This window comes from Geotrypetes seraphini, chromosome 6, assembly GCF_902459505.1.
Source record: "Geotrypetes seraphini chromosome 6, aGeoSer1.1, whole genome shotgun sequence".
Taxonomy (NCBI): domain Eukaryota; kingdom Metazoa; phylum Chordata; class Amphibia; order Gymnophiona; family Dermophiidae; genus Geotrypetes; species Geotrypetes seraphini.
The window spans coordinates 193,694,002-193,838,180 of NC_047089.1; the positions used below are offsets into that span (position 1 = coordinate 193,694,002).

General features: G+C 43.1%; 1 long non-coding RNA gene across 1 annotated transcript; it reads left to right on the forward strand.

Moving 5' to 3' along the window:
- Positions 1-23,025: 23,025 nt before the first annotated feature.
- LOC117362861 lies at positions 23,026-97,907 on the forward strand. The gene is made up of 3 exons (XR_004539940.1): positions 23,026-23,155; positions 56,454-56,649; positions 97,817-97,907. It is a non-coding gene; the product is annotated as an uncharacterized LOC117362861 (long non-coding RNA).
- Positions 97,908-144,179: the final 46,272 nt, after the last annotated feature.

Genomic DNA, 144,179 nt, shown 5'->3' on the forward strand with positions numbered 1-144,179 from the left:
CTTGCGCTTCTTTATCCTCTTCTCAATCAGAACGACTGGCTATGCTCCATAGATCCCAAGGAAGCCTACACACATATACCTATTCATCCGGCTTCCAGGAAATACTTCAGGTTTCAGATCAATCATTGTCATTACCAATACAAGGTACTCCTCTTCGGTCTGGCATCTTCTCCCAGAGTATTCACAAAGTACCTGATTCTAGTGACCACATCTTTCTGTTCACATGGCCTCCATTCACACGGCCTGGTTGATCATGGCTTCTTCATCTCAGGAAGTGGTCCATGCAACATCTCAGACCATTTCTTTTCTTCAACTTCTGGGATTCGAAGTCAACTTCCCCAAATCGCATCTCATTCCAACTCAGCATCTTCAGTTCATTGGGGCAATCCTGGTCACCACTCTCATCAAACAGAAAGCCTACTCACCTACCTCAAAATGCTATCCTACCAAATATGCAACCCCCAACCCACTCATGAAAAAGGCCATCAACTAGATATTGCTGCATTCATGACCCAACAACCTCAAACACCTGAAATCCACATCTCAAACGGATCCTGGATCCCCTCCTTCTGGTCAGATCATTATAAATACACCTTCAACATCAACTGGGCTCAATGCAATTACAAACACAAACCCCACAAATCCCCCATCAAAACCCGTCCAAAAATCGAACCAATCACTTTCTGGGACAAAGCAGATCCAGCAATCAAATCCATAGACCCCAAAGAATTCACACTACAATGGCAAACATTAAGCGAAACAATCCTAATTAAGCTAGCGCCAATAAAAGCAAAACACAAAATCTGCAGACAATCAGACAATTGATTCAATGCTGAACTGCTCCAACTCAAAAGGCACTGTAGTCAAATGGAAAGAAACTGGGAAAAAAAGAACCAAGAACAACTCAAAATAGCATGGAGAAGTCTAATCAAACAATACAAGACCAAACTCAAGGAAAAAAGAAAAGATTACTACTCCAAGCTGGTAGGCACGGAATCCATAGACTCAAAAAAACTTTTCAATCTAGTAAAAAACCTCACCAACACCAAACCTTACCTAGCAGCACAAGGAAAGCACCCCCCAACAGCCACTCAACTCGCAGACCACTCCAAAAACAACATTACAACAATCAGGTCTATCTTCAATAACACACACCCCCTCCTCGACGAGATAACAACAAATCCCCCAATAGGAGAAGCCATTGCTGCAGACATGACCTGGACCGAATTCCCTGCAGTAAACTGGACAGACATGAATCGACTCTACAAAAAATAGTCATGCATCATGCAACCTGAACTACTGTCCCGCGTATCTAATAACTAACGCCACCCCCAAATTCAGGGCCAGCATCATGCAATGGATCCAAATTATACTCACTGAAGGTCAATTCCCGCAGCATCTAGGAGAAATCAAATCACTCCAATTGTGAAGGACCACAAAGGCCTTATAGATAACCCCGCTAACTATAGACCCATCGCCTCAATACCAATATATGTCAAACTTATAGAAGGACTAGTTGCACAATTCCTCACAAATTACCTGGAAGACCACAATCTTATCCACCCCTCTCAATCGGGATTCAGTTCCAACCACAGCACGGAGACTTTACTAATAACCCTATTAGACACAGCCCGACAGCACCTCAGCAAAGGCAGAAGGATGCTGATAATTCAATTCGATCTATCTGCAGCATTCGATCTGGTTGACCACACCATCCTACTACAGACACTAGAAGCCATAGGGATTTCAGACAGGGTATACAATTGGTTCCAAGGATTCCTTAAATCCAGATCTTATAGAGTAAAGTCAAACAATCTTAAATCAGAACCATGGTCCAACCCCTGTGGAGTTCCTCAAGGATCACCACTCTCACCTACTCTCTTCAACCTCTTCTTATCCTCCCTTGGGTCTACCCTAGACAATCTGAATGTAACTTCATTTAGCTACGCTGACTACATCATCATACTCTTACACTTCTACAGAAAAAATTGGAAAAAACCCTTCAAGCAGTGGAAAATGGATGGCAGATCACAAATTGAAGCTGAACACTGACAAAACAAAATTTCTACTGCTAGAAAAGGATAAGAACCCCTCCATCACAGAACTAGAAATACATTTTATTTTATTTTATTTCTTGTATACCGCTATACCGTGAGGTTCAAAGCGGTTTACAGTAAAGATGCATTAAAGATACAAATAAAATAAAAATAAGTAAGATAGGTACTTGGAAGTTCTCTAACTGTCCCAAAGGCTCACAATCTAGCTAAAGTACCTGAGAAAAACAATTATTAAAATGGTAAAGAAAGAAAAAAATAGAGACAAGGTATTAACATCCCACCAAGTATTCAGTGAATAAATTAAATTAGGATTACAATACATAGGAAATTATTTCTGGTTACATTACATAGAAGTATATCTGGTTACCTTACATTACATAAAAATTACATTACATAGGAAGTTACATTACATAGGAAATTACAATACATAGGAAATTATTTCTGGTTACGTTACATAGAGAATTATCTAGTTTTCTAACGATGTTTGGTAGATGGATTTCATAGGAGATGTTAGGAGTCAGGTTGATTGTTTGGGTTACTGGTTACTATTTGGGACGATGAGACGAAAGTACCAGGGAGTGGACTATATTTGGGAAGAATATAGAGGGGCTATGAGGAAGGGGAGTTTAAGTAGATTGAATATATTTTTTGAAAAGGAGAGTTTTGATTTCTTTACGGAATGCTTTGATATCAAATGTTGTGGTTAACAATTTGGAGATGTATGGCTCAAGTTTTGCTGCTTGCGTTGCTAGCAGGCTATCATATAGGTTTTTGCGCTGAGTGCCTTTGAGTGATGGATAGGAGAATGGGGTCTGTGATCTCCTTGTTCTGGTTGGAAGGATATGAATTAAGCGATTGTTTAGATAGGCTGGAGCCATACCGTAGATTACTTTGAAGAGTACACAGTATAGTTTGAATTGAATTCTAGCTTGAATCGGTAACCAATGTGAGTCTAGGTATGCATTGGCGATGTGATCAAATTTACAGAGAGAATAGATTAGTCTGGGAGCTGTGTTCTGAACGGTCTGTAGTTGTTTGATCATGTTAGTGGGGCATGGTAGATAGAGGATATTACAGTAGTCTACTAGACCTAGTACAACGAATTGAACTATAATCCTATATTGTTCTTTGTCAAAGAATTTTCTGATTTTTCTTAGATTGTGCATTGTGAAGAATGCTTTTTGGGTAATTTTGTTAATTTGAATCTGCATAGTGCAGCATCTGTCTATCCACACTCCCAGAATTTTGAGTGAAATCTGTATAGGGTATTTAGTTGCTTTGATTTCCAAGTCTTTTATGGATGGATTTTTGTCCGATTCTAGCATTAGAAATTTGGTTTTGTCCGCGTTTAGCTTCAATTTGTGGGTGCTCATCCATTTTTCTACTTCCTCTAATATTATTTCCAGGTGCCCTAGTGAGGTGAGGTCTTGGGTATCGTAGTGGAAGAGAATGGTTATGTCGTCAGCATAGCTGAAAGATGTTACATTTAGATTGTCTAAGGTGGTACCGAGGGATGATATGAAGAGATTAAATAGAATGGGTGATAGTGGAGACCCCTGAGGCACTCCGCACGGGTTTAAACACTTCCAAATACCCTATACAATCTACGTTAAAACTCCTAGGAGTAACAATAGACAGATGCTGCACAATGCAGGCCCAAATCAACAAGACCACCCAGAAAGCATTTCTAACCATGTTCAATATTAAGAAAAAATCAGAAAATTCTTCGACAAAGAGCAATGTAGGCTAGTAGTCCAATCCATAGTACTAGGTCTATTGGACTACTGCAACATACTCTATCTGCCTTGCCCTGCAACAATGATAAAACAACTACAGACAATCCAAAACTCTGCACTCAGATTAATCTATTCGCTAAGAAAATTTGACCACGTCACCACGGCCTACCTAGACTCATACTGGTTACCAATACAAGCACGAATTCAATTCAAATTATACTGTCTATTATTCAAAGCAATAAATGGCACAGCCCCTAATTACCTAAACAATCACCTGTACCAAAACCTCACCACTAGGCAAAGAAGAACTAAGACCCCTTTTACCTACCCCCCACTCAAAGGCACTTAGCACAAGAAGATGTTTGACAGTCTGCTGGCGACGCATGCAGCGAAACTGGACCACACCATCTCCAACCTGCTGATAACAACAAACGACTACAAATATTTTCGCAAAGAAATCAAAACCCACCTATTCAAAAAATTTATACAGACGGCTTAACCCTAACCTGGACCCCCCTCAGCGCAACTCCCCCTTCCTCCCCCCTTCACCAGTTCCCTTCTCTTCAAAGCCTCAAGCATGTCAACTGCTTCCCTAACTGTATATATACTGGATCTGCACTATTTCCTATTTGTACAGCATCTTTTTTTTTTTTTTTTGTATATAATATTTCTTTATTGGGCAAAGACAACAAAACACATTACAACGCAAAACAAATACACATTTGCAATACCAAAATAAGGACACATCTGGAAAACCCACAAATGCAGGTGAGCATAAGTCCACAAATGCCCAATACAGTGTTTTACAATAACCATCAACAACCCCCCATCAAGGACCCCAAACAGCCCATCCCCCCCAACCCCCTCCCCTCCCCAACCCAAACCCACATGGTGGACAAGCAATCTAAAGGAGAAAGAAGAAAAAGACAAAGAAAAGAAGAAAGATAAAGAAGAAAAGATACCGTGGTAAAATTCAGATCATACAGTGCGCCAGGGGAAGCAGCATACGATCCCCCATATACAGCACCATTATTCTTGTAACTTCACTTGGAAATGTCCAGAATTCTCTACTGTAATTATCCTGGAAATGTCCAGCTGTCTCTTTTGTAATCCGCCCAGAACTGCAAGGTTGAGGCGGAATAGAAATCAGTAATGTAATGTAATGTAATGTAAAGCATTCCTCTCACCGGATCGTCTTCAGACTCTCATCCGTCTCTGTCAGCATGAGCTTCCACTTCAAACCATCTCTGCCAGACACATGATGGTTCTTCTAGGCCACATGACTTCCATTGTTCATGTCACACCATTGGCAAGACCGGGGAAGCACTGGACGTGGTGTATTTGGACTTCAGTAAAGCATTTGATAGCGTCCCACACCGAAGGTTATTGAACAAGCTGAAATCAATGGGCTTGGGAGACACTCTAACTAAATGGGTTGGGGACTGGCTGAGCGGTAGAGTACAGAGGGTGGTGGTGAACGGTACCCCATCAGAAGCGTCGGACGTGCTCAGTGGAGTACCGCCGGGCTCAGTCTTGGGCCCGATTTTATTCAACTTATTCATAAGAGATATGACGCAAGGGCTTAGGGGAAAGGTATCACTGTTCGCCGATGACGCCAAAATTTGCAACATTGTAGGCAACAGCTTATTACCTGACAATATGACACAGGACTTACTGCTGCTGGAAAGATGGTCAACGACTTGGCAGTTGGGCTTCAATGCTAAAAAATGCAAGGTAATGCACCTGGGTAAGAGAAACCCGCGCAGAACTTATGCACTAAATGGAGAGACCTTGGTTAGGACCAAGGAAGAACGTGATCTAGGAGTGATTATTAGTGATGACATGAAGGCTGCCAATCAAGTGGAGAAGGCTTCCTCCAGGGCAAGACAAATGATGGGTTGTATCCGCAGAGGTTTTGTCAGCAGGAGACCTGAAGTCATTATGCCATTGTACAGATCCATGGTGAGGCCTCACTTGGAGTACTGTGTTCAATTCTGGAGACCACACTACCGTAAAGACATGCTGAGGATCGAGTCGGTTCAGCGAATGGCCACCAGGATGGTCTCGGGGCTAAAGGATCTAACGTATGAAGAAAGACTAAAGAAGTTGCGACTGTACTCACTTGAGGAACGAAGAGAAAGGGGAGACATGATTGAAACGTTTAAGTACATCACGGGTCGCATTGAGTCGGAAGATGATATCTTCTGTCTTATGGGTCCCTCGACCACCAGAGGGCATCCGCTGATCAGAGGAGGGAAGTTTCAAGGAGACTCCAGAAAGTACTTCTTCACCGAAAGAGTGGTGGATCAGTGGAACAAACTCCCACTGCAGGTTGTTGAAGCCAGCAGCGTGAAGGATTTTAAGAGTAAATCGGATGCTCATGTGGGATCTTTAAGGGAGTAAATTCGGGAGCGAATACTTTGGAATGGGCAGACTTGGTGGGCTATAGCCCTTTTCTGCCACTATGTTTCTATGTTTCTATGACTCCATCTGTGTACTCCTCAGACTTTGTTTAAGGAATGGGAAAGGTCAAAATGGATGAAAACTGGAATAAGCACAAACAACATCAACGCAGGTGCCATAAGGCGGTAAAAGGGGCCAAAAGAGACTACAAGGAAAAAATAGCCAAGGAGGCAAAAAACTTCAAGCCATTCTTTTGATATATTAAGGGGAAACGACCTACGAAGGAAGCGGTGGGACCGCTAGATGACCAAGGAATAAAGGGAACGCTAAAGGAAGACAAAGTAATCACTGACCAACTGAACACATTTTTTGCATCTGTATTTACCGAAGAAGATATACACAGCATACCGGAACCCATCAGGCTATATGCTGGAAGCGAAAAAGGGAAACTGACAGGGTTAACAGTCAGTCTAGAAGAGGTATGCAGGCAGATAGATAGGCTTAAGAGCGATAAATCCCCGGGACCAGATGGTATCCATCCACGGGTCATCAAGGAACTGAAAGGGACTATAGCTGAACTGCTTCAACTAATAGCCAATCTGTAGATCAAATCGAGAAAGATTCCAGAGGACTGGAAGGTGGCAAATGTTACGCCGATCTTCAAAAAAGGTTTGAGGGAAGACCCGGGAAACTACTGACCGGTGAGTCTGACATTGGTACCCGGAAAAATGGTAGAGGTGCTGATAAAGGACTGAATCATTGATAACCTTGACAGACACGGTCTGATGAGGGCCAGCCAGCACAGTTTCAGCAAAGGCAGATCTTGTTTGACAAACTTCCTGCACTTCGAGGGAGTAAACAAGCAGATAGACAAGGGCGACCCAGTCGACATTGTATATCTGGATTTCCAGAAGGCGTTTGACAAGGTTCCGCATGAACGACTACTTCGGAAAATTGCAAGTTATGGAATTGAGGATAAAAACTGGCTGGAGCATAGGAAACAGAGAGTGGTGATAAATGGACATTATTCAGACTGAAAGAGCATCACCAGTGGGGTGACGCAGGGCTCGGTGCATGGACCTGTGCTCTTCAACATCTTTATAAATGATCTGGACATAGGTATGACGAGCAAGGTGATTAAATTTGTGGACGATACGAAGTTATTTAGAGTAGTGAAGATGCAGGGGGATTGTGAAGATTTGCAACGTGACGTAATCAGGTTCGAGGAATGGGCATCAACATGGCAGATGAGGCTCAACGTGGATAAGTGTAAAGTGATGCATGTCGGTAACAAAAATCTCATGCACGAATACAGGATGTCCGGGGCAGTACTTGGAGAGACCTCCCAGGATAGAGACTTGGGAGTTCTGATCGATAAGTCGATGATGCCGTCCACGCAATCTGCAGTGGCAATGAAAAGGGCGAACAGAATGCTAGGAATGATAAAGAAGGGGATCACAAACAGATCGGAGAAGGTTATCATGCCGCTGTACCGCGCCATAGTGTGTCCTCACCTGGAGTACTTCGTCCAGCACTGGTCACCGTACATGAAGAAGGACACGGTACTACTCGAAAGGGTCCAAAGAAGAGCAACTAAGATGGTTAAGGGGCTGGAGGAGCTGCCGTACAGCGAAAGATTAGAGAAACTGGACCTCTTCTCCCTCGAGCAGAGGAGATTGAGAGGGGACATGATCAAATCATTCGAGGTACTGAAGGGTATAGACTTAGTAGATAAGGACAGGTTGTTCACCCTCTCCAAGGTGGGGAGAACGAGGGGGCACTTTTAAAATTGAAAGAGGATAGATTCCATATGAATGTAATAAAGTTCTTCACCCAGAGTGGTGGAAAACTGGAACACTGTTCCGGAGTCTGTCATAGGGGAAAACACCCTCCAGGGATTCAAGACAAAGTTAGACAAGTTTCTGCTGAACCGGAACGTACAAAGGTAGGGCTAGTCTCAGTTAGGGCACTGGTCTTTGACCCGAGGGCCGCTGCATGAGCGGACTGCTGGGCACAATGGACCACTGGTCTGACCCAGCAGCGGCAATTCTTATATTCTTATGACTCTGGCTTCTCAGTGGTCTCAGGCGACGGATCGTCTTTCACAGCACATATCTGTGACATTGTCTCTTCTGCAGTCGATTCAGTGGTGGTTGACCTCCAATCTTTCAAGAGATCTTCTTTTTAACTTGCCTGCTCATCACAAAATCATCACGACAGATGCGTCTCCATATGTATGGGGAGCACATATAGTCAATCTGCAGACTCAGGGTCTTTGGACTGCCAGGGAATGAAAATTTCACATCAATTTCCTGGAACTCAGAGCGATGTTTTATGTCCTCAAGGCGTTTCAACATCTTATCTGTCCTCAAGTCCTCCTCCTTTACACGGACAATCAAGTTGCAATGTACTACATCAACAAGCAAGGCGGCAAGCAAGGTGTCAGTAGGCCCAAACAATTTGGACTTGGGCGACAGCTCGCAATATGTTCTTCAAGGCTGTCTACATTCAAGGAGAGAAGAATTCAATAGCAGACAACCTCAGCAGAATCCTTCAACCTCACGAATGGAGTCTCGACTCTATAATTCTCCAGTCCATATTTGCTCAATGGGTCACTCCACAGGTGGACTAATTTGCAGCCCCTCACAATCACCAGTTGCCCCAGTTTTGCTCCAGCCTTTACTCTCCTCTCCGTCTGGCAGCAGATGCTTTTCTTCTGGTTTGGACAGGTCGGTTTCTATATGCCTTCCCTCCACTTCCTCTCATGTTGAGAACTCTGTTGATGCTCAAGAGAGAAGCAGCCAACATGATTCTCATTGCTCCACTGTGGCCCAGACAACATTGGTTTTCCCTTCTATTTCAACTCAGTTCCAGGGAAACCATACTTCTGCCAATATTTCCTACTCTGCTTACTCAGAATCAGGAATCGCTTCTACATCCCAACCTGCAGTCTCTACATCTGACAGCTTGGTTTCTCTTGGGCTGAGTTCCTCTCAATTTATCCTCTCTCAGCCTGTCCATCAAAGTATTGATGCCTCCAGAAAACCAGCCACACAGCAATGTTACCAAAAAAAGTGGACTCGGTTTTCTTCCTGGTGTCTTCTTCATCATCATGATCCAAGTTCCTAGGCTGTGGAATTGGTGTTGGATTATCTCCTTTTTCTGTCTGACTCTGGACTTTAATCTACATCCATTACAGTCCATCTCAGTGCTATTACTGCTTATCATGAACCAGTGCAAGGAAAACCTCTTATTGCTCATCCTTTGGTATCCAGATTCATGAAGGGGCTTTTCAGTGTGAAATCACCTCTCAAGTCTCCGCCTGTCATCTGGGACCTTAATGTGGTTCTTTCCAGTTTGATGAAGCCACCGTTTGAATCAATGGCTACAGCTCATCTCAAGTTTCTTACCTGGAAATTGGTCTTCCTTATTGCTCTCACCTGTCAGGAGGGTCAGTGAGTTACAAGCACTAGTAGCAGATCCATCTTTCACAGTTTTCCATCATGCACACACATCCAAAATTTCTTCCAAAAGTTGTCTTTGACTTTCATCTCAATCAGTCGATTGTCTTACCAGTTTTTTCCCTAAGCCTCATTCTCATCCTGGAGAAGCAGCCTTGCATACTTTGGACTGTAAACAAGCTTTGGCTTACTATCTTGATCGCACTAAGCCTCGCAGAACTTCTCCCCAACTCAACTCATTTGATCCAAACAAGTTGGGGCATCCTGTTTCCAAGAGAACGATGTCTAACTGGCTTGCCGCCTGCATCTCGTTCTGCTATGCTCAGACTGGACAGGCACTAGAGAGCTGTGTCATAGCCCATAAAGTTAGAGCTATGGCAGCTTCTGTGGTTTTCCTCAGATCTACTCCTATTGAGGAAATCTGTAACTCTGCCACCTGGTCCTCAGTTCATCCCTTCACTACTCACTACTGTCTGGAGTCTTTCTCCAGGTGGGATGGGCACATCGGCCAATCTGTATTACAACATTTATTTTCCTAATGGCCAACCTTCCCACCATCCCATTCTGTTAGCTTGGAGGTCACCCATCAGTGAGAATATGCTGCCTGCTTGTCCTGGGATAAAGCACAGTAACTTACTGTAACAGGTGTTACCCAAGGACAGCAGGCAGATATTCTTACAACCCATCTTCCTCCCCAAGTTGGCTTCTTAGCTGGCTTATCTTAACTGAGGGACCGCGCGCTGAGCATGGGGAATTAAACGCCAGCGCACTCATTAAGCTGCAGTTGCCAATTAAGCTACTAGTTTTTACTCAAGGTGTGCAAAAATAACAAAAACATGGATATGACGCATAATGCAAGGTTTATCAAAAATAATTATTTATTTATTGCTTTTATTTTTCCATCATGGAACTCAAAAGACTAGTTGCTTTAGCGGGAGGTCGTTATAGTTGCCAAAATGCTGGCCTTCTGATAACGAACTCAACCCGATACTTCAAAGTTCCCCATTATATACCTTTAGTCCAGTGTGACATCATTGGCCGCCAGCCAATCAAACTAACAAAAAAAAAAATAAAAAGTTTCAAAAATCATATTTGTTTGTTTACATTCATTTCTGAATATGCATTAACATTTTATAACATATCCAATATTCTTTTTGTCCTTTTCAAAAAGGTATATTAAGAGAACCTGCATTTGTTAAAAAAGTGCTGAGAAATTCTCAGCTTTCCCTGTCAGTACAATAAAGGAGAAAAAAGGGCTGTTTCTCCCCTTCTCTCTGAGCTGACAACTTCAAATTTCACTGTCATACAGATTCAGAAGCCTTCCTATGCTGGAGACTGCTGCAGTGTCTGACTCTAATTATTTCCAGATGTTGCTTTAGGATTTTTCCTTAGTGTTTCTTATATAAAACATTTCACTTTAAGTACAAATTCTTTCACATATCCATTCATACTTGGGGCCCCTTCATTCAGCTATTCATACCATGTATTTCATTCATATTTAATGCATGTTATATCTCAGGTTGGGATACGTAATCTAATATGCTCTTCCTAACCAGCCTAAGGCACATCTGGTATCAATTAGAACCACGAGGCTAGAAGCAGGAAAAACCTGAACAAAGACTAGGGATATAGGCTGAACACAAAATGGAGTTCACTGCCTCAAGATGGAGTTCATGTATATTCTGATTTCCTTTATGATCTAGCTTAATAGCAAAGTACATAAAAATAATATTATTATGCTTTTCCTTAATATTAATCTGTAGTGTGTTTTTCTGGCCTTGGCTACATCCATATTCAGATTTTTATTCACCAACTTTTCGTACGCTTCTATTGGGCTTGGCCTTAACTAACACATATGCTTGTATCTGACTAGAGTTACCCAGAATCATACGAAAAGCAGCGCTTTTATAGAAAAACTCCACAAAATACTGCACTATCATGTCCTGATGTCCATTCCATTACCGTCCCATAGACATCACCCCCTACTGACCACGAGCCACTACTGCTCAATCCACTCTTAAATAACATGTAAGTTTATGCATGTGATATTCACACCTGGGCCGCTCATGGTTTTATCTTTGGCTCTCAGGGGGGTTTCTTTGGGTACTGCCCTTATGGATCAGTGTGTGTCTGTGCAAGTATATTCTTTTAATGCCAATTAAACAGGAAGGACTGCACAAAAGTCAGAAAAATATACTACCTAGGTCTACAAAGGCAGGTGCCTTGAAGATCTTACCCAAAGCATACTTGAATTCTCTAGTGAGAATACAAGCAAATCCCATCCACTATCCTAGATAAAACCCATTCAAGTAATTTATGTAAGTTGCTGGCTAAGCTACACCATACAAGAAACTTACCATTCCAGTGGCAGGCATATAGGTAGTGTCTGTTCTAGTCCAAGTGCAATAGCCCTAGAGCAGAGCAGAGACTAAACTTGCGTCTGTTCTTTTATTCATAGAGGTATCAATGAAACTCCAGTACTTTTGAGGTATAAAGGTCAGAAAATGTAAACAAAGTATAACTAAGAGAAAAATAGAACCTTAGATATATATTAAATATATCTAAATACCTAGATTTCCCTAAAATAAGAGAACTTTAGTGTTACCTAACTTAGAATTGGTCCCTATGCTCAGACGTGTTATGCATAGTAACCTAGAATTAAATCAACAAGGTGTAAAATAATGCAGAGTGCTAAGAAAACCCAAATATATGCTTAATATGTAAATTTAACCCATGTGCAGATAATGCACTCAGTGAATGCACACTAGATATAATTTTTCTTTTTCTGTGTGTGGTGCAAAAACACATTTCTCTAATTTAAATTATATCATTAAAATGACTAATAATATCAGCAGTTAAATCCAATTAAACGACATTGTTGCAATGTGTGACAGCTTAGAATCTGCCACTGTACATGGAATAAGGGAATATGAAATAAAATTTAAAATACAGGATAACCAAAATATTTTCTGAGAACAATGCATGAGGACAATGATAAAGAAAATCAATTGCTAACACAATGTCATAATAAGCCTATTGAATTATGCATAAGCATAATTAAAGTTCAGAAGCCTAATTCAAATGAAATGATTTAAAATAAAGTGGTTTAAGATAAAGTCTGTTTTTTCTAAATTTTGAGTCCAAAATGTCTTTGCAAATATGTTAGCAACTTGTAAGGTCAGAGTCTCTAAATTAATTTTAGTGAAACTGAAATAATGGCTTTAAAAGTTCGTGCTGCAGCATTTTCGGAGAAAATTCAAGCTGATCTGCTCTGCAACTATGGAACCTCTTTCTTTCTTTCTTTCCTTTGTCCAAGGGAGTAAAAAGCACGCCGAAGAATGTACTGCTACTGTTGAAAAATAAGCACATATAATTAGTAGGAGACAAAGAAAAACTGAAATTCCCGTCGAAAACTCAGCTTTGGAATTTTCTGTGTTCTTCACAGCTTTAGTAGTGAATGTGGTACTGCTCCTTTCCCTCAGAGTGCGGTCGATGTGGGCACTGCAAGGAAAGCACACACTCATTAAGAAGAGAGAACAAAGAAAACGTGGAGCCTCCCCTCTACAAACAGGACTAATCAATATTCTGTCAAGACTTGTATTAGCTGAAAAATAAAGCAAAGATTCAATAAACTTTTTACAGGGTCCTGTGATGCTAAATATGGCCACAGGAAATTTAAAAAATGCAGAACCATTATCTACAGGGCAAAATTAGACTTTCTTCTAGTACCAGAGAATTATTCTCAATCCATATTCTTTATCAGGTTCCTATCCCAAAGAGCTTACTGGTAAAAATTAAGCAAAAACTCAGCTCCGAATTCACCCACTTACATAAAAGTTTATTATAATTGTTCATTACCTTTATCAATGTTATCAAGCCCGTTGTTTATCATATATTTCAATTTTCAGAAAAATATAGGTAATTAACCTCTATCTTTGTTAGTCTTTTATTTTAAACTTCCCGGTTTAATTTTAAAGTACATTTAAAATGTGATCAATTCCTAAGCATATATTCAGACAATTCACAATTCTAAAAATACTTTATAAACCATGCAGGGGATACAAATTCATAATTTGAAACACTGGGATAACAAATACAAAAGGCAGGGAATTTTTTGTCCTCCTTGACTTACAAAAACAAGCTTTCTTTTAAGCATGGTAGCTGTTGTTAGAATAAATCTTTTTCTGTGCACAAAAGTATTCTTTCACTGTTAAATACATTCCATAACACTTTCCTTAACATATTTCACAAAACTTTCTCTCACATTCCAATGTATTCTATTTCCTACTTTGAAACCAGCCAGAAACACATACTGTTCTGCACAATTAACAGTGCAGTGTTAAACCATCTAACTATTCAAACTTTTTTCTTTCATTCACTTAATAAAAAAATCCACCTCATTAAAAATCACATTCCTCATTCTCTCTCATCTGTCTATAAACACTGTCTCAATTCTTTCTAAGCCTATGTTTGCTGTCCCCTCTTAAAACTTTTAAAAATAAAGGAACAAGAGAAATATATTCTCTAAAGTCTACACCCAATGCTAATCAAATGTATATCATGGCTCCAATTTCTCTCTATACTTTTCCTATAACGCTAGCAATTCATAATATTCTTTTTTTTTCTAGGATGCATCCATAGTCAAATGGCTCGTATACTAAACTAGAAATTCACAACAAAACCTTTTCATATGCAAACAGACTTGCTCCGAGACTTCTCAAAAACAGAAAAGAATCCTTTGCTTTAACACAGCATGCATTCCTCTGTCTATCCTACATACTGCCAGGAAAGTTTAATCAGAGAGGCTACATTGTATGCTAAGCCCCTCTGGGTCCTTATATTCTCACATTCTTAATTTAATTGCAAGCTATTACATTTTAAAATTCCTCAACCAGCTAATATTTAAACATATTTTTAAGAAATACCTGCTGAAAAATATCCAGTCTCATGACAAAAAAACTCCATGCTGCTGAAATCCCCCCTCCCCTCTTCCCTCCCCCTCTTCCTCGTAGAGAACAAAGCAGAGCCTTCAAAAAAGCCCACCTTCCAGCTCACGTGACAGGCACTGTGGAAGGCATTGAGGGAGACAGAGGAGGGGGTGAAATTCCTCACTTAAAGGCACGCCCGCCCTTTCAGACAAAGAAGAGCTGAAACGAGGGAAACATAGTTCCAAAGAAGTTCAGAGTAGTACGGGCAGTTTTCTTTTTCACAGAGAAGAGGAAAATCTTGATTTTGCTTTTCCAAGAGAGGAAATTAGAGCTAGTTCAGCAGAAAATAAACTCGGCTCAACTCAGCAGAGAAGAGAAAAAATACTACAACTACATTATTTTCTTTCTCCAGACTCCGTCATGCAGCTCAGCAGAGAAAAAACAAATTTAAAAGATGGCATTACTGCAGGGTTTTTTTTTCTTTCTCATTTTCACAGAGGAAGAGCAATTTGGAAAACAGCTTAAGAAGCCACAAGCCACGTTTGCCTCTCCTCTGGGTTTCTTCCTTTTTTTCTTTCTTTTCTGATTTTTTACATTAACATACAGATTTTACAGATTAACCTCAACACCCCTCTACTCACATATTTATACATTAATTACATATTTACAGCTTATTACATGCTACTTATAGTTTTTATTTTGTTACCTTTTTACTCCATTTTCCGCCATTTTTTTCCTTTGTTTTCTCCCCCGCTCATATCTTAAATATGCATATTAATTGTGGATACAATCCACTTCTCCATGGGCTTTGCCAGTCTGTTATTCTGTTAACAGACCCACATTTTGTTCCACCCCCAAGGAAAACCTTGGCTGGCAAAGTTTCTGTGAAAACACCAAGAGCGTAAAGTGCGCATAGTCCCATCTGGGGTGCCAATTGAGCATGGGGAATTGGATGCCAGCGCACTCATTAAGCTGCAGTTCCCAATTAAGCTGCTAGCTTACACTAAAGGTGTGCAAAACTAACAAAAACATGGAAATGACGCATAACACAAGGTTTACCAAAAATAATTAATTTATTGCTTTTATTTTTCCATCATGGAACTCAAAAGAATAGTTGCGTTAGTGAGAGGTCGTTATAGTTGCCAAAATGCTGGCCTTCTGATAACGAATTCAACCTGATACTTCAAAGCTTCCCATTATATACCTTTAGTCCAGTGTGACATCATTGGCCGCCAGCCAATCAAACTAACAGAGGCGGTCTTTAAATTTAGACAAAGAAAATTCCTTTGCATGTTTAAAAGTTTCAAAAATCATATTTGTTTGTTTACATTCATTTCTGAATATACATTAACATTTTATAACATATCCAATATTTTTTTTGTTCTTTTCAAAAAGGTATATTAAGAGAACCTGCATTTGTTAAAAAAGTGCTGAGAAATTCTCAGCTCTCCCTGTCAGTACAATAAAGGAGAAGGAGGGGCTGTTTCCCCCCTTCTCACTGAGCTGACAGCTTCAAATTTCACTGTCATACAGATTCAGAAGCCTTCCTATGCTGGAGACTGCTGCAGTGTCTGACTCTAATTATTTCCAGATGTTGCTTTAGGATTTTTCCTTAGTGTTCCTTATATAAAACATTTCACTTTAAGTACAAATTCTTTCACATATCCATTCATACTTGGGGCCCCATCATTCATCTATTCATACCATGTATTTCATTCATATTTAGAAACATAGAAACATAGAAATAGATGACAGATAAGGGCCACGGCCCATCTAGTCTGCCACCCCAATGACCCTCCCCTACCTTTCTCTGTGAATAGATCCCACGTGTCTATCCCATTTGGCCTTAAAATCAGGCACGCTGCTGGCCTCAATAACCTGAAGTGGGAGACTATTCCAGCGATCAACCACCCTTTCAGTGAAAAAGAATTTCCTGGTGTCTCCGTACAGTTTCCCTCCCCTGATTTTCCACGGATGCCCCCTTGTTGCCGTGGGACCCTTGAAAAAGAAGATATCTTCTTCCACCTTGATGCGGCCCGTGAGATACTTGAATGTCTCGATCATGTCACCCCTCTCTCTGCGTTCCTCGAGTGAGTACAGCTTCAACTTATCCAGCCGTTCCTCATACGGGAGATCCTTGAGTCCCGAGACCATCCGGGTGGCCATTCTCTGGACCAACTCCAGTCTCAGCACATCCTTACGGTAATGCGGCCTCCAGAATTGCACACAGTATTCCAGATGGGGCCTCACCATGGATCTATACAATGGCATAATGACTTCAGGCTTACGGCTGACGAAACTCCTGCATATGCAACCTATGATTTGCCTTGCCTTGGATGAAGCTTGCTCCACTTGATTGGCAGTCTTCATGTTCTCACTGACGATCACCCCTAAGTCTCGTTCTGCTTCAGTTCTTGTTAGGATCTCGCCATTAAGGGTGTAAGTCTTGCATGGATTTTGGCTGCCCAGGTGCATGACTTTGCATTTTTTGGCATTGAAGCTGAGTTGCCAGGACCTAGACCAGTGCTCCAGTAGGAGTAGGTCGTGCATCATGTTGTCGGACATTGAATTTATGTCTGTTGTGCTTTTGCCCACTACATTGCTTAGTTTGGCATCATCGGCGAATAATGTTATTTTACTTCGCAGCCCTTCTGCCAAGTCTCTTATAAAGATGTTGAATAGGATTGGGCCCAGGACCCAGCCCTGTGGCACTCCACTGATTACCTCCGTCATTTCGGAGGGGGTGCCGTTCACCACTACCCTCTGAAGCCTACCTCCAAGCCAGTTCCCAACCCATTTCGTCAATGTATCACCCAATCCTATAGAACTCATCTTGCTCAGCAACCTGTGGTGTGGTACGCTATCGAATGCTTTACTGAAGTCCAGGTATATGATGTCCAGGGACTCCCCAACATCCAGCTTCCTCATCACCCAGTCAAAGAAGCTGATCAGGTTGGATTGGCAGGATCTCCCCTTAGTAAATCCATGTTGACGGGGATCCCGTAGATTCTCCTCATTCAGGATCGTATCCAACTGGCGTTTGATTAGAGTTTCCATTAGTTTGCACACTATTGATGTGAGACTCACCGGTCTGTAGTTTGCTGTCTCCATCTTGAAGCCTTTCTTGTGGAGTGGAATGACGTTAGCCGTCTTCCAGTCCAATGGGACGTTATCCGTACTAAGGGAGAGATTGAAGAGCGCGGATAGCGGTTCTGCCAAGACATCACACAACTCCCTGAGCACCCTGGGGTATAGTTTGGCAGGCCCAATTGCCTTGTTAACCTTAAGCTTTGACAGCTCGCAGTAGACACCGCTGGGTGTAAACTCGAAATTACTAAACGGGTCATCTGCGTCAACCCTTGTCTGTAGCTGAGGGCCGAGTCCTGGCGCCTCGCGGGTGAAGACTGAGCAGAAGTATTCATTTAACAGTTGGGCTTTTTCCGAGTCCGCTTCTATATAGTCTCCGTCTGGTTTCCTAAGACGTACTATCCCGCCTGAGTTCTTATTTCTGTCACTGATATACCTGAAGAAGGATTTATCTCCTTTCTGGATGTTCTTCGCTAGAGACTCTTCCATGTGGAATTTGGCCTCCCTAACTGCTGTTTTGACGCCTTTTGACTTGGCCAGATAGACTTCCCTAGAGTCCTGTTTCCCTGATTGTTTGTAAGAGATGAATGCTTTTTTCTTCTCCTTGATGAGGTCCGAAATCTCCGCAGAGAACCACTGTGGCTTATTGTTCCTTCGCCGTTTACTTACTGATTTAACATAGCGGTTTGTTGCTTCTTGTATGGTGGCTTTCAAAGTCGACCACATTTCTTCCACTTTATCGGTTTCTGCTTGGCTTTGTAGCGCCTGGTGAACGAAGTCTCCCGTTTCTTTGAAGTTTGTGTCCTTGAATTTGAGGACCTTGGTCAGTGTGGTAGATTTAATGAAACCTTTCCTGAGATTGAACCATACCATGTTGTGGTCACTGGAGGCCAATGTGTCACCCACCGAGACCTCTGTGACACTTTCTCCATTGGTAAGTATCAGGTCCAGTATTGCCTGATCCCTTGTTGGTTCCAACACCAGTTGCCTGAGTCTTGCTCCCTTCATAGAGTTTAATAGCCTCCTGCTGCTGCCAGAAGCAGACGAAAGCGTGTCCCAATCCACATCAGGCATGTTGAAGTCACCTAACAATACTGTGTCCCCACGCAAGGTGATATTCTCTATATCTCCGATTAATTCCATATCTAGATCATCCTGTTGTCTTGGGGGTCTGTATATTACGCCAAGATACAGTCATTTGTCCTTCCCTCTGGCCAAATTTACCCAAAGGGATTCCCCGGTGTAGTGGACATCTGTGATTCTGGTGACCTTAATGTCATCTTTAGTATATAATGCTACACCTCCTCCCATTTTGCCCTCCCTGTCCCGGCGAAGCAAGTTGTAACCCGGTATGACCATGTCCCACCCGTGGGAATCCGTGAGCCAGGTCTCAGATATCGCCACCACATCCAGGTCGGCATTCCTCATTTCTGTTTCTAATTCCAGGATCTTGTTTCCCAGACTGTGGGCGTTTACATACATAGCCCTCCATGTTGTATGTTTGTTATGTCTCAGTGGGGATGTTCCCGCTTGAGCTACTTGGACACCTTTAGCATTATTTGCATGTTTTGTACTTTCCCTAGACCCAGAGTTACAATGTGCACCTATCCCGGACTCCCCAGACCCAGAACTACAGTGTGTTCCTATCCCAGACTCAGAAATGTGTATACACTGTGGGGGTATTCCCGCTTGGGCTTCTTGAACTTGAATTTGCAATGTGTGTTCTCTCGCTGGACCCAGAATTACAATGTGTACTCCCTCTAGACCCAGAATTACAATGTGTACTCCCCTTAGACCCAGAATTACAATGTGTACTCCCCTTAGACCCAGAATTACAATGTGACCCAGAATTACAATGTGAGCCAACCCCAGACTCGAAAGTGTGTATACTCTCTCCTGACCCAGATCGGTGTTTACTTACCTTAGTCTCATGTTATATCTCAGGTTGGGATACGTAATCTAATATGCTCTTCCTAACCAGCCTAAGGCACATCTGGTATAAATTAGAACCACGAGACTAGAAGCAGGAAAAACCTGAACAAAGACTAGGGATATAGGCTGAACACAAAATGGAGTTCACGCCTCAAGATGGAGTTCATGTATATTCTGATTTTCTTTATGATCTAGCTTAATAGCAAAGTACATAAAAATAATATTATTATGCTTTTCCTTAATATTAATCTGTAGTGTGTTTTTCTGGCCTTGGCTACATCCATATTCAGATTTTTATTCACCAACTTTTCGTACGCTTCTATTGGGCTTGGCCTTAACTAACACATATGCTTGTATCTGACTAGAGTTACCCAGAATCATACGAAAAGCAGGCGCTTTTGTAGAAAAACTCCACAAAATACAGCACTATCATGTCCTGATGTCCATTCCATAACCGTCCCATAAACATCACCCCCTACTGGCCACAAGCCACTACTGCTCAGCACCTACATCGGACGGGGGGGCACTCGTGCATGCGCGGTGCGGGCTAGCCAGAACTTTCTAAGTTCTTAGAGTGCAATTCATTCTAAAATGTCCATACCGGGGCTCCGTCGGTGCCGTCGCCCATCAGTGAGAATATCTGCCTGCTATTCCTGGATAACATTTGTTATAGTAAGTAACTGTGCTTTACGTGCTTGATTGTTATTGGACATACACAATTGTCATAATAGTCATCTTTTTTATCAGTTCATTGATTGGATAATATTTATGCTTTTCTGAGTCATATTGTGCGTGATATCCTGCTTCTATTTATTTCCCGACATATGACATTTTAATATCAAGAATAATAAATTTTCTGAGCAAGGACCACCCATCCATTCCGGACTTATCTGCACAGTAGTCAATTTTATATTCTTGGGTTAGATATATGGTAATTCTCTTCTGTTCTAATGCTTGTAATTTTCCATTCTTACAAATAAACTGTTTTATGATGCTTCAGCAGATGTTATGCTAGTTTCTGTTTGAAAGGATAAGTTTCGCTTGACTTGCTTATTTCAGCAGAAACAGAGATTGTGTGTGAGAACTGACAGTTTAGGGTGTTTTCAGGCCTGTAAAATGTATTGTCATATTTCTATTACTCTGTGGATTTCAGGGAGCTCTGTCTTCACCTCCAGTTTCATGGAGGTCTTATTTCTTCACTTATACGCACCTGTACAGGCCTTTCTCCCCTTTCTTCCTCATTCCCCTCTTTGAAGCCTGCTAAGGCTTCAACATTCTAAGGTTGAGATGTAGTTGAAAGTCATGATGGTCACAGAGTACAGGCTTAGGGCCTAAGTACCCGATAATTGAGCTTAATAAAATATTAAAAGGACAAGTGTTTAACCCAACCCAAACTAAAGGGACAATTGCTTCAATATGACTCAGTAATCATAAAAAAATCAAACAAGTACTGCAATAAAGTAATCCCACAAAATCAAAAATCATATGCTATAGGTGGAACATGTATTTGATTAAACATTCGAAGATACCTCTCTTTTATGGCTTCATCCTGTCATGAGTATACTATATCTAAAGAGATAAATTAACAAAAGTCTTTACTTCAAGTTAGATTATTCCCATGCCTTTCCAAAATAGCTGAGATCAGTGCAGACTCGGTTGGGTCCAAATGTTATCAGGTTATGCTCACAGGCCAAGATGGAAGTCCAGGTAAACAATCAAATCTTCTTGTGCTATCATGTTCTGTATTGCACTTCTTAAGTCAGCAACCTTCACCCCCTGGATCAGAAGAGGTGATTGGGTTAAAGTCATGAGGCTGTATTACAGCTGCGGTATCATCATTACTTCTTCACTGCACTTCATTTCAGCCTAGTAGCAAGAAAGGGAATGGAAAGAATCTAATTGAAATAGAAAATAATTAGGGTGCAATTACGGGAGTCAAAACAAGATGAAAATGCTTAAAAGTCACAATCAGGCAAAGCACATGAATCTTACAATAGGCCTGTTGTTAGAAATAATTGCAAAAAGAAGCTGAAGATGTTCAAGGTCATAAAGGTCATCCTGTCATTAGTAGCAACAGTCAATAAGTCTTTACTGGTAAGTCTTTAGGGTTCCTAGGCACATATCAGGTTATTTCTCAGGTAGCAGGGTCCTTCTAATGGGGGGGGGGCTCATCCATCATCTGAATCTCACACGAATGGAAATCTTCAGCAATGATATTTCAAATAGGATCTTTAGTAACTAGCATCACTCCATAGTTGTGCAAATAAGTCAATAATAGCAGAATTGCAACATCGAAAATTCTAAGTATAACGCCAAGAACCTTACATGCAAAAGGATGTAAATGCAGATTTTCATGTAGCAAACAGCATCATCTCATATGGCAAATGTCTTTAAGAAGTGATCCACAATTAATAAGGAAGAAATATCTGTACTATATATCATTTAGTTTGTTTCCAGCAATACCTGAGTAACATTACTAACAGAATAGATGCATTATTAAAAAGGTGAATGCAAAAGAAAACACTAGTTAAAACGTTTCTGCTTCAATTCAAATAAGTTATGTTCCAATATATTAGCTGAATTATATCTGACAACCTAAAGAAATTGTGACTATAGTGGCATATGATGCAAAAAGAACAGAAGTAATGAAAACATAAATATGAATAGCATAGAATCAGACCCAAGTAAAAGAATGGCAATGCTATAGATTTAAACATATTAACATATAGATTATATTGAGACATATTAAAGTGGAGATAATATAAACTAAAAATTTAAATAAAGTGTACAGAAAAGTCTGAATTTATGGGAGTTCTAGCTAAATCATGGGTATAATTTTGCTTAGCTCATAATATACTTTACTGGTGCTTTAAGCTAGACAAACAATTTTTTTTCCACAAGAAGCAACACCATATAATGGGTTAACAGTATATCTCTCTATTGAAACATTCAAAAACTTAACTAGGGAGGGGTTTTTTTTTCCCTTTTTTTCATCTGCGACATAGGAAATGGAAAGCAAAATTTACTTTCACTTCGATATGCAGCACATTGAAATAACTTTCACAGTTAGTTAATATTACTATTTGGGAAAGGAGTGGATCATGAGAATCCCTTGGAATGTATTCTAGTTATTATAGAGCCATGAATAATGAAAAAACAAGAAGAATATAACTGCAGACAATTTCAGGGTAAAGAAATATAATGCTACAACTTCTAGCATCCCTAAACACTGACACCTAATACTAGTTTCACTTTAGCAGATTCAACGTGAAAACACATTGTTTTATACCAAAGGAAATCTAATACATGGTTATACCTAAATACAATATTCTGAATTTTAACCTGTAGGATTAGACATTCTCTTCAGCAGCTTATTAGAAAAGATTTTAAATAAAAGCTAAACGCAGATTGCATTGTGTTACAAAAACACATCAACCAGGAAGTAGCCTTGTGTGTGTGCATTTCAGAAAAAGAGGTAATAACTCATTTCTTTCTATAAACTCCGATCAAAGACAGAGAAAAAAGGACTTCTAAAGTATGAAACCGTTGTGGTGAGTAGGGGAAAACAATCTTTCTTTATATTGGTAATTATATTGAGCACTCATAAATGGAAATCTACTCATATTTCTAAAAACATTGAATTTGACATATGGCATAATAAAAAAAGATAATGACTCACTGTAACATGAAGGACCATAGCTCTGAAAAATGGACAGACATTGATTGCTAGCAAGTATTAGGGGGCACCCCTCTTGTATCTTTTTTTTATATATATATATACAGTACTCATAACTAAAAATCAATTTTCTTAAATAGTCATTAGTAAAGGGTGGGGGACGTCCTTATTAAAATCCCCAACCTATAAAGACAAAGGTTTATTTACACTGTTAGTTATCATACTTAATGCAATCATAGCAGGAATCATACTACTCGTATACATTCATTCATCATTCATTTTGTTTTGGTTTTTGTTGCAAATAGACATACTTGTATATCCCATATGCATATATTTTTATTTTACAATCCGTGTACAAACACTTAACTCAAATTCTTCTTATCTACACATGCTACCCCTCTTAACATCTTCCCTACATTGTCATTCCTTCCTATGTGTCCATTTCATTTTATCTTTGTGAATACGTGACACTTTCTATTGGGTTTTGGGTTTTTTTTATTCCTTCTCACCTACTTTCTCTGCATACCTTTATATACAAAAAACAAAATTTGTATGTAATTCTTTTTCTCTCTCACAAAAATCAACCACATAGCATGTCAAACTTGTATGAACTAAATTATTTTTATGAAAGCTTATGATAACATTAAAACTTGCAGTTAAAATATAGTTCCTCATCCAACCCCCCTGTTTTTGTTGTGTTTTGTTTTGTTTTTAGAACAGGAAACAAGAGCTACAATAAAGTAATTTCGCTTTCCCATAGTGTTTAAAAGAAAACCTGTGCTTTCACAGCCCCGTTCACAAGTCTTATCAGCAAAAAGTTCAGTATGTAAATCAAACGGCATCAACAGCAGAACCACAGAAGCCAATAGTCAGCATGACAAACTGAAAACATAAAAAGGTTGCTAGACTGTCCTTATTTAAGGAGGAAAACTGAAAAGTTCCCTCAGCTTTATTCACCCACCAAATGCAATCATTCAAGTCTCCATTGTGCAGGAGGGCGAGAAGGAACTGATATAGGTGGATATTTGGTCTTTTTTTGTTAGTAAGGACCAAATTTCTAGACCCGGATGTGAACATATTGTATCAACAGGGACCTCAATGGGTGAGTCTCGGGCGGGCAATACCGGTGGCTTAAATGCAGGAGTATAAGAAGGAGGAAAAGGGGGTGGGAAACGGATAGAATCAGGTAGAGGACAGGCAAGACAAAGAGAGGCTATCAAGTAGTGTAGAAAAAGACTTGGTACGATAGGTGAGACAGCGACCGTGGCCCGGAGGACAAGTATCATCTATAATTAATCCCCAATAATCTTTGAAACATGAAATAAGAGTTTATGTCAATGCCATTACTGTCCTGGGGTTGTGTCATGTTAGGGTCCCATGGTATATATTGATCGAGCATGGGGGTACATCTAAGATTGTTGCTGTCCTGCATTTCTAACAGTTGTGCAGATTTAGCAAAGCATGCAGTAAATAATACAGTAGATTGTGAAAGAGTGTCTTGTGTTGGAGTAGGTAATGAGGTGGACAGTTCAGAATCAGCTAAGGACAGGTCAAGGTTAAGGTCACAGAAATAATAGTCAGACAGGTCAAAGGTTCTAAGAGAAGTATAAGAGTCAGGGCTGGTACGACCAGAAAAACCGGGCAGGGGATTCACAATGCCATCAAGGGCAGTGGAAGGATGAGCATACTGCAGAGAAACATGAGAATAAGGGGGTGGGCTCAGATTGTCCAGAGCAGGACATGGAGGGTTTAGATCAGGGGTGTCAAAGTCCTTCCTCGAGGGCTGCAATCCAGTCGGGTTTTCATGATTTCCCCAATGAATATGCATGAGATCTATTAACATAGAATGAAAGCAGTGCATGCAAATAAATCTCATGCATATTTATTGGGGAAATCCTGAAAACCCGACTGGATTGCGGCCCTTGAGGAGGGACTTTGACACCCCTGGTTTAGATCAATAAGAGGATTAAAGCAAACAATATCTAGAGGTATCATGATCAAAAGCAATCAATATGCAGCTAAATAAAATCCTGAAAACAGAAAAGGCCTTTACTAACTTATAAAGAAGAAGAAGGAATACTTACAAAATGGTACAATGTAATCACAGAAAAGCAGGTACCTTTGTAGCGTTGAATCATGCATGGCACTGGACCACCAAGATGACTATCCACCAGGCAACGCTGGCTCTACGTCAAGAAAATGATTAATAATTGTTAAAACTGGAGCCTACTCGCTAGTCACATCTAACACTGACTCCCAAACCAGTTTTACTAGTCACTGCTAGCTCTTGGTTCCCGAAACACCACTCACTAGTCACAGCTAGCTCTAGTTCTGGCCAAGTTTTATAAACTCTGTAATGAAGAAAATAATTTTTAGTGGAAGTAAAAATATGTTTGCAGCAAAATATACCTATAAGAAGAAAAACCAGAACAAAGGCAGTTAGCAAACGCAAGCGCAAGTTATTAACCTTAGTTAAGTAAAGCCCTAAACAATTAAGCCTAAATAATCTTAAATAAGTGGGGAGGCTGTCTGAAAAGCAGATGTAGGCCTTCAACCCTCTGGCCGTAAGGCCTAAGGCCTGCGGTCCCCTGTTTCATGGTCGGGTCACCACTGAAGACCACCCATTATTATGGCCTTCACCAAATGACCTCAGGATAACTCAATATGCTGGTATAAGTAATATATAGTTAATTAATAATCAGTAACAAGAACAAGAACAAGTCTTTCAGCATATAGAGCCAACAGATCAATATACGTCAAGCCGGCTTGAGTATACCTAGGTATCTGTTTTCATTGAGTCATCAAAAGACTGTCCTTTTATACATTTTTGACAGCCTGAGACCACATTAGTACATATTATATGCTTGATTATTATTGGACATACACAATTGTCATAATGGTCATCTTTCTTATCAGTTTCAAGTTTAATAAATTCTTTGATTTGATCGCAAAATCATATTTTGATGCGATTGGACAATATTTATGCTTTTCTGAGTCATATTGTGTGTAATGTCCTGCTTCTATCTATTTCCCGACATATGCCATTTTAATATCAAGAATCATCAATTTTCCGAGCAAGGACCACCCACCTATTCCGGACTTATCTGCACAGTAGTCAATTTTATATTCTTGGGTTAGATATGTGGTAATTCTCTTCTGTTCTAATGCTGGTAATTTTCCATTCTTACAAATAAACTTCTCTGTTTTATGATGCTTCAGCAGATGTGCTAGTTTCTGTGTGAAAGGATAAGTTTCACTTGACTTGCTTATTTCAGCAGAAACAGAGATTGTGTGTGAGAGCTGACAGTTTAGGGTGTTTTCAAGCCTGTTAAATGTATTGTCATATTTCTATTACTCTGGATTTCAGGGGGCTCTCTCTTCACCTCCAGTTTCATGGAGGTCTTATTTCTTTACTTATACGCACCTGTACAGGCCTTTCTCCCCTTCCTTCCTCAAGGGGCAGCTTGAGGATATTGCTATTGGCTGCAATGCTTGGAGATTTTGAGTTGCCAGACTGGAGGAAGATGTCTTCAGTTGGCAGAGCTTGGGAATCGAGCTTGGGAATCCCCACTAGTTCAAGTATTTATAAATTGCATTCAGGCGGGGAGAAACTTTGGTGCCCATCCACTACTTTTGGGCTCCAGTCCCTCCTCCCAAATCAGCTGTATATGACTACACCACTAAATACAAAAATAATCGTGATGCACATATCCCAAAGCTGAATGAAAACCTAGGCACTTGCTTCACTTGTATTTTGAATGAATAGTACTATCATAGATCGATCCGTTCATGCAAGACGTTACCTCGCAAGTCTGCCCCACTTCATTCTACGAGCATTAGTAATGTAAGTTTTTATGGGTCCTCAGAGGGCCACCACGCACTCAAATATATCTCATAGTGCGGGGCTTTATGCACCCTTTCGTCACTGGACCTATATTTATATATAATTGCTATTAGCTTAACTTAAATATAAATATGCTAAAAGTACTTAGCTTAATGACGCTAGTCGGGAGGGTAGAAAACATCAGTTATTCAACATGTTTCGCCCAAATGGCAGGGCTTTATCAAGGCTCCCTCTCCCTAGAAAAATAAAAGAAATATGTATTTTTCCTATATGCCTAGCCTTTTACCATATTACTTATATTAAGTGTACCATATTCATTATAGACTTTCAACCTCTTACCGTTTGAAACCATATTCTCCCACCAATGCGTCAGAGGCAAAATGGCGGTCACGCTTTTAGTCAGCTGTTTTATACGTATACACGACAACCACGTCCCATACTATTGGGGACGTCATTGTGTGACGTAGAGATTGTTAAACTTTACTCCTCCCCTTTAATATTGTTTACCAGGTTAATTATACCAGACTAAATTCACAAACGTCCCCAGGAACTTAAATCATATTAATGAAGCCCATTCTAATTCATTATTTAATCCCTTGGGAACCACCGTATTCAGGCGGTAGATCCAACGCTGTTCAGAAAAGTTTAACCTCCCCTCCCAATCACCCTCCAGCTCTTTATCACTCATACACTCTATCACTCTCCATCTCAAATGTTGAATATCATGGCCTTTCTCAAGCCAGTGCTGAACTATAGGGGCCTGTAACGTCCTGGTGTTAATACGGGATTTATGTTCATTCAACCGTATGTTAATCGCCCGTTTAGTGCGCCACACGTACACCAAGTCACAGGGGCAAACAATAATGTATACCACCCTGATAGATTTACATGTCGTTTTTGACCTGGATTTTACTAAATACCCTGATTGGGGGTCAGTCCACTGAGCCCCCTCCAGCGTAAAGATCCAACTTCTCTCCCTTTCTCTTCCCAACTGCCCCATCCCATCTCTCCCTCTGCCTCCCTTCCCTAGGTTCACCATTTCTTCCTTTCTCTTCCCAATGGTTTTCCCTTTAAGTATCTTTTTCCCTCTTCCTCCACTCCACCCCAGGTCCAACTTCTCTCCCTTCAGACCATTGCCCACCATCTCTTTTTCTGTCTTCTGTTTCTGGCCCCATTAAGCTCTCCCTCCAAGCCCAATATGGCACTTCTGTTAATAACCTCCCACCCCCAAAAAAAAGTCCAGGAGGCTTCGGCCCATCATGCTCTCCCCCTTCTCTCTATGCCCATGCATCTCTACCTCACTCCTCTCCCACCACCATGTCCAATAATTCTCTCTCTGTCTCCATTCCTCTTCTCTCTGCCCAACAGTTCTCCTCTTTCTTTATCTCCCCAATTGCACCATCTCTTTCCCTCTCTCAACCACCCAATTCTCCCTTTCTATTATCTCCCTCACCTCAGCATCTCTTGCCCTCACTCCCTCCATTCTTCCATCTTATGACTAATTCTCCCCTCCCTCTTTCCCTTCATTCTGAGTCCTAAGTTCATGCCCCTCCATCCTTACTTCCATCATTTTTCCTAAGTTTGTGTTCCCTCCCTCTCAAATCCCAACATGCCCTTCTCCCTCCCTCCCTTCTATGCGCCGGGTGTTTACCTTCAGGCCGGGTGTTTACCTCCTCGCCGCTAGTCATTTTTTTGCTGAAAGCCGTGGGTAGCACCTCCCTCTCAAGTCCCAATACACCCTCCTCCCTCCCTTCTGTGCCCCGGGTGTTTACCTTCAAGCCGGCTCCCTTCTCACTGCTACAGTCATATTGGCAGTATCTTTAGAGCAGGTGAGCCAGTCGTCTACTGAAGACATTCTTCCCTCTTCTGGTTAGGTGGAGCCCATCCGATCCCTGTAGTTCCTGGACCACAGAGAGGCACTACAGGGACCACAGGGATCGGATGGGCTCCACCTAACCAGAAGAGGGAAGAATGTCTTCGGTAGACGACTGGCTCACCTGCTCCAAAGGGCTTTAAACTAGGTGAGTTGGGGGAGGGAACCATTTCTCATCCTGGTAAGGTAAGTAACCATCCTAGTAAGGTAAGTAACCATCTTGGTATGGTGAGTAAATATTCCAGTACTGAGTCTGAGGTAAGTACTTACGCCACAGTCAGTACTGCAGGGGACAGACCAACTCGAAAGGGACGAACTAACTCAAACAGGGAAATAAAGAGCATACTAAATAAAGCAGGAAAATCTCCACGCAGACTGGGCATACACGAAGTATGGAAGGCTATGTACATCAACGCCCACAGTTTAGGCAATAAAATATTGGAATTAGAGACGGAAATGAGGAGTGCTGACCTAGATGTGGTGGCAATATCTGAAACTTGGTTCACGGATTCCCATGGATGGGATATGGCTATACCAGGTTATAACTTACTCCGCCGAGACAGAGAAGGCAAAAATAGAGGAGGGGTAGCACTATATATCAAGGAAGAAATCAAAGTTACCAGAATCATAGGTGTCAGGTATACAGGGGAGTCCCTCTGGGTGAACCTTGCCAGGGGAAGTGGCAAATGCCTGTATCTGGGCATTGTATACAGGCCTCCTAAACAGGATGACAAAGACAAAGAATTAATTGAAGACATTGAGACCTTCACTCTGCGTGGAGACACTGTACTGTTATGAGATTTCAACATGCAAGATATAAACTGGAACAAAGTCTCAGCCACGACCGGCAGCAGCAGAAGACTACTAACATCTATTCAGAGGGTATGACTCAAACAGATGGTTCTGGAGCCCACCAGGGATTAGGCAATTCTCGACCTGATACTCACCAATGGAGAAAGCGTCACAGAGGTTTCGGTAGGTGAGGCGTTGGCCTCCAGCGACCACAAAATGGTGTGGTTTCACCTAAGGAAGGGATCCACGAGGTCGAACACGTCAATGAAGGTCCTTAACTTGAAGGGCACTGACTTCGAGAGCATGGGAAATTTTGTCTATAAGGCGCTGCAAACCCAAGACACAACAGATGATGTGGAGGTCATGTGGTCAGCTCTGAAATCTACCCTACAGGAAGCAACCAACCTCTTTATAAGGACCGTGAGTAAATGGCGGAGAAATAAAAAACCCCAATGGTTCTCTGCGGAGATCTCAGAACTCATAAAACAGGAGAAAAGAGCATTTTTATCCTACAAACGATCACAACGACCAGAAGACAAAGAAGCTTATCTAGAAAAATCTAGAACTGTTAAAACAGCAGTCAGATACGCCAAACTCAGGATGGAAGAAGATTTAGCTAGCAATATTAAAAAAAGGGGATAAATCCTTCTTCAGGTATGTTAGTGATAGAAAGAGGAATACAGAAAGGATAGTGCGCCTAAGGAAACCCGACGGCATTTTGCAGAATTGGACTCTGATAAAGCCGAACTACTGAATGAAGACTTCTGCTCAGTATTTACCTGTGAGGTACCAGGATCCGGCCCACAGCTGCAAACAAAAGAGAGCTCAGAAGACCCATTCAGGAATTTTGAATTTTCCACCAGCAGCATCTACCAAGAATTGTCAAGGCTCAAAGTGTATAAAGATATGGGACCAGATAATTTGCATCCCAGAATGCTTAGGGAATTGAGAGATGTCCTGGCAGAGCCATTAGCCGCGCTCTTTAATCTTTCTCTGAGCATGGGAAAAGTTCCATTAGACTGGAAAACAGCTAATGTCATCCCGCTCCATAAAAAGGGATGCAGGTTAGAGACTGCAAATTACAGACGGGTAAGTCTTACGTCAATAGTGTACAAGCTTATGGAAACATTGATTAAACACAAATTAGACATGGTTCTGGACGACGAGAGACTGAGGAATCCACACCAGCATGGATTTACAAAGGGGAGATTCTGCCAATCCAACCTGATCAGCTTCTTTGACTGGGTAACAAAAGAACTAGATAAAGGAGAGTCCCTAGACGTGTTGTATCTGGACTTCAGCAAGGCCTTTGATAGTGTCCCACACCGCAGACTTTTGAACAAGATGAGTTCGTTGGGGCTAGGAGAAATACTAACTACATGGGTTAGGGACTGGCTCAGTGGCAGACATCAGAGGGTGGTGGTAAACGGTACTCCCTCTGAAAAGTTGGAAGTGCACCGTGGAGTACCGCAGGGCTTGGTCCTGTTCCAATCCTATTTAATATCTTCATACAAGATCTGCCTTAGGAACTTCGGGATAAAATTGCATTATTTGCCGATGATGCTAAACTATGCAACATAGTGGGCGGTGATACCATGCCCAACTCTATGACACAGGACATACTTTTTCTGGAGCACTGGTCTACTATTTGGCAGCTGAATTTTAATGCCAAGAAGTGTAAGGTTATACACCTTGGTAGCAGAAACCCATGCATAACCTACACTCTAAATGGTGAGACCTTAACCAGAACTGTGGCAGAACGGGACCTGGGAGTAATCATTAGTGAAGATATGAAGGCAGCCAATCAAGTGGAGAAAGCCTCATCCAAGGCTAGACAAATGCTGGGTTGCATTTGGAGAAGCTTTGTCAGCCGAAAGCCCGAGGTGGTAATGCCGCTGTACAGGTCCATGCTAGACCACATCTGGAATACTGTGTACAATTTTGGAGGCCACAGTATCGGAAGGATGTGCTAAGAATGGAATTGATTCAGCGATTGGCCACCAAGATGGTCTCAGGGCTCAAGGATGTCCCTTATGAAGAACGACTAGGTAAGTTGCACCTTTACTCTCTCGAGGAACGCAGAGAGAGGGGTGACATGATAGAGACGTTCAAATACGTTACTGGCTGTATTGAGGTGGAAGAAGACTTCTTCCTTACAGGCCCTATGGTTACAAGAGGGCATCCGCTAAAAATCAGGGGCGGGAAATTCCATAGTGACACTAGGAAGTACTTCTTCACCGAAAGGGTGGTTGACCGTTGGAATGATCTTCCACTTCAGGTTATTGAGGCCAATAACGTGACTGACTTTAAGAACAAATGGGATCAACACGTGGGTTCACTTCAAAGAAGAACTTAGGGGGGGGGGTTATTTGAGTGGGCAGACTTGTTGGGCCGAGGGCGCTTTTCTGCCGTCATATTCTATGTTTTTATGTTTCCTCTCAAGTCCAAACACACACTTCTCCTTCCCTCCCTTCTGTGCCCCGGGTGTTTACCTTCAGGCCGGCTCCCTCCTCACTGCTACAGTCATATGGGCAGCACCTCCCTCTCAAGTCCCAACATGCCCTTCTTCCTCCCTTCTGTGCCGTGGGTGTTTACCTTCTTGCCTGCTCCCTCCTCCGTCTTGCTGTAGTATTCTTTCAAAGCCAGTCAGTGGCTGCCACGCACCTCCCACGGCTGATCTGGAAGCATTCCCTCTGATGTCATGATGTCAGAGGAAACGCTTCTGGGTCAGCTACAGGAGGCACCACTGCCTGTGGCTTTGCGTGAACACTGCAGCAAGATTGAGGAGGGAGCCAGCAAGACGGTAAACACCTGGGGGTGGCAGAGGAAAACAACTCATCGCCCACGAGCAGGTCACACGAAATACCTCATGGGGTCGCATGCAGGCCGTGGGTTGGACACCTCTGGCCTAAGGGATCTGGCAAATCAGAATCATAGGCCACTCCCTGTGCATCCCAGAATGCACTGCAAGAGGGGCCTAAGATTCCAGTTGGTCAGTTCCCTTAGGCCACCCCCCCCCACAAGGGGTATTAAATGCCTGCCCTTCCCGGTGCATCCCACGATGCACCGGGAAGGTCAGGCCTGCCATTCGTGTGTAGGTGGGCCAATCGGCTGGAGGCAGAAGGATGCCTCCGGCCAGCCAACATTATAAGGTGGGTTGGAGGTTCCAGGGGGGCTGATATGGGTTTGGGGGATGGAAGAGGGGAGTTGGTAACCTTATTGGGTAGGGTTCCGGCAGGAAGGATTGAGCATCCCTCCTGCCGGGGATATCCAGGGAGGGCTGTCGGCAGGAGGGATTGGGCATCCCTTCTGCTGGGGATGTTAGCAGTGGTTGGGGAAGCCAGCAGGAGGGAGTGGGCATCTCTCCTGCCAGCTGATTTGAGGTCAGGTACGGGGGTTCCCTGCTGTGACTGCTCTCAGCCGATTGCAGCAGGGGACTTTCCCCCTCCAAAATCAGCTGAGCAACAGGGATTCTAAAGCGGTGATTCTGTTACTGGCGCCCAAGAATCACGGCTTTGTGGATCCTTGCTGTTCTGCTGATGGGGGAGGAGGGAATTCTTCTGCTGCGATTGGCTGCTGTGGTCTAGGGAAATACAGGTAGCTAAAATATAGGCCAAGATTACCCGGGCCTACATTTCAGCTGCCTATCTTGGTGTGATTCATGGCTAGGTTGGCAAATGCCACTTTGGGCATTGGCCACGCCTACTTAGGCATTGGGCGATCTATAGCGCCAAGCTAGCCCCAATTCCAGCGACCATTTTAGCCACCTTTAATTTAGGCATTGGTAGTCACTTCAAACCTGCCATTTCTGACCACTGGCAGGGCGTCTACCGACTCCTAAATTTAGCCACTGGTTATAGAATGTTGTATATCAGAATATATGCATGTTCCATCTTACACTCATCTACTGTGTTTCCCCCAAAATAAGACAGTATCTTATTAATTTTGGGTCCAAAAACGCATTAGGGATTTTTTCGGGGGATGTCTTACTTTTTTTCATGTACAACAATCATCTCTCCCTTCCTCTCCTCCATCCCAATTCTTTCTCTTTTCTTTTTCTCCCCCTCCCATGTGCAGCATCTTTCCTCCCCTCTCACCCATCCCCTTGTGCAGCATCTTTCTATCCCTCCCTCCCTTCACCCTGTGCAGCAGAACCCCACAGACCCTCCCACCAATGCCTCCAAAAACAGCAGTAGTGGCAGCCCTCTGAACAGGGCTGTTTTGTGGCCTTCCCCGCCAGGCCTTCAGCAGAGGGAAGGCCCCAGCAGGGAAGGCCGTAAAGCAGCCCGTTCAGAGTGCTGCCCCCGCTGCTGTTTTTGGAGGCCTCTGAGGTACTGTATGTCAGTCCTTACAGTGGGAGGGTCAGTGGGGTGCTGCTGCACAGGGAGATGGGAGGAAGGGATAGAAAGATGCTGCACAAGGGGATGGGTGAGAGGGTAGGAAAGATGCTGCATATGCGGGAGCAAGAAAGCACTGCTACTGCCGCTGCTTTAGGAGGCTTTGGAGCGGAGGTATGTCAGGTCTCACCAGATTGGGGGACACTGAATCAATGAGTCCAATTTGGGGGATGAATCAGGCAGCACTAATGTCAGGGATGGAGTCGGAGAGGGTTGGGAACATTTGGCGGGACTTTGGGGAATCGATCTTAACTAGGGCTTATTTTTAGGGTTGGAGCTTATATTAGGAGCGTCTTTAAAAATCATGCTAGGGCTTATTTTCGGGATAGGTCTTATTTTCGGGAAAAAATGGTATTCCAAACGGCTATGGTATTCAAAAATACAGGTGGTGTTACATTTTAACCTTGTATGTTGCAGTGTGAGACCAGAGTTCAGAGAATTGCTAATGATGTAATGGGTGGATAAGTTACACTTTTAGAGTTCAAAATATTTATGTGGCCCTTGGAAAATTAAAATATCCCTGCTCTCTTTGCAGTGATTTCATGGGAACAAATTAACAGAACTAGCCCTCACATCAGTGGCGTACCAAGGAGGGGGTGGTTCTCCCCGGGTGCAGCCTTAGGGGGGGAAGCACAGCCGGCCAGGTCCGGAAAATGGTCAATCGCCAAGGCAAAGTGAGTCGATCGCGGAGCCCATCCCATCCCATGTGTATTAGTATATCAACAGAATAGATATGTTTTTTTACGAGTCGCAGCAATTATCTAAGTTTATTGTTACTAAAGGTCAGGTAACATCATCACCGTGAGGATTGAATCCAATAATTCTGCTCATGTGTTTTTGACCCTTTACGATGAAATTGTTTCAGTTCATTGTATTTTTTCTTTTTGACCGATATTGTTGTCAAATGTTTGAAAATTATAAATAAAGGTTAAAAAAAAAAAAAGAAAGAAAGAAAAATGATAATTAACATTTTCTCAGCGTACAGTGTGCTTTGTGGTTTTTTAAAAAATTTAGATCATTTTGACTTGGTCATTTTAAAAGTAGCTCGCAAGCCCAGAAAGTGTGGGCACCCCTGAGCTAGAGCGTTGAAGCTGCGTGTGGCTGCCATAAAGGTCATTTCTGACACAACCAGAAGTTGCATCAGAGATGACCTTTACGGCAGCCATATGCAACTACAAGAAGAAGGCTGTAAGAAGGCAGTTTAGACATCGCCGGCCACGGGGCAGGGAGGTTTGTCGGACCGGGCCTGTTGTCCGGGGGGGGGGGGGGTTGCAGATCTTGTTGGCAAAATCGGGAAGGTGAGGAAGGGAGAAAGACGGACCTGTGGTTGATGGAGAGATTGAGAGAAGGGGGCAGATGATGGAAGTAGGTAGAAAGGGGAGAGAGAAGAGGTCAGATGATGTAAGTGGGGAGAAGGGAGAACAAATGCTGAATGAAAGTGGAGAAAGAGAACACATACTGGATGGAAGGAGGGATAAAGAAAAAGGACATATGCTGGATGGGGGAAGAAGATAGAGTTAGTGAGATAGTGGAGGGGTGAAGGAAAGGGGTGGCATGCTGTGGGTAGACATAGTGAAAAGGGAAACTGAGGACTGCATAGTAAGAAAGAATTTAATTTAAATGGAGGCAGAAAATAAAGAAGGAAGACCAGAGAAGGAAAGGGAAGAGAGAGAGGAGAGAGAGATATCAGAGAACGGGGAAGGAGACAGAGATATCAGATCTGAGCGGAGGAAATGAGAAGAGAGAGATGCTAAAAACCACAGAGGGGAGGGAAAGAGAGATGAAAGGAGAAAGATGCCAGACCATGAGGGAACAGAGGGAAGATGATGGATGCCAGACCAAAGGCCCCCCCTAGAGGAGAGATGGAATGGGGAGGCATACAGTTTCTGGAAGGGGCATAGAAGGAGAGAAGATGCCATATAGGGAGGGGCAGAGAAATGGCAGACAGTGGATAGAAGGAAGACAGTAACAAGAAGATGAGGAAAGCAGAAACCAGAGAAGACAAAGGTAGAACAAAAATTTTCTATTTATTTATTGCTTTAGGAGACATATGTCACTGTTTCTGTGGTGTTGCATTTTATGCAGAGTCCAGCTTCTTGCTGGTTCAATTTAACCTTTGTCTATGTATTTCTATTTTATCCCCCCTTTTACAAAACTCTGGAGTGTTTATTAGCGCCAACCGTGGTGGTAGCAGCTCTGATGCTCAGAATTCTATGAGCATCAGAGCTGTTATCACCGTGGCTAAAATCCACACTACAGTTTTGTAAAAGGGGGAGGGGTTAGTTTGTGATGACATATTCTATATTAGGCGAAGGTGTTTTTTGTGTTCTGTGTGTTCGAAAGACATGGTTTTCTGTTAGGATTGACAGTGTAGGATTGATCTGTACTGGTCTGGCTTGTTTAGTTTTACAATGGGTGTATTGATGTACTGCTCACTGCAATATGCAAGATGCTGCCTTTTCCTAGGTACTCATGTGTGACGTGTGGCTTGTTACTAAAAAGCATGTTTTTCGTACAGATGGGGGGTGCCAAAAAATGATGGGCCCCAGGTGTCACATATGCTAGGTATGCCACTGCCTCACAGTCTTCATTTTCTGGTAGTTCATTGCTTAGGAAGAAAAAGGGAAACTCAAATCGTGATTTTATTATGGCTCAGATGCAGGGTAATATATATTTACTGATAAAATATTTTCTTCTGCTTATCTCAGCGTAATAAAATCATAAAAGATCATAGGGGTAGTTGCAAAAATGTTATACACTTCATTAAATGAACAAATATCCTTATGACGAGCCCATTAAAAAACTCTGAGGTATTTAAAAAGAAACCCCCACAGCATATAGAAAAACTCTGTTCTTAATCAAATCTGCTAAAAACTTTGTAAACCACTTGAGAGTTACTCCTTCTATTACAACATTCAGGAAAGCATAAGCACTGGATACAAAAATCAGAATATATTAGATAACACAGGAGTTAAACACTGAAAAAGGTAACTTTTTTCCAAAAGACTTGGGGCTAGACTCATTAAAGGAAATCATAGGGAAACAAGATTTTATGTATGTGACTTGGAAACCACATAGTTGTATGCAGTATATACATTTTTAAATAAATAGAGACTCAGTTGCTATTGGGTGATTCTCTGGCCGATTTTCCAACTGCAATTGATTCACTATCAAGTTTGCATGTAAATGATTTGCACGAAAACCCACTGACTCAATCGCTCAGTGAGTGATTGACACAATGCCGAGCCCTAACAATAGTGACAGGGGAAGCAGCCTCCTGTCACTGCTGTCAGGGCTTCTGTTTTTTTTTAATGGAACAGATGTTCTGCACACCATCTGTCCCATTAAAAAAGCCCCACCCCCACGCTAGCACTTCCGAGCCACCGTCCCCCCCTCCCCCAAGAATCCCAAAAAGATGGCAGGAGGAATGCCTACTCCTTCCTGCCTGGAAAAACCTCCCCCCTCCCCTCTCCCTGAAGAAAAAGGCAGGAGGGATGCCCACTCCCTTCTGCCCCGAAGGCGCCCACTTCCCTCCCCCCTGAAAAAAACCAACAGGAGGGATGCCCATTCCCTCCTGCCCGAAAAGACCCTCCCCCAAAGAAAACAGCAGGAGGGATGCCCACTTCATCCTGCCCCGAAAGACCCCCCCCTCGAAGAAAAAGGCAGGAGGGATACCCACTCCCCTGTTTCCCCGTACCTTGAAGTTGGCAGCAAGAGGTACTGAAAACACCTCCTGCTCCTTCGCCCTGATGATAACACTGTGCCTTAGGCCCCTCACTGAAGCATCATGTGATGCACGAGGATGGGCCTAAGGCCTTGATTGGCTCAGATGCCTCAGGCTCCTCCCCATTTGAATATTCTTCCTTAGTGAATCCCTCGGACCTGCCCGAATCGGAAACGGAGTGGTCCGATTCGGGCAGGTTAGTGAATCTAGCCCATTGTCTTATCTACCCTGGGCAGCTTGTCCCCTAGAGCTGACCACAAAACCCTATAAGCTTGATCTTCACCCTTCTCAGTGGCCCCCACCCTCTTTGTCTTCCTCTTTTCTCCTTTTGTTTTGGTGTTGCAGTCAGTGGATTTGGTCTGCTCCTTTGAATTTTATACTCTGTTATTTTTATTTATCCCCTCCTGATGTTTAATCCCTTATTTGTTTCTTTTCTATTAATTACTGTATTTCTTACCCTTTTTTTCCCTTTTTGTAATGTATGTCATGTTCATTGAGTATTGTTTGTGTGTTTGTTCCCCCTGAAAGTTGTAAAGTTTTTAATAATGTACATCGCTTTGAAGTATGATTAAGCGATTAATCAAATTCTAAATAAAACTTGGAAACTTGGATACATGCAAGGCACCCTGTGCACAGGCCAGTTCAGTTAATATTCAAAGGCATTGTCCTGCAACTGTCTCTTCTATAGAACTATAAAGCAATATCTCTTAGTGTGCAGTTTCGAGGTCTTATCTTAATGGCCAGTGCAGCAGTTTCTTCTGTGGCAATGTCCTTTAGTTAATGCTGAAAAGTCCTCAGCCCTTGCAAACAACAGACAGGCTGAAGTTTCACAGAATCCATTTTGTTCTCACAGAATTCATATTGTTTTATGCCTATCTTTTTCCTTGTGGGCAGCTCTTCGGCCCTGCACCTCAGGGCTGTTGCTGAGGGGTCTTCTTGGGTGTCTCTCTCAAAAACAATATGTACTCTGTGTGTTATTCATATTATGCTGTGTCACAAGTATTTGAAGCATGTCTATTATTCAGCTACATCTAATATAATAAAGAGCTAGCCGCGCATGCGCACTCCTATTTGCATGTTCCATGCGTGTAGGTCTGTGGCCGAAGGAGGCGCATGCGCGTTACTATGTCACCAGCCTATCGCCACCACAAGCCGGACCGCAGCCAGACGACGATCTCCGTTCCTCCTGCCGCCGCCGATCTCCATTCCTCCTTTGCCGCCCACCCCCTTCTCTTCCCGCGGGCCCGAATGGCGATTCCAGCAACGTGTGCATCAGTCTTCACACGCTGCTTCGGGCCCTTCTACTGCCCTGATTTGCTCTGCCACGTCTCTGATGATGTCATCAGAGACGTGCCAGAGTAAATCAGGGCAGTAGAAGGGCCCGAAGCAGCATGTGGAGACTGATGCAAGCGCTGCTGGAATCACCACCTTTGTAGTCCGGACCGCGGGAAGGGAAAGGGGGGGGGTAGAGGACAGACAGACAGAGAGAGGAAGGGAAACACAAAGAAAATAAGAAAGGCACAGGGGCAGGTGCACAGGGAACTGGTGTGGGGGAGGGAAATGGATGGGGGATGGAATGCTGCTTTGGACAGACAGACAGAGGGAGGAAGGGAGACAGAAAGAAAAAAAGAAAGACACAGGGCAGGGAGATACACAGAAAGACAGACAGGCAAAGGGGGCCAGGGACAGAGACAGACAGAAAGGACAGCGGGAGCCGCGCCAGGAGGGGTGCGGGATGCGGCAGTGGGAACTTTTCCAATGGGTGCAACTGGACGGCTGTCCGGAACCTCTGATCAGGGGCAGAGCAAGGTAAGAGTATCATAGGGATAAGAAGGAGGAGGGGGGATAAAAAAGGAAGGGATGCCTACTGCTGGACAGGGGAAGAAGGAAAGAGATGCTGATGGACAGGGGAGGTGAAGAAAAAGGAACGGAGGACTAATGTTGGACAGGGGGAGAAGGAAAGAGGTGCTACTGGACAGGAGGGAGGTAAAACAAAGGGAGAAGGTTCTGCTGCATAAGGAGAGCAGTGAAGGGGTAGTGGTGGACACAGTGGAGGTAAAAGGAAGGGAAAATGGACAGGGGGAGCAGGCAAGGGGTGGTGATGGACAGCCAAGGAAAAAGAAAGGCAGAAAGAAAGAAAGCGGCTAAGGAGAGAGAGAGAGAAAGAAAGACAGATACACACACATATGTTCTAGCACCCATTAATGTAACGGGCTTAAAGACTAGTCTTTTTATATAATACTAGCGTTTAAGCCCATTACATTAACGGGTGCTAGAATATATGCCTGTCTGTCTTTCTTTCTTTATGTCTCTCTCTCTGCTCCTGTCTCTTTCTTCCTTTCTTTCTGTCTCTCTCCCTCCTGCTATTTTTCTCTCTCTCTCCCTGGCACCCTTTGTCTGTCTGTCTGTCTCTCTGGTCCCCTGTCTGTCTTTATTTCTGTATGTCTCTCTCCCTGGCCTCCTTTGTCTGTCTGTATTTCTTTTTTCTCTCCTCCCCCCCCCCCCCACTTTCCTTTACAGAAACAGCAGCGGTATTTTCCTTCCCCTCCAGGTCCCTGTGAAGTAGTAGCAGCATTCCCCCCACCCCCCCTCCCTCCTCCCACCCCCACTTTCCTTTGCAGAAGCAGCAGCAGTATTTCCCTTCCCCTCCAGGTCCCTGTGAAGCAATTCCCTTCTCTTACCGTGAGCTGTCCTGCTCCATTCGGCCCCTCCCTTCTCTTAATGCGATCTGGCCTGCTCCGTTCGGCCCCTCCCCCTTCCCTTCCCGCGGGGCTGGCCTGCTGAGGCCAAAGGTTTTTGTTTCAAGTTTTAAAAGTGCCGGCGGTGGCTCCTCTCACGCTGCTGATCCTCCTGTAAAGAGCAGCCTGCGATGGTGGCCGGCTTTAGCGAACCTCGCAGGCCACTCTCCAGCCTCGGTAGCACATTCCCTCTGACACACGGGATCGCGTCAGAGGGAACGTGCTACCGAGTTGGAGAGCGGCCTGCGAGGTTTGCTAAAGCCGGCCACCATCGCAGGCTGCTCTTTACAGGAGGATCAGCAGCAGCTGGTGGCGGCAGCAGCAGCGAGTGAGGGCCGAGGTGTGGTTCCCTGCTGAGGACGCGGGCAGGGAAAGAGCTTGCCTGGCTTCCAGGGTGAGTGAGGGCGGGAGGAGGGGAGTGGCCAGAATGTTTCCTGCCGCTGGGTTGGCTGCCACGGATCACACACACAGCGGCAGGCAACATGAAATCCTAAGTGCGCATGTGCACTTAGGGTTTTATTATATAGGATTAGTGTCTTTTAAGGTCTTAACTAAAATTGTATCTAATACATATTGGTTATGGGGCCCACCTTATATTCTGCTTAATACAATTAGCACAATCAGAACCATAATGCAAAATCCAAACAAGGCTGTCTCGAATGTCATCTATTAAAGCCTGAAGAATAGAAAGCTTGTCGTCAATGACCGCAGATAAATTTTTTGGTTAGTTCCCAAAACACTTGTCTTGTAATGTGAACATAGGTGGTACTGATGACTCCATAGTCGCAATTTTGGAGGGGAGCTCTCTTCTGTGCAGGCTATGGAGTTTTTATTGGCATAACTCCCTGCACCAAAATGGAAAACAATGATAACACTACAGGAGTTCAAAGCTCTCAGATATCTAAGCGATATTCATGTCTTTCGGCTCTTGTTCAAAGCAGTATATTGTGGGGAATTTTGAAGATATTATGCTGTTTGGGTCAGAGCTGAGGTAAAGAGCCACTGCTCAGCCCACTGGACCCCGCCTAATTTTTAAAATGGAAAAAATTTGAGTATTTCCTCCATATTAGACTACATTGATTTCTAGCTCATAAAGTATTTTATTGAAAGCAGCATGTCTAGTCTATCAGACCTTTTTTTGGATCAACTTCTGAAATATTACTCTCTTCATTTACAAAATCAGCTGCTACTCTATTCTTTAAGTTGCAATAGTGTTTGTTATTTACAGGTTTTTAATATGATATTTATGATTTCTGTGGTCCCTTTTTGGAATTAATCACCATCTATTTTTTAGGTTAGAATCCAACCATTTTTCTTTCTAAAAAGACTGAAAACTTGATTATTGATATTTTATACCTTGTTTTGTGTAAATTGCATTGAGCCTATACTATAATTGATATACGAGGGTGAATCAGAAGTAAAGGCAATTGATAAATTACGCGATAACTGGAACAGATGTACTTGTATATTGCCTGTTGGATAGTTCATCCACACACAGTGCATAACTGGTTGGCGGATAGGAAACAGAGGTGGGGTAAATGGACAATATTCGGATTGGAAAAGCCATCACAAGTGGAGTGCCGCAAGGTCAGTGCTTGGACCTGTGCTCTTCAACATATTTATAAATGACCTGGAAATTGGTACAATGAGGTGATTAAATTTGCAGAGCGATACAAAGTTATTTCAGAGTAGTGAGGACACAGAAGGATTGCAAAGATCTGCAATGTGACACAAACACGGCTCGAGAAATGGGCCCTCGACATGACAAATGAGGTTTAACATGGATAAGTATAAGGTGATGCATGTCGGCAACAAAAATCTTATACACGAATACAGGATGTCCAGTGCAATACTTGGAGAGACCACCCAGGAAAGAGACTTGGAGGTATTGGTCAACAAGTCAATGAAGCCATCTGCGCAATGCACTGGCGGCGGCGAAAAGGGTGAACAGAATGCTAGGAATGATTAAGAAGGGGATCGTGAACAGATCAGAGAAGGTTATCATGCTGCTGTACCAGGCATGATACGCCCCCACCTGGAATACTGAGTCCAAACACTGGTCGCCATACAATGAGAAGGACCGGTACTACTCGAAAGGGTCCAAAGAAGAGCCACTAAATGTTTAAGGGGCTGGAAGAGTTGCTGTACAGTGAGAGATTGGAGAAACTGGGCCTCTTTTTCCTTGAAAAGAGGAGACAGAGGGGACATGATCGAAACAATTAAGATAATGAAGGGAATAGACTTAGTAGATAGACAGGTTGTTCACTCTCTCCAAGGTAGAGAGAACAAGAGGGCACTCTCTAAAGTTAAAAGGGGATAGATTCCGTACAAATGTAAGGAAGTTCTTCTTCACCCAGAGAGTGGTAGAAAACTGGAACACTCTTCCGGAGGCCTGTATAGGGGAAAGCACCCTCCAGGGATGTTAGACATGTTCCTGCTGAACCAGAATGTACGCATGTAAGGCTAGACTCAGGGCACTGGTCTTTGACCTAAGGGTCGCCGCATGAGCGGACTGCTGGGCATGATGGACCACTGGTCTGACCCAGCAGCGGCAATTCTTATGTTCTTATGTCTATATGGTAAATGGAGAGATTATGCCCAGTATTTCCTCTGCATTTACTGCACAGGGCAGACACAACGTGGCACCATGTCAGATGTAGGATCAGATAGCATGTGAGCACCCGTGCAATCAGACACAACATGTAGCATGATGCAGGCCCAGAACAGTAATAAATAAGTAGTAGTACTAGCTGTACTGACATAACGACTGCCCCCACAACACATCCCCCCGATCCAATCCTCTCCCTCAATGTTGGATTGCCCCTCCTCTCTAGCCACATCCACCTGACGACAAACCCAGCATCTCTGCCACAGTGTTATCCCCCCAGCACACTGACTCCATGCCTGACCATAATCACATTCTCCTCAGAGTTCTACCTTCCCCTGGAACCTACTTGAGGCTAGTGTTGTAGTCCTGGGCTTCAGTGGTCACTTTTTCAGTGGCAGTGTTGGTTATTGCCACTAGGTGTCATTCTTTCAAGAATGCTGTTAGACAGCACCATGTTGGATAAGGGCACAAATCTGATCATTGCCACACTAGAAATTAGGACCCCCCCCCATGTAGTTCTAAGGGAGGGGGAGTGAGGGGAGAGTAGGTTTCTGAAAATAGCATGGTTTCTGTTTGGAGGCAGAATCAGTGTATTGAAGGAGGTGACACTTTGCTCAGGGTGCTATTTTACTGTTAAGGAGGGTAGCATGTGATCAGGGAAGTGATTGGACATCAGGGGAGAGGGGATTGGACATCTGAAAGGTGGAATCCAGTTGGGAGGACTGGAATATGTTCAGGCATGGGATTTCCCGGAATGGTACTTGTGTTTTCAAACATGCTACCGGACTGTCGGTTGCACAGGTTTCTAAGAAAAAGGACAATTTAAACTAAATGAATTTATGGAGCTTGTATGGTTGGGCAGACTAGATGGACCACTTGGGTCTTTATCTGCTGTCATTTACTATGTTACTATGTAGTTGGTACTATATTGTATGCATCCACACTGTTAGCAGTTGTGACAGTTTTTGCATAATACAGACCACTTACTAGCTATCATCAACAGCCAGGTCTCTGCTTCTCCCAAGTCATGCCTCCTCTCTGCCCATACCCATGTTGAGCAGCTGTTGTGAATTTTTACCGCATGAGCTGCTTTAACATATGGTAAATATTTGTGTAGGTCTGCGTTAATGTCTTTTGTTTGGTAAAACTCATGATAGCTGATTAACACCATTTAGTAAAAGACCCTCCTTAGAGTTACAAAATTTGTGTTTGTCTGTTTTTACCCATTTTTCTTCTGTACTGCTGGGTGTAAATTTAAGATCACTTCTCATCTGTTTCTAGTCAGAAAATAGAAGAGGTGGTGGAGACAGAGACTGTGTGAATTCAAAAGGGCCTGGGATAGGCAGGTGGGATCTCTTGGAGAGAGAAAGAAATAATGGTTACTGTGGATGGGCAGACTAGATGGGCCATTTGGCTTTTCAAGTTTATTAAAATTTGATGAAACACTAATTCATAATTTCTAAGCATTTACTAATATAAAATATAAAAAGGGGAGGACATTTTAATACTTATTATTGACTAGGACATATGAACATACTTGAAACAAGAGGAAAGTAGGAAAAATACAAATTAAAGAAAAGGAAACAAAACAAATAAGGGAAAAATCAGAAGGATGATGAGGAAAGCCTTGAAGAGAGATAATGTAAAAAGGATCAATTTAGTTATCAGCTAGGACAGACCCTGAGGTCATTTAGCATTCAAATGCGTCTTTAAAAGGAAGCATTTAAGGTTTCCCTTAAATTTATCTAAATTTTGTTCAGCCCTAATGTATGGAGGTAAAGAGTTCTAGATAGAAGGGGCTCTGAAGTAGCCCTGCAAGTAAGAATAATTTTTAAAGATGGTATGTGAGCGACCACAAATACAGTGCCAGAGATCCAAGATGGCTGCTACTGTTATCTGACTGCTGTGAGGATGCCGTCGATAGTCAATTTACCTTAAGATTTGTCTGCCAAAATGCCGAAAAGAAGGGGCAGAAGTGTCGGTGGAGCCTCCCGACGTTCGGTAGCCCCCATTGCCTACGGTCAACAACATTTTTCGGCGACTTCTGAGCAAGCAGGAAATGTCGGGGAATCGCCCTGTGAGTGTCCCAGCAGAGAATAGTGCTGCGGGGTCTCCTCAAGGGCTTGACATCACGCTGAGCCCCGACGTAAGGACGCCTCCGCTTCAGCCACAAGCGCTGGGAGCCAGCTCACCGTGAGGAGAGAGCACACCCGAAGAGGAAGTGTTCTCCCCCCGAGAGGCCAGTTTGTTGGAGGGCTTGCTACAGGGAACAACCCAGAGTGATTCTCTCCTCTGGAAGGAACCAGCGACTGGGACAACGTTGGCTGAAGAAACTCAGGACCCCAGAGAGGTAAAGCACTCGAATGAACAATATTTAAAGACACAAGTTACCTTTATTCCTCCTGATAAGCCCTCTGAGTCACTTTAGATTCTCTATGGGATTTAGTATCTAAATTATGTGAATTCCCTTAATCCGCAAATAAAACATTTGGATCAAGAGATAAAAAACCAGAAAGGAGAAATCAATTTATTAAAGCAAGATATTGGTATTGTTGAAGTCGAAATACAAGAAGAAAACAAGGAACTTAAAACAATTAAAGTAATCAAGATCTACTTGTTAAAGATATTTAATTATGAAAACAAAATTGGAAGATCTTGAAAAATAAGACTCGGGCTAATAATTTGCGTTTAATTAAACTTTCCAAAAATTTCATCAATTTCTCCACGAGAAATGATAAAGCGCTATTTCCTGGAGATATTAACAATACCTGAGGATTCTTTACCACCTCTTACAAGAGTATATTATTTGCCTACAAAATAAACCGGGATCCTCAAAAGAAAGATAGATGAAGGAACATCGCAGGAAGCACCCTTGACGTTTCCAACTTTATTGGAACAATCAGATAGAGAATTGGCTATCCCAGCCACTCTCTTACTGACTGTAGCTTTGGCTCCAGATAAGGACTGGATACTTTAAACTTTTCTTTAAAAAATAGGTCTAAGGACTTCCTGGGTCTCCATATTCAAATATTTCCTGATGTCTCTAGGGAGGACTCAGAAGAGAAGAAGGGAATTCCTAATGCTGAAGCCAGGTGTGACCCAGATTGGAGCTTTTTTCTTTCTTAGATATCCATTGAATGTGTCATCAGATATCGTTCTTTTAAATATATTTTTGTAGAACCAGCTCATTTGATTGCTTTTCTTTCTCTGAAACGTCTTGAGTGTGGAATACCAACTGTACCTAAGTGATAATTAGCTCTGCATCAGCACAGATTCAGTAATTTTCTTGTAAAATTATTCTTCAATTTAATTACTCTTTTCGTTAACCTTGGATCAAAATTGAGGACTAGTGTGTGATTAAGATAAGAAATGTTTTCTTTTTTCTTTATACTTTGATCCATTATTAGGATTGGAAGTTAACCTAAATGTTATATTGTCTGATTATACTTTCTGTACAAGTTATGCTTGATAATAATGTAAAAAATCTTATAAATTAAAAAAAAAAAAAAGATGGTATGTGAAGAAGGTGTTGAGATGCTTATCTTAAGATTCTTGAAGGATTATGAGGGATGAGGAGTTTATGAATGAAGGCAGGTTCGTTGGTGTTTTGGATTTTGAAGGAAAGCAAAGCAATTTTATGTTATTCAATGTGGAATGGGTAACCAATACGCCTTCTTTAACAGTGGGGTTAACATGATCAAATTTCTTCTTATTCATAATAATTTTTACAGCAGTATTTTGTATTAATTGTAGACATTGACTGTCTTTTTGACAGATTCCTCTTTGTTCAATGAATTACAGTAATTCAAGTTGCTTATAATAAGAGAATGAATTAGGATGTTAAGGGACTGAGGATCAAGAATGTTAGCTAGTGATGTGATCATTTTGAGCTTGAAAAAACAGTTCTTAACTACTGCACTAATCTGAAGATGGTAGGACTGTCTATTATTACGCTAAGGATTTTAATTGAACTAACGGAGTTAATCGATGAGCCGTTACTGGTAATAGGAGAAATAAGGTGAATATTTTCTTTCCATGGAAAGAGAAAGCAATTGGTTTTGGAAATGCTAAAAGATAGCATATTTTCACAGAGCCATTGGCTGATCTTGTCTAATTTTTGAGTTAACGAGATTAATGTCATTGAGACTGGATGCGTCAATGGGATGGATATCTGAATATCATACGCATAAGCAAAAGCGGTAAGACCGATAGACTGGCAAAGTGTCAATAAAGGGCCAGGTAGACATTAAAGAGTAGAGGGGATAGTATAGATCCTTGTGGAATGCCAAAGTTATTTTGAAAAACTATGGATGTTGAGCTATTGAAGGAGACCACGGAAGTGCGATTTGAAAAATAGGAAGAGAACCAGTCAAAGATTTGCTCAGAGATTCCAACTGCGGCAAATCTTTGAAGTAATAGTCAGTGGTCTATGGTGTCAAAGGCGGTTGAAAGATCTAATGGAACAAGAATAACTGATTTGTGCTGAATCAGGAAGTATTGTACATGTTTCTATGTTTCTGAATTATAATTCCATTATAAAAAAAAGAAAAAAGAAAGTTATGTCAGAAATGAGCCTGGTGGCATGTAAATGCATTTTGTAATACTGGACATCCATACTGTGTCTACCCTATTGGCATTGGCACAATTTATTGCATCAAATTGGCCATTTGATGATTCCAGCATCCAATAGCTTTCAAAAATGCTTTCTAAGATCTTCTCTGTCTCCTGGTGCCAGCTGTCTCAATCTCTCCCTAGAAGGGCGTGGTTCATGCAGAGGTATGGGATGTTTCACTTCTTTGGGCCAAACCTACATCCCACTCATGAGTTGAGAATACATTGCTTCTGATTAAAAGCTGCATTATTAATCTACCCTTCCAATAAGGAGGAAAGAGGTGAGTCCCCAAAATTGAACAAGGATGGAATCAGTTTTTGATGTTGATGCCTTTTGCTGAGAACAGCCTGCAAAAATAGAATTACACTCTATACACATGGGCTATTTGTGATCCTTTTTTTGTAAAGTGATCTCTTTCTTGGATTAATTTCGTACCCACACCTGCACTTCATTTGTTTTCAGATCAGAGATGGGTAATATGCCTCGTTGTACTAATAATCCACCAGGTAGAGTGGAGCATCTATCATCAATAGTTGCTTCTTCATCTTTGGAGTGAGCTCTACATGGCCAGTAACTGAGGTTACTGTTCCAGGAAGCAACTTTAATGTCTTGGGGAAAGCACATGGCCCAAATCATCTTCATGGATCTGAGTGGTGCTGCCCTGCTTTAACATAAGCCTCTTGGAATAGTAGATTGGATAGTTAACACATTGATATAGGACCCACCATCTCTTGGCCCTTTTGTGCCAATCTTCCGAAACAGTCTAGCATTACTACCAACGATGATTGGAAGTGCTGTCCCTTCCTCAAGCTTCAGTACACACTATTGCCTTTGCTGAAGCCGTGCTTGCTGGTCCTCATCAGATTGTGTCCGTCTAGGTGATCAATGATGCGATCCTTTATTAGCGCCTCTACCATCTTTCCAGGTACCAAGGTTAGACTCTGTACCAAGGTCTGTAGTTTCCTGAATCTCCCCTCGAACCTTTTTCGAAGATCGGTGTAATATTCGCCACTTTCCAGTCTTCCGGAATACTTCCTGATTTGATCAACAGACTGGCTATTAGTTGGATCAGTTCTACTATAACCCTTTTCAGTTACTTGATTACCCTTGGATGGATGCCTTCCAGTCCCAGGAATTTTATCATTTTTAAGTCTATCAACCTGCCTGCATATCCTCTTCTAGACTGACCGTCAACCCTGTCAGTTTCCCATCTGCATTTCTTGCGTATAGCCTGTCGGCTTCTGGTATATTGTATATATCCTCTTCGGTAAATACAGATGCAAAAAATGTGTTCAGTTTGTCGCGATGGCTTTGTCCCTCCTTTAATACTTCTTTTATTCTATAATCATCCAATGGCCCCACCCCTTCCTTGCAGGTCATTTTCCCTTAATATATCAAAAGAATGGTATAGATAGGGAAAAATGCTTGAGTACTGAATATAAACCACGTGGGCTATAAGTGGTATATAATTAAATACATAAACAAATGTTTTTATACCTCCTCTTCTTATTGAATTCAGGCCTCAAGATAAATTCAGTGCATATTTACTTATTCACTATCTCTGCCTATCATATTCCACTGGTTGGAAAACCGGTCTCTCGACAACCCCTAGTGGCAAGCTTCCTCAGGGGTCTCACTAATCTCCAACCCCCACTTTGTGAACCGCCTCCACCATGAATCAACTCATGAACTAATCCTTCTGAGATTACTAGGCAATGCCTCTCTTACATTCCTTCATGAATAGCAGTTTTTTCTCTGTCATTATGTCGGCACACACCGAGTCAGTGGATTCCAATCACTAGTGTCTCACTATCCTTTTACTCAGTTCTTTCCTGATTTGTGTCCCAACTGCGCACACAACTGAAATTCCTAACAAAATGTTTTCAGATTTTCCACTTCAATCAGAATATAATTCTGCCATCCTTCTTCCCTATTCCGCTTTTCTCACTAGCAGAACATCATTTTCATACTTTAGACTGCAGAAGAGCCACTACTGTTGTTACCTCCGAGAAACTGCAGCCATCCTACTAAACAGCTTTTTATCATTACCGCTGTCAGTTTAATATTTAATCTGAAGTGATTTGATCATGTCATGGTTTATTATCAGAAGTTACATTGGTTGCAAATCGAAGCAAGGATATTATTCAAATTTGGGTATATTTGTTTCAAGATACTACATGGTTTAATACCCACCTGTACTGTATACTTGATCATTTTAATTTTGTAAACAGAAGACACTTCGCCAAGAATTTAGATTCTTTGCATTCCCATCAGTAAAGAGTTTCCTTTAAAAGAGATTTTTTAAGAAAACAATAGCTTATCAGATTGCCTTTTGGGATAAGAGTTTTAGTAAATTGATCTCCAGTAGGAGAGTCTACTTGAGAGAGGTGCTGCAGAGAGGGGCTGTTTCTTACTTGCTGGGAGTTCAGTGCTCTGTATAACAACATCGAGGAAGCGATTTTGGGCTGTTTCCCTGCGGCACCGCGGAGACAGATGCCCTACGCTATCGGGGCCTTTCACCTGCGAGTGAAAAGTGAGCTGCACTGCCTAACAGCGAGAGATTACTTAAGAGAGGGGTTGCAGAGAGGAACTGTTTCTTACCTGCTGGGAGTTCAATGCTCTGTATAACAACATCAGAGGAGGTGATTTCGGTTGCCGTTTCCCTGCGGGCAACCCACGGAGACAGAATCCCATAATGTCATCGGCCTTTCACCTGCGGGTTGAAAAGTGAGCCGCCACTGTGGCATGCGGCCAGAGGGGTGTGCTCTGAGGGGCACGCTAGGGCTTCTAAGGAGCCCCATTTGGAGACAAGGAGACTGAGAAATACTGGAGTCTTTAAAGTAAAGATAAGTGTAAAGTTATTATGTGTTTTTGTTTTTTCCAATGGGGAAAGAAAAGTGAGGACTAAAGGTTCGACACCTATTTTTACCTGGCCCCATGGATAGACACCTTGTATCAACTAGTATGACTGTTCAAAATGTGAACACTGACTCTTTGTCAGGGGCATCGTTCATCCCTTTAGAGCGTACTCCACCTCCTCCTCCAATATGTCTCGAGGTAGTGACCCAATGACTGGGTCTACTTTCTCTTCTAACAGGTTCACCTGTACAGTTTAGCATCCTCCCTATTGACCTTTGAGGAGATGCCTAAGGCCCTATCCTTTCAGGATGAGGCTTCACTAGTACAGGAGACCCAGGAAGAGCCTTAGGATGTTCCTTAAAAGATTTGTGGATGATTAATAGTAGAGTGGAGGGGCTACTGAAGTCAGTGGTAAAACAAATACTAAATTTTCAGAAGTAGTGCATAAAATTAGAAAATGTGGATGATAATTTGAAAGCTTTGGAGAAATGTATTGTAATAATTGAATCCCAAATTACAACTCTGCTAGCATTTTCTTCCTCATCTGTTAAGGATTCACATCTTATTCATACTCGATTTGAACTCATGGAAAACATATTGAGGGCCAAGAATCTGCGACTACTCAATTTTCCCCAAACTCACTTGTTAACATTAGATATTTTGTTACGTAAATATTTTAGAGAAGTTTTGAAACTGACGGACGCAGAAACTTTGCCCATAACAAATTCTTACTATACTAGAGTTTAAGCCCGGTTAGATTTAACGGGTGCTAGATGTCTCCTGCCTTTTGAACCTGGCAGGGGCAGAGGCAGAGCCGGGGGCGGAGGGAGTGACGGGGGGAGAGCAATTTCAAAGCTTTCAGCAGCGGCGGCTCCTTGACCAAATCCGCCGCTTACAACGTCCCCACACTTATGGTCTGGCTGGCTCTCCCACCAAAGCCCTTCACAGCGGCAGCCCCTCCCGCATCCTTCCCCGTGTCCCAAGCCTCTCCAAAGGCCGGCTCCCACGAAAAATGGTACCCTCTGTCCAAAGCCGCGGCGGAAGCCTCCCATCAAGACACCATTTCAAATCTGACATATTGTAATCACAAAACAGAAAATAAATTATTTTTCTTTACCTTTTGTTGTCTGGTCATTATTCATATCATGTAGGGGTCCCAGGCTATGGTTGGCTTTTGATAACTCGCTTGCCAGGGCCCTTCTTTCTTCTTCCCTCCCTCCATCCCTGCAGCTGAAGACAGGCAACCTCCCCCCAGTGGTCTGAGACAGGAGGGAGCAGTTAGGAGAGGTCTGAGGGCAAAGAGGGGCTCAACAGCACACAACCACCTTTCCTTCCCTCCCTCCATCAGGTGCTTCCAGTGGTCTGAGACAGGAGGGAGCAGTTAGGAGAGGGTCCTAAGGCTAAAGAGGGGCTCAACAGCGCCCAACCACCTTTCCTTCCCTCCCTCCATCAGGTGCAGTGAATCCACCAATGTTAAAAGGAGCCGCGTCGAAATCGGAGGCCTGCCACTGCGGTAGCACATTCCCCTCTGCCTTGGTCCCGCCACTTCTCTGACATATGGGACCGCGGCAGAGGGAATGTGTTTACGGGTGGCGGCAGGGCTTCAATTTCAAAGCAACTCCTTTTAACATAGGCGGAGGTGAAACTGTACCTGATGGAGGAAGGGAATGGAATGGTGGGCCAAATTTGGCAACGGCAGGAAATTGTTTTGCGGGCCAAGCACCGTGAAACTTTGTTTCTTTAGGCAGCCCCGGTTGTTTACTTGGATTCAATGTGAGCCGGGTGAGGAAGGCAGCCGCAGCCTCGCGGCTAGGTAGGGGGACAACAATGGCGCTTATGCTCAAGCCCCCGCCGCAGCTCCTCCTCTCGATCCTGGTGCGGTTCGAGAGGGGAGTCGTGGCGGCGGCTTGAACATAAGCGCGATTGTTGTCCCCCTACCTAGCTGCAAGGCTGCGGCGGGGTTTCCATGGCAACCCGATCGCGGGATCTCAGTGTAGGGCCGGGTCTGGCGGCGCCCTGTAGTGCGGAAGCGGGAGGCGGGACCTCAGCACAGCGCCGCCGGCCCCCAGGAGCTCGAGGCCGGCGGCGGACATGCCTGGTGTGGCATGGTGCAGGAGGAACAGTGATCGGTGGAGAGCAGGTGATGACAGTGATAGGTGGCGCGAGGTGGAGAGTAGGTGATGACGTAAAACGTGCGCATGCGCATTTGTGTTTTCGCGACGGATCAGGGAACACGTTTTTTTTAGTGCGCATGCGTGGGCCTAGCATTTTATTTATATTAGATTCCACAGAAGAAAAAGATTTCTGCTGATCTGGGAACAGATCAATTAGAACTAATAGAGTTTGATCTGATGGGTTTCCTGGAAGATTCACAAGATACAGTGCATACAAGATCAACCCTTTTGGTGACATGTGCTAAGGAAATCGATAAATCTTTAATAACGAAAGCTTATTTTCAAAACAAACATGAAAATTATGTGGAGATAGAGTATTAATTTTTCCAGATGTTGCCAGGGCAACTCAGTTGAAAAGGAAGGCTTTTTTTTGGATCTGAATCCTTAGAGGGGCATAATCAAAAGAAATGTCTAAGTTCCCCTTTTGGCCTAAGGTCTTAAACGTTGAAAGCAGAAGCAGGGAAAATGTCCATTATCAAAAAAACAACCAAAAGGAGGTTTTTTAAATAATGGCCTGCCTCTATGTTCAGCTGTTTAAACGACCAGACCACCACTACGTATAAACTTACACCATATAATCAACCTAAAAAAAGCCTAAGTCCCAAACGCCCAAAACAAGGGCTTTTAGGCGAAGGAGGAGCCGGTCCTTCGCCTAAAAGCTGGATTCTGTAACCGGTGTCTGTCAAAAACAACACCGGTTACAGAATTATCCCCCCCCTACAATGATCCAGGCAAGAGGGAGCCTAAGCCCTCTTGCTCCGGCGGCACCCCAAACCCCCAACAGCATCGGGGCAAGAGGGAGCCCAAGCCCTCTTGCCCCGCCAACTCCCTGACAGCATCGGGGCAAGGGGGAGCCCAGCCTCCCCCCCCCCCCGCCGAGTCCGATGGGGCCCTCCTGGCCCGGCCCTAACCCCCACCCCCCCACCCCCACTCACTAAAATACAGGCAGGAGGGATCCCAGGTCCACAACTTGCGATTCCAAGATTTCACATAAGCGAGCAAAAAGAAAATATAAATCTATATAGCAAGATAGACTACAGATAAAGCTGAGGTAGGAGTGCCTTATAAAAACTAAAAACCGGGAGAAGAGACAAGATGGTGTATGGAGCAGGACACTGAGAGGAGCACTCCCATCTCAAAAGTGCTTTTTTCCCTTTAAACTTTTGGGAATAATTTGCTTCTATGCCTAGGAGAAGGGGGAAACAGAGGGGTGTCCCTCCACCTACCTCAGGATCCTCGACACTTTTACAGTCCAGCCTTCCACTTCGGGCGCTTCTGCTGCTGTGAGTAGGGAAGCTCACAGCTTGGATGGCGAGTTGTCGCTCTCGCTGAGCCCGCGAGGACCGCATACCCCTCCTAAGCCCCCTCCTAAGCCCGGAGAAACGTCGGCAGAGCAGAGCATGCAGAAGGGCTCCCCCAGTGTATGGAGAGAGGCACGTTCTCTAGCCGCGATAGACCCGTTAGCAATTACAACCATGCTGCTGGAAATGCAGCGTTCAGGGAGTGTGGAGCCTTTGGCAGCTAGTGGTGGTGAGGTTGTAGGAGGTTGGGGTAGAAGCCACCGAAAATCTGGCTATAATCTCCCCCCTCAAGCCGTTGGTGAGACCACAGGCAGTAACACTGGATTCTATTTGGACTGCGATTGAGAACCTACACTCGGTATGCACCAACTTTGTTTCTATTACTTTGAATTCTACCTCTAGGATAAGTTCCTTAGAGATCTCTATTGAACAACATCAAGTAGATTAAAAAAATTTAGAGAAAGTAACAACTGAGACCAAGCATTTGCTTACTAAACAAATGACAGATAAAATGATGATCTTAAGGAAGATTGAAAACTTAGAAAACCAATTAAAAAATCTGAATTTGAGGATTCTTAATTTTCTGGTTGCTAAGTTTATGCCGCCTCAAGAACTGTTTAAGAATTATGTTGACTGCTTTAAATATTCCAGAAGCAAGTCTCCCCCCGATACAAAAAATCTATTATTTAAAACAAATGCAAAAGGAAAAAGCTATAGCAGTTGAAAATACACAGTTGGATGTTTCTGCTATTTTGCAATCTTCCGATATTGAAATTCAGGGGCGGGCAACATTATTGGTCTCAATGGTATTCTTATAAGATAAAGAAATGCTGTTGAAATTGTATTTTAATTTAAAACAGATCACCTATTTAGGTGAAAGGGTATATATATATTTCCAGATGCCTCAAAGTGCTTTGGGGGCAGTGTTCCAGTTAAGATTTCCGTGTAAATGTTTTGTCTCTTATCAAGGGAGTAAATATATTTTCTTTGAACCTGCCCAATTAGGTTTTTTCCTGGAAGGTAAAGGAATCTCTACACAGTCCGATCAAAACAGGTTATTGATTCGGTATCAAATTAATGGATAGGATAATATCTTAATACTGCTCTATTTCCTACTTTCTGATTTTCTTTTGTATAGTCCCCTTTCCCAAGGGGTTTTATTTATTTTGTCTCTTCTCCTCAGATTGTGGACTGTATTAGATGATTGTTTTCATTGTTTATTTTTTGTTCCTTAGTTCTTTAACTAAGTGAGTTTATACTTTTGTATTGCCTTTAACATCTTTGTAAATGGGATGTATTAAAATGATAAATAAATAAAAAAAACTATAGAGCACTTGATTTTCCTTCATCCAGTCAAGACAAGGCCAAAAAAGCAGTTAATTGTTGAGGGTCAAAGAAAACATATTTAAATGAGCGGTGGCAAATAATACACTTGCAAGGGTGTCTCAAATAAAATGTTGCTCCCAGTGAGATGGCCCCTGGTCTCAAAAGAAGAAATTCTCAATGACACTTTTGAGTTTCTGATTAGACTGGGGCATAGCACATTAGTTTTGGACAGTCTGTCTTATGCTACTTATTTGCTCCTTGCCTTCTCACCTCCACCCTAATATACATTGTAGCTAGGGACTCACCAAGAAGTGTGCCTGCATATCCCCTGCTTATCTCCGGAGAAAGTGAAGTTACTTACCTGTAACAGGGGTTCTCTGTAGGCAGCAGAGGATTGCAGCCACACTTGCCCTCCCACCATTCCCATTATGAGATTTTTTTTTTCCAGCTAGAGACAAAATTGAGTATCAAGGGGAAGAGTCACCAAAGACGGGAATCCCTGCACATGCTCAATAAGCCAAAAGCTTACTATTGCTAGAGGAGAGCACCGACACACAGGATCAGTCTGAGGATTTCACCATCAACAAGTGTGACAGCATTCCCCTACTGTCTATGAAGGACCTCCATTACAGGTAAGCAACTTCACTTTCCCTGTTGCTATGACATCAGAGACCTGAATGCTGAATTTCTGCACTTTGAAAGATTTAGTGAACACAGAAATCCCCTTCTCATACTACATTAAAGAACATATGCTTAAGAATTGAGAGTCCATTCTGGTGATGTTATATTCTTACATTATTGCCTTTCTGATAATTTTTAGGAAAAAATTAGAACAGAGATAAGGTTATTTGAAACATACCCTCCAATTAAATGGTTATATTATGCTAACTATTTTTAGCATTTGTTCTTTTCTATTTCATCACAGTTTATTATGAAAGGACGACCTTGCAGAGTACCTGATAGTGAATGTGATCTTGCAGAGTACTGCACTGGGACTACAGAAACTTGTCCTCCTGATCTATATATTCAGAATGGAACGCCATGCAATAAGGGCCGGTCTGTCTGCTATGACAAGAGTTGCTATGATTCCAACAAACATTGCCGTGCAATGTTTGGTAAAGGTATATTTTAATTAATTTCAGATATTTTAATATTTAATGTGACTTTCATTCAATGCATACATATACTACTGCAATATCACCAATATTGCTGAAGTAGAAGTTAAAAGAACAACTGTACATTATGAGGTACATTAAAAAAGGTCTAAAAATCCACCCAAATTGGCACTTGGATGATCAAAAAAATTGATGGAATTTTTAAAATTAATTGATGGACCTAAAATTCCTGATCATTTAAATGAATCCCTTGAAAAACCAATAACGTTGCATGAGATACAGATAGCATTGAAATCTCTTAGAGCAGGATCCACTCCAGGTGGAGATGGTTTCACTGTTGAATTTTATAAATCATTTCAAAATTCTTTACTACTCCAATTACTAAATTTATAACAAGATCAAGGCTGCCCTGTGAACTTCAATAAGATAAGTTGCTCAACATTTCATATTCTGCTCTTTTCACTGGTTTTCAGCATTATATCTGCTTAATTTCTCTTCTCCCTGTTTCTTACTTAAAAAAAACAAAAAAGCACAAAAAAATAAACCCTTCTCTTTCCTCTGTTAAATCTTATTTCCTCTTCCTCTTCATAGGAATAAGGGTAAGACTTTATTAACTCTAATTAAATCCTGGTGCCTTTGGCTCAGGGTGACTAAAGTAGGGAAAATCCTGTTATAAATCCTGTGTTTTAGGGTAGCCACTGATTTGTTATAGAACCTGCATTTCTGTTTAAAATACTGTGTTTTAGGTGGTATAGAGCCTATATTTCTGACTTACTAGTTTTTAGCCATTGTGTCTGATTAAGTGGAGAAGGGAGGGGCTCTGATTTACTTTTAAGGTTAACTGCATTATCTTTGGGACATTGCTGTGAACTAGGCTGCCCTGTGAACTTCAATAAGATAAGTTGCTCAACATTTCATATTCTGCTCTTTTCACTGGTTTTCAGCATTATATCTGCTTAATTTCTCTTCTCCTCCCTGTTTCTTACTTAAAAAAAAAGCACAAAAAAATAAACCCTTCTCTTTCCTCTGTTAAATCTTATTTCCTCTTCCTCTTCATAGGAATAAGGGTAAGACTTATAGTCCCACCATATATAGAGACCCAAATAATCAGGACTACTCAAATCAAGTCACTTCACAACCAATCAAGATGACCTTTATTCTATGCAATCACTGTAGCGCTTTAATTCCAAGACATACTATTTGGAGGCTTAAGGCTTGCCCCATCTGTCTTCAACTTGCTAGTATTAAGGAGGAGCTCTGCAAACTTAAATAGGAATTGAATACAATTAAAGCAGCTTTCATCACTCCACAAAATCATACCAACTTACCACCTCTACCTCAAAGAATAAAACAGCCCAGGAATAAATGGGTCACAGTAGGCTCAGGAAATCTGTGACATGTAACACAGAAACATCCACCTTCACAAATATTACCTCTACAGAATTCCTTCGCTCCACTAGTGCACTGTGTTACTCAAGAAAATAGAAGGGAGGTGGGACTGGAACCAATGAAGGTAACTCAAGAGAGCAAGCACACCTTAAGCACAAATAACAAGGCCAAAAACAGAAAACTATTACTGTTGGGGGATTCCATCATCAGAGGCATTAACCTTGGAACACAAGGCGAGGAGACCAAAATAGTGAAATGTCTTCCAGGATCCTCAGCTACCAGGAGTTCCAGGCAAATACAGACTATAATTAAGGAAGAAACTAAGGATTTTAACACTGATGTTGTTATCCATCTGGGAACAAATGACCTGGCCAACAACTCCACACTTGCAACACAGAAAGCTTTTCGGGAGTTTGGTGAGGGAGTGAAACCTTTTGTAAAGGCATATAGCTTTTTCTGAAATACTGCCTGCATATGGAAAGGGAGAGCAAAGAGTGAAAAACACAGAAGACTTTAATAGATGGCTCAAAGCCTGGTGTCATCAAGAAGGCTTCAGGTACATAGGAGGATGGGGAAATACATGGAAGGACAAGAAGCTATATTGCACTGATGGGCTACATATTTCTACAGCAGGAAAAAGAAACCTTGCAGAGAAATTTAGACAATATTTTTCTAGCCATTTAAACTAGACGGTGGGGGTGGTGTATGTACGAATGACAATTATAGAGACCATCCCCAGCAAAAGAAAAGATGTGATAGTAATAAAGACTGCAACATAAGCAATATCAGCAACTCATTTCTTAGTATTGCAACGGAAAGTGAAACGAAACAAAAGTCCATACGAAAATGGAGATTATCACTGAAAAATAGCTGGAAAGCGATGACCACAAATGCTCGCAGTCTAAGCAACAAAGTTCATGATCTGCAAGCCCTGATGTTAGAGGCAGATCTAGATATTGTCGCTATCACAGAGACATGGTTCAGCGAATCACATGGATGGGATGCAAACATACCGGGATATAATCTTTTTAGGAAGGACAGTGATGGTCAAAAAGGTGGAGGAGTAGCTCTCTGTGTAAAGGTCAATATCCAAGCGACCGAAATGCAAGGGACCTGGGGAGAGGAAGAAGCGATATGAATTGCTCTGAAAAGAGAAGATGGAACTTCTATCTATGTGGGTGTAGTGTACAGACCTCCGACTCAATCGCAGCAAATTGATAAGGATCTGATTGTGGATATCCAAAAGTTTGGAAGGAAAGAATAGGTTCTGCTGTTGGGAGATTTCAACCTGCCGGATGCGGACTGGAATGTTCCGTCAGCAGAATCGGAAAGAAGTAGGGAGATTGTGGATGCCTTTCAAGAGGCTCTGCTACGACAAATGGTGACGGAACCCACAAGGGAAAAAGCGATATTGGATCTGGTCCTCACAAATGGAGAGAGTATCTCTAATGTTCGAGTGGGTGCTCACCTGGGAAGTAGCGATCATCAAACGGTTTGGTTTTATATAACGGCTAAAGTGGAGAGCGGCCGCACGATACTTAAAGTCCTAGATTTCAAACGGACGGACTTTAATGCTATGGGAGAGTACCTGAAGAAAGAGCTGTTAGGATGGGAGGACATAAGAGAAGTGGAAAGACAGTGGTCTAAGCTGAAAGGAGCGATAAAAATGGCTACGGACCTTTATGTGAAGAAAATCAAGAAAAACAAGAAAAAAAGGAATCCGATATGATTCTCCAACCTAGTGGCTGAGAAAATAAAGGCGAAAGAGTTGGCGTTCGTGAAATATAAAAAAAACCAAGAAGAGGAGAGCAGAAAGGACTACAGGGTGAAACTGAAAGAAGACAAGAGAGAGATACGTCTGGCGAAAGCACAGGCGGAAGAACAAATGGCTAAAAATGTAAAAAAGGGAGACAAAAATTTTTTCTGATATTTTAGTGAAAGGAGGAAGATGAAAAATGGAATTGCTAGGCTAAAAGATGCTGAGAACCAATATGTGGAAAGTGATGAGGAGAAACCGAATATGCTAAACAAATACTTCTGTTCTGTGTTCACAGAAGAAAATCCTGGAGAAGGACCGAGATTGTCTAGCAAAGTTACACGAGAAAATGGAGTAGATTCTGCGCCGTTCGCGGAGGAGGGTGTTTATGAGCAACTTGAAAAACTGAAGGTGGACAAAGCGATGGGACCAGACGGGATCCATCCCAGGATACTAAGGGAGCTCAGAGAGGTTCTGGCGAGTCCTATTAAAGACTTGTTCAACAAATCTCTGGAGACGGGAGTGATTCCTGGGGATTGGAGGAGAGCGGATGTGGTCCCTATTCATAAAAGTGGTCGCAGGGATGAAGCAGGAAACTACAGGCCGGTGAGCCTCACTTCAGTTGTTGGAAAAATAATGGAAGTGTTGCTGAAAGAAAGGATAGTGTACTTCTTTGAATCTAATGGATTACAGGATCCGAGGCAACATGGCTTTACAAAAGGTAAATCGTGCCAAACGAACCTGATTGAATTTTTTGATTGGGTGACCAGAGAGCTGGATCGAGGACATATGCTAGATGTAATTACTTGGATTTCAGCAAAGCCTTTGATACAGTTCCTCATAGGAGGCTGTTGAACAAACTTGAAGGGCTGAAGTTAGGACCCAAAGTGGTGAACTGGGTCAGAAACTGGCTGTCGGACAGACGCCAGAGGGTGGTGGTTAATGGAAGTCGCTCGAAGGAAGGAAAGGTGAGTAGTGGAGTCCCTCAGGGATCAGTGCTGGGGCCAATCTTGTTCAATATGTTTGTGAGTGACATTGCTGAAGGGATAGAAGGAAAAGTGTGCCTTTTTGCAGATGATACCAAGATTTGTAGCAGAGTAGACACCGAAGAGGGAGTGGAAAAGATGAAAAAGGATCTGCAAAAGTTAGAGGAATGGTCTAATGCCTGGCAACTAAAATTCAATGCAAAGAAATGCAGAGTAATGCATTTGGGGATTAATAATAGGAAGGAACCGTATATGCTGGGAGGAGAGAAGCTGATATGCACGGACGGGGATAGGGACCTTGGGGTGATAGTGTCCGAAGATCTAAAGGTGAAAAAACAGTGTGACAAGGCAGTGGCTGCTGCCAGAAGGATGCTGGGCTGTATAAAGAGAGGCGTAGTCAGTAGAAGAAAGAAGGTGTTGATGCCCCTGTACAGGTCATTGGTAAGGCCCCACTTGGAGTATTGTGTTCAATTTTGGAGACCGTATCTGGCGAAGGACGTAAGAAGACTTGAGGCAGTCCAGAGGAGGGCGACGAAAATGATAGGAGGCTTGCGCCAGAAGACGTATGAGGAGAGACTGTATATCCTAGAGGAAAGGAGAGACAGGGGAGATATGATTCAGACGTTCAAATACTTGAAGGGTATTAACATAGAACAAAATCTTTTTCATAGAAAGGAAAATGGTAAAACCAGAGGACATAATTTGAGGTTGAGGGGTGGTAGATTCAAAGGCAATGTTAGGAAATTCTACTTTACGGAGATGGTGGTGGATGCCTGGAATGCGCTCCCGAGAGAGGTGGTGGAGAGTAAAACTGTGACTGAGTTCAAAGAAGCGTGGGATGAACACAAAGGATCTAGAATCAGAAAATAAGATTAAATATTGAACTAAGGCCAGTACTGGGCAGACTTTCACGGTCTGTGTCTGTATATGGCCGTTTGGTGGAGGATGGGCTGGGGAGGGTTTCAATGGCTGGGAGGGTGTAGATGGGCTAGAGTAAGTCTTAACAGAAATTTCGGCAGTTGGAACCCAAACACAGTACAGGGTAAAGCTTTGGATTCTTGCCCAGAAATAGCTAAGAAGAAAAAATTTAAAAATTTAAATTGAATCAGGTTGGGCAGACTGGATGGACCATTTGGGTCTTTATCTGCCGTCATCTACTATGTTACTAAATAAAGGTTGTATTACAGGTACTATGGCTGAATCTTTAACTATAGTATTGCCTAAGCCAAATAAAGATCCTACTTTGTTTTTAAACTACAGGCCTATTTCATTAATTAATGTGGATGGAAAATTGTTGGCAAAAACTCTAGCCTTGAGATTGGCTAAGACTCTCCCGTATATTATTGGAATGCATCAGACAGGGTTTGTAGCTCAAAGGCATTCTTCTAATCACACCAGACTGGCGTTTCATATGTTGAACATATCAAAAAATTTAAGAGATCCTGCTTTCTCTGTGTCACTTGATGCAGAGAAAGCTTTTGATCGTGTGGAATGGTCTTTGATACCTCTTTGATAAATTCCTCTAACCCCCGCCCTCCCTACCAAACTAATAATCCCAACCTCGCCTCCCTCCCTACCCTTCCCCCCCCTTCTTTCCCGGTTGGCACCCCCCTTGCAACAGTTATTGGATCATTTTGTAATTGTCACTGGTTTATACCATACACTTGTTAACTAATTCTCTGCACCTCCATTGCATAAACTGCTCTGAACTGTTTTCTGATATGCTGAACTGTTTTCTGATATGCTGTAACGTCGCTGTAAATGTACAGTCTCTTAACCTGTAAACCGCTCTGAACTGTTTTGTGGTATTGCAGTATACAAAAATAAAGTTATTATTATTATTATTATTTTATGTATCAGATAATGAAATGGTTTGGAATTGGTTCAGGATTTATACAAATGATTCAAACATTGTATAGCTCCCCTTCTGCTAAATTGTATATTAATATATATGTCTAGAAAGTTTGAATTACAGAGGGGAGTTAGACAAGGTTGTCCGCTGTCTCCTTTATTGTTTGATATTGTATTGGAACCCCTTTTACTGGCCATACAACAATCAAAGGAGATTCAAGGTATTCCTTATTCAGGTCAGGAATATAAAGTTTCGGCATATGCGGATGATATTTTGCTGCATTTGAGAAATCCAGATTCTACCATTCCGCATTTATTAGAATTAATTAATAATTTTGGAAGAATATCAGGATATAAAATAAATTGGGATAAATCAGAGATTCCTTCCATTAAATATTCATTGTCAAAAATGATTATTTGATTCATTTTCATTTATATGGAAAGATGAATGCATCAAATATTTAAGAATTTGGATCCAAAACACATTAGAAGAAACGATGAAAATAAATGAAAAAACTTTACTGAAAAAGGTTACAGAGATGTGTGAACCATGGAACCCTTTGCACTTGTCATGGTGGGGAAGAGTTCAGACTGTTAAAATGATGATTTTGCCTGTAGTTTGTTTTCAAATGAGTATGTTACCAATTTATTTTCAGGGGTCCTTTTATAAGAAATTAAATAGTATTCTAATAAAATTTATTTGGCTTGGAAAATCTGCAAGAATTGCTATGGCATCTTTGCAAAAGCCAATTGTGGAGGGAGGGGTACATTTTCCCAATTTTTATAGGTACCATCAAGCCTATATTATGCATCAAGGTATGTATTAGATCCTCTCTGAACTCATGAAAGAATTTCTGGATTGGTTGACTTTGGAATAGCAACTCATGTCTCCTTTGAGATTAAGTCAAGTCCTTAGTATCAAAATGCCTAAATTATATAAAGATCACAGAATATTAGTTGATTCTTGGAAAACATTAAGATATATTGATAATTTAACACCTATTTCAATCCTCAAATCAACTTATCAGACCATATGGCTAAACTCCAAGATTAAAATTGGCGGATATAAGATCATCTGGAAATATTGGATGAAGGCACTAGCAGTGTTCCCTCTAAGCGGGCGGGTGTTGTGAGCAAACTTTTTTCACTGTGAGCTAAAAATATCGGGCGCCAGCAAGTTATGAGCCAAATAAATATGTTGCTTTCTACCACAGAACTTCCTTACGTTTGTATGGAATCTATCCCCTTTCAACTTTAGAGAGTGCCCTCTCGTTCTCCCTGCCTTAGCTACTAAGTCTATTCCCTTCAGTACCTTGAATGTTTCTATCATGTCCCCTCTCAATCTCCTCTGCTCAAGGGAGAAGAGGCCCAGTTTCTCTAATCTTTCGCTGTACGGCAACTCCTCCAGCCCCTTAACCATTTTAGTTGCTCTTCTCTGGATCCTTTCAAGTAGTACCGTGTCCTTCTTAAAGTACCAGTGCTGGACGCAGTACTCCAGGTGAGGGCGTACCATGGCCCGGTACAGCAGCATGATAACCTTCTCTGTCTCTTCAGTCCAGCATCTGCCCCTTCCATTCACTGTCTGTCTTTCCCTGCCATCTCTCCTCCTGCCCCCCCCACCCCCCAATTTGGTCTAGCATCCATCATCTTCCTTCTGTTCCCCTCATGGTCTGGCATCTCTATCCTTCCCTCCCCCCTGTGGTTTTTAGCATATCTCTCTTCTCATTTCCTCCACTCAGATCTGATCATTCTCTGCTCTCTCTTCCCTTTTCTTCTCTGGTCTTCCTTCTCTATTTTCTGCCTCCATCTAAATTAAATTCTTTCTTACTATTTAGTCCCGTTTCCCTCTTTTCACTGTGTCTACACACAGCTTGTCACCCCTTTCCCTCACCCCTCCATTATCTTACTATTTTCTTCCCCCTTTATTTATCTCCTCCTTCCATCCAGTATGTGTTCTTTCCCCACTTCCATTCAGCATCTGCTCTCCCTTCTCAACTGACATCCATCTGCCTTCTGCTCTCTCTCCCTTCTTCTCACTTCCATCATCTGTCCCCTTCTCTCTCTCTCTCATCTCCTCCATTCCATCATCTGCCCCTTCTCTCTCTCTCTCCCCCCCCCCCAACTTCCATCATCTGCCCCCCTTCCCCTCACCTTTGTGGGTCACTTTCTTTCCCCTGAGGGTGGCTCATGTCACAGGGGAAGCTTTGGCCGAGCAGAACCGCTTGATTGACAGTGGAACTTACTTGATTGATGTCGATGCTGAGGCCCGTTGCCGTTTGAAGGAAAAAAAAAAAAGGTGGAAAAAAGGAACCTGTAAAGGCGAGAGGAAGGGAAACCTCCAGGACAGCTGCTTTTTGCCCTCCTTCAGCGGCCCAAGAGTTCAGACCAGCAGCGGCAGCTCTGTATGCTTTTAACTTCGGCACAGAGCTGCCCCTAATCAATAGTTTAGCGCGGTTTCATGAGGCAGCCTCGGGGCCTTTGATAGCCGGCCCGCTTCGATGATGCGATGTGGGCCGGCCTAGCAAAGGCCCCGAGGCTGCCTTATGAAACCGCGCTAAACTATTGATTAGGGGCAGCTCTGTGCCGAAGTTAAAAGCATACACAGCTGCCGCTGCTGGTCTGGAGGTGCGGAGACAAGGCAGGAGGCAAACGCGGTGGAAGGCAGGAGTCCCGGCGAAGGCAGGAGTCCCGGCACAGCGACTGCAACAGGAAGTTGCAAGTCAGCTGACGCCGGCCTTTCGTTGCGGCGGGGACCGAATCCTTCGCGGACCGGCAAGATTTTGTTTGCGGACCGGCGGTTGAAGAACTGTGCTCTACACTGTGTGCGCTGTGACGAGAAACTTGTGCGCTGCGAGGTAATATTTTGTGCGCCAGCGCACCCCAGCGCAGCTTAGCGGGAACACTGGAAGGCAGGCGTACATACTTTAGATGATGTTATTTCGAATGGAAAGTTGCTTGATTTTTCACAATTGCAACACAAATATGATCTTAATAAATTATAAAATTATAAATGGTTGCAATTGAAGCAAGCCATTCAGGTAGGGTTCCCTGAATGGAAAAATCTCAATAATAAGTACAGTTTGCCTTTCTTGTGTTTTCAGGTGGACTTCCTGGGGCACCAGGCTGCTCAGTGGTATAAATTAATATCTGGATTTATAAATAAAAAAACAAAAAATGGTCTTCGGGACGTTTGGAGCATTGAGATCAAGCATCAAATTACTGCGTCTCAATGGCCACAAATTTGGTCTTGGAGGATGAGGTGTACAGTGTCTGCATCTATGAGACAGACTTGTTTTTTTCTATTACATAGAGCATTCTGGACCTCGGTGCGTTTGCAAAAATTAGATAGCTCTAAGTCTAATGTTGGCACTGTTATCTTGAAGCTGGAACATTGGATCATTTATTGTTTATTTGCCCTTTAATATATAATTTTTGGAAATCTATTTGGAGTCAAATTAATAATTTACTTGAAAATCCGATGGCACTTTCATATGATATGATATTATTTGGAACTTTAATGAGGAAAAAAGTCAAATATCTAATAAAAACAATAAGTTTTTACTCACAATGACAGGAGTTTCTATTCAGCAAATTACGAGGAAATGGAAAAATTATGATAGATTTAAGTTATAGTTTTTGGTGGAATTCACTGTGCCATATTTTTAAAATGGAGAAAATAATAGCTGTCCAACGAGGAAGTTATAAAAATTTTATGGAGGTCTGGGAGCCATTAACAAATTATTGTAAGGATTAATTATAATTGAGTAATTAATAATTTATTTCTCTCCTTTTGATTATTGAAGTATAAGGGGGGAGGGGGAGGATTTTATATGTATAAATTATATGATTATATTGGAAGAAGGATGGGAAGGCGAAGTTATAGTTTGATTTCAATGAAAGTATGATTAATAAGTATTATTATAGTGTATATGATTGTATAATGAATTACTTGTTGAAAGTTTTAAAATGAATAAAGAAATAAAAAAAAATAAAAAAGACAGGTCGTCCAAGTACCGATAATCGAACAGGGTTTTAGACATATCTAAAACCAGCTTAGACTTCATCACTGCCTCTAGGCGCCAAGAGCGAAAAGGGGCATTTTTGGAGGAGTGGGTATGGCGGGATGTGGGCCGACCTAGTCATTTGGCAGTCATAATCAAAAGTTTGATAAGTTGCCTGGACGTAACTTATACATTTTGACTTAGTCCAAGTCAAAACAGGTATAAGATCCGGATTAGGCCGCTGAGCTGATTGTGGCTGCTGTGATCAACTCAGTTTCCCAGGCAACCCGTTCCCCCACCCCCGTAATGGTCATGGCAGAAGGGATGCCCAGTCCCACCTGCCTATACCTGCTGCGACCCTACCCCCCTGAATGATCGCTGGCTGGAGAGATGTCAATCTCTCCTGCCCACACCGGCCGTGACCCCCTCACAACGATCGTGGCAGGAGGGATGCCCAATCCCTGCTGCCCAGTACCCCAAATCCCCCCCGAATGATCATGACAGGAGAGATGCCCAGTCCCTCCTCCTGGATACCCCCAACCCCCAAAGGTAGTCCACCCAGACCCCCACCCCCTCTATTAGAATCTGTTACTTCTGGAGGTAAAAGAGCTTCTGTCCTTCCCCCTAGAGCCACCGTTGCACAAAACAGGTAGAGAAAACAAAACAAGCCCAAATAATTCTTCCTTGTTCGTAGGGCAAAAAGAAAACTCCACTGTTGGATCTGCCCAAATGCTAGGCCCTTGCTATGCTGGCTGGCACCAGGCCTGGACTGGGTAGGCTGTCTCTATTATTTTAATAGCCTGCCTGCCCAAACTGTAATGCTCAGATTTTCATTGAACAGTCCAGCCACTTCCCTAGTCTTCCCCAGGTTTGGGTTAAAGATAACACATTTAATAGTTCCAGGTGCCCTTCTCACAACACCAGTGGTATTCAAGGAACCCCCCCCCCCAAGGAAAAAACATTTCATAAAGTACAATGGCAAAAAAAACCCTAAAGCCTTTTACTTGCTCTCCCACAGTCATAGAGAGCCCCTCCTAACCAGACATACACTGGTGCCCTGGGCTCAAGTTTCAGAAGCCAAAATAAAATGTGGTAGCAAACTTTTCAATACTCAGAAAAAGGAACTGACTAGCTTTAAATGTTAAGCTGCAGTCCATGGCCTCTGGACACTCCTCTGGCACTGGAACACTTTCCTAGTCCATGTGTGGCTTTCATTCCTCACACTCTGTTGAGCTTGTTTCTCCCATATCCTCACATTCTGGCTCTGCTCTCCAGCTGTTCTCAGCATCTGTAATGTCCCTCAGCTCCTCCTCTCCATTCTGAGCTCTCCTAAAGGAAAAAGGCTCTGATGTTTTATGACCCTCCCCCTTGATCAGCTCAGGTGAAGGCTCAGAAAGCTTTCTTAATTCTCAGCCAGGGCATTTTCCTGTCTCTGCTAAAGGGGCAGGCTTAAAAGATACAGCACAAGTCTGTTTTCCCTTTATAGGCTGCATGGCTCTGACTTTGGAGCTAGACACAGGGGTAGGACTAAAATACTCCAGATCTTGATCTGCATCCTGCATTTCTATATCAGGGAAGCGCAGCACAGGGTCCCTGCCACAGTACACATTGTTAATAGAGAAACAGCCTCAGCACCCTGAGGTTGTGGGTTCAAATCCCATGCTTTTCCTTGTGACCCTGGGCAAGTCACTCAATCCTCCATTGCCCCAGGTATGTTAGATAGATTGTGAGCCCACCAAGACAGATAGGGAAATGCTTGAGTACCTGACTGTAAACTTCTTAGATAACTTGATAGGCAGTATATAAATACCTTAAATAAATAATTCCTGCATTAAACAGAAAATATCATTATCCCAGGACAAGCAGACAGCATATTCTCACTGATGGGTGATGGCACCGACGGAGCCCTGGTACGGACATTTTAGAGTGAATTGTACTCTAAGAACTTAGAAAGTTCTGGCTAGCCCGCACCGTGCATGCGCGAGTGCCTTCCCGCCTGACATAGGCAAGCGGTCCCTCAGTTTCTTAGTTTCCGCGGAGCTAAAAAGTCACGTTTCAATCTCTGTTGAACTTTTTTCGCTGCATTTTTTCTTGACTTTTTTGTCACTTCAGTTTATTTTTCTATTCTTTTAAAAAAAAAACCAAAACCTTGCGGTTTTTTTTGCTTTCTCGTGGCCTTGGCCCAGTGGGGCCTGTTGCCACGATTCAGGCCTCGACCTTCGATTTTGCTGAGGCCGTGTTTCCATTCATGTCCCATCCACAATCGAGTTTCAAAAAGTGCCAACGGTGTGCTCACCCTATTTCCCTCATGGATCCGCAACACTGGTTCCTCCAGTGTTTGGGTCCAGACCAATGTTCCCTCTAAGGATTGATGAGGTGTGTGCAAAAAAAAATATGCATGAGCGACAAGTTACATATTCCACAAATTTATGAGCAGGCACGGAAGACGCATTTTTAAACAAATGTAGTTTATCCTTGTACTCCTTATGTATTTTTAATCATCTATGGATATGTTTGTATGTTTATTGTTCAAATGGTTTTTTATTTATTTCCCAAAATTTATTTTTGTTATACACATTGAAAATATTTGATATTACGTTTAAATCAAAATCTCAAAAAACTTGAAACTTGAAACGAGTGCCCATGAGATTGTGGGAGGGTTAAATACTCAAAACTTAGAAGAATAACAATTTACTTAAAGTTTTTGCTTCGCCAGCTTTCTGGTATCTTTACATAATGCAGTGGCGTACCTAGCATATGTAACACCCGGGGCCCATCATTTTTTGGCACCCTCCCTATTTGTACGAAAAACATGATTTTTAGTAACAAGCCACACGTCACACATGAGTACCTAGGAAAAGGCAGCATCTTACATACACCCATTGTAAAACTAAACAAGCCAGACCAGCATAGATCAATCCTACACCGTCAATCCTAACAGAAAACTATGTCTTTCGAAAACACAGAACACAGAACACACCTTCGCCTAGTATGGAATATGTAATCACAAACTAACCTCTCCCTCTTTTACAAAACTGTAGTGTGGATTTTAGCTACGGAGGTAACAGCTCTGATGCTCATAGAATTCTGAGCATCAGAGCTGCTACCACCACGGCTGGTGCTAAAAAACGCTTCACAGTTTTGTAAAAGGGGGGATAAAATAAAAATACATAGACAAAGGTTAAATTGAACCAGCAAGAAGCTGGACTCTGCATACAATGCTTCACAGAAACAGTGACACATGTCTCCTAAAGCAATAAATAAATAGAAATTTTTTTCTACCTTTGTCTTCTGTGGTTTCTGCTTTCCTCATCTTCTTGTAACTCTCTTCCTTCCATCCACTGTCTGCTGTCTCTCTTCCCCTATATGGCATCTTCTCTCCTTCTATGCCCCTTCCAGAAACTGTATGCCTCCCCCTTCCATCTCTCCTTCACCCCCATTGGTCTGGCATCTCTCTCCTCTCCTTCCCTCTCCCACACCTCTCCTCTGCAATCCCTTTCCCTTTTTTCCCTCATTTCCCTTTTCAATTTATTTTCTGCATCTGTATAGATTATGTTCTTACTACCCTCTCATCAATGTCCTTTTTTACTGTCTACCTAAAGCTTGCCACCTCTTTCCCTCACCCCTCCAATGTTTCCCTAACTCAATCCTTTTCTCCCCATCATGTGTCCTCCTTTTATTTATCCCCTCCTTCCATCATGTACCCTCTTTCTCCAACCCTTCCATCTAGTACCTTCTCCTCTCTCTGTCCACTTATCATCCAGCATCTGCTCCCCTCTTTCTCTCCTCCCATTTCCTTCTGGCATTTGCTCTCTTATCTCTCCCATCTGCACTTCCATCCAGCATAGGCTCCCCACTACCATCCAATGTCTGCCCTTTCTCCCTCCATCCACCCTTCTTCAATCAGCATCTTTCCCCTTTCTTTCCCTCCAATATCCTTCCCCCTTATGTCTCTCCCCTTTTTCTGTACATCAATTCCATCAGCACCACCCTTCCATACCACCCTGCCCCCTTTCTTTCCCTCCACCACTCTTCCATTCCAGCAGTCTTGCTCCTTTCTCTCCCTTCATGCAGCAAGGTCCCGCGATGAATGTAGCTGCCTGCTGCCAATCCACCCCACTCTGACGTACTTGCTCTAGAGCGGACTCAGCAGCCGCATGCTGGAAGGGCCCGCGATGACTCGTCTGCTGGCTCTGCTCTGGAAGAAGTAAGTTACGTTGGAGGGGGTGGACCCGGCAGATGCAGGGAGTTGCGGCAAAGTCCCGCAATGACTGCGTCTGCCGGGTCCACCCCCTCAGACGTAACTTACTTCTTCCAGAGCAGAGCCAGCAGACAAGTCATCGCAGGACCTTCCTGCACCTCAGCGCGGATGCTGACTCTGCTGAAGAGAAAATAAGTCAGTGGTAACGTGACCATTTATTTTTTTCATCAAAAGGGGACATCTATTAATTGACTGTGTATCCTTTCTTTCTTTCTGCACTCAGGCCCAACAATTGTCCCTTTCTATTCCCTCCCTCCTTCCTTCCCGTGTCCATAGTGCCCCCAGTGCCTCCTTCCCATGTCCTTTGTGCCCCCAGTGCCTCCTTCTTATGTCCCCCACTGCCTTCCAGATTTTGCCCACCCCCAAAGCCAGCCAGCTCTGCCACCTCTCCATTTTTTTCTCTCTGTCACCAACCCATCCCCTATGCTCTGGCATCTCTCTCTTCTCCTTTCTTTCCTTTGCACCCCATAGTCTGGTATCTTCCCTTCCCTGATTCTCTGGCATCTCTCTCCTTTCCTTTTCTTCCATCTTTCCCTCCCCCTCCATGCTCTCACATCTCCCCCTTCCTTTTCCCTTAGTCTGGCATATCTTCCTCCTTCCCTCCAAGCCCTGGCATCTCCTTTCATTCCCTCCCTCATCTTCCTTTTTCCTCCAGCTGGGAACCGCAACACTCTTCCCTGCAGCTCTGGACTTCCCCACACCTGCTCCCCCCAAATTGCCATGCTTTGGTTCCTCTTCTTCCTTTCTCCCTCCCCCCGCGGGACCCTGCGGCACCATCAACTCTTACTCCCTCTAACGCCGGCCCTGCAGCTCCGGACTTCCCCGCACCTTCCCCCCCCCCCCCCCCCCGGATCGCTATTATTTTAAATGTTATAACCACGGGGCTGTATCCATCAGTGGAGATGTCTAACCTCGGCCTGCCCCGGAACTCTTACTGCAGCAGCCGCCCGTCTAGGCAGGATCAGGAAGTCACTGTTGCAGTAAGAGTTCCGGGGCAGGCCGAGGTTAGACATCTGCACTGATGGATACAGTGCCGCCACTATAACATTTAAAATAATAGCGATCCGAAGGGGGGGCAGGTGTGGGGAAGTCCGGAGCTGCAGGGCCGGCGTTACACCAATAAAAACAAGGGGCGGACCGCCCCCCCACTTAGTACGCCACTGATTGTGGGGATCATGAAAGGAGCCGCCGCTGCTGCATCTTAGGCGAGCAGGGCAGACCACCACCGCCGCCGCTTCCTCTCACCTCCGCTCGAGTGAGCGACACCAGAAGAAGCATGAGCGCGCTACTGAAAATAGTGAGCGATCGCTCATGCGCTCACCTTAGAGGGAACACTGACCACAGGGCTGATTCCTGCACCCGTTGTTCTTCTCTTCAGAAGAAGACTGTCAAGAACCATCGAATTCAGCAGCGGTTATTGTTCGGGTCCGGTATGGAGGGGGATTCGACACTGGTTCCGACATCGGCATCCACACTGAAATCGATGTCGCATCATTCGACACTGCAGGGAGCTACCTCGGTGTCACAGCCAGTAGGTAAACCGGCTAAGAAGCCTTCCCCTAACACTATGGGCCCTCAGGTCACTTCAGCAGTGAGCCAAGTCCTGCAGACCTCGAGGCGTCCCAAGAAACCCTCGGCTCCCATTGAAGTGAGTGCCTCCTTATTGGCCTCCTCATCTCCGGAGCACAGAGCGGTACCAAAGGTACCGGTGAAAAAGCAAGCGGTACCGGTGCAGTCTTTGGAGGACAAAATTGCAGCAATATTGCAAGTCCAATTATGGGAGCAGTTACAACTCCTACTCCCTGTCTTGGTGACACTGGCTCCCCCGGTGCCGGTCTGGTCTGAGCCTTTGTTATTGGCATCGACCCTTGTGACATGGGTTCGCTCTAATTCTTGGGTGCCGACACCGACCCTTTCGGCGACGGTGTGGTCTGAGCCTGTCTCATCGGCACCATCCTTTGCAGAACCAGCGTCTACGGTTGTTCCACCTCAGCAAAGGGCTTTTTCAGTGCCGCCTGCCCAGGGGTCGATGTCGGAGCCAGTTTGACATCGTTCTTCTGCCCATACCTCCCCTGACACGATGTCAGTCAGGTCGGGGAAATCGGTGCGGAAGATCAAACATGTTGAGTCCTCGACTCCGGGTTCTCAGGGTCAGTTACCAGTGTTCCCGCTAAGGTGCGCTGGCCTGCGCTCGCGCACAAAATATTACATCGCAGCGCAAAGTTTCTCTTCACAGCGCACACACGCGTCGCAAAGGTAAGGGGAGGTAAGGTAAGGGGACGCATTGGGGGGATTGCACTTCCCCACAATTGCCATGCTTCAGTTCCTCTTCTTCCTTCCTTCCTCCCCCCCCCCCCCCCCGCGGGACCCTGCGGCACCATCAACTCTTACTCCCTCTAATGTCGGCCCTGCAGCTCCAGACTTCCTCGCACCTTCTCCCCTCCCCCTTTGGATCGCTATTATTTTAAATGTTATAGCCGCGGAGCTGTATCCATCAGTGGAGATGTCTAACCTCGGCCTGCCCCGGAACTCTTACTGCAACAGTGACTTCCTGTTCCTGCCTAGACGGGCGGCTGCTGCAGTAAGAGTTCCGGGGCAGGCCGAGGTTAGACATCTCCACTGATGGATACAGCTCCGCGGCTATAACATTTAAAATAATAGCGATCCAAAGGGGGAGGGGAGAAGGTGCGAGGAAGTCTGGAGCTGCAGGGCCGACATTAGAGGGGTAAGAGTTGATGGTGCCGCAGGGTCCCGCGGGTGGGGGGGGGGAGGAAGGAAGGAAGAAGAGGAACCGAAGCATGGCAATTGTGGGGAAGTGCAGAGCTGCAGGGAAGAGTGTTGCGGTACCCAGCTGGAGGGAGAAGGAAGATGAGGGAGGGAATTAAAGGAGATGCCAGGGCTTGGAGCATAGGAGGAAGGTATGCCAGTCTAAGGGAAAAGGAAGGGGGAGATGTGAGAGCATGGAGGGGGAGCGAAAGATGGAAGAAAAGGAAAGGAGAGAGATGCCAGAGAAGCAGGGAAGGGGAGATACCAGACTATGAGGAGAGGTGTGGGAGAGGGAAGGCGAGGAGAGAGATGCCAGACCAATGGGGTGAAAGGAGAGATGGAAGGGGGAGGCATACAGTTTCTGGAAGGGGCATAGAAGGAGAGAAGATGCCATATAGGGGAAGAGAGACGGCAGACAGTGAATGGAAGGAAGAGAGTTACAAGAAGATGAGGAAAGGAGAAACCACAGAAGACAAAGGTAGAAAAAAATTTCTATTTATTTATTGCTTTAGGAGACATGTGTCACTGTTTCTGTGAAGCATTGTATGCAGAGTCCAGCTTCTTGCTGGTTCAATTTAACCTTTGTCTATGTATTTTTATTTTATCCCCCCTTTTACAAAACTGTGAAGCGTTTTTAGCACCAGCCTTGGTGGTAGCAGCTCTGTTGCTCAGAATTTTATGAGCATCAGAGCTGTTACCTCCGTAGCTAAAATCCACACTACAGTTTTGTAAAAGAGGGAGGGGTTAGTTTGTGATTACATATTCCTTACTAGGCGAAGGTGTTTTCTGTGTTCTGTGTGTTCGAAAGACATGGTTTTCTGTTAGGATTGACGGTGTAGGATTGATCTGTGCTGGTCTGGCTTGTTTAGTTTTACAATGGGTGTATTGATGTACTGCTCACTGCAATATGTAAGATGCTGCCTTTTCCTAGGTACTCATGTGTGACGTGTGGTTTGTTACTAAAAATCATGTTTTTCTTACAGATGGGGGGGGTGCCAAAAAATGATGGGCCCCGGATGTTACATATGCTAGGTACGCCACTGTATGTAAAGATACCAGAAAGCTGGCGTAGCAAAAACTTCTAAGTTTTGAGTATTTAACCCTCCCACAATCTCACGGGCACTCGTTTCAAGTTTATTGAGATTTTGATTTAAACGCAATATCAAATATTTTCAATGCGTATAACAAAAATAAATTTGGGGAAATAAATAAAACCATTTGAACCAGTGTTCCCGCTAAGCTGCGCTGGCGTGCGCTGGCGCACAAAATATTACATCGCAGCGCACACGTTTCTCGTCACAGCGCACGATCGGAAGAGGCGTACGGCAGATGGCAGGGCGGCGAGAGGAGAATCGGGCGAGTTGGCTCATAACTTGCTGGCGCCCGATATTTTTGGCTCACGGTGAAAAAAGTTTGCTCACAACACCCGCCCGCTTAGAGGGAACACTGGTTACCACTGGTGCGGGACTCGAATCTCTAGGATGATTCTGAAGAGCCTCTTGTGACAGATGATGAGGCTTCTTCTGATGATGATCCTTCTTCTCAAGAGCCTGTTCCTAAACCAGAACAGACCTCTTTTTCAAAGTTTTTGAGGAAAATGTCAGAGACACTTTCTATCACTCTACAGTCTGATTCAAAAAAATCTAAAGCATTTTTAGATGCATTGGATTTTGATCATCCCCCTAAGGAGTTCCTCAAGCTCCCCCTTCATGATATTTTACGGGAGACTTTTTATAAAAATCTTGAAACTCCTTTGACAGTCCCTGGTGCTCCTTGTAAGCTTGACGCCCTTTATAGAGTTATTCCTATTCCGGGCTTTGACAAACCTCAGCTTCCTCATGAGTCCCTTCTGGTGGAGTCCACTCTGAAGAAGTCTGCCGGGGCCAGTTTATATTCTATTCCTCCTGGCAGAGAGGGTAAGACCATGGATCGCTTTGGCAAGCGTTTATATCAAAATGCCATGCTTGCCAACCGGTCTGGCAATTATGCTTTCCATTTTTCCTTTTATCTCAATCATTTTGGTTCAGCAAGTATCTGCTCTACAGAAGTATCTTCCTGAGTACAAGGTACCTCTTCTTCAACAGTATACCTCCAGTTTGCTACAACTGCAAAAATTTTTGGTACGCTCAATTTATGACACCTTTGAGTTTACATCTCGAGCTATTGCCATGGCTGTGACTATGAGGCGTTTAGCTTGGCTTCGAGTATCTGAGTTGGATGTTAACCATCAAGATCGCCTAGCCAATGCTCCTTGTTTGGGTGATGAACTTTTTGGGGAATCCTTAGATACCACTACCCAAAAGTTATCGGCTCATGAGACCAGGTGGGATACTTTGATTATAAACAAGAAGAAGCCTCCACCTGCTCGCCCTTTCAGACCACAGTCTTCTTATCAGAGGCGTTTTACTGCTCAACCTCTGCAGACCTCTCAGCCTCAACCTCAACCTCAAAGACCAAGGCAGCAGCAACAACTACGTCAGCAGCAGCAGAACAAGCAAGCTGCGCAACCCAAAGCTGCACAGCCTTTTTGACATGTTTCTACGTAGTGTAGCCAGTCTTCTCATTTCTCAGCCTTGCCCTCAGCCCATGGGGGTCGTCTTCAATTATTCATCAGCTGTTAGGAACTCATCACCTCGGACCTTTGGGTCCTCAACATCATTCGTCAGGGTTACTCTCTCAATTTCCAGACTCTTCCACCAGACAGTCCTCCAAAAGAGTCTGCTTTAAACCCTGCACAGTCCTCCCTTCTTCTGCAGGAGGTGCAATCCCTTCTTCTGCTGAATGTTATTGAGGATGTTCCTCTCAATCAGTGGAGTCGGGGTTTCTACGCCCGTTACTTCTTGGTTCCCAAGAAGACCGGAGGACTCCGCCCCATCTTGGATCTCAGAGATCTCAACAAATTTCTGGCGAAGGAAAAGTTTAGGATGTTGTCTCTTGCGCTTCTTTATCCTCTCCTCAATCAGAACGACTGGCTTGAAATGCGGCTTCTTAGCTCCGCGGAAACTAAGAAACTGAGGGACCAAGCGCCTATGTCGGGCGGGAAGGCACTTACAGTGCGAGCTAGCCAGAATTTTCTAAGTTCTTAGAGTGCAATTCACTCTAAAATGTCCGTATCGGGGCTCTGTGTGTGCCTTCATCCAACAGTGAGAATATCTGCCTGCTGTCCCTGGATAACACCTGTTACGGTAAGTAACTGTGCTTTTTGGGTGGAGTATACGCAATCATTATGCCACATATGAGATGCGTTGAATAATTTATCTACCTCAGTAGGAAAGAAAAGAGTTTTCAAAATATTTTTGCTTTATTTTTCAATAACGTACCCTGATAACTCCGTACACTTCATCTACTTTTCCTGCAATTACTTTAACCCCTTTGAAAATAATTTTTATGTTGGACCTTCAAACCAGGATGTCACAGTTTCCTTGACGTCTTCATCACTTAAAAACCACTGTCCACAGAGAGATTTCTGGGTTTAATCTGCCTGATAATCTTTAGCATAATATAACCATTTAATGTTTAGCATATTAACCATTTAATTGCAGGGTATATTGTTTCAAGTAACCTTATCTCTGTTCTCATCTTTCCCTAAAGATTATCAGGCAGATTAAACTCAGAACAGAAAATAATCTGAGGGAGCCAGGTCAGGACTGTAAGGTTAATGGTTCAGCTGCTGAAACCCACTTTCTCAGATGGCGACCTTTGATTTTCATGACATGTGCACCAGTGCATTGTCGTGCAGAAACAGCACATCTGCTATGAGTTTTCCTCATCTTTTCTCCTTGATTGACTCCCACAAAGTGATCATTGTGTTGGCGTAACTATCCCCAGTTATGTTTGTCTTGTGTGGTATAAACTCCCGAAGCAAAAGTCCTTCATCATCCCAAAAGACAGTTGCCATGACTTTGCCTGCAGATTTTTCTGTTTTGAAATTTTTTGGAGTGGAGGATTATAGAACAGTACATAAAAATGCCCAGGCCCATAATCCTAGAGATAGCATTGCATAGTTTCATAAGCAATCATAGTTGACCATTGTTTTGTCTGACTTGTGTTGCCAGCAGGGCTCTTATTAGAAGGACTTGCTGAAATTGGTTAGTGCCCATTAGTGCTTGCTAGAAACTGAATTCTTTGCTGGAAACTGAACCCTGAACAAGAGAGCTGCATGGGAATGGGGATGATGGGAATCCCACGGGTTCCCCCTTCGGGTCGCGGGGATCCCGTGGGGACACCCCTCATCTCGGGGATCCACGTGGTTGTAGGCAGCTCGAGCTGAGAGGCTAGTCTTCTTTTCCTGCCTGCAGCACGCCACACGTAGCTGACCCGGAAGTCTTCCCCTGACGGAGGGAAGGCTTTGCTTCAGTCACATGCAGTGTGCAAGCCGAATGTCAACACTGCTAAGCTCTGCGACTTGGCGAACCTGCACAGCTTTTCTCTCTTAACATAGCAGTTGAAAGTTCCGGCAGCAGGTAAAAAGGGCAGGGAAACTGCATTGAGTGGGCGGAGTTTTATGCTCAAGGAGAGGGCAAAGTGCTAGTACAGAGAAGGAGCACTCCTCCTCCTCAAATCTACCTCTCTGCTCTCTCCTTCAGTGTGAAACTCCGCCCACACAATGCTGCTCCATATGGGGTTGGGTAGAATTTCTATACATCAAGAACCAAAGAAATAAGTTACTGATAGCTGTGCTGTGCATTGATTGCACAGTTTTAGAATATGGTCTGACTCAGAAAATGTTTTTAAAGTTTCATCTTTGGTGATCCCAAGCTTTGCTGCACGTAACTAACCCGAAGCCTTCCCTCTGACATCAGCTCTGACTTGGGGGAAGACTTCCAGGTCAGCTATGTGTAACGTGACCATTTATTTTTTTTTTATCAAAACGGGACATCTATTAATATTTGGCGTCCCGAAGCTGTGTGTGGGGACAACGGGACAGGGGATCCCAAAACGGGACAGTCCCGTTCAAAACGGGACGTATGGTCACCTTAGCTATATGTGGCGTGCTGCAGGCAGGAAAAGAAGACGAGTCTCTCGGCTCGAGCTGCCTCCAACCCCTGCTGTTATCTGGACTCGAATGTGGGAGGCCAACATGGGACACAGAAGGGAGGGGGAGGAAGAGGGAGTGCGTTTTTGGACACAGAAGGCATGAACTTGGGAGAAGGATGGAGGAAGAGAGGGAAAAAGATGCTGAAGTGGGGGAGAGAATAGAAAGGGAGAATTGGGCATGGGTATGTTAGTGAGAGGGAAAAAGATGGTCGTGTACACGGGTAATGGAAAAAAGAGGAGAATTTTTGGTCATTGGGAGGGTGTGAAGTACAGATGATAGGGAAGAGAAAGATGAGAGGGAGAAATGTGGTGGAAAGAGAACAGTGGGACAGATTGAAAAGGATGCAAGAGGGAGGAATTTTGGACATAGTGGTGAAGGGAATGGCGGGAAAGATGTGGCATGGTGCTGGAGAGGGGTGATAGGAGAAATGTTGGGCATAAGATGAGAAAGGGATAAATGTTGGACCATGGTACGAGGAACCAATGGACAGCAACAGAAGAATTTACAGAAGACGGGTAAGCGGAAAAAAGAAGCTGGGACCAACTTGATGGGAAAATAAGTCTCCAGACAACAAAGGTATAAAATGGAATTTATTGATTAAAATATGTTAGCTTTGGGAAATGTATATAGCAGATGTCTTTGTATTGTGTTCAAAAGAAAAGGAAATGTACAACCCTGATGGAGACCTGAGAGATGGGGTATTGCAGGGGGTTTGCAGGTGTAGCCCCTGATGTGTGGATGAGATGTTACAGCCTTTATCTTTAATTATTTTTATTAATTTTTCAAATGACATATCAATATTCACTTGTACAGAAAGTGAGTTAGTAAGGATATGACCTATATCCAATATAAATCAAATACAATCCAATAAAAAACTAAATACAAGAAAATCTTCCATCTAAATCAACTCAAGTCCTCAAAATGTGGATCCAAGATTTCATTGGAGCGAACAAAGAAATATTAGAAAATAGAATACAGACTACACTGAGAGATAGGCAGATATATAATTATGGAGCTGCTGTTTTCTCTTTATCCAGTCGAAACATAGCCAGTAAAGCTGTTAATTGTTGTGGTTCAAAGAAAACATATTTAAGTGAACGGTAACAAATAACACACTTGCAAGGATGTCTCAAGTAAAAAGTGGCGCCCAGTGAAGTGACTCCAGGTTTCAGCAACAAAAATTCTCTACGTCGTTTTTGAGTTTCTCTAGAAAGGTCAGGAAACATTTGTATTTTACAACCAAGGAACTCTTTATGTCTATTTTTAAAGAAAAGTCTCAATAACCATGTTTTATCAATAGCGAGAGCTACAGTCAAAATCAATGTGGAAGGTACAACTGTTTCTCTATCTGAGGTTTCTAGCAACTCAAAAACATACAATAATGCTTGATTTGATACTTTAACTTGCATTTGGGCCCCTTCTTTATTTGGCAAGTAGTACACTTGGACAAACGGCGGTAAAGTTTCTTCTGACACTTCTAATATTTCTATCAAATATCTCCTAAGCATTTCCCTAGGAGTAGTCGAAGTCAATCTAGGAAAATTCATTAATCTCAAATTATTATTCCGGGAATTATTCTCAAGTGTCTCTAATTTTCTTCTTAAATTGATATTGTCTTTAATTAGGGACTCCTGTACTTGTTTGGTCATAGAAATTTCTTGATCAAGCTTTTGAGTCGTGGTTTTTAAAACAGTCATATCCGCTGATAAATCTTTCAGCTCTCTAGCGTGTTGAATCAATTTCCCCTCAATGTATTGGAAATTGGGGCTTATAGTCCTAGTGAAATTTTTTAATCAAGTCCCATAATGAATCTAAAGTCACTTGTGCTGGTTTTTCAAAAGTTGGAAAACTTTGCTGAGTGTAAAAATGCTCACCGGCAGAAGAAGAAAAGTTTCCCTGGTTAGGTACTGGCTGGAATCTTTCATCTCCGATTGCTTGTCCTGCCCCGGTTTCTTCTGCAGCTACTCTGATCAGAGAGTACTGCCTCCTCAATCTCCCTTGGTGACTCTGCTGCCTCAAGAGGAAGTACTTCCCCCATCTCCGGGGTTTCCTCCACCTCTGGAGAACTGGCTGACCGGGGACACAGAGGTGGAGCTCTCAAGTCGGGGCTTAAGGTGGTCTCCAGCCCTGGAGAGCCTACCCCGGTCTCGCCCCCTTCCGGTGCTCTCAACGGCTTGCTCCCGACATTGAAGGGACTTTGTCCTCCAACCGCCGCAATATCTCGTCGATTCTGCCGAAGGAGGGCACCTCGGGGCACCGCGAGGTGCCAGCTGCGCTCCTACCCCTTCTCTTCGGCATCTAAGATAAGTAATGGTTAAGCTAATTGATAGAAAAGGAAAAAAACGAGTGGAGCGGTCAGAAGCATCGCTCTCAGAGCGTCTGTACCGCGGCCATCTTGGATCCCTAAACCGTGTTTCAGCCTTTAATTATGATCTATTGACTTTGGGGACTTTGATGTATGGGGACTTGGATGTGTGGGGACTTTGTTGAATGTGGAAGGCTTTCTGGTCATTTGGTGGGACGCCGATGGGATGTATGCTTGTGGCCAGAGGGTATGAATGGTATAGGGGAAATGCTAGGTGGAAGTGGGACCCTTGAAAATGGGTTTTCTAACAGGATTGACTGTGTGCAGCGGGTGGTTTGAGTGCTGTTGGGGGGTGGTGAGTTCAATAGTTGGGAATATGGGTTTGGGAGTTATAGTCATGTTACTGTGGAATGTGCTTTGTTGGGAAGGCTACAGAGCCAGATGCCTTTTGGGGGAGACTTCATCTTTTCTCATTGGCTGGTCTAGAATCTACTAGATTGGCACATGTGGGGGGAGCGGGATGGGGGGAGTTGGGGAAATCTCAGAGTTCTAAGGGGGGAAAAAGGGGTACGGAAAGGAGGGGGATTTGCTCAGGATCGGGTCATGGAATGTTAATGGGTTGAACAGTCCAGGGAAGAGGAGTATTGTTTACAGGGAAATGAAAAGAATGGGTTGGGACATATGTATGCTACAAGAGACGCATTTGAGGCCTAGGATTGCAGCTTTATTACAGAATCCAGCCTATGAACATGTATGGACGCATCAGGGCACACATACTAAAAAGAAGGGTGGGATTGCAATTTTAGTGCGTCAGGGACTGGGATTGGTTATTGATCAGGTTTACCGGGATTCTCAGGGGAGATGCTTAGCTTTGAAAGGGTCCTTACAAGGACAATGGGTAACTATAGTAAACGTATATGGCCCCAATGTAGATCAGGGGGCATTCTATAGAGGACTGAAGGATGACATGCTGTTTATACAGGGGGTGGTGTTTTGTGGGGGGATTTTAATGTGCTTCCAAATGGGAGGATGGATCATTCCAAAGGAGGTAGGGGGATCTCACAGGGGGCACGCACGGGCATTTCGGGCGTTTATGCGCACCTTGGGTTTGGTGGACTGTTGGCGCCTTCTCCATGGGACTCAGCATAATTATACCCATTATTCTCATGCTCAAAATGCATATACCCGAATAGATGGAATCTGGGTACATCAGAATCAATAGAGTAAGGTATGGGAGGCTGAGATAGGAGGGATCCAGGTCTCGGTTCATGCCCCGGTATCGATGGATTGTCTGGGGATGGTATTGGGGGGTGGTACTCGGTACTGGAGACTTAATGACTCATTGCTTAATTCCTCAGAGGTTAAGACCGAGGTTCTCCAAACCATAGCTACCTATTCGGAGTTTAATGATACGGGGGAGGTGTCTGATGGAATTTTATGGGATGCGCTGAAAACTGTGTTGCGGGGAGTATTTATTAAGTGGGGGGGGGCTAGATTTAAACAGCGTAGAGCCCGAACGCAGCTGAGTTTGCGGGAACGTTTGATTTTTCTAGAACTGGCTCATAAAAATTATCCGGACTCTCGGCAGAGGCAATGCTTATGCTTATGTTCTTATGCCTCTATTAGTACGCCTGGTTAATGGGGTTCAGAAGGGGGTCTCAGACGCTGGCACATTTACGTCAGGTAAGGGGTGAGTTAACACAGCTCCAGATGGAAGAGTATAATCATATCATATCTGTCTTTACTAGCATAGTAATAAGTGCAGTGCCCAATTTGCTCATTATATAAAAATTAAACAAGCTCGAGCCACTATTGCTCATATCAGAGACAGGAGTGGGACTTTGTAAATCACAGATACTGATATTGGCAATAACTTTTAGGATTACTATCGACGTCTATATCAGACCGGAGGGGGAGGGGGGAAGAGGAGAGGTTGAGGGTTTCTTGGAAAGAGTAGAGATGCCGGTCCTGTCTCCCGAAGACCAAGCACAACTCAATGAACCAGTGACGTTGAGGGAGGTTTTGGAAGTCATTTGGGGAGCCAAACATGGGGAAATCACCTGGCCTGGATGGGTATACGAGTTGTTTCTATAAGCAATTTAGAGACCAGGTGGGGACAGAGTACGATTTTGGGTTTCAAAATGGGATTGGATGATTTCCTGAAGGAAAAGGGGATTTAAGAGTATAGATAGAGGGTTACTATATAGGATATTAAATGATTACGGAATAAAAAGTTTTAGGTAAAGGATCACTTTACAGGTCATGGACCTGGGGGGGCTGCCGCGGGAGTGGACTGCTGGGCATGATGGACCCATGGTCTGACTCAGCAGAGGCGATGCTTATGCTTATGTTTTTATGCCTCTATTGGTATGCCTGGTTAATGGGGTTCAGAAGGGGGGTCTTTTGCCCGGTACCATGGGGGAGGCAGGGATTACTATTCTATTGAAACCTGGTAGAGATCCATTGTCCTGCGGGTCTTATAGACCTATTTCCCTGTTGAATGTAGATGCAAAAATCATAGCCAAGGTCCTGGCACTACGACTAGGTAAGCTGCTACCTAAAGTAATCCATATGGATCAATCTGGGTTTATCCAATGGAGACAAGTGGGGGATAATATTAGACGTACCCTGCACTTGATATGGAAGGTGAAACAGGAAAAGGATCCAGCAGTATTGATGGCAGTACATGCTGAGAAAGCTTTCGATCGGGTTTCCTGGGATTTTCTATGGGCGATGATGGGGAAAATGGTCATAGGAGGGCCGTTTGGTGAGTGGGTTAGAGCCTTGTATTATGCACCTCGAGCTTGTCTCAGAATTAATCGATCTTATACAGAATATTTCTCCATCGCCCGGGGCAATCGCCAGGGATGCCCGTTGTCTCCCCTGCTTTTTATGCTCACCATTGAACCCTTGGCGATTATGATTAGGATTCATCCCCTTTTAAGTGGGATTCAGATAGGGGGTATGGAACATCGTATAGCACTATTTGCTGCTGATGTCCTATTATACTTGTCTAATCCAGAACATACCATACCCCAGTTGCTCCATATTTTTGAGGACTATGGGAAGGCCTCTGGCTTTAAGATCAATTTAGATAAGACCAAATTGATGGATCTTACCTTGGGGAAGGACCGAGTACAGGCTCTCCATCGTGAATTTCCCTTTAAGTGGGTACCTCAGAGCCTTAAATATTTGGGGATTTTTCTACCTACTGACTTGACTGATCTGCATGAGGTTAATTATGGATCGATTATTCGGAAGATCCGTTGGACCTTCAATGATGGCAGGGGCTCTGGCTTTCTTGGGGGGGGGGGGGCGAATCGCGGTGCTTCAGATGAATATTCTACCCTGGTTATTATTTCTGTTTCAAACTTTACCTATTCCCATACCACTCCAAACGTTTAAGATGTTACAAGTGGAACTCCGGAAATTCATTTGGCAGAATAGAGCACCCAGAATCTCACAGCAGGTGATGTGGGCGGATAGAGCTCGGGGTGGGAAAGGGGTTCCTAAACTTTATTGGTATTATCAGGCGGCACAGCTTCAGATGTTATTGGAGTGGGACCTAGGTGCCATAAGTGGGGAGTTCAGTTGGAACAGTATTTTGTGCCTCAGTGCCAACTGGCTGCTAAACTCTAGTCTTCTCAGACGGTTCATCAATGGGAGTCGGAGACTGGCAATCTTTATATCTTGCATTTGATTAAAATATGGGCTAGAACTAAACAGATATGCAATAATGGGCGGAAGACTTCCACTTTAGCATCATTGAGGGAGGAGCCACAATTTGGAGTGGGTAGAACCAACTCTGTTTTTGAGAGGTGGGGCAGAATGGGACTGCGTACATTTTGAGATTTTTTGCGCATGGGGACCTTGATATCTTTTGAGGCTTTGCAACATCTTCCAGGGGTGCAGACAGGGGATTATTTGGCATATCTTCAAGTAAAACACTTTATGATTGATAGAGGATGGGCTGCAACTCCTCTGGTTGATTCTGAACAATTAGAACAACTCTGGGGAACATTGCAGAGAGTACCCAGGCCTATCTCCATAATCTATCAATATTTAAGGGGACGGGTGTTACCGAATTTTGGTTTTTGTAGTCATTGGGAGCGAGATCTACACTGTTCCTTTACCTCTAAAGAATGGGAGATCATCTGTGAGGAGGTGGCCAAGGTGTCTACCTGTGCCCTTATACAGGAGAATGCCTATAAAGTTTTGAGTCGTTGGTATTATACTCCAGAGAGGCTGTATAAGATGTATCCTCAGGTGTCGGCCACATGTTGGCTGTGCCACGCTGCAGTGGGCACCTTTTTGCATATCTGGTGGGAGTGTTCAGTGTTAGTTCCGTGTTGGCAGGCAGTGATAGGATCATTGGTGCACACCCTGGTGGTTCCTCTTGCTGTTACTCCTCAAACCTGCTTACTGGGGATGTCTAATATATGTGAGACCAGATGGCAAACCAGGGTTCTGCGTATGGGATTGGCAGCGATTAAATGTCTCATATCTGCTTACTGGAAACAGCCCCTGGTACCTGATTTAAGCAAATGGAAAGTGAAACTGTCATTAATGGGGAAAATGGAATTGTATGTGGCTAAACATAGAGGATATTATTTGCAATTGGTGAAAACCTGGAACATTATTATTCAGAAATTGAGTTTATAAGGGGGTGGAAGAATGCTCGATCCTGTTGTTGTCTTTAGTAGATAGGGGGAAAGGGGATATTATTGGTGACAGTAAGTAATGGCTGTCTTGTTCTTATACTGTTTCCTGTTGACATTTGATGTTCTAGCAATTTGGATGGTGTTCATTTTGAGCTGTATGATATCTTTGCATTGTTTGAAAAATCAATAAAAATTAAAATATAAAAAAAAAAGAAAAGGAAATGCATATCTGGTTTTATTTCCACAGTGTTGAAGTACTTGCTGACCCTTGCTGTGTCTGGTGGGGATCCCCAAGCACCGCCAGCAGAGGACCTCCTCTAGAGACAGCCAGAATTCCCCTCCACCAAGCGCAGCAGTCGCTGGAGTCATCCATTATTCACTGAGGTGCCAGCATCTTTGACTCAGAGACACTACTGCTGCCTGCCAAGCTTGGCAAAAGGGACCCCCGACCAACTGCAGAGGAAGTCCTCAGCTGACAGCTTGGGGGTCCTCATCAGCAGAGTATTTATATTTTATATTTACATTAGAGGCTCTGGTAGAAACCCATTTACAAAGTATGTATTCTTCCCAATTAATATTTCCAAATTAATAAAGTGTCTTTGCTTATTTGTAAATGGGTCTCTACCAGAGCCTTTAATTCAGTAGCATAATAATAATAATAATAATAATTTATTTTCTTGTATACTGCCCCACCAGCAGTTTTAGGCGGTTCACAGCAAATGAACTGAGACACATTTCAGCAAAAAATACAGTTTCATAAAACACATTACTACTATAAATACAACATCAGTTAAATACAACATCAGCTAAAAAGTATAATAAAAATGCATAACCTAATAAAATACACCATTGTAAATATGCTAAGAATCAACATTCTTATTTATCAAATAGGTAAGTTTTCAGTAATTTCCTATATGTAAGATAAGAAAAGGCTTTGGCAATCAAAGGACTCATCCAGGAATTCATCTTCCCTGCTTGATATTCAAATGTCCTGTCCAAAAAGGTTTTGTAGCGACAGGCTTTTGAGGTAGGGAAGATGAACATACCTGAATTTCTGGTGCAATTTTTGACTTGAACAATTTCAAGTAAAATACCAAATAAGAGGGCAATAAACCAAAGAGAGCCTTGTAAAAAATGTAATTAAATGAAATAACTACTTCTGAAGTTTTTAGGGATGGGTGGGGACGGATTTGATTCCAGTGGGGACAGGTGGGGACGGGTTTGACTCCTAGCAGGGATGGGTTTGATTCTTCCGGGGACGGGTTTGATTTCTGTTCCCGTGCAACTCTCTACCCTGAACATCTGCTCTAACTGCCTGGTATTTTCCCGGTATCTGAACTTTCACATATTGATAATAATTTGTTTTTCTCTAGTGTTTTATTCATCCTGTATAACCTAGATGTAACCTTATATTTTGGGCAATACAATGAACAACACTCTCAAAATATCAACGCACAGTAAACATATAACCCCGGTGAGAACCCAACCCTCCAGTGGAAGTAAAAAGCATGGAGTTATTTCAAAACCAAGGGCTGGCACACAAGTAGCCTCTATTCCAATATATATTCTTTGAGGTAGGAAAAAGCCTCAGAGCCTCTCCACCAACCAACAGCGGCTATTTAAATGGAGGCTACAACGGGGTAAATTAAGTCACTGACAGAAAAAACCTCCTCGATTAATATTTTGCAAAAAATAAAGCCTTGTGCAATGCAAACCTCTTGATTTCAAAATAAGACTGCCATGATAAAAAAATACTCATTTGAAGGAGTACTTATCTGAAGTTTGAGTTGGAAGCACCCCACACACCAATGCTGGCCAGCGTTTCGCTAATATCCAGCTGCCTCAGGATGTGAAGTTGTTATATGTCCTAAAACCCATGGAAAAGTGCCCTACATCATTCGTATATCTCCTGTATTTGTAAAAACAATGTTTGTAAATGGTGATAAACCGAAATTAGTACATGCTTCTCCAAACGTTCCACTGTTCATCGTGGCCACCACTCAGACATGGGATGCAGAGAAAACCCCGCAAATATAACCAAACCTCCCTGCCTCACAATTGGCTAACAAGGTTCAAAGAAACCTGACGTCATTTCAATATCATATCATATGATGCCACTCTGTACGGGAATTTAAACCCGTGGGTTCCTCCGTATCCAGGGATATGTCAAAATATTAATTGAGGAGGTTTCTTTCTGCCAGTGACTTAATTTACCCCGCTTTAGCCTCCATTTAAATAGCCACTGTGTTGGTTGGTGGAGGAGGGGCTCTGAGGCTTTTTCCTACCTCAATGAATACATATTGGAATAGAGGCAACTTGTGTCCCGGCCCTTGACTTTAAAATAACTCCATGCTTTTTGCTTCCTCCAGAGGGTTGGACTGCTCACTGGGGATATATGTTTACTGTGCGTTGATATTTCAAGAGTGTTGTTCATTGTGTTAATGTTTACTCAATAAACTTGGGTGGTTTGACCTTATATTTTGGGAACATGTGCCATTATGTACCATCCTGAGTGTGTTTGGAAGGTAAACATTGCGTATGTATGTTGCTATCTTTGAAGTTCAACTGTGGACCAACAAGTCGCTCAGTCTCTCCCATGGGTGAGCTCCTTTGCTTGGCCACTCTCGAAATATCAATGCACAGTAAACATATATCCCCAGTGAGCAGCCCAACCCTCTGGAGGAAGCAAAAATCATGGAGTTCCTCATGAGTCTACACTGAAGAAGTCTTTGGGGAATAGTGTTTACGCCTCTGTACCCCCTGGCAGAGAGGGCAAAGCCATGGATCAGTTTGGCAAACGCCTGTACCAAAATGCCATTTTAGCCAACTATAACTTTCATTTTTCGTTTTACCTCAAACATAATAAAACAATTTCCAAATTTCCAAAAATACATTCTGGAACGCAAACTTCCTGCTTTTCAGCATCATGTTTCTGATCTTTTTCAGTTGCGAAAACATATGGTTCGTTCTACCTACGATATATTTGAACTCACCTCCCGTGCTGCAGCATTGTTTGTAACATGAGACGCCTGGCCTGGCTTTGTGTATCTGAGCTGGATGTCTCAAGACAGGCTTGCAAATGCTCCTTGTCTGGGAGATTAACTTTTTGGTCCCTCCATGGACACTCTAATGTCAACAATTTTTGGTCCCTCCATGGCTACTCAAAAGTTGTCAGCTCATGAGACCAAATGGGACACTCTGGTAAGCCTCCACCTTCTCGTCCCTTCAGACCGGCTTCTTCTTACCAGAGAAGGTTTGCTGCTAAACCTGATCCTCCTGCTCAGTTTCAACCCAGGAGACAGAAACAGCAACCCTGTCAACAATAGAAACCACAGGCTGCTCCCCAAAATCCTACACAGCCTTTTTGATGTGTTTCTTCAGAGAATAGCCACCGTCAACATCTTACAGTCTTTGCCTCGCCCATCAGAGACCATCTTCAGTTTTTCATCGCTCACTGGGAGCTTATAACATCAGACCTCTGGGTCCTCACCATCATTCATCAGGGTTACACTCTCCATTTTCCACACCCTGCCTCCAGACAATCCTCCAAGAGAGTCTGCTTTGGAACCTGCCCAGTCCTCCCTTTTTCTTCAGGAGGTTCAAGCCCTTCTCCTGCTGAATGCCATCAAGCAAGTTCCCCTCTCTCAGCAAAACCAGGGATTCTACTCCCTTTATTTCTTAGTTCCAAAGAAGATGGGAGGACTACGACCCATTCTGGATCTCAGAGCTCTCAACAAATTTCTAGTCAAGGACAAAATTTCAGATGCTTTCCCTCGTCCTGCTTTATCCCCTCCTCAATCAGAATGGCTGCTTATGCTCTCTGGATCTCAAGTAAGTCTACACACATATCCCAATTCATCCAGCTTTCAGGAAATACATCCATTTGCAGATAACTCAACGTCACTACCAGTACAAAGTCCTTCCCTTCGGTCTGGCATCTTCTCCCAGAGTCTTCACGAAGTGCCTGATTGTAGTGGCTGCATCTCTTGGATCGCACGGCCTTCAAGTCTTTCCCTGCATGGACGACTGGTTGGTCAAGGCTATTTCCTCTCAGGAAGTGGTTCGAGCAATATCTCAGACCATGTACTTTATTCAAGTTCTAGTATTTCAAAATCAGCTTCCCCAAATCACACCTCATTCCGACTCAATGTCTTCTGTTCATTGGATCTATTCTAGACACCACTCTCATGAGAGCGTTTTTCTCTCTGTATCGCCTTCAAGCTCTCATCCATCTGTATCAGCAATTGTTTTCCTCTTCAGTCCATCACAGCAAGACACACGATGGTTCTGCTAGGCCAAATAGCTTCCACTGTACATGTGACACCACTGGCAAGACTACACCTATGCACTCCTCAGTGGACCCTTGCCTCTCAGTGGTCTCAAGTACGGATCGGTCTCTCACAACATATATCTGTAACATCATCTCTTCTGCAGGTCGCTTCAATGGTAGATGACCTCCTCCAATCTATCCAGAGGTCTCATTTCTCACTTACCCCCTCATCACAAGGTCATCACGACAGATGCATCCCCTTATGCTTGGGAGGCACATATGGATGATCTTCCAGACTCAGGGAGCAGAAATTTCACATCAATTTCCTAGAGCTCAGAGCAATGTATTATGCCCTCAAGGCCTTCCATCATCTCTGCCCCCAAGTCCTCCTCCTTCGCACGGACAATCAATGTACTACATAAAAAGCAAGGAGGTATGGGCTCTCTCCTGTTATGTCAGGAGGCCCAGAAAATCTGGGACTTGGGCAACAGCTCGCAACCTTTTCTTAAGGCTGTCTACATTCAAGGGGAGAAGAATTCACTAGCAGACAACCTCAGCAGAATCCTTCAATGTCACGAATGAACTCTTAACTCTGCAACTCCTTCAGGCCATCTTTGCTCAATGGGGCACTCCTCAAGTGGACTTGTTTACAGCTCATCACAATCACCAGTTGCCCCAGTTTTTGCTCTAGACTTTACTCTCCTCTCCGTCTGGAAGCCGATGCCTTTATCCTGGATTGGATGGGCCCTGTTTCTAAATGTATTCCCTCTGATTCCTGTCATGTTGAGGACTCTGTTCAAACTCAAACAAGAGGTGGCCACCATGATCCTTATTGCTCCACAGTGGCCCAGACAGCTTTGGTTCTCTCCCTTCTACTTCAATTCAGCTCCAGGGTACCAATACCTCTTCCAGTTTTTCCTACTCTGCTTACTCAGCATCAAGAATCCTCTTCTACTTCCCAACCTGAAATCATTACACCTGACAGCTTTGTTTCTCTCGGGCTGAATTCTTCTGATTTACATCTTTCTCAGCCTTTTTGACATATTATTGATGCCTCTCAAGCAATGTTATAAGAACATAAGAATTGCCATCTCCGGATCAGACCTTAGGGTCCATCAAGTCCGGCAATCCGCACTACGCGGAGGCCCTTCCAGGTGTACCCTGGCATAGTTTTAGTCCCCATATCACTCTGTGCTTCTCTTAAGGAGATGTGCATCTAGTGTACCCTTACCCGTATCACTCTATGCCACTCATAGGAGATGTACGTCTAGCTTACCCTTAAATCCTAGAATGGTGGATTCCACAATTACCTCTTCTGGGAGAGCATTCCAGATGTCCACTACTTGCTGCGTGAAACAGAACCTCCTGATATTTGTCCTGGACCTGTCTCTCTCAGCTTCAGTCCGTGTCACATTGGACATTGTAAATAACTGTTTTTCCTGCTCTATTTTGTCGATTCCTTTCAGTATTTTGAAAGTCTCGATCAGATCCCCTTGCAGTCTCCTCTTCTCAAGGGAGAACAACCTCAGTCTCTTAAGTCGTTCCTCGTAATACAGGTTTTCCATATCTTTCACGAGCTTTGTTGCTCGTCTCTACACTCTCTCCAGCAGTTTTGTATCCTTCTTTAGGTATGGAGACCAATGTTGGACCGCAGTATTCCAAGTGTGGGTCTGACTATTGCTCTATAAGCGGCATTATTACTTTCTCTGAACTACTCGTGATTCCATTCTTTATTATGCCTAACATTCTATTTGCTTTTCTTCGCCACCGCCGCACATTGCGCCAACGGTTTCAGGATCCTATCATTTAGTACACCCAGGTCCTTTTCCTGTTCGGTTTTTCCCAGAGTTGCGCCTGAACATACTATATTTGTGTTCCTTATTCTTTTTGCCTAAGTGCATCACTTTGCATTTTTCCACATTAAACTTCATCTGCCATTTATCTGCCCATTTCTCCAATCGACTCAAGTCGCTCTGGAGTTTCCTCACTGTCCTTCTGCGATTTGATTGCCCGGCATAGCTTTTGTGTGATCTGCAAACTTGATGATCTCACTGGATGTTCCATCCTCTAGGTCATTGATGAAAATATTAAATAAGATGGGCCCAAGTACCGAGCCCTGGGGTACATTTCTAGTCACCTTCTCCCAGTCTGAGAACTTCCCATTTATGCCCACTCACTGCCTTCTGTTCTCCAGCCATTTGTCTATCCATCTTAGTATATCTCCTATTCCATGGCCTTGCAGTTTCCTGAGAAGTCTAACATGTGGAACCTTGTCAAACGCTTTCTGAAAATCCAAGTATATAATATCCATCGGTTCTCCATTATCAATTTGTCTGTTCACTGTCTCAAAAAATTGAAGTAGGTTCGTCAAACACGACTTCCCTTTCCTGAATCCATGTTGGCTGGCTCTCATCAGGCGGTGTGTGTTTAAGTGCCGGATTATGCTATCCTTGATCAGTGCCTCAACCATCTTCCCAGGGACTGACGTGAGACTCACAGGTCTATAGTTGCCTGGCACTCCTCTCAATCCTTTTTTAAATATCGGCATGACGTTCGCTATCTCTGTCCTGTTTTGATTGACAAGTTGGCAAGTTTTTGCAATAGTTCTCTGATTTCCACTTTCAGTTCTTTCAAGACTCTCGGATGAATTCCGTCTGGTCCAGGAGATTTATCACTTTTGAGTTTGTCTATCTGGCGGTAAATCTAGTCCAAGTTCACTTCTACTGTGGTGAGGCTGTCCTCTGTTACTCCTTTGAACACTTTCACTGCTTCTGGAATTGTTGCGATGTCCTCCTTTGTAAAGACAGATGCAAAGAAGGATTTTAGTCTGTCTGCAATTTGTTTGTCTTCCTTGATGTATCCTTTCCTTCCCCAGCGGTCCCACTGCCTCTTTTGTGGGTTTCCTTCCTTTAACGTACCTAAAGAAGGGCTTGAGGTTTTTGGCCTCATGCACTATTTTCTCCTCATATTCCTTTTTGCCATCCCTCACCGCCCTGTGACACTTCTTCTGATCATCTTTGTGTTTGCTCCAAGCATCGGTTGTTTTCGTGTGTTTCCATGTTTTAAAGGAGTCCTTCTTTTCTTTTATGGCTTCCTTCACCTCTTTAGTGAGCCACGCCGGCTCTCTTTTGCCTTTAGTTTTCTTTGCTTTGGGCATCCGCGGAATGTAGAGGCTTTGTGCTTATCTTTTTCTTGATCCGTTGTTTCACCATGGCTCTCTTGCTATCGTATCTTCCCCTTTTAAAGTTTAAAGTCGAGGCTGAGGTTTTCGTACCTTTCTCCTTCCCGACATCGAGTTTGAAGTTGATCATGTTGTGATCGCTCGTCCCCAGTGGGGACCGTGACTTCTACTTCCTTTGCTGGTCCTGTAATGCCATTTAGGACCAAGTCCAATGTGATATTTCCTCTTGTCGACTCTCCCACCAATTGTTCCAGGAAGCAGTTCCCTAGCACTTCAGGAACTTTGCCTCCTTGCCACAGTTAGTAGGTTCCCAGGTCCAGTCTATCCCCGGGACATTACCTGTCTTACATTCGTGTCTAATTTCCTCTATCATTTCTGAGTCTGTTTCCTCCCTCTGTCCTGGCGGTCGGTAGTAAAGACCAATCTTTGTGTCAGCACTGTTGTGTCTGGGAATCTTTATCCAGAGGGATTCCAGCTTCTCTTTCTCTTCCATCATAGTCTCTCTTACAGATTCTATTCCTTCCTGAACATATAGGGGAATACCTCCAACAAAAGTAGACTAGGTTCTCTTCCTGGTGTCTTCTTCATCATCATGATCCCACTTCACTGGCAGTGGAATTGGTGTTAGATTATCTTCTTCATTTATCTGATTCTGGTCTCAAGTCTACATCTATTAGAATCCATCTCGGTGCTATTACAGCTTTCACATGCCAGTCAATGGGAAAACCTCGTACTGCTCATCCTTTGGTCTCCAGTTTCATGAAAGGACTTTTCAATGTAAAACCACCTCTTAAGTCTCCACCTGTTGTCTGGGACCTTAATGTAGTTCTTTCCAGTTTTGATGAAGCTACCATTTGAACCAATGGCCACAGCTCATCTCAAGTTTCAAGTTCAAGTTTTATTTTAATTCGATGAATCGCTTAATTTAATTTTTACTAAGCGAGTTACAACAAAAAATAACATTTATTTTAACATAATGCTTAAAAATTTTTAAAACAGTAGTTAAGAACCAACAGACAAACAGAATGACCAAAACACTAGGTGAAAAAAAAAAAAAAAAAAGAAAGGGCGGAACTACAATTTAGTATTTTTAGGGTACAGAAGAGAATCATAAATGGAAAAAAAGAAACATTAGGAGAGGGAAGGTGTAAACCTAGAAGATAGTGTAAAATTTTTTAAACATAATTTATAGATTAAAGCATCTTAAAAAGAAAGCTTTTTAAATTACTTTTAAAATGACTCAGATTATTTTCCTCTCTCAGTTGCTGAGGTAAAGTGTTCCAAAGTTGTGGAGCCTTCACCGAAACGTGTCTTGTCGTCGAGTTCCAATAGAGTTTTTGGTTAGTGGGTATTTTCTTTTTGAGATATCCATGTAAACGTGTAGTCAGATATTTATCTTTGAAGTATATTTTTTTAGAGCCGTCTCATCTGATAAGTTTTCTCTCAGCGAAATGTCTTGAGAAAGGAATAACAGCGCCCATGGAAGGTTAGCTCCCTGCACTGTAGTAAGACATGGTTTTCCTATTAACCTATTTGATTTATATTTGCTCTACTCTTTAAATCTTGGAACCAATACATGGAGGACTAGTGTGTGATCAATTAGATCATTTATTACTTCATTTATGTATCTTTATTTTCAAATTGAATTATGTATTATGGTATATCTCAATTTTGGAAACTTAGTTTATTATGTTATTGATCTCACTTTACTGTACAAGATGTATATGCTTGGTAATATTATAAAATTATATAAATAAATAATAATAATTTAAAAAAAGAGTTTTTTGGTTAGTAGACCGAAGGGAACGTGACGTGCTATAAGGAATAAGTGATTTATTAATAAATTGGGGTTCGTTAGTATCAAGGGTTTTGAATACTAATAATAAAATTTTATAAGTGATATGATGGCTAATGGGAAGCCAGTGCGATTTGATCAGAAAAGAAGTAACGTGATCATATTTTTTACCATTATGAATAAATTTGACGGCAGTGCTCTAGATGATTTGTAATCTTTTCTTTTCCTTTTGTGTAATATTTATTAATAATGATTGACCGAATCATTTGTAATCTGTAAAAGCAAAATTTTACGATGTTACTTATATGCTCATGGTAAGAAAATTTGTTATTGATGATGACACCTAGTATTTTTAAGGATGATACAAGCTCCAGGTAAGTGTTATCAAGAGTAAAGGGGGCACTCAAATTTATTCCCTGTTTTCATGGGAATAACAGAGCTTTTGTTTTTTGTATGTTTAGGGGCTAACATGTGGGAAACTAAGCCATTGTTTAACCTTCTCTAATTTTGAATTGATCTCTAGTATTTCCTCTTTATTTTCTGGATTTAGAGAGTGGGAGAGTTGAATGTCGTCGGCGTAAGTGAAGATGGTAAGGCCTATGGACGGACATAAGGTTAATAGAGGAGACAGAAAGATATTGAACAAAAGTGGAGATAGGATAGATCCTTGTGGAAATATCATACTTCAGGGTAAAGGGTTTAGAGACAGAATCATTAAAAGTAACTACAGAAGAGTGGTTAGACAAAAAAGATCTGAACCAATCATGTATTTGATCACAGATGCCTATGGCCTTTAGTCTGTTGAGGAGTAAAACATGATCAATAGTATCAAATGCTTCTGACAAATCAAGAGAAAAAAGAATTACAGAGTTACGGTGATCTAGATAATAGAGTATGTTTGCAGTTAAGCCAATCAGCGAATACTCTGTAGAATGATTTTTCCTGGTTTGGATGTAGAGCGTTAGTTGATTCGACGAAATCTGATAGTTGATCAAATACTATCCTTTCAGTTAGTTTCACTAGGAATGGAATGTTGACTATAGGACGGTAATTTGAGGCTGGATTTATAATCTTTTATTATTGACAGAATTGTGGCAGTTTTCCATGCAGAAGGTAATAGACCAGAGTTAAGACTATTTAGTATAAGGGTGTGTATGAAAGGGCCGAAAACAAGAAAAAATTTTTTTTAAAAGAAACGGAGGGATGTCTTCCTTATTGCTCTCACCTCTGCAGGAGAGTCAGTGAGTTACAAGCACTGGTGGCAGATCCACCCTTCACAGTTTTTCACCATAATAAAGTGGTTCTGCGCACCCATCCAAAGTTTCTACCGAAAGTTGTCATGGAGTTTCATCTCAATAAATCGATTGTTCTCCCAGTGTTTTTTACTAAGCCTTATTCTCACGCTGGAGAAACCACTTTGCTCACACTGGACTGTAAACGTGCTTTAGCCTATTACATCAACAGGACAAAGCCTTATTGTACTTCCCCCAACTCTTCATCTCATTCGATCCAAACAAGTTGGAGCATCCTGTTTCCAAGAGAACGATTTCCAAATGGCTGGCTGCCTGTATATCGTTCTGTTATGCTCTGACTGGATTGGCACTGGAGATTGTGTCACAGCCCACAAAATTAGAGCTATGGCAGCTTCTGTAGCTTTCCTCAGATCTACTTCCATTGAAGAAATCTGTAAAGCTGCCACCTGGTCCTCAGTTCATACCTCATGTCTCACTATTGTCTGGAGTCTTTCTCCAGACGGGATGGGCACTTTGGCCAATCTGTATTACAAAATTTATTCTCCTAAAGGCCAACTCTATAAATACTGTATAGAACATAAACCTGAGTATAAACTGAGATAACAGTTTTTCTCCCCCAAAAGAGGGGAAAACTGTTAACTCAAGTGTAAACTGGGGGGGGGGGGGGTTATATTCAAGCGTCACAGTCCTATAGATCAACCTGGAAGTGGAGAAAGAGAATCTTTATAAATAATGAGGTATATGTATGCTTCTATTGCCACCCCAGCAGCCAACATTTCCTGCATTCACTTCCACACATCCCTACTGACCGGGATTTGCTTCTCAACCCCCTGTCACTGCCGCCGCCCACTCCCAGAGAGGGTGGGAGCTGGTAGGCCTAAGAGCATGTGCAGATTCTCAATGCCCTGCTCTGATCCAATCAGTGAATAATTGTGTCAGCATCTGCTGGAGAAGCAAGTGACAAACTGTTTATCAAGTGGGTGAGTGGGAAATGGTTGTGGCTGTGATGGTAGCAGAGTGTTTTGAGAAATAAATGCTGGTCATCGAGGTAGGGGATGGAGGAAGCAGGAAATGTCATTTGCTTCGGAGGTGCAGTGTTAAGAAGAAATGTGGGTCATCGGGGGAGGCGAAGGTGAGATATGAGGGTTACTGCAGGAGGGCAAGGTGGGTTTGAAGATTAAATGCTGGTTTTCAGGTGGAGTTGTGAGATGAGATTCTCAATATAAACCAAGCCCCCCATTTTTTGGTCTTTTTTTGTAACCAAAAAAATCTCAGTTTATATATACAGTATATACAGTACTGTACCCATTACTATGAACAGTTATTTTTATATTTAGTAAAGGTGGGGAAACTTTCAATGGTGTTTTTCCTTTAGGCAACAAGTCAAGATAGAGGAATATTAGGAATATTTTAAAAAATTATTTCTATACCGTAGTATATAATTCTTACCGTACTATATCATTATTTTTATTGTTACCTTTAATTTTGAAATACAAAGCTATTTTTGGTCTCCTGAGGAGGAGAAAGGAGATATCAAAGCCTAAATGGAAATAAATAGCATGGGAAAAGCTTTGAAAATTACTCTCAACATTAGAAATAGAAAACTGTTTAATTTTGTCTTGTTTAATTTTTCTTTTTACTCTTGTTTTCTATCTTTTAGGTGCTAAAGGTGCATCAAGGCATGCTATACTGCACTGAATATCATTGGTGACAGATATGGCAACTGTGGACCTGGAAAGAGTGATGAATGGATGAAATGTGATAATACGTAGGTTATATTATAATAGAGACATTAGGGTAGTTATTTTAGAAGACATTCATGATTTCCAGGTGTAAACAGAATGCATGTGGAAACAATGATTTATATAAGGCCATGATTTATAGGTGAATGTCCCAGCTAGGTAAAGATATCACCTTCTAAAAAAGAGTCATGACAAAGGGGCATGGTGTGGATGTGGACAGTGCGGTGCTCAGTACAGGTAGAATTGATTTCACAATCATACTAACGTGCAGGGTGGAACATTTAAATGTCAACACATACAACTGTTTTAGAGCATACAGACACCAACCTCACTTGTCTTTTGGGACTGCTAGCCATAAGAGTCAGCTCTCTGTGTGCTGTGGGTATTTGAGCACCCCTAACATTGAGCAAATTTCCATTGGGTTTAGCACTTTGTAAAACTGGCATCTTTGCTGCTTGCATTTGTAGTGAATGAAGGTGAGCCAATTGCAAGTCATTGGCCTGATTATCATCTCTGTCCACATGGGTGTATCTTTTTGACCCTTTATTCTCTACTGTTGTATATTATCCCTCTTTTCTTTCTAACACTTCTCTACAAACCTTCTTTCCACATCATTCCCCAAACCCCTTTCCCCCACCTGTTTACTTTTCAATGAGTCTCTATGGATGTGCTCTGCTGCTTGACAGAGGTATTTCTAGAGAGAAATGTTTGAGGTGGGACAAACTATTGGAAGGGCAAGGCAAAGTGATATTTTTTTGTGCAACTGAACTGGTAGTCTTAACCATCGAGTTTAAACCCTCTTTGGTTGTGAGGAGCAGGAGCCTGTCTGTTCTGCTCGTGTTTAATCTTTATTATTTTGGGGTTTTGCATTATCCGGTTGGAGACTCTCAGTGCTGCCAGAGGATCCCGATCACCCTGGGGCATCTCTGGCTATGAGAAGATACGGACTCTCAGGGTTAAGGCCTGTATCACATGCCTCTCATGATTTCTGTGTGGCCAGTCTGCATCAGTAGTTCTCAGAGCTCAGGGTCTTTACTAGAATAAGACACAATGGCCTTTATGCATAATGAAATTCTCCTCCCTCCAGCCAGTTTCAGCTACTCAGTAAAATTGCTCTTGTAACTGATAAAATAATTTGTTGAGTAATGCTATGTGAGAGTGGAGTCTAGATGTTCCTACAAGATTGGCCAGAATCTAAATATAAATCCTGAAGGCTCCAGCTCTGTATCTCTCTTACAACTCACCATACAAATATATATTCAAATTGTGATCATTATTTCAGGAACAACACATGCACTTTCTATTGCCCAGACTTTTGGGACAATTCTATAAACTAAAGATATGCACCACATAGGCACATCAAAAGCACTATTAATTAGCAGATGGGTTATATATGTGGGTTGGAGCATGGACAGTCCTATAGACACACCTAGGCACATCAACCTAATACCTAAGAGGACATACCTAAACACAGATGCACCAATGCTGACTTACAGGTATATTTTTATAAATGGATCTTGGGCCTCAGGATGCTGTTATAGAATTGACATTAAAGCACACCTCCAGTACCTAACTAAGGTACCAAATTTATAGAATTGTCCTGTTTAAAGCAAATGGGTTTTGTTTATTTGGTGACTGTACAGGATGTGGCAACCACATAGTCTAGCCCTGAACATTATTTTGGGTGGAAAGGAACCTTATTTTGCATTTCTTGTCCCAAAGCCATACATTCAAATTGGGCCAGACATTTTGCATAATAACACACAACCCTGCAAAAAGGACACTCACAGCCTATATAGGAAATTTACCACAACATAACAGTCCTAAACCAACTATGAAAAGACAGTACTATAAATATTGCCACTATTAACACAGGCCTCAGAGCACAATATACCTGCTACTGGGAAACTGGAACAAGCTGGACTGTACACACACAGACACACACACAAAAAAAAGTAGATCAGAATTGAGGTCCAAAACTCAAATGCAAAATTTATTCACCACATAAAATCATAAATAATTAAAAACCCAACATGGTAAAACTGGGATAGGTTGAACTACACATTCTGGTGGGAATCCCTGTGTTATACTTATAAAATGGAACGTTGCATGGCCATACAACAGGGACGTTTTAAGAATTTTATGGAGGAGGGAGGAGTTAAGATGGCGGCAGCATGAAGCCTGCGGTTCTACCAGCGGTCCAGAAGCATTTTCCTTTATTGACTACTCAGCAATGCCTCACTCTAAACGGAAGGGCAGTGTCCGATCTGAGCCCGCTGCAGTCCGGACTTCTACCCCTATCCAGCGATCCATCCTGGACTTTGCCGCAGCTTCTTTTGGCCCCGATTCTCCAGGAGGTAGGCTCGGGCTCTCTCCATCCGGAAGAGCGACTGGAGATTTCAAGCAGGAGGTTTCTCTTTCCCCTCCGGACCCTGTACTACCCCCGCACCCTGCTCAACTCGCGGTCAGATCGGGAGGTTCCCCTTTGTGGAAGTAAGCACTGGGGAGACTCCATATCAGGGGCTTGGACTCACGAGAATGGAAGGAGAGCAGGGAGCAGCGTGAGCCAGCACTGCTGCTGGCTCTGAATTAACAAAGTCGGAGGCGATTACCCTCGCGAAGATTTGGGAATCTCTTGAGCTGTTAAACACACCAGGTGGCCAAATCTTCACAAGAACTAACACATGTAAGTACCGTAGACGCTTTGGGTAAATCCTTGGAGAAAACTAAAGGAGATTTTTCAACGGAGATATAAGAAGTCAAGGACAATGAGGTAAATATTCAAGCTATAACTAACAACTTGATAAAGGAACGAACAGTTTTGAATAAAAAAAATTGAACAAATGGAAAATTATAATCGTAGATTAAATGTGCGTCTCTTGAATTTCCGAAGGCCTTGGAGGTTACACCTATTGATATGTGGAAAAGGTACTTAACTGGAATACTAAAGTTTTCCCCTGAGCATTTACCTCCACTTAACAGAATTTACTATTTGCCAAAAAAGAAAATTGTAGGAACCGCCCCAGGTGCAGAGGAATTTTTTGCCAACAGACTCTCTCAATTTTACTGAACTATTAGAAACCACTGTTTCTGAATCCACAGAGAGGGCCACATTGTTTATATCTTTTGTCTTCGAACAAGATATGAATGTAATCATGCAACTGTATTTCCGAAATCCTCAATTAGTGTTTCTAGGAAAGAAAGTATGGATGTTTCCCAAAGTCACGAGAAACAACACAGGAGCGAAGAAAATTATTCCTAGCTATGAGAGTAGAGACTTTAACCCTTGGAGCGACATTCTTATTAGCATATCCATGTAAATGTTTGATTAAATATCAACGTGTTAAATATGTCTACTATACACAAGACCAATTACATGCTTTTTTAGATTTGAAAGGTTTGGCTACAGGGAAAGTTTAAAAGCAGGAAGAAAAGAGGGGGTTAAATAGCTGTTAATGCCTTTCAATTATTGTTATTTTCTTATGTTTTATATTTCTTCAATTTATTCAACTCCTCTCTTTGAGTTAGTGGTCTAAGAAAGATGAACTATTTTCCTAGTAGCAGTAAATGCGAGTTTGTTTAATTTTTTTCATTTTCTGTTTTACTTGTACAAGAGGAAAATTCTTGTGAATTTATGTAAAAATTTCAATAAATATTAAAAAAACCAAAAAATTTATGGATGTTTGGGAGCCATTGGCTAAATACTGTAAAGAGGAATAATTAATTTAATTTTATAGTCAAGTAAACATATACATCCTGGGGGGGGTAAGGGAAGGGAATAGAATTGGAATTGATTCAAGGATTTTATGAATAATTTCAGGAAGGTTTTATTATATTTGTTTATTAGCTAGGAGGGTGGGGGAAATTTCATTATGCAGTAATATTTGTAAGTTTTGTTGCGCTTATTATGTAATGTGCAAATATGTGAATCATTTATTGCACATTTGTAGTTTGAAAAATCAATCAATAAATTTTTTTTTTTTTTAAACCCAACATGGCCATGTTTTGCCCTCATAAGGGCTGCGTCAGGGCAGTGGTATACTAAGGGGGGGGCAGTTTGCCTTGGGTGCAGCCTTTAAAGGGGTTCTCCAAGGGCTGGTGTCATGGTCCGGGAACTTCATCCCTGCAGTGGCAACCTTCATAACTCGCTGCTCTGTTAGGCTTTCCTCTCTGCTGGGTCCTGTCTTTGCAGAAGCTAGGAAGTAGGAACAGGACCAGCAGAAAGGAAGGCCCAAAACCAGAAAGAGTAATGAGTTTTGCAGGCTATGCTGCTGACGGGGGGTTGGTGACAGAGAGAGAGAGGGAGGTAGATATATTTTGGGAGGGGAGGAGGAGAGAAATGCTGCACCTGATTTGTTGGGGAGGAGAGGGAAAGGAAAGGAAGAAGAAAGACCAGGGAAGGGAGTGAGAGAGATGCCAGACTTTGGGGAAGGGAGGGAGAGAGAAAAAGCATTACTAGGCTAGGCTATAGAGGAGGAGGAAGAAATGCCAGGGCATGAGGAAGAGGGAAAGAAAGGAGATAGAGATACCAGACTAGGAAGAAAGGAGGTAGAGAAAGGAAGTAGAGGAGATGCCAGAGCATGGAGGGGGAGGAGGAGTTAGAAAGGAAGGAAAGGAAAGAGATTGCCAGGCATGTGAGAGGGAAGGGAAGGAGACAGAGATGCCAGACTGTGGAGTGGGGTGGGAAGGAAACAGGATACTGGGCTTGATGGACCTTCAGTTTGTCCAAGTATGGTAGTTCTTATATTCTTATGAAAGAAGAAGAGAGATGCCAGAGCATGGAGGAGGGGATAGAGACAGAGAAAAATGGAGAGGAGGTGAAGCTGAAATGAATAATTTATAAAGGAGAGAAGGAGCATAGAAAGAGAAAAGATGCCAGATGAAGGGGACAGAGAGGGTTAGATACTGGATGGAAGAGAGAGAGGGTGGAGAGTGGATGGAAGGGCAGCGAGAAGGGTAGACAGTGGAATGAAAGGACAGAGAAAGAGGGCAGATGCTGCATGGTAAGGAAGAGGAGAGACAATGACTGGAAAGAAGAAAGTGAAGAGAAGATGAAGAAACCAAAAATGATAAAATGTAGACAAAATATGTTTTTGTTGCTTTAGAATCTCATAGTATTGTATCTCTATTGATAAACATTTATAAACAGAAAATTGAAATAAGGTAATATTTTTATTGAACTAATTTTAATACATTTTTACTGGCTTTTGGAGACCAAAAACCCCTTCCTCAGGTCAGGACAGGATACCATAACAGCAGTATGCTTTTCTGACCTGAAGATAGAGATTTTGGCCTCTGAAAACTAATTGCAAAATGTATTCCAGTATCCAGTAGTTAAATATAATGGTATTTATTTTCCATTTTTTGTTTTATTTCTAATTGTTGATTTGTAAAGTGGTGATTATTTGTCAGTTTTTTCAAATTTACATCTGCTATCTTTATATTTTGCACAGTATTAGGGGACATGTGTCTGGCAGAGTCTGGCTTATTGGTGGTTCAGTTTAACTTTTGTCTACATACTTTTATTTTTAGTTTGATTACTTATTCCATACTGGGCAAGGATTTATCTGTATTCTGTGTGTATGAAAAGGGCATGGTGTTCTATTAGCATTGACTGTACTAATCTGGTGGTAATCTCTTTTGCTGGCCTTAGTAGAACCATGCCTAAGCTTGATCCTCAACAGCAATATGGTTGTGTTAAGAGTGTAACCAGAGTTAAATTAATTTTTAAAGGATCCAGAATCAGGCCCGACGATTCCACAGTATCCCCTTAAACCAGAAGCCTTAGAAGGCATCAAAAGCATCAATTGACCTCCTAGAGCACAGGTGTCAAAGTCGGTCCTCGAGGGCCAGAATCCAGTCGGGTTTTCAGGATTTCCCCAATGAATCTGCATGAGATCTATTTGCATGCACTGCTTTCAATGCATATTCATTGGGGAAATCCAGAAAACCCGACTGGATTCCGGCCCTCGAGGAGGGACTTTGACATCCCTGTCCTAGAGCATGACATAATTGAACCAACTGAATCACCCTGGAATACACCCATTTTCCCGGTTTTGAAGGTAGAAGGCGAAACGTGGCATCTTGTGCAGGGTTGGTTCCCAACCCTGTCCTGGAGGACCACCAGGCCATTTGGGTTTTCAGGCTAGCCCTAATAAATATGCATGAGAGAGATTTGCATATAATGGAAGTGATAGGCATGCAAATCTGCTTCATGCATATTCATTAGGGCTAGCCTGAAAACATGATTGACCTGGTAGTCCTCCAGGACAGGGTTGGGAACCCCTGATCTAAGAGGCCTGAATCTTAGAGCAGGAATACCCAGTGGTACCAAACCCAGTCACTCTTCTTATATCCTGTGACTTACAGTCTTGGTTTTATGTCATTGATTTGAAGAATGCTTTCTATTCCATTATCCTCCATCCAGACTCACGGCCCCTCACAATTAATCAACACCTAATACTATTTCTCATGCTTTACTGGTCCTGCTACATATACAGGTCAGCTGATGCCCTTTACTCCACACCATCCCAATCCTCACTAGACATCGCCTCACCCCCTTGGAACCCCAGAGACCTGTCCCCCGATTCATCCATAACTGCTCTGAAAAAGGCCCTTTTCAAATCCCGGTCTTACCCCCCTCCCATAAACCTACCAGACCTCACCGTAATCACCAGTGCAAGCTGAGGAAAGTCCCCTTCTCAGCAATAACTTACTCCCCCACTTTCAAAATGGTCCAAGGCTTCTACCTTAATATCAGATTCATTAGGAATAAGTCCCAACTGGTCAAAGACTGGCCTCGAGGAGACCAACCCTGACTTCGTCCTCTTAACGGAAACATGGCTGATCTCTGACAACGACATCATCATACACGAGTGCCTCCACCTGGATTCAAAATCACTTCCCTACCCAGAAGCTGGGGAAGAGGGGAGGACTAGCCATCATTCTAAAAGATACGTACAAATCTACCGTCATAGCTACGAATCTCCTCAGTGGACATGGAAATCCTCTCCTGCAAACTCTCATCAGACAAATTAGAAGAGACCTTAATCATCACGCTATTTTACTTTCCTCCCAAGAAATGGCCCACTGCCAAGGACACCCTCTTCGAATTCATTCTCACAAACTCAACTGCTAGCCCCTACAACCTACTGGCTGGAGACCTGAACATCCACCTAGAGCAGGCAGAGCAGGCTGACACCAAAGAATTACTCTCCTTTATCACTTCTCTCGACTTCCTTGTGCCACCCCCTGAAAGAACTCACCTAAAAGGACACCAACTAGATCTAGTTACCTTTTCTCCTAAAGCCCAAGCCCATCCCAAAATGCTCTGGCACCAAACCACTTGGACCGACTCCCTATGGTCGGACCACCGTCTATGCAATTTCCAATTCAACTGGCAAACCAAACGCTCCCCAGCCAAACCCCTGGAGAAAAAAAGGATTAGGAAAATGGTTGCCACCAGGGCCTGGTAAACCTAACTGAATTCTGGTCACATTACGATATCTCACCAGACTCACACTCCCCCCTCTATAGACACCTGGACCAACACAAGCACGCAGATTCTTAACAAGATGGCTCCCATCAAACTAAGAAGAACAAGAAACCAAAAACCTAGATGGCTGGTTCGACGCCGAGCTAGGAGCAGTGAAACGAGAACTACAAAAACTGGAAAGACAATGGCTGAAATCTGGCGACAACATAGAAAGAACAAACTGGAGACTAAAACTGAAAGAATACAAAAATCTCATAACTACAAAACGCACAAACTTCTACGCAAAAAAAAATAGACTATCCCAACACCAACATCAAGAACCTATTTAAACTAGTTAACAATCTATATGATATACAGGCCTTTTCACGCCACACCACAGACTCCCCTCCCTTAGCAGATGCTCTGGCTGAATTCTTTAACAACAAAATCAATGTCTTAAGATCCAACCTACCACCCTCCACATCCAACCATCTGAACTACCTGTCGCCCAACACCACAAAACGATCCCAGAGTAGACATGTACTGGAACAACTCTATCCCTACCTGGAATCGCTTCAGCAAATCTTTCTCAAAATACGTCGATTTCATACTGCAGACTAGACAGCTGCCCACCAAATGTCATGAAAGCTGCTCCAGTCCCCTTCAAAGCCTTGTTATACGATTGGCTCTCCTCCCTATTACTGTCAGGTACATTTCCTGAGGAGTTAGGTCACATTACTGATCATACTATTGTAAAAAACCGCAAGGAATCCAGTCAAGCTGACATCCAACCTACAGGCCCATCGCAAACATTCCCTTCTTTGTAAAGCTGATGGAAGGCCTGGTAAACCAGGATTTAGTATTTTTACATGGACAAATTCAACATTCTTCATGACAACCAATCAGGCTTTCGATCCGGGTTCAGCACGGAAACGGTTTATTGCCTCATTACTGGACTCCCTCCTTAGCCTATTCAGCCAAGGCTCCAATGCACTAATCCTTCAACTAGACTTAAGCAGCGCCTTTGACCTAGTCGATCACACCATCCTAATAGACTGCTTGGAGACAATTGGTCTCTCAGGCAAAGTACTAAAATGGTTCCAAGGCTTCTTGACTAAACGAACGTACCGAGTCTATAGCGACAATATCCAATCCTCCAGCTGGGTCAACCCATGCGGTGTCCCACAGGGTTCCCCCCTATCCCCCACTCTGTTCAACATTTACCTAGCCCCACTGGCAAATCTATTGCAAAAAGCAAAAATCAAATTCTACATCTACGCCGACGATATCATCATATTCCTGCCTCTATCAAACCTGACCCCTGAGACGAAGGTTCATCTAGCACTAACTCTAAAACAAATCGAAACATGGATGACAGAGTTCAAACTGAAGCTCAACCCGAAAAAACCAAATTCTTCCTGGTTAGCCCAAATGACAAAATCAAAGATACTACAATAACCCTCAATGGACAGAACTTCCCTATTGTCGATACCATAAAAATCCTAGGAGTGACACTGGACCGCTCTCTCACCCTAGATACGCATTCAGAGCTTTAATCAGAAAGGGCTTCTCGACACTATGGAAACTTAGAACCATCAGAAAATACTTCGACTCAACATCATTCCGCTTACTGGTGCAATCCTCCATCCTAAACCTACTTGACTATTGCAATATTATTTATCTGGGGTTGCTCAAGAAAAACCATTACAAAAACTCCGAATCATACAAAACTCAGCTGTGCGACTGATTTTCGGCCTAAAGAAATGGGTACCCACATAATCCCCTACTACCAAAAACTCCACTGGTTGCCCCTGGAGGCAAGAGTATTGTTCAAATTTGCTTGTCTCTGTTTCAAATCCACTCTCGGTTTGGCCCCTCTGTACCTGGTCTCCCACTTCAAACTAGACTGCTCCACCAGGCCTACACGCAGAATATGCATGTTCAGCCACCCTACAATAAAAACCTGCCGATACAAAAGATTCCCTTGACAGAACGCTGGCCTTCTAAGCAAGCCTACAGAACGACTGGCTAAGCAGCACCATCATGCTCTCCTCATCCTACCTCAACTTCATAAAACTAATCAAAACCAACCTGTTCAACCGATTCATGACCAGGAATGCCTAAAGTCTTCACTGCTTTCCCACACTGTATGACCTAACCTTCTTTGTAAATCTCCTCGACCTACTTCCTATTGATCAAGATCTCCCAAAGCCTTCACTGCTTACCCCACACTGTACGACCTGCTCCCTATTGACTTACTGTTATTGCAAACCGTCCCTACAATGTTACCTTACGCTATACAAACAGTCATGTACTCAAAGCCTCTTGTTTCTGTTTTTTCGCTGTATGTTCCAGCTCTTCTATATTGTACTGCACTGTATTGTACTCAAAGACTTCATTGTTTTTTTTCGCTGTATGTCCAGCTCTTCTTTATTGTAAACCGCCTCGAACTAACTTGGCTTGGCGGTATATAAACAATAAATTATTATTATTATTTACTGTAGGGACCGACAGCTTTATGTGGAAAAGACTCCCGCAAGGCCTCCACGAGAGCCCGGGCATCTTTTCTCGTGTGAATTTCCCATGATTTACAGAGCTTCAGGGATACCATCCAGATCCATCCCAAGCTTCACTTTACAATACTATCTACTCCTTAGCCAACCTAAAATGTTCAAACTAACCCTTTGTATTTCCTAATACCACGTTCAAACTAACCCTTGTATTTCCTAATACCACGACAATTCTAATGTAATCCGCCTTTGTATTTAGTAATATTATGACAATTCTTATGTAATCTGCCTTGAACCCAAGGTAATGGCGGAATAGAAATCACAAATGTAATGTAATACCATGCCATCCAGCTCACAAGCATCGCTGTTTGTGTATGTAGATGATATTTTGCTTTCTTCAAACACAGAAGATTTGTGTCGGGGACTTACTGATGATCTCATCTACTTCCTTATCAGCAAAGGCTATGCTTATAAATACTTGCAAAGTTCAATATTGCAAACAGGAAGTTACTTTTCTGGGCCACACTATCAGAGCAAACGGTAAATTCCTAAGTCCCACTTTGCTCAAAGAGGTAGAACAAATCACTGCTCCACAGACGGTACATGAATTGCGAGCCTTACTAGGCCTTCTAAATTACTGCAGGGATTATATATCCCCTGCCTGAGCACCAGAGTTTTACCTTTGAGACTTCACTTAAAAGGCAACCTTGAAGGGAAACATAAGCTTCAGCTCTCTGACACTGATTCGAGCATTATCACCACTTTAAAAGTGGACTTGGAAAAAGCACCACAATTCATGCTGTCACTATAATCTCTCCCTGTAGATTTGTATGTCATAAACCACCCAGAGGGGTGGGCCGCAACAGCCTGTCAACAAGACAACACCATCTGCTACCTATTAGGTTCTTTCACAATGTTTTAACAGCTGTGAACAGGGAGTAGTAGCCGCTGTGACTGCAGTACAGTACTGAAAATTTATCAATTTTTGCCTTTTGCGTACATTATCTTGCATTCCACACACACTATACAAAAAATTTTGTCCATGCTGGCTGTGGCCTTCACCACAAGGAGGTTGTCTACTTATATTGCTGTCCTTATGACAGGCAATATTGAAATAAAAACCAGTTCTACACACAAAGGTTGAGCCATTCCTGGCTTTCATTGGCCCTGCGGGCAGTGTTCTTACTCTATGCTAGCTGTGCTCTGCTATACAGCTGCATAGGAACAAAACATCCTTGATCCACAAAAACTCCATATATTTTAAAGATTTCATATAGGATAAGTCAATATTTTATAAAAATCTAAATACTAAAAAGGTAGGAAAGAACTTATCTTAAACAGTGCTCTATCCTCTAGGCGTGATCCAAATCTGAGCAGTCCATACTGTTCTCCAGTGCCGTTGTCGCTCTAATGCACGGGAGGGAAAAATTTATAGAACTCCCGACAGGCCCTGTTTTTGCGATTATTTGCTACATCAGGGGAAATTATTGTACATTCGAGCTGCCGCTTCAGTGATTTTCTATATGAAATCTTTAAAATATATGGAGTTTTTGTGGACCAAAGATGTTTTTTCCTATGCAGCTATATAGCAGAGCACAGCTAGCATAGAGTTTTTTCAGGTGACAATCATACCTGGAAAGAACTGAGGTCTTTTCTCAGTTTATGGTAGGAAATTATCTTTATGTACCTCTAAGGCAGTGAGGTTTTTTGAATATATTTTGTGTGGTACTCTAAGTTATATGCCATTTTGAAAGAAGTAGTTCAAAAATGTCCAAAATGTATTAAAGCATAAGAACATAAGAAATGGCTTCGCCAGATCAGACTCTAGGTCCATCCAGTCCGGCGACCCGCACCCGCGGAGGCCAAGCTAGGTGTTCCCTGCTGAGAAACCTTGTTTACTCGTATCCCCCAATGTGATTTGCAAGAAGGTGTGCATCCAACTTGCTCTTGAATCCCAGAATGCTGGTCTCCATCACGACCTCCTCAGGGAGAGCGTTCCAAGCGTCCACCACTCGTTGTGCGAAACAGAACTTCCTAATATTTGTCCTGGGCCTGGTGCCCCTTAGTTTCAGTCCATGACCTCTTGTCCGAGTCACATTTGACAATGTGAATAACGATGTTTCTTGCTCTATTTTATCAAAACCTTTTAGTATTTTAAAAGTCTCTATCATGTCTCCTCGCAGTCTTCTCTTCTCGAGGGTGAACAATCCCAGTTTTCCGAGGCGTTCTTTGTAGCTCAAATTCTCAATACCTTTAACTAGCTTCGTGGCTCTCCTTTGCACCCTCTCCAGTAGGGTTATATCCTTCTTTAGGTAGGGAGACCAGTGTTGAACACAGTACTCCAAGTGTGGTCTGACCATTGCTCTGTAAAGCGGCATTATGATGTCCGCCGATCTACTTGTGATTCCCTTCTTAATCATGCCCAACATCCTATTTAGCTTTCTTTGCTGCCGCTGCACATTGAGCCGACTGCTTCAGGATCCTGTCTATCAGTACCCCCAGGTCCCTTTCTTGTTCGGTCTTGCCCAGTGTCACACCTAACATTTTATATTCATGTTCCTTGTTTTTCTTACCCAGGTGCATCACTTTGCATTTTTCTATGTTAAACTTCATCTGCCACTTTTCTGCCCATTTCTCTAGCTGGTTCAAATCTCTCTGAAGTTCCTCTCTGTCCTTTTGTGTCCCAACTACCCGACATAGTTTTGTGTCATCCGCAAACTTGATTAAATTACTTGTTGTTTCATCTTCTAGGTCGTTTATGAAGATATTGAACAGGATGGGCCCAAGAACCGATCCCTGGGGTACCCCACTCGTTACCTCTTCCCAGTCTGAGAACTTTCCATTTATGCCCACCCTCTGCAATCTGTTTTCCAACCATTTGCCTATCCATCTTAGTATATCTCCTTCTATTCCATGGCTTTGTAGTTTCTTCAGAAGCCTTGCGTGGGGAACCTTATCGAACGCTTTCTGGAAGTCCAAGTATATTATATCCACCGGTTCACCGCTATCAATTTGTTTGTTCACCTCCTTGAAAAATTGAAGTAAATTAGTCAAACATGACTTCCCCTTCTTAAAGCCGTGTTGGCTAGCTCTCATCAGGTCGTGATTTTCCAGGTGTTGCTCTATGCTATCCTTTATTAGTGCTTCAATCATCTTCTCAGGAACCGACGTAAGACTCACAGGTCTATAGTTGCCCGGTTCTCCTCTCGAACCCTTTTTGAAGATTGGGATGACATTTGCTATCCTCCAGTCGTCTGGTATTTGCCCGGTTTTAATTGATAAGTTAGCTAGGGATTGTAATAGTTCTCCGATTTCAAGCTTAAGCTCCTTTAGCACTCTCGGGTGAATTCCATCTGGTCCAGGGGATTTATCACTTCTCAATCTGTCGATCTGATAATATATCATGTTCAAATCCACATTTGAACCTCACCAATCTCGCAGCTAACATTTCTTCTTGCATAACCAAACTTCAATCCTGGGCTCACACTGTACAAATGAAATTGAACGAGTCCAAAACTAAACTACTTTGGCTCGGCCCTAAACTTGATCAATTACCCACTTCCATCCACTGCCCACAGGCTCCTCTCTACAGCTGGAATTCTCTAGCAAGTTCTGGGCATCACCATAGATTCATCATTATCCTTCAACGACCACCTCAACTCCCTGATAAAAAAATGCTTTGCAGCCTTCACATGCTGAGGAAAGTGAGATCTTGCTTCCACCAAAAACACTTTGCCGTCCTCGTACAATCCATTATCCTCTCCAGATTGGATTATTGCAATTCCATTTACCTAAGCTTAACAAAGAAAAGCCTCCACAGACTCCAACTAATCCAGAACACCGCGGCCAAACTTATCTTCTCAAAAAGTAAATTTGACCATGTCACACCGCTCCTATCCAAACTCCACTGGCTTCCCGTTATTTCCAGGGTCTACTTTAAATGTGCCTGCCTAACCTTCAAGATCCTCCACGGTATCCTTCCTCCTTTTATCCCTCTATCCTGGAATTCCTCAAATCCAACCTCCACTAGATCCACTCAAAAATTAAAACTATCCTACCCCTCCTTAAAAGGCATCTCCCTTGTTGGTAAACTTGGCTCTTCCCTCCCTTTCAGAATCACTCAGCTCTGGAACAGTCTCCCTTCCCCTCTCCGCAATTTGAGCCCCCTTCTACCATTCCGTAAGCATCTGAAGACCTGGCTCTTCTCCAGAACGTAACCCCGTCCCGCTCCTGGCACTCTCACACCAACCTCTCTTCTCTCATACTTATATAATTCCACTGGAGTTCCGTTCCTTCCCTAACCATGTAAACCGTGTCGAGCTCCATCTGCGGAGTTGATGCGGTATATAAACCCAAGATTTAGATTAGATTAGATTAGATTTACTGTGGTGAGGCTATCCTCATTTTCTCCCTTGAATACTCTCCCTGTTTCTGGCATTGATGCAGTATCCTCCTTGGTAAAGACAGACGCAAAGAATGAGTTTAGCCTATCCGCAATATGTTTGTCTTCCTTGATGCACCCTTTTCTTCCTTGGTCGTCGAGAGGGCCCACTGCCTCCTTAGCTGGTTTTTTCCCTTTTATGTATCTAAAAAAGGGCTTGAAGTTTTTGGCTTCTTGCGCTATCTTTTCCTCATAGGCTTTTTTGGCGTCTCTTACCGCCTTGTGACACTTCTTTTGGTCGACCTTGTGACTGTTCCAGGCCTCCGTTGTGTGCTCACGTTTCCATTTTTTAAAAGAGCTCCTTTTATCCCTTACTGCATCCTTCACCTCTTTAGTTAGCCAAGCTGGTTCTCCTTTGTTTTTATTTCTCTTTCCTTTGAGTATCTGCGGAATGTAGAGATTCTGCACTTCGGTGATGGTATTTTTTAGTAGGGACCATGCTTGATCGACCATTCTGATTTTGGCTGCCTTTTTCTTGAGCCGTTTCCTAACCATGACTCTCATGCTGTTGTATTTCCCTTTTCTGAAGTTAAAGGTTGTCGTTTTAGTCTTGGTACTTTTCCCCTTCCCGATGCCAATTTTAAAATTGATCATGCTGTGATCGCTTGTCCCCAACGGAACAGTGACCTCTACATCTGTTGTCCTTCCAGTTATGCCATTTAGGACCAAGTCCAAGGTGGCAGTTCCTCTTGTCGGTTCTCCCACCATTTGTTCTAGGAAGCAGTCCCCTATCATTTCCAGGAACTTGGATTCCCTGCCGCAGTTTGAGGTGCCTAGGTTCCAGTTTATCCCGGGAAAGTTGAAGTCTCCTATGATCGTTACGTTTCCTGCTCTACATCAATTGGTGATTTCTTCTAGCATTTCTACGTCTGTTTCTTCCTTTTGTCCCGGGGGTCGATAATAGAGGCCAATTTTCGTTTCAGCCTCATTTTGTCTAGGAATCTTTATCCAGAGGGATTCCAATTTTTCTTTCCCTTCTGTCTTCCCTTCTCTGATAGACTCTACTCCTTCATGGACATACAGGGCAATACCTCCCCCTTTTTGCCCTATTCTATCTCTTCTGTATAGTTTGTATCCCTTTAGTACAGTGTCCCATTCGTTTTCTTCGTTCCACCATGTTTCTGATAAACCAATGATATCCAGTCCTTCTCGTCTTGCTATTGCTTCCAGTTCCCCCATTTTGTTTCCCAAGCTTCTGGCATTCGTGTACATACATTTGAGCTCCCTTTGCACATTTCTGTGCACACAATTGAGTTCTTTTGGGGGAACCTTCTTGGCTTTTTTAGTCTTCTCATCCCTTTTTGTATCCATTTGTGCTCTATCACTGATACTTTCGATTTCAGCATGCTCTTTCCCTTTGTCAGAGCAGGCACTTGTAGTTTCTTCTTTGGGGTCTCCCGATGCCCAGGCCATCGACTGGTTGTCGACTGTCGGCTCTCCCCTGACCTTTAGTTTAAAGCCTTCTCAATGGTCTTCTTCATATTTTCGGCCAAGACTCTTGCTCCTTGCTTGGTGAGATGTAGGCCATCCCTTCTGTAGTATCTGCTACTTCCCCAGAACGCCGTCCAGTTGCGCACGAAGTCGAATCCCTCCTCATCGCACCATCGTCTCATCCAGGCGTTGATTGTTCGCAGTTCATCCTGTCTCTTTCCATCCGCTCTCGGAACTGGGAGGATCTCGGAGAAGGCTACTTTCACCTCCCTGACCTTCAGTTTTCTTCCGAGTGAGCGGAGTTGACCCTTCAGTTCTTCCCTGTCGTATTTCCGTCCGCTCACATCGTTGGTTCCCACATGGATGAGCACCACAGTGTCCTCTCCTCCTGCGTTGTCTATGATCCTGGTGATCCTGCTGGCCACATCCTTCACTCTTGCACCAGGCAGGCAGGTGACCAATCTATCTTCTCTCCCTCCAGCGATGTGACTGTCCACATTGCGTATGATGGAATCTCCAACGATGATCCCTATCTTCTTAATTCGGGGGTTCTTGGGGGGTCGTAAGTCCGTATCCATGGAGTAGGCCCTGTCTTCACCCTCTACCTCCGCATCGGCCTTCTTGTCCATTGTAGTGGTGCCTCCTTCCTCATCGCCTGGACCCTCTTCCATGGTTGTTCTTGCACTGATCTCCAACCCTGGGACCTCCACATGCTGCTGGTGAGCTTCCTCGATGAATCTCTCCAATTCCTCGATCACTTCGCTGGTACTGGACTCCTCTAGCAACTTCTCCTGCTTGCAGTTTTCTTCTTTCCTGACGAGGAGTTCTTCTAGTTCTTTCACAGTTCCTTCCAGCAGCCGGACTTGCTGTTTCAGGCTTTCCAGTTCCCTGCATCGACTGCAAACATATGCCCCCGTCCCCGAGGGGAGGTAGTCATACATATTGCAGCCGGTGCAGAAGACTGGAAAGCTCACCATCTGGCTTCCGTGGACGTTCATAACTTGTTCCCCTTCTGAGTTGTCTGTGCTTTTGACCAGCCGGCTGTGCGTGTCCTACCCTCCTGTTAGCTGTCCTCCTGTTTCTTACGCGTTGTGCTGGTGCTGCTGGGTTCTCTGCGAATGCTTAGTCTCAGCGAGCTGTTGAGTTCTCTGTGGGTGCCTGTTCTAGGCGTGTGCTGTGTGGCTAGGTAAAAGAAACAAAATTCAGCAAGATTGTAACTTACGTTTTGGGACTCTCAGTTTGTCAGCCTAGTTTCCTGGCTCCTTCCTAAGGCTCCTTCGCAAAGGCGCTCTCGCTAAGCAAACCCAAGAGGAACTCCTACCCCATTGGGAGTCATCCCTATTCCAGAAGGACCTTGTAGGAAGTAGTACATTGATTATACAATAAATTAAATTCATTCAGCGATTTATTGTGGATCTCAAGTGTTCACAGTTATACCGCCACTAGAACAAGTCTCGGCATATAAGTATCTTGTGAACTATGATTGGTCCACTAAATCATTTATTCCACAATTTAATTTGATTTTTATCTTATTTATTTTATATTATACCATTCACTAACGTTGTTTTACTTAAATAATCTTCTTATGTCAATATCGTAATGATAGATGTACTACCCGGCCAACTGGAAATGACGGAAGATCTCCGTTTCGCTCTGTTTATACACAATAGAGCTTCCTCAGGAACAATATCATTACTTTTATCGGCACTAAACAATAAGCATAAGAAAAATATCATTGTAAATAGATCTAAGTGTTAGTAAAATATCCTACATACTGACTCTTGCGATTAAGAAGAGCTTCGGGGGACAGCCAGTGGTTAATTCACCATACTACAATCTTCTTATTTAAGAACATAAGCATTGCCTCTGCTGGGTCAGACCAGGGGTCCATCGTGCCCGGCAGTCCGCTCCCGCCGCGGCCCCCCAGGTCCATGACCTGGAAGTGTTCCCTACCTAACCTAAAATATCCATACCCTATTCGCTCAATGTCCTGTAAGGTAACTCTATCTGTACCCTGTAATCCCCTTCGCTTCCAGGAAGTCATCCAGTCCCTTTTTGAACCCCAGAATTGTACTCTGTCTTATCACCTCTCCGGGAAGCACGTTCCAGGTGTCCACCACCCTCTGAGTGAAGAAGAACTTCCTTGCATTCGTTATGAATCTGTCTCCTCTCAGTTTTTCTGAATGACCTCTTGTTTTAGTTGTCCCTGCTAGTCTAAAGAATCTGTCCCTCTCCACCTTCTCTATGCCTTTCATTATTTTATAAGTCTCTATCATGTCCCCTCTCAGTCTCCGCTTCTCCAGGGTAAAGAGCCCCAGCCTGTCTAACCGTTCGGCATATGAAAGGTTCTCCATACCCTTTATCATCCTCATTGCCCTCCTCTGGACCCTCTCGAGTATTGCCATGTCCTTCCTGAGGTATGGCGACCAGTATTGGACGCAGTATTCCAGATGTGGGTGCACCATTGCTCGATACAGTGGCAGGATAACTTCCTTCGTTCTGGTAGTGATACCTTTTTTGATAATGCCCAACATTCTGTTCACTTTTTTTGAGGCCGCTGCACATTGCGCCGCCGGCTTCATTGTGTTATCCACCAATACCCCCAGATCTTTTTCTTGTTTGCCTTCCCCGAGTGCCCTCCCTCCCATCGCGTAGCTGTACATGGAGTTCCCTTTCCCTATGTGCAAGACCTTACATTTCTCCACATTGAAGTTCATCTGCCATTTTTTTGCCCACTCACTCAGTTTGTTCAGGTCGCTCTGCAGTTCTTTGCATTCCTCAACAGTTCTGACCCTGCTGGAGAGTTTTGTGTCATCCGCGAACTTGATAACTTCGCACTTTGTCCCCATTTCTAGATCATTAATAAATATATTGAACAGCAGTGGTCCCAGCACTGACCCTTGCGGAACACCACTTGTGACCCCTATCCAGTCAGAGTAGTGCCCCTTTACTCCTACCCTCTGTTTCCTGTCCACCAGCCAATTTTTGATCCATCTGTGCACGTCCCCTTCCACCCCGTGGCTCCACAGTTTCTTCAGTAAGCGTTCATGGGGCACCTTGTCGAAGGCTTTTTGGAAATCTAGATATATAATGTCTACTGGGTCACCTTGGTCCAATTGCTTATTTATCCCCTCAAAGAACTGCAGTAGATTTGTCTGGCATGATCGGCCTTTACAGAAACCATGCTGGCTCGATCTCATCAGATTATTTTTTTCTATATGCTCATTGATACCTTCCCTGATCAGTGATTCGGCCATCTTCCCCGGAACAGAGGTTAAGCTCACCAGTCTGTAGTTTCCCGGGTCGCCTCTCGATCCTTTTTTGAAGATCGGTGTAACATTCGCTATCTTCCAGTCCTCCGCGATTACCCCTGTTCTCAAGGACAGGTTGCAAATATGCTGCAGTAGCTCTGCTGTTTCATCTCTGAGTTCTTTCAGTATTCTCGGGTGGATCCCATCTGGGCCCGGAGCTTTGTCCGTTCTTAATCTATCTATCTGTCTGAGAACGTCTTCGAGGCTTACCTCCATGCATGATAATTTCCCCTCTTGATCTCCCCTGAAGATTTTTTCCGGTTCTGGCACACTGGTTGTGTCCTCTATTGTAAAGACCGACGAGAAGAACTTGTTTAACCTACCAGCCACTTCTTTTTCCTCTTTCACCACTCCCTTCCGGTCACCCTCATCCAAGGGCCCCACCTCCTCCCTCGCTGGTTGTTTCCCTTTCACATATCGGAAAAATGGTTTGAAATTTCTTGCTTCCTTGGCCAGTCTCTCCTCATACTCTTTCTTGGCTTTCCTGACTACTCGGTGACATTCTTTTTGATGCTTCCTGTGCTCTCTCCAGTTTCCTTCAGTTTTATCTTTTTTCCATTTCCGAAATGATTTTTTCTTGTCTCCTATCACTTTCTTTACTTCACTGGTTATCCATGCAGGGTCCCTCGTCTGATTCTTCTTGGAACCTTTCCTAAATCTTGGTATATATAGGTTTTGCGCCTTGTTTACTGTGTCCTTGAATAGGGACCAGGCTTGCTCCACAGTCCGAGTTTCCTTGGAGCTGTTTCTGAGCTTCTTTCTCACCATTTGTCTCATGGCATCATAGTTCCCTTTCTTGAAGTTAAATGTTGTTGCCTTGGTTCTCTTTCCCATAGGTAGTCCTACTTGCACTTTGAACTGAATCATGTTGTGGTCACTGGTTCCTAGTGGTCCCATGACCTCCACATCCTTTGCTGGTCCTTTCAGCCCATTGAGGATCAGATCCAGAATCGCTGATCCTCTCGTTGGTGTCTCGACAAGTTGTTCCATGAAGCAGTCATGGACTGCTTCCAGGAACTCCGTTTCCCTTGCACATTTTGAATTTCCAAGACACCAGTCTATACCAGGATAGTTGAAATCTCCCATAACTATGGTGTTTGGGTTCTTGCATTCCTTTCTCAGCTCGGCTCCCATTTCTGTATCCTCAGCTTCAGTTTGCCCTGGTGGGCGGTAGAACAGTCCCATCTTTATCTCGGATCCGTTGCTTCCTGGTACTTTGATCCACAATGACTCCAGTTGGGCATTTGTCACTGCTGTGTCCACAGTGGTTGAGTGAATGGTATCCCTTATGTATAGTGCTATTCCTCCCCCTTTCTGGTAAGTCCTGTCTTTTCGGTAGAGTTTGTATCCTGGCAGTACTATGTCCCATTTGTTTTCTTCGTTCCACCATGTTTCCGTGATCCCTATGATGTCTAGTCTCTCATTATTGGCCATGACTTCTAGTTCCCCCATTTTGTTCCTTAGGCTCCTTGCATTAGTATACATGCAGTTCAACTCCCGGCATTTTCCCTTCCTTTCTATTTTCCCTTGCATTCCATTCTTCATTCTGTCCCCTTCCTGACCTGCCAACTCCTGAGTATTGTCTCTTTTGTCCTCTCTTTGTGGTAGAGTCCTATTGCTTTCCCCTTGTGGCGTGTTCCTATTGTCCTCTTCTTGTTCCTTCTCATCATCCAGTCCCATTTTGACTTCCCCTTTCAGCATGCTCATTCTTTCCCCCTCTCGCTTCATCTGACTCCCTTGTTTGTTCATAGTCTGTTGCTTGCTACTTGTGTCTTCCCCGTAATCTTTCCCCTCAGTACCCTCACTGGATACTGTTTCCCGAACCGTCGATACCAGGTCGACTGTCGGCTTTCCCCTTTTACTTAGTTTAAAGCTTGCTCTATCGCTCTTCTGACGTTATTTGCTAGTTGTCTAGTTCCAGCCTTGCTCAGGTGTAGACCATCCTTCTTGAAAAGCTTGTTCTTTCCCCAGAACGTTGTCCAGTTCCTCACGAAGAGAAATCCCTCTTCCTCACACAATCTTCTCATCCATGCGTTAATTGATTGTAGCTCCGTCTGCCTCTTCGTTTCTGCCCTCGGTACTGGCAGGATCTCTGAGAAGGCTATCCTCTGGGACCTCATCTTCAGTTTCCTTCCTAAGATCTTGAATTGTTCAGTCAGTGCATTCTTGCTGTAGTCCCTCCTGGTGACATCGTTCGTCCCGACGTGGACTATCACTGCTGTCTCTTCCGTCTCTGCTCCTTTCAGGATTCTCTCAATCTTGTCAACGATGTCCTTTGTTCTCGCTCCTGGGAGACAGGTCACTAGCCGATCCTCTCTCCCTCCTGCTATGTGACTGTCAACGTGCCTCAGGATTGAATCTCCCACCAGGATTGCAGATTTCCCTTCTTTCAGCCTCCGTGTCGGTCGCAGGTCTGTGTCCTTGGTGTTCTTCATTTCTTCCAGCAAGGTTCCTCCGTGGGTATCCTCTACCTTGGTGTCAGATGTTTCTTGTCCTCTGCTCTGTGTGTCTTCCTCATTTCCGTGCTCCTGTTCTTCCACTCTCCGTGTCAGTCGCAGGTCTGTGTCCTTGATGTTCTTCGTTTCTTCCAGCAAGGTTCCTCCATGGGTATCCTCTACCTTGGTGTCAGATGTTTCTTGTCCTCTGCTCTGTGTGTCTTCCTCATTTCCGTGCTCCTGTTCTTCCACTCTCCTGTAGGCATCCTCGATGAACCTCTCGAGCTCCCTGACCTGTTCCTCGATGTACCTCTCTCGCATGGGGTCTTCGGCTGTCTGGAAGGGGGCTTCGGAAATGTAGAGTCCCTCCAGCTCCTGGATCCTGAGCTTCAGTCGACTGACTTCGCTCTTCAAGCTCTCCATTTCCTGACATCGTCCGCACACATATGACTGCTGCCCGGAGGGGAGGTAGTCATACATGTGGCAGTCGGTGCAGTACACTGGGAAGCTCATCCTTCGGGTTCCTTCCGCTTCCATATTTGTCCGCTCTCTAGGCGTCCTGTTGCTCTTTGCTAGTGTGTTCTCTCCTGTGCCTGCCTCTTCCTTACCTTCTTCGTCTTTCGCTTCCTTTTACTTATGCGCTTTTGCTATTTGTCCCTTGTTTACCCTCTGTGGCTGCCTTCTCCTTTAGCTTGTGTTCTCTCTTGAGTCCGCCTTTTCTTGTCCTGCTGAGCTTGTTACTGCTGTCTCTGTGTATGTGTGTGCGCTACCTTCTTGGCCTACTTCTACCCTGTCTTCTGCCCTTGCTACTGTTCTTCAGTGCCTTCCTTGCCTTTCGTTCCTTTGATGTGTGGTCCTTCCTGGGCCTACTCCTTCCTTCTTTTCTGTGTTTGCTTCCCTTTTGCTTGTGTGTGTGTGTGTGTGTATGTGTATACTTCCTTACCTTGCTGTCTTCCTTTCTTGGAGTCCTTGAATATAGTGACCCGGCCTGCCCGCCTTCGCTGCGCGCCGAACGGCTGTGCGCCGTTGGCTCCCCTCCTTCAAGGGGGAGTCTGGGCGATGACGCTGCGCTGACGCGGTGCGGGTGGGCGGAGCCTCCTCTCGCCGCTACCTGCTCCTCGCCGCTCCTGTAGCTGGTCTCCGGATCCCCTGTCTCCTCTCTCCGGCTCCCCTGGCTTGTCTCCCTCTCTCTCCTCCTGTATCCGCCGCTGCTATCACGCGGCACTTTAAAAACTCTCTTTAAAATTTTTTATTATTAATGTGTATCATTATTTATTAAAAAAGATTACAAATTGTTAATCCTTATTGAATTAGAATTACTGCATATAAAATCCTTTTGTGAAATTAATTACCTACTTGTTCTAGTGGCGGTATAACTGTAAACACTTGAAATCCACAATAAATTGCTGAATGTATTTAATTTAATGTATGAGATTTTGGACTTGTGACTCTGGCAGTGCCTATATATTTTTGGAGTAAGAGTGCGTAGCACAATATTTTTCAAAGAGTAGTTAACATTGATTATACAGACATGATCTTTGAAAATCAAGGGAAAGATATTTGTTGGTATGTGTATGCCCCTTTTCACAGTGGATAGAGGCATATCCTTGTAAATCAGAAACTGGTATGGAAGCTGCTCAAAAAATTTGCACTGAAATTGTAGCTATAGCGTTCCTGAAGCCATAGACTCTGATAACGGAAGCCACTTCAGAAATGAGCTTCTGCAAGGACTATGCAAATCACTGGGTATCGAACAGAAATTTGTTACTATTTACCGTCCTCAAGCGAATGGGTATGCTGAGAAAGCACATAACTTAATTAAGGTGACTTTGAAAAAACTCATGCCCTTGGAGTCCAAAAACTAGCTCAAATATTTGCCAGCAGCCCTGTATGCTGTTCGAAATCGAACACTGCAGTTTAAAGATCTCATTACCAGTCCATTCCAGCTATGTACTTGAAGACTTCCTTATTTTCCACCTTTTCAACAACCAGGACAGAAAGCTTTGCCTCAAGTTATATCAGAATTTGTTTTCTCCTTACAGACGGCGCTGCAGCTGCTGGAAGAAAAGAAATCATCTGCCAGGGCCCCAACGCCATGGTTGTACAAATATCACGCAGGACAGCAAGTGTATAAGCGCACCTTTCAGACAAACAACTAGAAATAATTGGCTGTCCATGGATCTTATACCATTGAGGTGTCTTACCCTTTTGCAGTCAAGCTACAAGGACAGAGCACTCTTGTGCACCATAAAGACATTAAACCAGCTCCTACGGAAATACTTGATGAATGATTTTTGAGCTGATTGGCTGCATCTCATTATTCTCAGTGCATTTTATTCTTTTTTCCTGTTTGACATTTTTTCAATAGTAGGTTAGCTTTAGTTAAGAGTTTTATTCTGTTTTAGGTTAGACATTATTCTCTTCCTTATTCTTTGTCTTTCTCCTGTAAACCCTCACACAGTTTTATGTGCTCCAGTGTTATGGCCCTCCTGAAATTTTCAGGGTGTGTTGTGTGTCCTCCCCGCCCTTGCACCCTGCACTTTCTCCTTTGGCTCCCGCACAGCGCCCTCATCGCCCTGTCATTTCTTGTACCACCTTCCGTCACGCACCATATGTTTTGCACACATCTGGTGTGCACACACAGTCCAAAATAGTGCTGACCGGGCTTGGTGAATTCATGGTCCCCTATACTGGACCCATACTTCCTGCCATCACGGAGCATAGAACATACACGAATGCACTGTGCTTTTTGTTAAGGTGCTCGAGCTGTTCTGGAAACTATTCCAGAGGAGATAGTCTGTGGAGAACATAAACACGTGTTGTGTGAGATACAGGCTAGATTTGCACAGCTTTTTCTGTTTCTGGGGAGCCAGTTATTTTCCTTGAAGCTACTATGATAGGGAGGATTCCTGTATGGCTAGTCTTTTATGTTTGCTGTCCTCTTAGGGCTTTGTACATTTTAGTGTTATTATTACTATAGAGGGTGGGTTACCGAAAGTTGCAGATGGGATAGTGTATGCTGATGAGAAGAATTAGTTTGTATATATGCAAAGGTAAATAAATGAAGTAAATGTTGGCTGAATGATGGGACACATCCAGGCATGCTTGTTTATTGTATGATAAACCCTTTATTTCTGCAGGTGCAAGAGATTGCTGTAACTTTTCCCCTCATTATTAATGCCTATTTGTTTTTTTTAGAGTTCTGAACTGCAGTCTTCTTCCCACAGTAGACTATGTGCTCCTGCATTCTTTTCTTACGACTATGTTTTGTATACAGTGCACTTTAGGACATTACTTATTGGCCTTCTTTTATGAGTACTCCTTAATTCAGAAATGCGAAATATTGTCCCCAATTTGAAATGTACATTTTATCACATCTTTTTTCTCTCAGTGTTTCAGTCTGTATGTGTAGTCAGGCTATCATAGTTTTGAAATGCCTGGCAGTGGGGGATAACATCCTGAATTATCTGCCCTTATTCCTATTTGTGGAGAACCTTGTGTAAACGCCTGTAATGTTACGTGAATCTATTATGTATTTCTGATTTTGATTCTATTTAAAGAAATTTTTAGGAGAGATTATACTGAATGTTTTTGGCCAGAGTGATTGTTGTGATTTAATTTATTCTTCCACATATAAAAGACTGAGCTACAAAAAAAAAAAAGAGACTTATCAACTGCCTAAGTTTTTGGAAAGACTGTCCATGGCTAAGTACTGCGGCCTAACATGACTCAACGCACTGGGACTTTTCTTCATTCGCTAACATTAATAGACTAATTGCCTGACTGAACTTAAAAAATATTAGTTTGATTTGTTTTGTTTTCTTTGCAAATGCGGACTTGTTGATTTGCATTGTAGCCTCTTTATGGGCTTATGCAGTGTTAGTTTATGTGTTTGCAATAATATGATAACAGCAGGCCTATCACAAGATTCATGTGCTTTGCCTGAATGCATCTTTTAGATACCGCCTATGAGCATATTTACAGTCAACCAGGTCTGCACCGTTCTGAGCCTGAAATAATCTAGCGTGCAGTTGAAAAATTTTGTTAATTTATTCTCCTAGAGGGGTAGCTGCCTAACAAGATGAAGCCATTAAATGTCAAATGTATAATTGATGTAAGAATTTTCCAGATATTACTATGCTTAATGTTTTTGTTTGTTTTCTTTTGCTGTTATGTATTATTGCCATACACATGTTTATCATGAGTCCTAATGAAGCTGGTATCATATTAGATTAGGGGTGGTAGCGACAGTAGTCTTCTTAATTTTACTAAGCTTGATTCCTGAGTAATGGCCCATCCTCCATTCCTCTTTCTGGATGTGGACGACTTCATGTGAGCAACATATCTGATCTATGCCCTGATCTAGAGGGGTGAAGCCTCCTTCGGCTTCAAGAGGGGTGAAACCTCCTTTGGCTTCAAGAGGAGAATGAGGAATAAGACATGCATGTAAATGTAGGCAATGAGGAAGAATCAGGAATAAGACCTACATGAAAGGTGACATGTAGGTGAAGACCCCTGAGACCCCCCCCCCCAAAATAAAGTTATATTTCTAAGAGAGACATTGTGCTTATGAATTCAAGCCTCTGGACAATCATATTTCTGCCTGTCAGCAGGAAGCAATATGCTCTATGAGAGATTCACCTTTGCTCTAGTAACTGGCAGAGATCTGCTGACTGTGACATCATTGGATAAACTCAAGCAACAGTACAGGATAAAATGTCCTACCAAAGAATTAACTGAACTATTGACAGAATTACAATCAAGTTCAGGACAGAGGAGGTTTGTCCTCAGAAATTATTGCCTTAATATTAAGAATGCAGTGTCAGGGAAATAGAAAGGTCAGTTTTGACATTAGGTGATGTCATGCTTCCTCGAACAGAGGAGATTGAGAGGGGACATGATCAAAACATTCAAGGTACTGAAGGGAATAGACTTAGTAGATAAGGACAGGTTGTTCACCCTCTTCAAGGTAGGGAGAACGAGAGGGCACTCTCTAAAATTGAAAGGGGATAGATTCCGTACTAATATAAGAAAGTTCTTCTTCACTCAGAGAGTGGTAGAAAACTAGAACACTCTTCCGGAGTCTGTCGTAGGGGAAAACACCCTCCAAGGATTCAAGACAAAGTTAGACAAGTTCCTGCTGAACCAGAACATACGCAGGTAGGGCTAGTCTCAGGGCGCTGGTCTTTGACCAAGGGCCGCTGCGTGAGCAGACTGCTGGGCACAATGGACCACTGGTCTGACCCAACAGCAGCAATTCTTATGTTCGTATGTTCTAATATGGCTCCATGGTAAGTGTATAGGCCATATAGCCAATAGAAATGATGCATGTGACAAACCAATGGAAAATGAGTATGTAATCTGTAACTAGATGGTACCCTAGGCTACTGAACTAAAGTATATAAGTGGCATTGCGGATGACATAACCCAGAGAGGCAGGGGGAGGAGAGAGGGAGAACGGATCTATGAACAGAAGCTGGACACTTTGTATGTATGTTATCCTTTTAGCCCAATGTGCTGTACTTTGTTATTTCATGTGAGCTGCCTTTTGTTTATTGCTAATAAACCTAAATTATAACAGCAATTGGACTGTTGCGAGGTCAGTTTATGAAAAGATCTGCAGCCTGTCTTTTCAGTTCTAGTGCTCACTGCAGTTTTTAAGATGCTGTCTTTTCCTAAGCACACCCTTGTTGCATGACTCATGGATTATTACTAAAAGCTCCATAATTATGGAGAGGATGCGATATATAAACTTAAAGTTTAGTTTAGTTTAGGATGAGGTTGTTAAAAAATGATCGGCACTAGATGTCAAATATACTGCAGGAAGTATGCCACTACGTCAGGGGCAGTTTGCAAGGGAGAGGAGAGAAGCTATGAGGTTCATTTAAAAAAAAAAAAAAAGAAAGCTGTCCATAAAATGGCATAAAGTGGCACCATTTTCGAAACTGGCTTTCTGAATGTCTTGCAAGGCTTCTTGGCCACAAGGATCTATGTTCAAGGGAATGTGTTGGAGATATGTTATGGACAGGCTTAGGGCATATTTTCTGCTTGGATATCTTGTGGTAATAAACATTTACTAAGGCATCCAGGACACCATTTAGAATCTGGAGTTAGACCTGTTTTAAAAGAATAAGGGCCAAAAAGGTACCTAAACTGACCAGATGACCACTGGAGGGATGATGGCATGACTTCCCCACATACACTTCCCTAGTGGTCACTGATCCCTCTCCCCCCGAAAAAAAAAAAAATCTGAATGAAGTAGTACATACCTGTCTCTATAACAGCAGAACTTGGTGTGGGAAATCATAGTAAAGCAGCAATCAGGTGTTTGAAGTAAACTGATGGGCGGTGTAGTGAACCATAGAGAGGGAGACCCAGGCCCATATCCCACTCTAACCACTACATTTACTGTATGATGGAGAATGTAAACCCACCTAAACCCTACTGTACTTTCATATAGTACTACTATTTATCATTTCTATAGCACTGAAAGGCATACACATCGCTGTATACTGTAGATGCCACCTGCAGCCATAAGGCTGTTGAAGTGATAGACAGGTGGGTATAGTAAGTTTTGGGGGAGTTTTGGAGGCTCACCATACATTATAAGGGGGTTATGGTGAGATGTATATCTGGCACCCTTTATATGAAGGTCACAGCAGTGCCCACTACTCTGCTGGCATGTCTGTGTGGCCAGTGTAATATAAATGGTGGCCCCACCTACATCCAAATGGCTTGGGTTTGGCCATTTTTAACTTGGCCTTTATTTTGAAAATGGCCAAGAAAGTTAGATGTCCTATGGGCCAAAACCTCTGAATAGGTCATTTAAAAAAAAATGTCTACATAAGTATCTGTTTTTTGCTATCTCACTGGTTAAATGTTACATCAGGGAGTGCTAGGGAAGTAAAATTCCTAGATGTCATAAATGTCTGCTTCTTGGAGCAACTGGTCTGGGAACAGACAAGAGGGGGTGCTATTTTAGATTTGGTCCTCAGTGGAATGTAAGACATAGAACAGAAGTTAACTATGTTGGGTCTGCTGGGAAACAGTAATCATAACGCCTCGAGAAACTGGGACTGTTCACCCTCTAGAAGAGAAGACTGCGAGGGGATATGATAGAGACTTTTAAAATATTAAAAGGTTTTGACAAAATAGACCAGGAATCAGCATTACTAACATTTTCAGATGTGACACGGACAAGAGGTCATAGCCTGAAACTGAGCGGCAGCAGGTTCAAGACTAACGTCGGAAAGTTCTGTTTCGTACAACAAGTGGTGGGCACTTGGAATGCTCTCCCGGAGGAGGTTGTGATGGAGACTACTGTTCTGGGTTTCAAACGCAAGTTGGATGCATACCTTCTTGCTAATCATATTGAGGGATACGGGAAATCCGGGTCTCCATAAAGGAGTACCTAAATGGGCCTCCGCGTGTGCGGATCGCCGGACTAGATGACCTAGGTCTGATCCGGAGAAGGCATTTCTTTTGTTCTTATATGATAACGGGAGTAATGTTGAAAAAAAAAAAAAAAATCTACTGTAGGGTTGTTTAATTTTCAAAAGGGCGACTATGATAAAATGAGGAAAATGGTTAAAAAGAAGCTAAAAGGATCAGTTGCAAAGGTTAGGACTGTAAACCAGGCATGGATGTTATTTAAAAATACCATCGTGGAAGCCTAGACCATATGTATTCCACGTATCAGTAAAGGTGGAAAGAAGAGGAAACGAGAGCCAGCATGGTTAAAAGGTGACGTGAAAGAGGCTATTAGAGCCAAGAAAACATCCTTTAAAGAATGGAAATAGGATCTGAATGAAGAAAATAAGAAGAAACACAAGCACTAGCAAGTTAGATGCAAAGCATTGATAAAGACAGCTAAGAAAGAATATGAAGAGAAACTTGCAAAAGAGGCAAAAACTCATAGCAATTTTTTTAGGTACATCGGAAGCAGAAAACCTGTGAGGGAATCTGTGGGACTGTTGGATGATCGAGGAGCAAAAGGGGCACTCAGAGAGGATAAGGCCATAGCGGAAAGACTGAATGAATTCTTTGCTTCGGTCTTTACAGAAGAAGATGTAAGAGATCTACCTGAACCAGAAATGGTTTTCAAGGGTGATGATGCGGAGGAACTGAAAGAAATCTCGGTGAATCTGAAAGATGTACTAAGCCAAATCAACAGATTAAAAAGTGATAAATTGCCAGGACCAGATGGTATACTAAAAGAACTCAGACATGAAATTGCTGACCTACTATTAGTGATCTGTAACCTGTCGCTAAAATCGTCTGTAGTACCTGAAGATTGGAGGGTGGCCAATGTTACGCTAATTTTTAAAAAGGGCTCCAGGGGAGATCAGGGAAATTATAGACTGGTAAGCCTCAATTCAGTGCCGGGCAAAATGGTAGAAACAGTTATAAAAAATAAAATTGTGGAACACGTAGACAAACATGATTTAATGAGACAGAGTCAGCATAGGTTCAGCTGAGGGAGATCTTGCCTAACCAATTTGCTTGACTTCTTTGAATAAACATGTGGATAAAGGTGAGCCAGTTGATATAGTGTATCTAGATTTTCAGAAAGCTTTTGATAAAGTTCCTCATGAGAAAATTAAATTGTCATGGGATAGGTGGCAAAGTTCAGTTAAGGATTAGGAATTGGTTATCGGACAGAAAATAGAGAGTAGGGTTAAATGGTCATTTTTCTCAATGGAGGAGAGTAAACAGTGGAGTGCCGCTGGGATCTGTACTGAGACAGGTATTATTTAACTTATTTATAAATGATCTGGAAATTGGAATGATGAGTGAGGTGATTAAATTTAAAGATGACACTAAATTGTTCAAAGTTGTTAAAACGCATGTGAATTGTGAAAAATTGCAGGTGGACCATAGGAAATTGGAAGACTGGGCGTCCAAATAGCAGATTAAATTTAGGGCTCCTTTTACGAAGCCGTGTTAGTGAGCATGACTTTTAATCACGCGCTAACCCCCGTGCTGGTCGAAAAACTACCGCCTGCTCAAGAGGAGGCGGTAGCAGCTAGCACGGCCGGCAGTATAGCATATGCTATTATGCGTGTTAAACCACTAACGCGCCTTCGTAAAAGGAGCCCTTATGTGGACAATGCAAAGTGATGCACATTGGGAAGAATAACCTGAATCACAGTTACCGGATGCTAGGATCCACCTTGGGGATTAGCGCCCAAGAAAAGGATCTGGGTATCATTGTAGACAATTCGATGAAACCTTCCGCCCAATGTGTGGTGGCAGCCAAAAAGCAAACAGGATGCTAGGAATTATTTTAAAATGGATAGTTAACAAAACTAAGAATGTTATAATGCCCCTGTATCGCTCCATGGTGGGACCTCATCTGGAGTATTGCGTTCAATTCTGGTCTCCTTATCTCAAGAAAGATATAGTGGTGCTAGAAAAGGTTCAAAGAAGAGCTACCAAGATGGTAAAGGGGATGAAACTCCTCTCGTATGAGGAAATACTAAAATGGTTAGGGCTCTTCAACTTGGAAAAGAGACGGCTGAGGGGAGATATGACTGAAGTCTACAAAATCCTGAGTGGAGTAGAACGGGTACAAGTGGATCGAGTTTTTACTCTGTCAAAAATTACAAAGACTAGGGGACACTTGATGAATTTACACAGAATTACTTTTAAAACTAATAGGAGGACATTTTTTTTCACTAAGAGAATAGTTAAGCTCTGGAACGCGTTGCCATAAGATGTGGTAGGAGCAGCTAGCGTAGCTGGTTTTAAGAAAGGTTTGGACAAGTTCCTGGAGGAAAAGTCCACAGTCTGATCAGGGCAGGATTAATTCTTCAAGGACCCCTAGGCACACAAGTACACTGGGCCCCCTAGCCGCACCACACCCCGCATCCCCACCCACACCCCGCCCCTTCCCCACCTCATTTATTTACCTGTTTTCTTATTTACTTTTTTATTTCCACTTGTATTTCTTTTTTCTTTTATTATAAAATTCAAAACAAACAACAAAGATTACCATACCAGTGCCAGTGTACAGTTTTAGTTCTATGCAAGCCCCAAACATCTCTAAACAAATCCCCCCTTCATTCCCCCCTACTTGCCCAGGACTTTAACTCAGAACCCTTTCCTAATGTATATAAAAGTGTTCAAATGCATTGTACAGCAGTAATACTATCTGAAACATAAGTCTACATTAATAACAAAATTTGCAACTCCTCTAAACTGCCTCACTATATGTCGTCCAACTTTAACCCATATGTATAAACAACCAAATCTGTAACTCCTCTGATACGTTCCACTCCATGTATGTTAATTTGTAACAAAACAACAAGTCAAGTGGTCCACCAAACAATCCAACGTGGAACAAAAGAAGATCAGCAGTCAATAAGGAGATTCAAATAAGGTTTATTTTTCAAGGTGCTCCCAGTAACTATGCCTGTTGAATTTCGCCAAACAAGGCTGGTCAACGCTATCAGAAAACCATGTCTTTTATATACACAGGACACAGAACCACCCTTACCCAGTATGGAATAAGTAATCACAGACTAACCCCCCCCCCTTTTTTTTTTTTTTTTTTTTACAAAAGCACAGAAGAGATTTTTAGTGTTGGCTGGAAGGCTGAATGTTCTGCACTGTTCTTCTCCTGAGGTTTCCTCAAGTCAGATATCTCAGCAGATGGTTCCGGCGGTGGTCCTCCAGCTACCCAAACATCATTCCTCCAAGTCAACGCATTCTTCCTCTTCGTCCTCAGAGCCTTTAACCTCAGCAAGTGGTACAGTTTCAGACGCGGATCCACAATTGCAGGCTACCATCCAGACCATTTTAGAGCGGGAATTTGTTCAGTTACTGAGCAAATATAGTCCTGCCTTGACTCTGCTTCAAGCAGTCCAGCCAGGGCACTCAGCAGTCTCACAAGAGGTCGAGTCCTTGCCTGTGCCTTGAGCTGAATCTACACACTCTATGCAAGGAATCCAGTCTTTACGAGTGTCTGGTCTGGAATCTTCACACTCTATGCAAGGAGTTGATTCTTTGCGAGTGTCTCGACTGGAATCTTCACATTCTATTCAAGGAGCCGAGTCTTTGCAAGTGTCTCGTCTGGAATCCTCACACTCCATACAAGGAGCCAAGTCTTTGAGAGTGCTTTGTGATTCCTTGATCCAAACCACTGAGTCTATGAGGTTTCGATCTACAACTTCCAGGCCTTTATCCTCACATAAGGCATTGCCTGTTTTGAGGCATAAGGCGAAGTCTCCTCGACCTCGCATGAGACCTGCTTCCAGGCAGCACTCTCATCGCTGGTCGAGGCATTCATCGAGGTGCAGATCCTCCTCCAGGGAGAAGCCTTCCTCGTCCAGGCCTTCCAGCTCTTCGAGGCCTCCAACCCCTCAATCGAGGATACCAATAGCAGAACCTGAGGGCTCCGCTGCTTCCAGTGCCTTACCCCAGTCTGTTTATTCGCTGGGATATCAATACTTCAGAGAGGCCTAACCTTCATTCTCCACTCGAGGCCATGTTCTGGTGGATCAAATGTCCTTTTCCTCCTTCCTCTGCCAAATGGCTGAGGACCTGGATCTTAAATTGGACGCTGGTTCTAAGTACTCTAAGGCGTATTTAGAGGAAATGAGTATGCCTTGGCCTCCTGCGGAATCTCTCAAACTTCCTCTTAACAGGCTTCTTTCTCAGACTTTCAAGCGAAACCTGGAAACTCCTTATACCATCCCTGCGGTTCCAGGCAACTTGGAATCGAGGTACAGAACTTCCAACTTTATCATCAGTCCCTTCTTGTGGAATCTTCCTTAAAGAGGAGTTATCCTTCCAGGGTCTATGCTACCGTCCCTCCTGGCAGAAAGGGCAGGACCATGGGCAAGTTTGGCCGTCGTCTTTATCAAAACATGATGATGGCCTCCAGGGTTTTAAGTTATAATTTTATCTTTACTTATTTCAAGTACTTTATTGATAAACTCCCTGGTTTCTCTAAAGACCTTGGTCAACACAGGCTTTTAGAGTTTCAGTAAGTCATTACTACATTGGCACAACTCAGATTGCACCTTTGCACCTTTGATGCCTTTGAACTTTCCTCCAGGGTCACTGCTTTCTCGATAGCGATGCGCCATCTGGTCTGGCTTTGCAACATCGATATGGATCCCAACGTTCAGGATCGTCTGGCCAATATTCCTTGTAAGGGCAATAACCTCTTTGATGAATCAATAGAGGCCGCCACCAAGAAGCTGTCTTAGCATGAGAAATCTTTTGTTTCCATCGTCAGACCAAAGCCTAAACCAGTGCCTACCAAGCCTTCTCAACCTCTTCCATCCTATCAGAAGCGTTATCCTCCAAGGGCAGCTCCTTACACTCAAGCTTCCCCCAAGAAACCGCAGCAGCAGAAGCAACAGAAACCTCAGCCTTCTGCTACACCAAAGGCTTCTCAGCCTTTTTGACTGTCTCAAACAGAGCATAACCTCCATCGTTCTGCCTCTGTCCTCCCCTCTTCCCATAGGAGGTCATCTCCATCAGTTTTACCATCGATGGGAGACTATTACATCCGACCTCTGGATGCTGTCAATAATCAGGGAAGGATACTCTCTTCAATTCACTCAGATTCCACCAAAGCTTCCTTCAAGAGAGTATCCTTCCAATCCATCCCAGACCACCCTTCTTCAGGAAGCTCAAGCTCTGCTTCATCTCGGTGCCATCGAGGAAGTTCCCCTGGAACAGCAGAGCAGTGGGTTTTACTCCCGTTACTTCCTAGTTCCGAAGAAGACGGGCGATCTGTGGCCCATACTGGATCTCAGGGCTCTCAACAAATTTTTGGTCAAAGAAAAATTTTGCATGCTGTCGCTGGCATTCCTTTATCCCCTTCTAGATCAGAACGATTGGTTATGTTCTCTAGATCTCAAGGAGGCTTACACTCACATCCCCATTCATCCAGCCTCCTGTCAGTATCTCAGATTTCAGGTGGGGAATCTGCATTTTCAGTACAGAGTGCTACCCTTCGGCCTGGCATCATCTCCAAGAGTGTTCACCAAGTACCTAGTAGTGGTGGTGGCAGCAGCATCTCAGGGGATTATTATAGCAACCCAACGGACTACATGGTTCCTACAAAGCTTGGGATTCAAAATCAACTTCCCCAAATCCCACCTTAGCCCTCTCAGAATTTAGAGTTCATCAGAGCTATTCAGGACACTATCCAGCTCAGAGCATTCCTTCCTCAGCAGCATCTGGATGCTCTTTTTCAACTTTGCCGCAAAGTGTCTTCCCTTTCTTCACTCTCAGCGAGACACATGATGATACTGCTAGGTCACATGGCATCAACCGTTCACGTGACTCCTTTTGCCAGACTTCACCTCAGAATTCCTCAGTGGACACTGGCATCTCAGTGGGCGCAGGCTTGCAACCAACTCTCTCAACACATTACAGTCACTTCTTCATTGAGACAATCTCTCCATTGGTGGATGCTCTCTTCCAATCTCTCCAGAGGTTTACTGTTTCAGACACTCCCTCATCAGAAGGTCCTCATGACAGATTCCTCGACCTACGCTTGGGGGGGGGGGGCTCATCTCAACAGACTCCGTACTGAACGCTCTTGGTCCAGCATGGATCATCAGTGTCATATTAATCTGTTGGAACTCAGAGCGATCTTCAGTGCTCTCAAAGCTTTTTAGCATCTTCTTCACGACCAGGTAGTCCTCATTCGGAAAGACAACCAAGTCGCCATGCACTACGTCAACAAGCAGAGAGGAACATGATCTCTCCCTCTTTTCCAATAAGCTCTGAAGGTTTGGAATTGGGCAATCCTTCACAATACCTTCCTGAAAGCTGTCTACATTTAAGGGGAGAAAAACTGTCTGGCGGACAAGTTGAGTCATCTTCTGCAACCTCACGAATGGACACTCAGTTCCTCACCTCTTCATCAAATTTTTTCTCAGTGGGGAACTCCTCAGATAGATCTCTTTGCATCTCCCCACAATCACAAACTGCCTCGGTTCTGCTCCAGGATATACTCTCCTCATCGCCTCGAGGCAGATGCTTTCCTTCTGGAATTGACTAATCTGTTCCTTTATGCGTTCCCTCCATTCCCTCTCATTCTCAAGACTCTTGTCAAGCTCAAGAACGATCATGCCACCATGATTCTGATAGCTCCTCGGTGGCTCAGGCAACCTTGGTACTCCCTTCTACTTTAACTCAGCAGCAGGGAGCCATACCTTCTACCAGTTTTTCCATCTCTGCTTACACAGAGTCAAGGATCTCTTCTTTAACCCAATCTGCAGTCTCTACACCTGACAGCTTGGTACCTCTCAATATAACTCCCCTTTAGTTTTCTCAACCTGTTTGGGACATTTTAGAGGCTTCCAGGTAGCCTGCCACTTGGCAATGCTACCACCAAAAATGGACTAGATTTTCTACGTGGTGTATCTCTCATGACAAGAAGCCTCGAGATACCTCCTTGTCTTCCATTTTGGATTCTCTTCTGCACTTATCTATCTCTGGCCTCAAGTCTACATCCATCCGAGTCCATTTTCGTGCAATTGCTGTTTTCCACCAGTCTATCGAAGGGAAACCCCTTTCTGCTCATCCTGTGGTTTCCTGATTTATGAAAGGACTTTTCAGTGTCAAACCTCCTCTAAAATCGCCTTCAGTGGTTTGGGATCTCAATGTTGTTCTTGCTTAATTGATGAAGCCTCCTTTTGAACCAATGGATATGGCTCATCTGAAATATCTCACTTGGAAAGTGGTATTTCTCATTGCCCTCACATCTGCTCGAAGAGTCAGTGAGATGATCCACCTTTCATAGTTTTCTATCATGACAAGGTGGTTCTCCGTACTCATCCTAAATTCTTACCTAAAGTGGTTTCAGAATTTCATCTCAACCAATCAATTGTACTTCCATTGTTTTTTTCCAAAGCCTCATTCTCATCCTGGAGAATCAGCTCTTCATACCCTGGACTGTAAGCATGCTTTGGCCTTCTACTTAGAACGCACCAAAGCACACATATCTGCTCCTCAACTTTTTGTCTCCTTCGATCCGAACAAGTTGGGACATCCGATTTCTAAGCGAATCATCTCCAACAGGATGGCTGCTTGTATCGCTTTCTGCTATGCTCAGGCTGGACTGCATCTGAGTTGAGTCACAGTCCACAAAGTCAGAGCCATGGCGACTTCAGTAGCTTTCCTCAGATCCACTCCTATTGAGGAAATTTGCAAAGTTGCCACCTGGTCCTCGGTTCATACGTTCACCTCTCATTATTGTCTGGATGTTTTCTCCAGATGGGATGGCCATTTTGGCCAGAGAGTATTACAAAATTTATTCTCCTAAGTTGCCACCACTCCCACAATCCCATTCTGGTTAGCTTGGAGGTCACCCACATGTGAGAATAGGCTGCCTGCTTACTGTAACAGGTGTTATCCAGGGACAGCAGGCAGCTATTCTCACAACCCACCAACCTCTTTTGGTTGGCTTCTCTGCTAGCTATCTGAACTGAGGAGACACGCCCTGTGCTGGGTGGGAAGGCACTCGTGCAAGTCTGCTTGCGAGGCTGTCCGCATCCGGGCTCCATGGATGATATCACCAACATGTGAGAATAGCTGCCTGCTGTCCCTGGATAACACCTGTTACTGTGCTTTCTAGCTACCGAGGGGAAGGCCTGAACACTTCCTTTATGCTTGGAATGCGGCATATCCGAGAAAGAAGATAATATTTACAATCTTCTGTGATAGGGAGCAAGGGGGGGGAGGGGATTCGACCAGCAACATCAGGTTGCTAAGGCTGTAGTTCTAACCTCTGCACTATATACTCAGCTGTTAAATCACATGTGAATTGTAAAACTAGGTCTTTTGGGCTTTATTTAGGCGCAACTTAGATGGACATGACTTAAGCGTGCTTGAGGCATCCTCTTATAGCTGAAAGGGGTTTTTATTTTTGGGCTAAAGAGGACTCCAGGTTAAAGAGGACTCCAGGTAGATTTTAAGCTCAAAATATGTTTAATAATACATTATTTAAGCAAAGTACATTAAAGAAATACATATATTGTATATTAAACCTTCTATTTTATAATGCATTACTTAAACAAAGTATATATATATATATATATATATATATATATATATATATATATATATATATATATACACACTAAACCTATTTTTTTGGGGGGGTAAAGAGGACTTTAATAATGTATAACTTGAGCAAAGCATATGAAAAAATATATATATATAAATTGCATACTAAACCTCATTTCCAAAAGGTTAAGGATATTAAAAGAAATACACTACTCACACAATAACTGCAGTTCAGAGCAAGTGGATGTGACTGATGCACAATCTTGACATCATTCTATCATCAATATGCACCTAGATGGTAGAACAAAAAAAAAAAAAGGAATATATGCTGAGGTATCTGGGGTACTTGGGATTTGAACCCATGACTTTTGGGAAACAGAAGCAGTGCCTTTAACCAGTGAGCCAAAGACACTTTCTTTTAGACAGAGGTTCTTTGCAAGGTGATATGATACGTTAGGAGAGTCTAGCTATCTCAAAATAAAAATAAGTTTTCCTCTGGACCCTGGAAAAGGCAGAGTGTAAATGGCAAAGTCCACAATCCATACTCTCTTACGAGAGCAAGAAGATGCTGTACTGGGGAAAATTGTGTAGATTTGAACCCATGACCTTTGGACCGTGGAAGCAGTGTCTTTAACCACAAGTAGGTAGGGATTCCTATACGATGACAAGATTGTGTATCAGACACATTCACTTGCTCTGAACTACAAGCCATTCTTTGTGAGTAGTATATTTCTTTTAATGTTCTTAACCTGTTGGAAATGAGGTTTAGTATGCAATCTATATATATTTTTTTTCATATGCTTTGCTTCAGTAATGCATTAATAAATATCTTTTGTTATTAGTAGTAAAGAGGAGTCCTCTTTAGGCTAAAAAATAGAAAGTGAAGTATGCAATATATATATTTTTCATGTGCTTTGTTTAAATGATACATTATTTAACATATTGTGAACTTAATATCAACCTGCAGTCCTCTAAAACCCCAAAAATAAAAGCCCAGTTCACCTATAAAGGGATGCTTAACTGACGCCTAAGTCACATCAACCTAACTTGCGTCTACCTAATGCCCAGCTCACGCTCAAAAGTAGACCTGGTTTTGTAACGCCTACATTTTAGGCGTTAGGTACATGCGTTCGGGCACTGAGAAGCATACAATTCTATAAATGGACGTCCAAATCAAAACCACTCCCACGTTTTGCCTACATCACGCCTATGCCTATTTTTTAGGCGCAGGTTTTTCCGATGGACATCCACGAAATTGTGGACGTCTATTTGTAGAATCACGTCCAGCCTTTAGACGTCTAAGTTCCAATTAATGCTTGTTAAAGTCCTTAATTGAGCTTATTATCCACTTTATTTGAACGTTTATGTCAGTAGACATCCACATTTTGGACACCTAAAGTTAGATGTCCTTTACAGAATCTAGGCTTAAGTGGCACCACTGAAGTCTCTGAAAAGTTTAAAAGCAGAGAAAATAATTTTGTTGCATGCTGAGAGGTTTTAGTATTGGATTGTCAAGTATATCTTAGGATAAAAACTTACATGTACCCAGTAGGAATAATTTAGTTGCACTGATATTATTATCTCACAATTCTGCCTCTAATCTAATCTGGGATTTATGGGTCGCGCTATGCCTATATAGGTTCAAGCTGTCTTACAAAATGGAATAAGAACTGAAAGGAGAGGTAAAAAGGAAACTTCGAAAAATAGGTATACATTATAGTAAGGAGAATCATAGGCTAAGATCGTTGAGAATTGAAAAGAGAGAAGACGTATTGTGTGATTAAGGTAGATTGATACAACTCTAGAGTGTGGATGGAGGTACACATGCGACAGGAGATCTACCATTGTTAGAAGCATGTACCCATATATACTACCATGTACTGGTAAGTCTTGCAGCTAAGTTGTGCTTATTTCTATGGGATGGAAATATATAAATTGGTAAAAATAATTTATTTTTATGTATTTATTTTTGCTTTTCTTTTTATCTGTCTATAATTCTGAAGACTCATGCTCAAACCTTGCACCCATTATCACAATCATTAACAAATGAAAAGAAGCAGAAAAAAACCCCACAACATAACATTTTGGTTTTCTGTTTGGAATAATTGTACACTTTTTGCAAAGGGTGCCCTCTTTCCAGTATGTGCGTGCATGAGGCATCACACATGTGCAAATTAGTGCATGTGTGTGTACTCTTTCTGATATTGTACCAAAATAAAAATGAATATTATCTTTAACAACACAAAATGAACAATGCTGCAAATGACAAGAGAAAACAAAATAAACATTTTTGGACTGTTCAGCCCTATCTCATGCACAATAGTATGTTTGGCCAATGTGACAGAGTGTAGGAAACCCTGCCACTTTCCCTGCTTGACACTGCTGCTCAGACTCAGAATAAACCTCAGGAAAACCCGGCACTCCCCCTCCTGGCTAAATTGTCTCACAACCACAGCAGCAGTGAGAAGGGGGAGGGGAAAAAGGGGAGGGGGAGGGGGAGGGGAAAAAGTAGGAAACCAGGAAGTAACTCAGGGGAACTTAAAAGGCCGAGCCAGACCCAGGAGGAAAAGGGTGCTAGAGGGAACCTAGGAGCTGGAGAAGCTGCTTAGAAGGGCTTGGCACTGACAGAGTTTGTAGGAGGTAAGACACTATTGCATTTAAAAACCTGCCTTTGTTCAGTGCCTGCTAAGACCTGGGATATAATGCTGCCTAACTGTTCCCTGCACATGGAATAAAAGACTATTTGGAGCGTAGCACGTCCTATGGAGAAGGGGACTTTTGTTTGAGAAAGACTAGGGAAAAGCCTAACTGTTTTCTTTTAAAGAACACAAGATTATAGGAGCCTGTAAAGGAACACGCTCTGCACTACTGATGAATAAAAGAGTTTTTTCCTTGAATGCCCAGAGTGTGGTCTGTTTGTTCGGCTATGCCAGGGATAGGCAATTCCGGTCCTCGAGAGTCGGACCCAGGTCAGGTTTTCAGGATATCCACAATGAATATGTATGAGATGGATTTGCATGCACTGCCTCCTTGAGATGCAAATCTATCTCATGCATATTTATTGTGGATATCCTGAAAACCTGACCTGGGTCCGACTCTCGAGGACCGGAATTGCCTACCCCTGGGCTATGCAATCCCTGAACAAGCTTCCCCACTCTATCACAGCCAGTCAGTTCTCTGGAGTCTATTTTGGGGTATAGAATCCATCCCAACTTCCCCTAGGCTCTTTTATTTCAGTTGCAAGCTGGCTAAAAAAAAAAAAAGTTAAAATGGATAAATGGCCATTTGCCACAAATAAATTATAGGTGTCTGGCAATTGCAGCATCACTTACTATGTGTTTGTATGTTCTCCTTTTTATGTAGAAGGCATCCTGTAACTATGGAGCCCATACTTAAGTATTCATAGTACTGCTTGTCCTTGGAGAAAAGAAAGTTATCCCAGGACAAGCAGGCAGCATATTCTCGACATGTGGGTGACGTCATCCATGGAGCCCCGACGCGGACAGCTTTTCAAGCAAACTTGATTGAAGATTCAAGTTTGCTGTGCTGCACCACGCATGTGTGTGCCTTCCTGCTCCACTAGAGGGCGCATTCCCTCCTCGTGGTCTCCAGTTCAATAGTTTCCGCGGAGCCAGTAAGACACTGTCTTGGTAGCTCCGTCCCAACGTGCCTTCTAGCACCGTGGCTTTGTTGTTTTTTGTGCAGTTGCTGTGCGTTTTTTTCTTTTTCCTGCTTGTTTATTATTTTCGCGTAGTTTTGCGGCTTTTTTCAATGCCTGGGGGCTCCCGGGTCATCGTGGCCGCGTGGCCTCGTGGCCTTGTTGGCCGCGGCCTTCTCAGTTGCTTATGTCCCGGCCCTTGTCCGGGTTTAAGAAGTGTACCCGGTGTGATCGGCTGCTGTCGATTACCGATCCCCATCGGTGGTGCATTTTGTGCCTGGGGGCTGACCATCCTACCGACTCCTGCCCCCGGTGCGTGACTTTTCAGATTCATGCTCTGCACCGCCGTCGGGCCCAAATGGCAGACCTTTTTGCCGCGGAGCAGCCCTCGGTCTCGGCCTCGACGTCGGCCTCGGCTTCGGCCCTGGCCTTGACCTCGGCCTCGATGACCTCGGCTCCGCCTGGGATGTCCTCGACCTCGAAGACCTCGACCTCGAAGTCCCCTCTTCCTTCTTCAGGTTCCACGCCAGCGAAGAAACCTTCCTCAGGGGCTCCTGCCGTGCAAGCGTGGGTACCTTGCCCCTGGCCCCGGCTAAGTCCTCCAAGTCTTTGGGGCGTGCATCCACCATGCGGGAATACTCGATGTCGAGGTCGCCCTCGGTGGAGTGCACTACGGCACCCGATATACCTTCGATGCTGTCGGTACCTGTTTTTCAAGACATGCTCCGAGCCATGATATCCTCGGAGCTCTCCTCGGCATTGGCACACCTGCATCCGGCCTCGACTTCACGGGTGCCAGACCAGCCTGAGCCTCGCATCGAGGCCCCTCGGGGCAAGGTGCTCCGTTCCCGGCGTCTCTCCTCGTCTGATTCCTCGCCCCGGGCCTCGAGACGTTCCTCGCCCTCGGGGCTCAGGGAGGTGAAGCGCCGGTCGAAGCCGGCTTTGACCCCATCCCAGCGGCTGGCCAAGCATGCCCGGGATTCCCCTCAGAGACGGGGTCGGTCCCCGGTGGTGCGTGCTGCGGGGCCTCTCCGGGTTTCGGAGTTGTCTCTCTCCAATCCCCGGTTGCTTTTGACCCTTCCTCAGTCCGGGGCTCCAGGCCGAGAAGGTTGAACCTTTCAGGGGGGGGGTCCACACCTATCGAGGAGATCTGCAAGGCTGCCACTTGGTCTTTGGTTCATACCTTTGCCTCGCACTACTGTCTAGATACTTTATCCAGGAGCGACGACCAGTTTGGCCAGTCGATTTTGCATAATCTGTTTTCCTAAATTGCCACCTTCCCTCCGTCCCTTTTTTGGTTAGCTTGGAGGTCACCCACATGTCGAGAATATGCTGCCTGCTTGTCCTGGGATAAAGCACAGTTAGTTACCGTAACAGGTGTTATCCAGGGACAGCAGGCAGATATTCTCGCAACCCACCCACCTCCCCGGGGTGGGCTTCTTTGCTGGCTATCTGAACTGGAGACCATGAGGAGGGGATGCGCCCTCTAGTGGAGCAGGAAGGCACACACATGCGTGGTGCAGCACAGCAAACTTGAATCTTCAATCAAGTTTGCTTGAAAAGCTGTCTGCGTCGGGGCTCCGTGGATGACATCACCCACATGTCGAGAATATCTGCCTGCTGTCCCTGGATAACACCTGTTACGGTAAGTAACTGTGCTTTACTTACCTGTAACTAGTGTTCTCCAAGAACAGCAGAACCTGAAGCTTCACAACCTTCCATACCTCCCTATGGAGTTGTATTCTTTTATCTAGTAATAGACGAAAGAGATCCAACATAACAGTGTACATGCATGGTGAAGTGACCAAAAGGTTTTTAGAAACAGCTCCTAGTAAGTCCATTTTACCATTAAGCAACTTAACTTTATTGACTCCCTTGTGAGAAAAAGTGCTTAGAATGAACTGGGCTGGGGGGGAAATATTTTAGCTTTCTAGAAAATTTGTTGTAATATATTTATATTGTATTTTACTACTTCTGTTTTTATATCTTATTGTAAATTACTTTGAAATCTCTAGAAAAAAAAAAGCAGAGCCTAAATGGTACGCATGAATTAATAAAAGTTATGTTCAAATAAGTATTCTTAGATATTTAAAGTGGGTCTGGTTTTTTCTTTACTGTTAAGGAATGCAATGTGTGGACGAGCCAAATGTGAGAATGTAAAGGAAATACGTCCTCCAGATAGCCATACTGCTATAATTCAAGCTTCTGTTGGAGGAGTTTTTTGTTGGGGGATGGATTACAATCAATACAGTATGACAGATATTGGAGACACACCACAAGGTGCCAGATGTGCTGATGGGAAGGTAATCAGATAGCATTTTCCCTTAATTTTAATTAACTTCATATATGAATATGAAAAATATTGGACCTTATACTCAAATATTTACTCTGGTCTCCAGATAATTTAAATTCTGTTTTGTTTTTGTCAGACACACTTGTTGAGGTACCCAAGTAAATGCCTAGACCCAGCCTAGAAGATGGGAAAGGGGGCACATACCATATATATACTCAAATATAAACCAAGATTTTTAGGTCAAAAAATAGGGGTGTCAGTTTATATTTGAGTCTACCCCCACCCATCCCCTCCTGGACCTGTTGCAGGCCTCCCCTGGTAAGCCCCTGGTGGTCTAGCAGTTAGCCAGGACAGGAGGGATCCCTCCTGCCTCCTGTCCCAGCTGACACTGAAACATCCCTCCTGCCTCCTTTCAATCTCCCAGACCTCTAGAAAGCCCTGGTGGTCCAGCAGTGAACCGGGACAGGAGTGATCTTCCTATGCTCCTGTCCCGTGCAGAACTGCTATGGCCACCATGAATTCCTGCAGCAACCTCGTGAGTTTCTGCAGTCTTGTGAGGTTGCCGCGGGAACTTGCGACATTCTAATTATACAGTTTGATCTTTCTAGCACATTTTATCTAGTTGATCATGCATTACTATTAAGATTGTTAGATTATATTGGAATTATGGGGTATGTTGCAACATGGTTTCAGAGTATTTTCTAAATATTAGATACAAAAAAGGTAATCTAATCTAATCCTTAGGTTTGTATACCGCATCATCTCCACGTTCGTAGAGCTCGACGCGGTTTACAGTAGGAGAAATAGGAAGGAACTACAACAGAGGGTTAGAGGTAGAAGTGTATTGTCAAAATTAATTAATTAATTACGTAAACACTTACTTGGCAACTAAAGTTTGTAGGGACCAGTACAGGAAGCACAAATAATTAACTTGAAACAAAACGAGCCTCAGAACTAACAAGCTGAGAACACAGCCCAGCTTAACCAATGAGTGCTGAAATCATTGGCTCCTCTAACCGGAGGGGAAAGCACAATTAAAAAAAAACTTGGCAGACAAACCTGGAAAAACCTGTGCTCACACCAACCAGTTGAGTAATCAAAGTTTATAAAAATGCCCTGAACTTGGTCACAGCAAACATAAAGGAGAAAATAGAAAGCAAAAATCAATATCAAAATGTCACAAAGAAAATAAACTCCAGCAGTACTTATCTCCAAAGGATCACATCCGTGTAGATTGAAAGGATCCAAATCCGACAAAAAACACGCTGTCCCAAACAAGTATTTGTAATCCAAATGAAGCCAGAAGGACTAGTCATGTTCTTCCCCTTTCAACAAGAGCCTTGTTTCATTAAATTATGCTGCTTCAGGAAAGAAGGAAGCTGGAGACGACATAACTTGCCAGAGAAAAACTACTTTACCAAATGCTACATTTGTGGAGGGCAGGCAGGTTTAAGCAAAAATTGGCCAATCACTGAAGAGAAACCCCCCAGCAATAAAACACTATGAAAACAAGCTTCCCATTACATAATAGAAACTGTTAAAGGGTTGACAAAAAGGTGTTTAAAGGGCCAGCTCAAAAAAATGCCTGCCAATGTTTTTTGTCCAGATCATATAAATTTATTTATTATTCAAAAATTTACATACCACATAATAACTATGCGATTTACAAAATTACATGCATACATATTGCACAAATGCTAAATATGTTTCAACAGAACAAACACAAGAAAACATTAACAAACTATCATTTTCAAAGTCTTCATTAACAAGCACAGGAAGGCATTAACAGAGAATAGCATTAGCACAAGAAAGCATTGACAATTGCATTTTCAACATTTTCTTAAAATTCATTCTCCCATCACAGAATCGCAAAATACCAGGAAGTGCATTACAGAGCTTGGCACCAGCCACAGACAGCATTGTTGCCCCGATCTTCACATGAGGGGTTAACATCTTACCCTCCAAACTCAGTTTCATACTGTTTTTAGATCTCAAACATTTTCTGGGTTGGTAGATTTCAAAAAAACCCTTTAGTACCATTAGTGAAACATGATATAGAATTTGATGTATAAAGTTAGGATGTACTCAATGTTGTCAGGTAATTGCCAGCTAGCATATGGGATCCCTCAAAGATCCATTATCATTTTAACTTTTTAATGTATTTTTACATATTTTAGGTGTTAAATTAGAGAAGTTTAATTATTCCACATTTATATACACAGATGATATTACGATATTGCTACCTTTTTCAGGTAATATAGATCAAGTAAGGAGTGATACAAGTCATTGTATAAATTTATTAGATCAGTGAATGATTGAATTTCAATTGAAATTAAATAAAGAAAAAACTAAATTATTACTGGTAGATCTACCTACTATACCCCATCAAGATAATCTTTTGTTGATTGATAATATTGATTACCCAGTAAATACAATAATTAAGATTTTGAGTGTACAGTTTGATAATAATCTATCATTGGAACCTCATGTCAACTTTTTGATTAAAAAAAATATTTGGGGATGTTCTGGAAGTTAAGGAGAGTTAGAAAGTATTTTTATCACCATTATTTCTGACTATTAGTCCAATCTCTGTTCTTGTCATTGATAGACTATTGTAACATCATTTATTAAGATTGCTCAAAATCTATCTTACCTAAATTGAAAACTTTACAAGCTACTGTTAATCTTTGGAT